At 49.8% G+C, this 142230-nt stretch overlaps 1 protein-coding gene across 3 annotated transcripts; it reads left to right on the top strand.

The window, feature by feature from the left end:
* The first annotated feature begins 20295 nt into the window (after window positions 1–20295).
* KIRREL1 (kirre like nephrin family adhesion molecule 1) lies at window positions 20296–119712 on the top strand. Of its 3 annotated transcripts, none has more exons than XM_060090788.1 (15): window positions 20296–20316; window positions 99055–99204; window positions 101019–101168; window positions 106420–106577; window positions 108750–108900; window positions 109943–110048; window positions 110197–110345; window positions 110535–110662; window positions 111353–111527; window positions 111618–111718; window positions 113359–113557; window positions 114851–114958; window positions 115124–115263; window positions 115859–115936; window positions 116163–119712. In XM_060090788.1, the coding sequence occupies exons 2-15, from the start codon at window positions 99186–99188 to the stop codon at window positions 116637–116639; spliced, it is 2139 nt and encodes a 712-aa protein (XP_059946771.1). In that variant the 5' UTR covers window positions 20296–20316; window positions 99055–99185; the 3' UTR covers window positions 116640–119712. The 3 variants fall into 3 exon arrangements, with proteins under 3 accessions (XP_059946771.1, XP_059946769.1, XP_059946770.1); XM_060090786.1 differs by lacking the exon at window positions 20296–20316 and adding an exon at window positions 20357–20530; XM_060090787.1 differs by lacking the exon at window positions 20296–20316 and adding an exon at window positions 20357–20530 and having other exon boundaries at window positions 111401–111527.
* Window positions 119713–142230: the final 22518 nt, after the last annotated feature.

The following is a 142230-nucleotide window of genomic DNA, read 5'->3' on the forward strand; positions in this document are numbered from 1 at the left end:
CCATAGGTGCGTGGGTTTATCTCTGGGCTTTCTATCCTGTTCCATTGATCTATATTTCTGTTTTTGTGCCAGTATCATATTGTTTTGATTACTATAGCTTTGTAGTATAGTCTGAAGTCAGGGAGTCTGATTCCTCCAGCTCCATTTTTTTCCCTCAAGACTGCTTTGGTTATTTGGGGTCTTTTTTTGTCTCCATACAAATTTTAAGATTTTTTGTTCTAGTTCTGTGAAAAATGTCATTAGTAATTTGATAGGGATTTCATTGAATCTGTAGATTGCTTTGGGTAGTATAGTCATTTTCACAATATTTATTCTTCCAATCCAAGAACATGGTATATCTTTCCATCTGTTGGTATCATCTTTAATTTCTTTTATCAGTGTCTTATAGTTTTCTGCATACAGGTCTTTTGTCTCCCTAGGTAGGTTTATTCCTAGATATTTTATTCTTTTTGTTGCAATGGTAAATGGGAGTGCTTCCTTAATTTCTCTTTCAGATTTTTCATCATTAGTGTATAAGAATGCAAGAAATTTCTGTGCATTGATTTTGTACCCTGCAACTTTACCAAATTCATTGATTAGCTCTAGTAGTTTTCTGGTGGCATCTGTAGGATTCTCTATGCATAGTACATGTCATCTACAAACAGTGACAGTTTTACTTCTTCTTTTCCAATTTGTATTCCTTTTATTTCTTTTTCTTCTCTGATTGCCGTGGCTAGGACTTCCAAAGCTATGTTAAATAATCGTGGTGAGAGTGGACAACTTGTCTTGTTCCTGATCTTAGAGGAAATGCTTTCAGTTTTTCACCACTGAGAATGATCATTGTTGTGAGTTTGTCATATATGGCCTTTATTATGTTGAGGTAGGTTTCCTCTCTGCCCACTTTCTGGAGAGTTTTTATCATAAGTGGGTGTTGAATTTTGTCAAAAGTTTATTCTGCATCTATTGAGATGATCATATGGTTTTTATTCTTCAATTTGTTAATATGGTGCATCACATCGATTGATTTGCGTATATTGAAGAATCCTTGCATCCCTGGAATAAATCCCATTTGATCATGGTGTATGAGCCTTTTAATGTGTTGTTCAATTCTGTTTGCTAGTATTTTGTTGAGGATATTTGCATCTATATTTGTCAGTGATATTGGTCTGTAATTTTCTTTTTTTTTTTTTGTAGTATCTTTGTCTTGTTTTGGTATCAGGGTGATGGTGACCTCATAGAATGAGTTTGGGAGTGTCCCTTCCTCTGCAGTTTTTTGGAAGTTTGAGAAAGATGGGTGTTAGCTCTTCCCTAAATCTTTGATAGAATTCACCTGTGAAGCCATCTGGTCCTGGACTTTTGTGTGTTGGAAGATTTTTAATCACAGTTTCAATTTCATTACTTGTGATTTGTCTGTTCATATTTTCTATTTTTTCCTGGTTCAGTATTGGAAGGTTATCCCTTTCTAAGAATTTGTCCATTTCTCCCAAGTTGTCCATTTTATTGGCATAGAGTTGCTTGTAGTAGTCTCTTAAGATGCTTTGTATTTCTGCGGTGTCTGTTGTAACTTCTCCTTTTTCATTTCTAATTTTACTGATTTGAGTCCTCTCCCTCTTTTTCTTGATGAGTCTGGCTAATGGTTTATCAATTTTGTTTATCTTCTCAAGGAACAAGCTTTTAGATTTATTCATCTTTGTTATTGTTTTCTTTGTTTCTATTTCATTTATTTCTGCTCTGATCTTTATGATTTCTTTCCTTCTGCTAACTTTGGGTTTTGTTTGTTCTTCTTTCTGTAGTTCCATTAGGAGTAAGGTTAGATTGTTTATTTGAGATGTTTCTTATTTCTTGAGGTAGGCTTGTATAGCTATAAACTTCCCTCTTAGAACTGCTTTTGTTGCATCCCATAGGTTTTGGATCGTTGTGTATTCATTGTCATTTGTCTCTAGATATTTTTTTGATTTCTGCTTTGATTTTTTCAATGATCTCTTGGTTCTTTAAAACGTATTGTTTAGCCTCATTTGTTTGTGTTTTTTATGGTTTTTTCCCCTGTAATTTATTTCTAATTTCATAGCATTGTGGTCAGAAAAGATGCTTGATAGGATTTCAGTTTTCTTAAATTTACTGAGGCTTGATTTGTGACTCAAGATGTGATCTATCCTGGAGAATGTTCCATGTGCATTTGAGAAGAAAGTGTAATCTGCTGTTTTTGGATGGAATGTCCTATAAATATCAATTAAATCTATCTGGTGTATTGTGTCAATTAAAGCTTGTGTTTCCTTATTAATTTTTTGTTTGGATGATATGTCCATTGGTGTAAGTGAGGTGTTAAAGTTCCCCACTATTATTGTGTTACTGTCGATTTACTCTTTTATAGTTGTTAGCGGTTGCCTTATGTATTGAGGTGCTCCTATGATGGGTGCATATATATTTATAATTGTTATATCGTCTTCTTGGATTGATCCTTTGACCATTATGTAGTGTCCTTCCTTGTCTCTTGTAACATTGTTTATTTTAAAGTCTATTTTATCTGATATGAGTATTTCTACTCCAGCTTTCTTTTGATTTCCATTTGCATGGAATATCTTTTTCCATCCCCTCACTTTCAGTCTGTATGTGTCCCTAGGTCTGAAGTGGGTCTCTTGTAGACAGCATATATATGGGTCTTGTTTTTTTATCTATTCAACGAGCCTGTGTCTTTTGGTTGGAGCATTTAATCCATTCACGGTTAAGGTAATTAACGATATGTATGTTCCTATTACCATTTTCTTAATTGTTATGGGCTTGTTTTTGTAGGTCCTTTTCTTCTCTTGTGTTTCCCTCTTAGAGAAGTTCCTTTGGCATTTGCTGTAGAGTTGGTTTGGTGGTGCTGGATTCTCTTAGTTTTGCTTGTCTGTAAAGCTTTTGATTTCTCCTTCGAATCTGAATGAGATCCTTGCCAGGTAGAGTAATTTTGGTTGTAGGTTCTTCCCTTTCACCACTTTAAGTATATCATGCCACTCCCTTCTGGCTTGTAGAGTTTCTGCTGAGAAATCAGCTGTTAACCTTATGGGAATTCCCTTGTATGTTATTTGTCATTTTTCCCTTGTTGCTTTCAATAATTTTTCTCTGTCATTAATTTTTGTCAGTTTGATTACTCTGTGTCTTGGCATGTTTCTCCTTGGGTTTGTCCTGCCTGAGACTCTCAGCACTTCCTGGACTTGGGTGGCTATTTCCTTTCCCATGTTAGGGAAATTTTCAACTATAATCTTTTCAAATATTTTCTCAGGTCCTTTCTCTCTCTCTCTTCTCCTTCAGGGACCCCTATAATGTGAATGTTGTTGCATTTAATGTTGTCCCAGATGTGTCTTAGGCTGTCTTCATTTCTTTTCATTCTTTTTCCTTCATTCTGTTCCACAGCAATGAATTCTACCATTCTGTCTTCCAGGTCACTTATCTGTTCTTCTGCCTCAGTTATTCTGCTATTGATTCCTTCTAGTGTATTTTTCATTTCAGTTATTGTATTGTTCATCTCTGTTTGTTGGTTCTTTAATTCTTCTAGGTGTTTGTTCTTTTATTCTTCTAGATCTTTGTTAAACATTTCTTGTATCTCCTCAATCTTTGCCTCCATTCTTTTTCTGAGGTCCTGGATCATCTTCACTATCATTGTTCTGAATTCTTTTTCTGGAATGTTGCATATCTCCACTTCACTTAGTTGTTTTTCTGGGGTTTCTCTTGTTCCTTCATCTGGTACAAAGTCCTCTGCCTTTACATTTTGTCTATGTTTCTGTGAATGTGCTTTTCCTTCCACAGGCTTCAGAATTGTAGTTCTTCTTGCTTCATCTGTCTGCTCTCTGGTGGATGAGGTTATCTAAGAGGCTTATGCAAGTTTCCTCATGGGAGGGGCTGGTGGTCGGTAGAGCTGGCTGTTGCTCTGGTGGGCAGAGCTCAGTAAAACTTTAATCCGCTTCTCTGCTGATGGGTGGGGCTGGGTTCCCTCCCTGTTGGTTGTTTGGCCTGAGGTGAACCAATACTGGAGCCTACCCGGCTCTTTGGTTTGGGCTAATGGCAGACTCTGTGAGGGCTCACACCAAGGAGTACTTCCCCAAACTTCTGCTGCCAGAGTCCTTGTCCCAAAGGTGAGCCATAGCCACCCCCTGCCTCTGAAGGAGACCCTCCAACAGTAGCAGGTCGGTCTGGTTCAGTCTCCTATGGGGTCACTGCTCCTTCACCTGGGTCCTGATGCTCACACTACTTTGTGTGTGCCCTCCAAGAGTAGAGTCTGTTTCCCCCAGTCCTGTCAAAGTCCTGCAATCAAATCCTGCTAGCCTTCAAAGTCTGATTCTCTAGGAATTCCTCCTCCCATTGCCAGACCCCCAGGTTGGGAAGCCTGACGTGGGGCTCAGAACCTTCACTGTAGTGGGTGGACTCCTGTGGTAAAAGTGTTCTCCAGTTTGTGAGTCACCCACCCAGCATTTATGGGATTTGATTTTATTGTGATTGAGCCCCTCCTACCATCTCATTGTTACTTCTCCTTTGTCTTTGGATGTGGAGTATCTTTTATGACAAGTTCCGGTGTATTCCTGTTGATGATTGTTCAGCAGTTAGTTGCGATTCCGGTGTTCACGCAAGAGGGAATGGAGCGCACGTCCTTCTACTCTACCATCTTGAATCAATATAATACATTCCTTCTTACATCATTTTTTAAACTTTGAACCTACTCAAATTATTTAAAGGTACTGAGCAAGGAAAAAAATTTTTTTCTACTTCTTTAATGTTTCATCTATATGAGATGATGGATGTTCACTAAACTTTTTGTGGTAATCATTTCATCATGTACATAAGTCAAATCATTATGCTGTATACCTTAAACTTATACAGTGCTGTATGTCAGTTAAATCTCAATAAAACTGTAAAATAAATAAATAAAGGTACTGAAACATTTTGAGGGGAAGAGATTTCTAAAAGACCAAAGGAACTGAAGAGCTATGATCCTGCATTAGGCAAGCCTCCAAATCTCAGAGAAAGAAGACAGAGGCCAGAGTTGATTTTGCAACAAAGAAGGTGATACCCCTGTGTGCTGGTCTGGACAAGGAAGGTGTTAAGCACTGGATTGTGTTCCCTCAAATTCATTTGTTGAGGTCATAACGCCAGGACCTCAGAATATGACTGTATATGGAAATTCTGTCTTTAAAGAGGTAATTAAGTTAAAATAAGGTCATTAGGGTTGGTCTTAATCCAACATGACTGGTGTCCTTATATGAAGAGGAGATTAGGACACACACGTGCACTAAGGGAAACCATAAGAAAGCACTGGGAGAAGACGGCCATTTGCGAGCCAAGGAGAGAGGCCTCAGAAGAAACCACTCTTGCTGACACATTGATCTGGGACTTCTAGCCTTCAGAACTATGAGAAAATATTTACACCACCCAGTCTGTGGTACTTTGTCATGGCGGCCACAGCAAACTAATACAGAAGGGGACTGGAGGGCAAGGAGAACAGCTTTGCTAAGAAAGGGGTGAGCCCAGGAGAGAAGCAGGGGTGAGATGGGGGGACAGTGATACTGAGGGAGTCACAGCTTGTGACAGATCCTGGGAGAGTCACAGATCCTGGGAGAAAAGGAAGAGAGGGAGAGCATCGAAGAGATGAAGGAGAAACGTGTGTGTGTCTGGGGGGTGGAGGGCAGTGAGCAGAAGGCAGCAAGTCTCTCATTTCTCTCTCTTAAAATCCCATTTTCCCCAGAGCCAGCCCTTCCCCAGGGCTACACTCTCAATGTCCCTCTGTTCTGCTCCGGCAGCAGAAGGTTTGGCTCTTAGGAGGGGCCTATGTAGAGCCGTGCCCGCCCCTCCCCACCATCTGACGGCCCATTGTGCCCTCGGAGCTTGGAGGGGTGATTCTGAGGGGCACATTCCCTCGGCTCCGGGAAAGTCTCTGGCTCCCAGGGTTCCCCGGTGCAATCGGGAGCAGAGGGGGCCGGCTCCCATGCTGGGGAGGGGGCTGCAGGTGGGGGATGGGCAGCCAGGGAATGACTGCGGCCTCAGCTGGCGGGGTCTCCTCCTGCCACCTCCGCCCCTCGGCCCTGCGGCAGCTGGGCCCGCGCCCTCTCCTTCCCCCAGGCTTTTGTGGCTGCAGTTTATTTTCCAGTTAATGAAGTGGGGGGAGGCTGCGTCCTGGCTGCTGCCCCTGGAGACGCTGAAGTTCTGAAGGCATCTCCTCCCGGAGGCTGCAGCCTGCGCCCTGGGCCCCTTCCCTCTCCCGCCCCTGCCCCAGGCGGCCTTCGGGTCCCACCTGCCAGAGCTTCTGCCGCCTGGGGCCTCACCCCGCCCTCCCGGGGCTAAGGCCAAAGCAGGCGTCCTAGGGTGGTGTGAAGGAGGAAAGGAAAACCCTGCAGGAAAGGAAAACCCTGCAGCCGAGGCCGAACTCTCCTTCTGCCGTTTGCCGGCTGTGTGTCTTCCAGCAAGTCACTCAGCCTCTCTGAGTGTAAGACGAGCGGTGGAGTCTGGGAACTTAGTTCTTCTCTTTGGAGTCAAGGGAGGTGAGGGAAACAGGGCCTAGATCTCCAGAAACAGAGAGGAAACAAGCTTCTGTGTTTATCCAGGCTTTGCAGCCTCCCAGCTGAGCAACCTGGAGCAGGTGACCTAACATCTCTGGGACTTTAGTTCCTTCATCTGTAAAATGGAGGAAACAAATAGTTGCCAATGGGGCAAACAAGTAGTTATTGAGGGGGGTAACTGAGATAATTCACAGTTAAGCATTTATAATAACGTGGGCTCATAATAAAAACTGCGGCCATTATAATTATTATTATTCAGCATTATCTTAATAAAATACCAATGCTGTGGACAGAGATCAACCCTATTTTATGGTCCCTGAAGCTTATACCATTTTGGTGTTTTGTGGGGGAGGTGGTGGGGAGGGTCCTTAATAAAGGAAAGGAATATGCAAAATTATAAACGCAAAAGTAGGTAAGAAGTGATCATTTATTTTAAAAATGAAAAAAGGATTCAAACAAGCTACAGCTTTTAAAAAGTTGACAAATCAAAAATCATTAAAAATCCAGAAAAGTGAAATAATCATTTTTATTAATTAACTGCCTGATGCACCCATATAATATTTTTCTCTGCTTTTTTGTCTGTGTACCCTTTGACTGATTCCTCATAATGATTCTATAACGTTTTTAATAGAGAGAGCAGAAGCATAATTCAGCTTTCCTCTGGAATGGTTGGTCAAAATTTATCTTTTTATTACTGATAGTCTTTAAAAGTGTCTTTCAACTTTAAAATTGCTACTGGTAATACCATCTATAATTTTAGGATTTTTGTCATTTTTGGAAAAAGAAAAACCTCTACACTTTTAAATTTTATTTATTTATTTATTTATTTATTTTTGTCTGTGTTGGGTCTTCATTGCTGCACGCGGGCTTTTCTCTAGCTGCGGTGAGCGGGGGCTACTCTTCCTTGCGGTGCGCGGGCTTCTCATTGCCGTGGCTTCTCTTATTGAGGAGCACGGGCTCTAGGTGTGAGGGCTTCAGTAGTTGCGACACGCGGGCTCAGTAGTTGTGGCTCGTGAGCTCTAGAGTGCAGGCTCAGTAGTTGTGGCGCATAGGATTAGTTGCTCTGCAGCCTGTGGGGTCTTCCCGGACCAGGGCTCGAACCCGTGTCCCCTGCATTGGTAAGTGGATTCTTAACCACTGCGCCAACAAGGAAGCCCAAACCTACACAGTTTTTTAAAAAATAATTGAGCTGTAAGATATCAGGACAGTTCTAGTTTCTTATGTTGTAACTAATCTTAAATACTTGTTATAAAGGACACCAGTCATTATTAACCAGTTTGTCCTCATTGTAGTGGTCTATTATGAGTTTTATGTTATCTTTATCAAATCACTAAGAAATTTAAAACTTTTCCCACTGTAATTGTATGTGTTACCCTCTTCATTAATTGGATTATTAAAGAATCCCAGAGACTGTTAGAAAACTATCTCTTTCCTTTTTTTTTTTTTTTTTTTGGCCATGCTGCATGGCATCCGAGATCATAGTTTCCAACCAGGGATGGAACCCATGCCCTCTGAAGTGGAAGCATGGAGTCCTAACCACTGGACCTCCAGGGAATTCCCGCTATCTCTTCCTCAGTGTCTCATTGGGGATAATCTGAGTTTTGTGTTACAATTCCTGTCCTAATGTCAGAATAATTTCTACCTAATCATTTCATATAAAAATACACGGGAAACATTTTTGTATGGTATATTTATAATTTATACGCTACATCATTAGGCATATTCCTCACAGGAAAGAACTTCCATTTTGACAAAGCCTCAGTGAGAACCAAACCCAACACTTGCCATATTACACATCAGGTGATTAGAAGAATCTTCCATGGACTAGCTTCCGCTTTCCATGCCTCGAGGTCCGGGTGCTAGATGACACGTTCTTGCCACCATGACCCTCTGGCTCTGCATCTACATGTCCCGATGCTGCATGAGTCAGCTTGGTGACTGTAGGAGCATTCCTGGAAGCCATCCCAACACCAGAGAGTTAGCATAACCATACATGCAAGTGATTGTGATTAATCCAACCTAAATGTACTCCCAACAAAATTTCCCCTTAGCCAGACTCCCAGAATGCCCGTGGCTGACAAGAGGCGAGGTGGAGGTGGAGGGGAAGTTATAATGAAAAGAAACTACAGACACAATCAGTTGTGATTACAATATCTTACTCTTGCAATTTTTTTGTGTGTGTGTGTGGTACGCGGGCCTCTCACTGCTGTGAGAGGCCCCCTTTGCAGAGCACGGGCTCCGGACGCGCAGGCTCAGCGGCCATGGCTCACAGGCCCAGCCGCTCCACGGCATGTGGGATCCTCCTGGACCGGGGCACGAACCCGTGTCCCCTGCATCGGCAGGTGGACTCTCAACCACTGCACCACCAGGGAAGCCCACTCTTGCAATTTTTATGCAGAACCACATGAACGCCCTGGCAGGGTACCACCCAGGGCCTTAGAAGGAGCAAGTGAGCTTCATTAACTTCATGGTAAGTTTGCCTCTGCTTGTAGACTCTTGGGCCAGGTATAATTTTATGGGCTCTAGAAGGTTTCTCTATAGTACCCCCAAAATGCCTCCTTATCAAGTATAAAGATGTCTATAACTACACTGTCAGACATATATTTCTTTGGTTAAAACATTGCCCCAGTGCTACTCTCTTTTAAAATGTATCTGGGAATTCCCTGGTGGTCCAGTGGTTAGGACTTTCACTGCCAGAGGCCCAGGTTCAGTCCCTGGTCAGGGAACTAAGATCCCACAAGCCATGCGGCACAGCCAAATATTTATATATATGGGGGGCGGGAGGATACAGAGTGTTTCACATTTTAGTATAAACTCATTCGACAGTGAAAGTTTAGAGCAGTAAGAGAGCTCTCAAGATTGTGGAATAACACTTTAAGAAAGAGACTGTATCACCAAAGGCAAACTTCTTTCAATTCACACTTGGCATGGGGAATGAACGTGCTGGGTTCTGCAGCCAAATTTGGGGGTGCAAGTGGCCTATGTGAGAAGGTGGAGTTGTGGGGAACACCTATAGGAACTCAGCATCATTTTTAGTCACTTTTCAATTCTGAGCAATAATAGAAGAGATAAGAATCACTTATTAATAGCAATTTTTTAACGAAATCACTTGGCTTGTTAAATATTTTGGATTTTATTCAGTGCCTTAAGCCACATGCTGGTGGCCTAGCTGAGGGTGAGTTGGGAAGACACATAATTTTTCTGATTTGCTCTGGCTTGCTTCCTGCATGGTCACTCTGCCCCCACTTCCCAATCTCTGCTTCCCAAACTCTGCTTGCCCAAGACCATGACTCAGGTCCCAGCCTAAATGAATTACACCACCAACACCCTACTCCCCACCCACCTTGGGTAATTTCTAGTTCCCACTTTCCCAGAGGTAAGCATCTGATGGTTTGTTGGTGAGAAAGAGAATCTCAGTTCACCGTTGCTTCTCTTTCCATTTAAGACTCTAAATAGAGGTGGCGGTAAAATCACCCAAGAAGATCCAGAAGCAGAGGAGGAGAGATGGAGAGGAAAGCCAGTGTCCTGAGCAGTGGGTGACTTCCAGGTGACTGTTTATCTCAGTCTCTCTCGCTGGCTCTGAGCTTTCTTTCCCCCGTGTAAATGAGGTAGGAGAGGGGTAGGTCCTGAGAACACAGAAAGGGTCTGGGGCTTCTTCTTTCAAAGCAGTGATTCTCTCACAAGCCTTCTCAGAAAACTCCACTTTGATAACCCCAGCATCTGAGCAAGCCACCCTGGAACCAGCTGTGAAGAGGCAGGCTGTCAGCTGGCTATGTGCAGTGTCTTTGAGAAGAGAATGCAAATCATGGGATATTAGATAGAAACCAGGCTATAGAGCACCTAGCGCAAGGTCTCCAGGAATAGAAGAAACATAGTAGATTTTGACATACTTGTTGAGAGTCCAATGGTCACATTTATTGATACTTGCTCTGTACCTTTGGGCAAGCTACTTAACCTCTCTCTGCCTCAACCCCCCTACACAGAAGTGGAGATGTTGACACCCTTCTAGTCATTGTGAGGATTGAAAATCATGCCAGTATAGCTTCTAACACCATGCTGGACATGTTGTAGATACTCAAGGGGGACTAGGGTCACAGAAGAAACAGATATTTGATTGAACAAACATTCTCTGAGCTTCTGCCATGTGGCAGGTCCTGAGAAGACCCTGAGGGAAGAACTAAGATGTATGGGGAAGGGACTCACAGTTTGAGGTGAAACAAGACATGTCTATGTGCAAGTTTATCATAGTAAACAAGTGGCCTCAAGTTTCAGAGAGTGCAGAGTCAGTGGCGTTGTGAGGAGAGAACCAAAAGGTACATCATCCCACCAGGCAGCTCAGTGAAAATGTTGCATCTGAGTTGGGCCTTGAAGGAGCAGTTTTTTTTGGTTTTGGGGTTTTTTTTTTTTTTTTTTTGCAGTACATGGGCCTCTTACTGTTGTGGCCTCTCCCGTTGTAGAGCACAGGCTCCGGATGTGCAGGCTCAGTGGCCATGGCTAATGGGCCCAGCCACTCCACGGCATGTGGGATCTTCCCGGACCGGGGCACGAACCTGTGTCCCCTGCATTGGCAGGCAGACTCTCAACCACTGCGCCACCAGGAAAGCCCAAAGGAGCAGTTTTGACTGGAGATTTATGGTAGAAAAATACACCACATGGAGAGGAAAGCATGAGCAAAGGATGAAGGGTTGAACCCCTAGGGACTATTTGGGGAAACTCACCAGAGACTAGGAACCACGTAGCGTATGTGAATAAAGCTGGAAGCTGATAAAACTGTCCATGGAGCCCAAAGGTAAGTGAAGGCCACGGGGGCTTTGCATGTCTTAAATGTCCACAACTCACTAGGAAATGGGGAATGGGGGCAGGTTTTTGAATGCACAGTTTTGGAGAGACAGCCCCACTCCTCAGAGCATCCTGGTACTCCCAAAGAAGGGGCCCGGCCCAGCCATCCTGTTTCATGAGAAGAACAGGACTATGGCCACCATCAAACAGGAGACGGAGGGAGGACAAGCAGGCAGGGAGAAGTACTAGTGAGTTACACCGTTATAAATACACTTTAGGGCCGTGTGACTTGGCCATAAATCGCTGCACTGTGCTCAGGTGATGTCACCCGATGCTTGGCTGTATTTATAGCTTTGTTCACTGTTACCTGGGACTTTTTTTTTTTTTTTTTTTGCACTTACATGCCATTTCTGCTCTTATTCTGGTGCCTTGAAGGATGATTTCCTGGAGCTTCCCCACTACTTAGTGGAGAAGTTCCTCCTGAGTCTAACTGCTAGCCCTCTGGATCTGTACTTTGTTATGAGGAACCTAGCCCCCTCTCTACTCCAAGAAATTCTTTGTAGAATTCAGAATAGGGAACATCTCTCTCTTTTTCTCAGTCCTAAAATCCTACTGTGTGCCAGGCAGTATGGTGACAGCAGTGAACAGTACTGGCAGTCTCTACCTATACGGGGCTTACAATCCAGCAGGGAAAACAGACACTGAATACCTAATTACAAGTGTGATTAATGCTGCCAGTGGAAATAGAGGGTGCTTGAGGGCAAAAACGAGGTGATCTAAGCTGTTTGGAGGAATTAGAGAGGCTTCTATGGAGAAGTGACATTCAGTGTGAGTTCTAAGGAATGAGTAGGGGATGAGGGGGGCGGTTAGGGGCCAGGGTGGAAAAGAACATTGCAGGCAAGGGAACAGGGCATGTGGAGGCCCCAGTGAAGACAGATATGTGGCCAGTTCCAAAAACTCAGAGAAGCCTGTCAGAGCTGGAGTATAAGGGGCAAGAGGGAGTGTGGGAAGCAGAGGCTGGAAGACAAGACAGAGCCATCCCAGGCAGGCTCTTGTAGCTAATGGGAAGATTCTGAGTGTGATCCATAGGGCAACGGAGTCACCAGTGAGTTTTAAGCAGGGGAATTAGGTGGTTACATTTGAGCTTGAGAAAGACCACTGGGGCTGCAGACACACAGAACTGCAGAGAACAGAACGGAACAGACACCGAGCGGCTGTTGCTGGTGGTCCAGGCAGGAGAGGCCATAGCATACGGACCAAGGCGGTGGCAGTGGAGACGGAAGGAAATGGACATAACTAATAACCACCAACAGGAACTGGAGACTGATGAGCGATGAATGGAGAGGAAGAAAGAACAGTCAAGTACAGCAGGTCTTTGGTTTAAACAACAGGATGGAGGCTGGTGCCAGTCTTTTTTTTTTTTTTTAATTGCATTACTGAGGGATGATTGATGTACAAAATGCTGCACCTATTTAATGTATAGAACCTGGTGAGTTTGGAGGTAAGTATTCATCCATGAAACCATTGCCAATATCTGTGCTATAAACATATCCATCACCTCCAAAAGTTTCCTTCTGCCTCTTTTTATATATTATTATGATTATTTTATTTTGACATAAGATTTACTCTCATAGCAAATATTTGAGTACAGTACAGCATTGTTGACTACAGGCAGTAAGCTGCACAGTAGCTCTCTTGGATTGACTCCTCTTGTTTAACTGAAACTTTGTACCATTTGACTAATAATACCTCCCCTTTCCTACTCCCCATCCCCTGGCAAACACCATCCTGCTCTCAGGTAGAGCCTCTTGAAGGAGCACCGGAGGAGGAGCCAGGTTTCTGCTGTTTTGTTCTTTTTCATCGGGGGCAAATTTTTCCTTGGGATTTACTTTCCCCTAGACCTAGTCCCAGAGCCTAGACTCGGGCTTTACATGGGGAGGACTTGGGGATGGGGCTGGAGGAAGCTGGAGGCTCAGGGATGAAGGCTGGTGAAGGAGGGGAACTGCCATGCCTGCCAGAAGAGAACTAGGTGCCAGTGCCTTATTGCTGGCTGTGTCTCAGAGGCTGGAATAGAGGCACTGGAGGGACATTATATCAACATTCTCCATCTTTCCAGTTAGGAAATGTCACTGAAACCAACAGCCAGACCCTGCCTGGCAGCCACTGCTAGGCCTGTTCCCTGGCCCAGAAGCTGGGAAGCCAGTGGGAGCAGGGAGAAATACTGTGGCCTGGAGCATGGCTGCCACATGTAGGAAGACCCATGTCATGTGCAGGGAGTAAGGAAATTGGTCCCTGACCCTGGCTCTCAGGAGGAATAGAAGTAGTTCTTAAACAGGGAGCATTTATAGAACACCCCTATATATGTCCTGATGGAACCCCTCAGCAGGCATCTCCAGGGAACAGCCTCTGCCTCCTTAGCAGAAACAAACATATGATGACAATATCATGGGGCTATTAGAGCTAGAGGAAACTGAGGCCCAGAGAGGGGAGCTGTCTTATTTAAGGCCATATTTCAGACTTTGAAGATCCTAATTCTCAATACTCAATTCTAGGAAACTTTCCTTGATGTCTCCAAGCTAAGTTCAGTGACTGGTGTTCTGCACTCTTAAAGAAATGGGTATGTTTCTATCTCTGTACTTCCCAACTCAGTTGTAGCTATCTGTCAATCTTTCCCACTAGATTGTGGCTCCAGAAGAATAAGGAGTGTGTTTTATTCATCTTTGTGTCCTAAGTGCTTAGCCTAGTGCCTGGGCATAGAGTAAGCTTTCAATACATGTTTGTGAGATGATGAAATGGATGAATGGGTGAACAAACTAATTAATTAATCTTAACCCAAACCCTTAGCAAGTCTCTGTTGGGATTATTAGGACTGGAGTGACTTTTTTTTTTTTGAGTGTTTTAAAAATTTTATTAGTTTTTAAGTTTAAATCATTTAAGACTATTAATTTTCCCTTTAAGCACAGCTTTGGCTATATCCTGTAAGTTTGTTTTTGTTTTTAATTGAAATATAGTTGATTTACAACGTTGTGTTAGTTTCTTAGTTTCTGGTGTACAGCAAAGCGATAAAGTTGTACATATATATATATATATACTCTTTTTCATATTCTTTTCCATTGTGGTTTATTACAGGATATTGAATATAGTTTCCTGTGCTGTACAGTAGGACCTTGTTGCTTATCCATTCTATATATAATAGTTTGTTTCTGCTAACCCCAAACTCCCAATCCTTCCCTTCTGGAGTGACATTGCCAAGGGTTGTGCTTTAAGGTAATGGCCCCCCTTATAATAAGGGTTAAGTAAGCCTAACTCTATATTTCCATTCATGTGAACCTTATTCAACTTCACCCTTAAACCTACTATGATGTTCAATAACCTTAATGCAACTTCAGCCCATAATCTTAGCTGCCAGCTTGAATGTAAACATATACCACAATTCTCACAGCCAGACCTGATACTAAATAGATCTAATGATGGGTGGTTTTAGGTCTTCGAAGAAGCACTAGGGAATGCTAAAGATCACGAGACTGTGGACTTGGGAGTAGGATCCAAGGGAACTAAAACCAAGGGCCAAAGGAAGATGAGAGACTCTCTCCTTCGCATCCCCACCTTCTGCTCACTATAGTCTCTGATTTTCAGATACCTACAGGAGACCAGAGCTACATAATGATCAGAGCTGTGTGGACATAAGGGGTGCCTTTGCTGATAAAAGCACTTGGAATGGGCCTGGGGTACAGGGGTGGGAAAGTAGGAGTTAGCAAGAATCCTGGCCTAAGAGGCAAGAGGCCTGCCTGGGTTCTGATGCCAGTCTTACTCTGACTATGACTTACTTTGTGACAGATCATTTCACCATCTCAAGGGGGAATGGACCTCATGTTGTCTGAGGCTTCATCTAGTTCTGGAGCTTGATGTTTGAGTCATTCGTTGACATTACTTTCCATTTTTTCCTAATTAAATCTATTCCCCACTCTCCCCTCCTCCATACCCACTCCCCGCCTCCCTGCCCCTGTCCAGGGCCCCTGAGTGCTGACTCTCTCCTCTCTTTCTCTGAGCTGATCTCCTCAACTGGGCTGCTCATTTGAAGCAGGAATCTTCCAATCCCTGTGAGCTGAGGCAATGAAATCCTCATTAAACCTAATAAGAGGTAACTGGTCCATTTAGCACAAATTGTCTCCCCATGTTGGGATGTGAAGTACTGAGAAAGAGGGGGATGAAATGGGTGGGAAGGAATGGACCACAGTTGCTCACAGGCAAGGCTGGTGCGTGGTAAACACACCCTGGGAGCCTGCCTTTGCCAAGGTCATTCTTTCTACTCCCCTGCCTCAGAGCAGCTTCAGCCTATCCAAACCTCTCCCCAGATATTTTGGACACTCATCCTCAGTAGACAGTCCCTTCTGGGGTCTGGCCTTTAGTCCTTTGCTTCAATAGCAGCACTGCTCCCTCAGATATCCTCTGACACCCAAGCCCCATCCAAGGAGCCTGATTCCTTGGTCCACCATCTCCCAAGGGACCTGCTGCTCTTCTTTCTGCCCCTACTACCACCCCTCACAGTACAGATTTGAATCTCTCCCCATCGCCATTAAGAGAATCTGTCTCTACTCTGATCCTCATACATCTCAAAAGCTGGGCATCTTAAGGAAGAGGAGAACAAGAAAAAACAGACTTGTGTAGCAGCAGGAAAGCCAAAGGCCTGATACGTGGAAGAAATTATGCAGCCACCTGGGCTATAAGACACAAAAGTGGAGGAGGAATGAAGACAAGCCCCTTTGCTGCGAGGACTTTAGAAGAAAGGGTGCCTCTCTCACTGCTCTGGGCTGCAGTCTCTGCAGCAGGGGGAGGGACAGGGTGACCTCTGGCAGCCCCTCGCTCTCGGGGACTCAGGGTTTCCTTTATGGTCAGGATTATTTTCCAGGCTGAAAATCAGGATCTTGGCCTTTCCCTTTTGTGTCTCTGGTAAGCAGCAGGAATACAATCCTCCGCCCCCTCTAGGGGGAAAAGGGACAATTTATCGAATTGTTCTGCTGTTCTTAGCCCTCATTGAGACAAAGAATCCATTTCCATCTCTCAGGGTGGCTTCTCCTGCTGGTGGTCATAAATTGCCTTGCTGCTCATTCCCTGACCTCTTGATCTCTTTGCTTTTGTACTCAAAACGTTATTAATATTTCTCTTAACTCCATATACAACCTTTGGCTGCTTCTCTCCTTCCTTCAGGGTGAAGTGGCATCCTTAGGGATTACTCTCTCTACCTCCACGCCCCGCACACTTCTCTCTGGGCAGGGCCCTGTGCATGGGGATGAAGACTAATCCAGCAGCCAGACCCGGCTAGCTTATTGGGTGCTCAGCACTGTTCTAAAAGCTGTATAGATATTGACCCATTTAATCCTCACAACCACCCCATAAAGTAAGTACTATTATTATCTCCATTTTCAGATCAAGAAATCAAGGATTAGAGAGGGGAGGTAAATAGGCTGCCCAAGGTCACACAGAAAGTAAGGGGCAGAACCTGGATTAGGATCCCCTTGGGCTCATCTCCACGCTCATGTACCTTGCTTTCCACTAGTCTGCTGCTTCTCTGATGGGGAGAGGGTACCGAGCTTCTTCCTTGCCCTCGGGGAGCTCCAGACTGAGAGCACATGCATAGCTCTTGCCCCAAAGGAGCCCCAAGTTAGATGGGGAGGGAGATATCCTGTCCTGGGGAGATATGTCTAGTCTGATGGAAAAGACACAGACTTTGTTTCTGGGAGCATACATCGGATACTGGGGACTCAGCCCCAGGATGCCCCCAGTTTGATGAGAGCTATGTGATTAAACTCGAGTAGACTCAGATAATCCAATTAGAATTGTGAACAGTCATTTGAGAGAGATGAGATGGAGGAAAGTTAAGAGAGCTTAATTGGGGTTCTCCCCAGAAGGAGGGGAGGGCAAAGCAGGATTGGCAATAAGCGGAACTGCTGGTAGAGGGAAGAGGGCACGGCAGGCACCTCATGGTGTGTGCCCTTGCTGAGGGTAATGCCTGGAAAGCAGGGGTTTGCTTAGCTCAGTGATTCTCAACCCTGGCTGCCCATCAGAATTACCTGGGGAGGTGTTTTAAAATCCTGATGCTTGGGGCTTCACCCAAGAACAATTAATCTTTGGGAGTGAGGCCAAGGCACTGGTGATTTTTAAAAGCCTCTCAGGAGATCCTAATACACAGCTGGTGTTGGGGACCCCTAGCTGGAGTTAGGGTCTTAAGCTCTGGCATGTGGGATATTGACTGGCTTTTATGGAGGGGATTCTGGAGAACTGTGTTTGCTATGAACAGAGCTGGTAGGAACTGGAGATTAAAGGCAGGGAGGGGGGCTTCCCTGGTGGCACAGTGGTTGAGTCCGCCTGCCGAAGCAGGGGACACGGGTTCGTGCCCCGGTCCGGGAAGATCCCACATGCCGCGGAGCGGCTGGGCCTGTGAGCCATGGCCGCTGAGCCTGTGCGTCCAGAGCCTGTGCTCTGCAATGGAGAGGCCACAACAGTGAGAGGCCCTCGTATGGCAAAAAAAAAAAAAAAAAAAAAAAAAAAAAAGGCAGGGAAGGGGAAAGGGAAGTTAAGGGACCACGAGAGGGAAGTGAGATTACTGCTTTGGCTGTTAAGGATCTGGAGAAATTTGGCTTCTCTGTTGCTAGGGTTTCTAGGTGAGATAAGAGGCCAAGGGGAAGGAAAAGCTTTGATAAGCCAGTCCCTCCTCACACTGAGAATCACCATCAAACCTGAATAGCAGATAGCAGAAGCCGGAAGGTGGGCAAGAAGCACTCACTAAGCTAAGAATATTCTCTTCCCTCTCTCTGGACTTTTTCTTCTAAACATTTTCCTACATCATATCACCATGGGCCTCCTGTCCATGCAGAATGAAAAGGGGAAAAGGCTGTCTCACTGATACTGCAAGAACATCCCTACCTCAGGACACTTGTATTTGCTGTTTCCACCTACCTGATATATTCTCCTCTCAGATGCCCAAGCATCAGAGTCTCTCAGTTCCTACAGGTTTCTGCTTAAATGTTACTTTAGCAGAGCAGCTTTCCCAGTAAGAGTAGCAATTTCTCCTTCCCTTCCACTCTCTATTCATTGTGTCCTGCTTTATTTGTCTCTCAGAGCATTTACTACACCCTGGTGTATTCTATGATCTTTCTACTGCCTCTTCCTGCTCTGCAGAATGGAACACTCTGAAGGAGGGACTTTGTTAAAAAAAAATTTTTTTTTTCATTGATATATCTCCAAGGCCTAGAATTTTGACTGGAACATAAGCAGACCCTTAAGAAATATCTGTGGAATGCAAGATTAATGGATGAGTAAATGAAAAGCCCTTGTGTGTCTGCACGTTGGTGTGTGGCTGTTTGTATGTGTTTGTGATTATATTCCTATTTCTCTGGGTTAGGTATGCTCTTTATTTTTAAACTGTGTGTTTGCCTGTGCACATGTTTTTGAACATATGGAAGACTCTCTGGGTCTATGCATAGTGTGCTTCTGTATGTGAGTTTGTGTGTGTTTCTGCCTGTGTTTCTGTGTCTTCTGTAGGTGGATGTGTCTGGACCCTTCAGCCTGGTGTCAAGATTTGTGGAAGAAAGAGGCGTTGTAACTACCTCGCACCAGCAGAGGGCACCAAAGAGCCACGTGCCTTTGCTCAAGGCCCGAAATCCAGAAATCTTGGCGGGTAGTTAGGGACTCAGGAGACTTAGGATCCGGGAGGAAAGAAGTGGAGACCTCTCTGGACCAATACAGTGCTGTAAAGTTGTGCAATTCCTGTGCAGTTTCTGATATTTCTCCTCAACTCATTCCCTAGAACCCAGAGGTCGAGGCACCCCCAATCCTGTGAGCAGAAGCATCCGGTTAGGGGCTGGGAGAGAGGCTGGTTGTCAAGCTGGGCTCTTTAAGAAAGAGGAGAACCCCGTCAATCTCCAGGAATTCCTTCCCCTCCCAGTACCCAGACCCCTCAACCTCAAAGGATCTGAAACACTGTGCTTGGAGATCCTCCTGTGGCTGCCCTCTCCTGGGCCTTTGGAAGCCCTCTAGTTGACTATTTCCTGGATGGGTAGATAGATGCCCAAGATGAACAAAGGAAGGAGTCAACTGCGCCTCTCCCCCACCAGCTGAGGACTCCAACACAGCCTGGTGTCACTGTGTGCTGGGTGAGGCCCCCCTGGCAGGGGCCTCAGTCCAGTCCAGGAAGCAGCTGGAATTCTTCAGCTTTGGGTTTTGTAGGTGGGAAGAGAAGTGTATCCGTCCTCACCTCCAGCATTCATCAATTGAGAATTCCCACTTTGGGTGATGGAGGGGTTAGATTCTGGGTGTGGAATTAACAAGAAACAAAAAAAGGATTTTATCCTTTTTGATTCCATGAACAGCCACCTGCCCACCCCCTCCTCTTCCACACACGCTTACACATACCCAAATACACCCAAACACTCACACACCCTTCCCCACCAGTCATCCCCTGGGCTAAAGGCTTGTCCTCAGCCCATGCCCCGCCTCCCCCCCAATCTACTGCCTAGCTCCGTAGCCCGGGACCAGGGCTGTATATATAAATGAGAGGGAGGCGCGGGGGGCAGGGGTGCAGCCGTCCCAGCTCCAGCGCCCCCTTCTGTCACGTTAGTCACCCCCTTTGCCCTCCACCGCTTTCTCTCTTGGCGCTCCGTCCATCTCAGTTCCAGCGAGGGGTGTGAGTGTGTGTGTGTGTGTGTGCGCGCGCGCGTGTGCGCGCGCAGTGGGGGGGGGCAGGGGGAGGGCTGTGGAGGGAGGCGCCGTCGGAGGGAGAGTAGACGTCAGGAGGAGGGACTGAGGAGGGAGACAGAGGGAAGGAAGAGAAGGGGGGAGAAAGGGAGAGCAGAGATCGAAAGAGACCCAGAGAGATAAAGCTTGAGGCGAGAAATAGTAAAAGGCGGGGGGCGGGGGGGGGAGGAAGGAGGGGTGGAGAAGAGGGAAAGGGAGAGAGTGAGAGAGAGCGAGCGAGCGAGCGAGCGACGGGACCGGGAGGAAAGAGAAATAAAGAGGAGCGGAGGGAAGGGAAGTGAGTTTGCGCGCGTGAGTGAGTGTGCGTGTGAGTGTGCAGGGGCGGGCGCGGGCGGGCGGGGGGCGGGCTCCCGGGCTCCCCTCCTCCCCAGCCCGCTCGTCTCGCTCGCTCGCCAACTCCGGGCCCCAGCCGCGGGCGGGCGGACGGCGGGCGGACAGCATGCTGAGCCTCCTCGTTTGGATCCTCACTCTCTCCGATACTTTCTCCCAAGGTAAGGGCCCCCCCGCCCACCCCGACCCCCGGCAGCCCGGGGAACACTGGGGGGCTCGGCGACCCGCGGCCGGTCCCCCGGGGTCCGGACGCCACGAGGCGGGGGCTGGGTCCCGGCGCGGAGCCCTGGGGGAGGGGGCGCGGAGTAACGGGGGCTGGCGAGGAGGAGTTTGCCGTTGATTTGCCCAAGTTGTTTCCTCCGGCTGAGCGGGAGACCGGTGAATCGGGGCCGCGAGGGCCGGGGGTCGGAGTGAAAAAGGGATCCGAACGCTCAAAGTCTTTTCCGGAGCCTCTGGCAGCCCTACCTACCTCCACCCTCCGAGGCCGGGAGTCAGGACGCCCGGGTCCTGGCCGGGGGAAGGCTGGGAAGAGAGTGGGATTTCAGATTCGGGGGTGGGAGGTGCGCGGAAGGCTGGGGGCCCAGGCTCCGGAAGATGCAGCTAAGGGAATCCCCGTCCTCCTTCCAGCCCAGCCCCTGGGAGGGCTGAGTCTGAGCGGCGGCTCCAGACTGCCTGGGGCTGCCCCCTTCAAAGGAAGGGAGCGGTGCCTCGGGGCCTCTGGTGGGGATTCGAACCCCTGCCCGCGGAGGCTCCGGGTCGGGAGTGGAGTTCCAAAGGCAGCTTCGGGCCCGCTAGATATGGAAGGGGCCACTTGCGGGCGGGGCTCACACCCACGGGGGGAGTCAGGAAAGTGTTGATGTCCGGGCTTATTTGGGACTGGCAGGGGAGAGGCTGGGAGATGAGGGAGAGGCTGAGAGAGAGATGAGGATGTTAGTGTATCCTGAGGCTGGGCTGGGGGGCGGCGGGGGAACTGAAGAAACCAAGGGCCCAGACTTCAAGCCCCGACTGGGGTCTGTGGGAGTGGATTCTTGTCTCCTGGGTCGGACTCTAAGGAAGATTTAATCCTGCTGAGCAAGCTCCCCCCCCCCACCACCCCGGCAAATGGAGCTGACACACAGTTGTTGACATACAAACACCAAAACCCAGCCTTAGACACTGAGACAGACTATTCACCTACTGAGACAGACATACCCGCGAGCATCCCCCACACGGAGACAGACACATATACACAAAGACACTGACACATCTGAGGAAGACAGATTCCTCCCCCGTATCGGCACATGCGTGCACGTTCATGCACCCAAACATAACAAAACTCACAGACACAGTACATGTATGAGGCGGGCATTTACAAGGACACAACACGCGCACACACACACACACACACACACTGAAACCCTTCCAGGGATACCAACCCTCCAGCAAACAAAGGAACTTGAACAGATATTCATATAGGCAGACACTTACGGAGATGTACAGACAACAAAATGGAGGAGGTGGTCTCCTTTTTTGGGGGGGGGGGTTAGGGAATCTGGGAAGGGGGAAGTTAGCTTGGACAGAGCACCCTCAGGCATTGCCCTGCTCTCAGTTCCCTTCCGGGCCCGGTGCGTGTGTGTTTAGGGGTGGGGTGTTATGCTGGACCCCTCCCCTCCAATCCTGGCCAGGCGCCTCCCTGGCTCCGAAGCCAAAGCCTGGCTGAGTTGCTGGGGGCGGATCTGTCGATCCATCATTCCCCATAGGGCATCCATGCCCCCCTGCCCCCCCCCTCACTTAGGATTTGGGAAGGGCGCACATCCGTGGTGTGAGAAGTAGTGCTGGGGGAAAGGAGGCCTGGCCCTGGGGTTGGCAGGCCAAGCCAGCCACTTGGCAGAAAGTTGGGAAGATGACTTAAGTTCTGACTTTGTTCAGCCGGGCTGCTAGAGAAGGGGGAGATGAGGGAGGGCCCACGGTGGTGGGGGAGGGGTCAGCTGGGTCTGTACTGATATGTGTTGGGCGCAAGCTTCTGTCTGCCCCTTTCCCCGCAGCCCTCATGTGTCAGCAACGTGGATACAAACGAGCTTCAAGGAACAAAAGCTGCAGTTAGCAAACAGGAGAGGCATGTGGATTGAATTGGGACAGAAACGGTCCGAGAGAAGTGTGTTGTGTGCCTTTCTCCCTTTGGAAAGGGGGGGAGGGGTTGGGGTTAGCTGAGCTCCCATCGCCCATCCTCCAGCGTGGGTGAAAGCAAGACCTGATGAAAGTGTGCAAAAGTATTTGGGATGGGGGGAGGGGTTACCAAAGGGAAATAAAAGGGAGAGGATAGAAAGGAGGGGAGAGGAAGTCACTTCTGAGTGTTCCTGGGAAGCTGAGCAAGGACTGGGGAGGAGGCAGGGCGGGAAGGAGTGGGGATCTGGGGCTCTTCAGGGTGGGGGGAGGTGGCAGGACCTCTCTCTTCAGCCTCCATCCTTAGAAAGAAAGAGTTGTAGGCAGGGACTGGGCCAGTGGTAGGGGAAACCAAGGGGGGGATTGCCAGGGGTTTGAGGAGGGGTGGGGAGAAGGTGGGAGGAGAAGGCAGTTGAATTGAAGGGAGTGGAGAGGAGAGGGGAAGGGGACGTTCAGCCTAGGCAGAGAAATAAAAATCACGTTTTAAAGAATTTCAATGGGCTTCATCAATCTTCATTTTTCACTAAATAATTTTCTGTATCTTATCTAAATGAAAACCATTATCCTTCCCCCTGTTTCCATCATGCGCTGGCTCCTCAGACTGATTGCACCGACAATTGAAATATTTATTCATTTTCTGGGAGATTTTCTCGCTCCCAAGTCTCAGGGAGGAGAAATTGAAAAAGAAAGATTATAGCTCATCAGAGCAATGTGGAATGACAGGCTGGCCCAGGGTGGGAGCTGCCCAGGGGAGGGTGGAGGTGAAGGTAGGGGGAAAATATGTCCCCCCAGCCCCCAGAGTCCCCTGGGCATCCCTGCCACTGCTTGGCAGGGCGGTGAGGAGTGAAGGGAAGAGGTCCTCCTAAATTCCCAGTATTCAGCTGCCGAGTACAGCTACATCCTGCCAGAGAACAAGAGTCTGGAAAAAAGAGTAGCTGGGAATGGACTCTCTCCTCCCTGTGCACCCCCACCCCATGTCCCGCCCTTCTAGCCCAAAGCAGGATCTTGAGGTTGGGGAAGAGGCAGGGGGCGACATGGCAGAAATCAGGATACCAGGTCTCTCTCCTTGACCTTTTTTGTTTTATATATAAATTTATTTATTTTATTTATTTATTTTTTGGCTGCGTTGGGTCTTCGTTGCTGCGCGCGGGCTTTCTCTAGTTGCGGCGAGCGGGGGCTGCTCTTTGTTGCAGTGCGTGGGCTTCTCATTGCAGTGGCTTCTCTTGTTGCGGAGCACGGGCTCTAGGTGCGAGGGCTTCAGCAGTTGTGGCTCGCGGGCTCCAGAGCGCAGGCTCAGTAGTTGTTGCGCATGGGCTTACTTGCTCCGTGGCATCTTCCCGTACCAGGGCTCGAACCCATGTCCCCTGCTTTGGCAGGCGGATTCTTAACCATTGCGCCACCAGGGAAGCCCTTCTTGACCTTCTTGATTGGACTTCGGCTCAGGCCCAAAGGGAGGGTGTGCACCCAGTATTTAGTGCCTGGAATTACCTCTGGCTAAGCTCTGGACCCCAGAAGACCCTGGATCAGGAGGCGGAGGCATCTAGGCCCTCCCACCTTCTGCTGGCTCCATGGTTGGTTGTCTTGCTCTGCCTTTGGTTCTCTGATGGGGTGAGGATGAGGAAGCCCAGCCTTGTCCCTTGCTCTCACCCCCTTGACTTGAGAACCGAGTGCTCTGATGGAAGCTCTTGTAGACCCTCTTTACATCCTCGGGGATCAAATCTTAATTTCTCTTTTATCCTTTCAGTTTCTGACACAGTGCTACACACTCGCTTGGTAAGTGCCCTTAAATATCTGATCAATTGATTGATTTGATGAGAGTGCTACGATGTTGGAAGAAGGCAGTATTAAAGGGTGCTTAAATCACAGACTCCCGTCCAGCTCCCTGGCTAAACCCCCTCCCTCTTGGCCACTGGGTAGTTGTGTTGGCTTAAACAAGGTATGTGCCTTCTCTGTGCCTCAGTTTGCTCATTTGTAAAGTAAGGTTAGGAATAACATTTCATAGGGTGTCGATGGCAGTTAAATATGTTAATCCGTGTAAGGTGCATGGAACAGTGTCTGGCACACAGAGGTGTGCTCAGTAAGTGCTTCTGTTATGACTTTGTGGCTGGACATATGAAGCCGAGTTATTTGCTCTCTTTCCAGCTCTCCTTATGATTCTCTTTTTGTTTTCTTGCTCCAGTTGCCCAGATTTTTTGTCCTGGGCTTCAGTACCTCTGCTTTGTATCTCTCATGGAGAGAACTGGGTTGTAGAGGATCCAGAAGGGGAAGCTGACCAGCCTTCCCCTGGTTGGAGACCTCAGGAAAGCTCTGGAGAAGGAGAGGACCAAGTGGAAGAGGTCGGCATTCTAGTGAGAAGGAGCTAGAGCTCTTGTGAGAGATGAGGAGCACTAGCCCCGAGGCGGCAGCATTTCAGAGTCTGGAAATAATACGGATCATTTATTGAGCCCTTGTGCTAACTACTTTATATGCATTATCTAATTTAATCTGTACAACAGCCCCCTGAGATTGGCTCTGTAATTATCCCCATTTCATGGATGAGAAATCGAGGTTTAGACAGGTGAGGTATCTCTCGATGGTAGCTGGGGGAACCAACCCACCTCAAATCCTGCACCCCTCCCCTTTGCCTGGGATCCCACATGACAGCAGGGACAGATGCTGGGCTAGGACAGGGTCTTTCCTGATCCAGAGCCAAAGGAGAACTAAGGGGAAAAGGGAATGAGTGCTCATAAATGGAAACTCACTCAAATTTTTAAAATCATCCTTTATTCTGAGATTCTGTCCTTCTACATTTTTGGGTGTTGAATGGTTTTTCTTTGATGATATGACAGTGCCCATAAATGACTTTTTACAAAAGCCCTTTACTTGGCAAATCTAAAGGTTTGCAACCTGTGTTTGTTTCTAAGATTAGACACAGCGTTACAGGTCCATGAGCTACAAACTTGGGCACTACCCCTGTACCATGCAAGGCTGACTCCTGGAGAATCGTGGCAAGGCAAGAGGTGGAGTGCTGAGTGGGGGCCTGGGGAGAAAACCAGGACAGTCAGCTTCCAATTCAGCGCAGTCCCTGGCAGACACAGAGGCTGGGATCTGGTGTTCCCATCTGCTTTGGGAAGCCCTGCCTGCCCTAGAGTGGGGAAGAGTGACTGTAGGAGGTGGACTCCCTACCAAAGCATCAAAATTACTTCTTCTTGAATCCCTACTGTGTACTCTTCACATTCATCGTTCTTTATTCCTCTTAACAAAGACCTTGTGAAGATGGCATTACGCCTATTTTATAGATGAGGAGACAAAAGCTGAGTTTAATTAACTTGCTTAAGGCCATCCCTGGGGTATTAGATCCCAGATTTAAACTCTTTGTCTTACGACAAAGCCAGGCTGCCTCCATGTCAAAGCCACCTGTAGCAGTGGCTCCTTTCCGTTGAGGCGGCTGTGGAGGGGAGAAGAGGCCTTCTTCCTTCTCTTCCCCACGGTGATGGACAGGCTCCTCCTGGCGCCTTGCTCAGCCTTCTCCCCCAGGGCTCAGCCCATCATACCTAGCGCATATCCATCTTGCTGCCTTGCTCTGATGGTCATCTGTTTTATCCAGTGGGGATGGGAACTCCTCATCTGTCAGGAGAAGGAGGTTAGTAAAGCCCCCTTTCTTCCCACCTGTAGAGTCTTTTTAACTTTGTACTTCTGTAGTACTTTCCAATTTTAGCAACTTTTCCACATGTACAATCTCATTTAATAGAGATATTGTGATCGTCCTGTGATACAGACAGTGGAGTTATTACTTCTCCATTTAACAGGTGAGAAAACAGTCCTAGAGAGTTGAAATGACTTGCTAAGGGGGAGGTTGGGCTGGAGGGAAGGGATGGGGGCAAATTCCTCCGTCACCCCAATTTTGGGGGACTGTTTCCAGCTAAGGGTAGGGAAATTTCCTCTCCATGCGTCCAGGGCTGAGAAAGCTGTGCTCCTTCCCGACCTACCACCTCCTGCCTGGTTTCTTTTCAAGGCCTCCAGACCACTTTACTTGGCCACGTCCTGGAGGATGCTTTGACCTGGAAAGGGCTGGTGTAGGGGGTGGAGGAGGCAGTGGTCAGCAGTGGAGGAGAAAGAGGCTGCCACGTCCTTGGTCCTCGATGCTGAAATGCAGCATCAAGGAGAGGCTGTCTCAGGAGTCGGGAAACAGAATGAGTTCATTCCATGTGAGAGAGAAGGCCGTTCACTTTTGTGGAGGACGTGCTTTGTGTTTTATGTGCATTAGTAACTCATTTAATACCAACAATAATCTATTAAATGCAGGAGTCATTATCCCCATTTTGTGGGTGGACAAAGAGAGACTCAAAGATGTTAAGCAGCTCGGCCAACATGATACACCTAAGAAGTGACAGAGCCAGGACTAGATCCCAAGCAGGGAAGTTGGAGTGGGGGGCCCGGAATGATTCCCAGAAGGAAGCCCCTGAAGATGGGCATATCCACCTCTTCCACATTGCTGCTGCATGCAAGTCTCACTGCACAGTGTGTGTGCCCACATGCACGCGCATAGGTTCCCACGTGGCCTCCTGTGCACTCGCACACGCAGCCATTTCTCATCCCCATATACCTATGGACAGATATCTCTGGCTTTCCCCTGGTCCTTCCATTCACCAGAGCAACACTGCCATGTTTCTGTGTACCATTCCCCTTCCAGCTATGCCAGCCATCCTTTGAAGAGTCTTTAAAGGCACTACTTTTTGTCTTGTCTCACGTGCTCTGAAGATATACACACTACAAGGTTAAGAAAGTTAGAACGCTTGGGTTCCTCATTCTGTGACTCTGGTCTCTCTCCATCCTGCAACCCCAGCTCTTACACTTTCCCACTACTGATTCACAGACGATGCAACCTGATAGAGTTCTTTGAGCTCCCAGGATGAAAGCTGTTCTAGCTCCCAGACATTGCCAAAGATCACATGTTTCTTTTGCCATCCCACTCTCCCACACCCCCCATCAGCTCTCTCCAAACTCCCAGTTTCTCCCCCTCCACATTTAATTTCTCCAGCAACTTTTATTAACCTCTGTAGCCTCTGGGAGCTGAAGCCTCATTCCTCTCTGCCCTCCTTGAGTCCATTTAACAAAATTGGGATCATATTGAAATAAATGGGCCTTGTAACCAGCCAGCCTCCTCAGGATTAAGGGTCTTAAACCCAGGGTGGAACTCTCTAGTACTCCCTAGCAAATTCCATTAGTTTCCCAGGAGATGCTGCTGCTGCTTCATTCCTCTGGAGGTCTGGCTCTGGGAAGGTGATGGGAGAATCTTCCAGAAGGCCACGGGGACTGGGTTTTGAGGTAGGGAAGGGACAGCAGGGACCTGAGTGCTCTGTGCCTGGAGGGTAGTCCCTGGAGGCTGCCCCACTCCAGGCAAGATTAGGAATCATACATTCCTCTTCCAGACTGGCCCTTTGATGCTTTTCTTCTCTGCCCCTTATTTCCTTCTGAAGCAAAATGAGGGGTCCATCCTCACTGGAAGATGTGTGGGAAGAGAGTAAGGACTCAGTCCCTTCATCCCACAGAAATGTGTTGTGTACTTAAACTATGTGCCAGGCACCAGTGCTGCAAAAAGAATAAAATACTGTCCTTGCCTTTAAGGGTCTCACTTTGTGATTTAGGTGCAAAAATTACTTCGCTTCGGTAGGTCTCAGTTTACTCTTCCATAAAATGGGGATATTCATTTTTTTTCAAATCAGCAAATGTATATTTCTATATATAAAACATACTGGTAGGCATTATGAGGAATAAAAAAAAACCCCACAAAATTGTATGGTCCCTTCCCTCCAAGAAGCTAAGATGCGCATATATATGCACAGATTCCAGGTAATGCTAGGCTGGGTGTAGTTGGTGTCAGGATAGCAGTGTGCACAGTCAGAGCTGGGGAGTTTGCTGTGTGCTGAAGAGGCCAGGAAAGGCTCCATGGAGGAAGTGGGTCTAAGGATGGACAGGATGTGGCTGTGGCAGGAAGAGGGAGAGCATTACCAGACCGACTGAACTTCCCGAGTCAAGGTGTGGCTACCGGAATGTGCAGGGTCCATTGAGGCTGGTGGCAGCTGAGGATTTGGGTCAGAGCAAAATAATGGAGGTGATCCAGAACAGTAGACTGGGGCCTGACCCAAGAAGGCCTTGAAAAGCCAGGCCAGAGACTGTCCTGTAAGAAGTGGGGAGCCAGGGATTTCTGTTTTTGAAGCACAGGAAGTGTTAAAAACCCGTGTGATCCCTACCTCATTCCTCACCAAACCCTCCTCTCCTCTTAAACTCCCCTTCCGCTGCTATAGAGATCTGCAGCCCATTCAATTGGAAGAAAAAAAAAAAAGGTGAAATGGGCAGATGATCAGAGTTTGACCAGGCAGAAGTGAGCAGAAAACCTTAGAGAAAATCAGTTCTGCCTTGGGAAGTCTCAGATCTGTGACCTGAGTTGGGGAGGCTTTGGAATGATAAGATCTTTTTTTCTCTGTGAATCCTCAGGTATATGATAAAGATGCCCAGAGACAGAGTTCAGTGGAGAGCCCTGCAGCTTGGTGGATACCTAGGCTCTTTGTCACATGTTCCCTGGGAACTTAGGCTGGGTCTGCACTGCCCAGAGTCTAGGGGAACCACCTGGTTCCATCAGAGGGCCAATCCGGATTTAGTCCCTGCAGGGTCAGTCCTGGGCCGTTTCCTCTGGTCAGTGGCCAGAGATGTGTGTGCTCTTGGGGGTTGAGCCTAGAGAGTCTTAAAACCTCTGCAAGGAAGCCAGCTCTGGTTTTTCAAATGGAAACCTTTGAAGAAGATTCCTGCTAGGGTGGTGAGTGCCTGTGTCCAACTAAGCCAGTGTGCTTTTAATGGCTAGGCTGGGCCGGGCACTCAACTAGGCACCGGAGGTACAAAGGTAAGTGAGATTTGGTCCCTGTCCTTGAGGCACTCTGGGGCGGGTGTGGGAGAAGGATGTATAAACACATATTGACAATACTATAAGATAAACGTTGGGAGAGAGGTATGTGAAAAATGCTGAAGTCTAGCTGTCGGAGAGGGGGGAGTGGAGGAGGCAGCCTGGCAGGGGGAGGGCACAGCCACAGATGTGAGGCTCTGGGGCTGCGCTGGAGCCTCTGGAATGCAGCGCCACTCAAGATATCCCGGCTCTGGACAATCCCTGATTGTGCCCCCTGCTCCGGATGGAAGGAGCTGAGGAATCCGAAGGAGTGAGCAAGGTCCCTCCCAAGGATTATGATTTCCAGGAACAAAGGCAGTTTATGTAAAGCGCCCTTTCCCCAAATCTCCAACCTCTTGTGTCCAGTTCCCTCTTCCCCACCCCAGCTCCCACCCAATTGAGCTGATTTCTAAATTAACTTTGTCCTTGTAATCAGCTTAGCTGAGTTTTTTTTCCTTCTCTTTTCTTTTCGGTTTTTTTTTTTTTTTTTTCCCCTCCTTCCTGAATTCTCCCAGGAACAGCCTGGGGCCCTGCTCGCTCCATTACCCAGCATTGTCAAGCCATGAGGTGCTTTTAACTGCTCTTACCATTCGACTCTCTTAACTGGGAGGTTATGAAAAGGAAGGAAGCTGAGATGGGCAGATGGAGGCAGAGAGAGAGAGAGAGAGACAAGGGAGAAGGGGAGGAGGCAGGCTGGCAGGGTGAAGCCCCAGAGAGAAGTTGGGGTTTACTTCATCTTGATTCCCTAGTCATCCAGTGGACTCCTGGGTTTTTATCCCAAACCCTGAGCAACTGACATGCTGCTCTATGCCTCAGTCCCTACCTCCCTGGAAATCTACTAGCTTGACCTCACTGTGAGATGGGATGGGGGGACTCCCAGAGGCCCCTGCAGCCCGCTGCCTCTTTGCCCACCTCTCCCACACACGTAACTCCTGCTACCAATGCTATCAACTCTCCAGCCTCCACCCCCAAGTCAGCTACTGCCTGGATGATGTTTGATCCTAGACTAATGTGCCTATCACCCTGCACACATCTGGGAATTCTTTCCTTACCAGGCCGTGGGTGAAGTGAGAATACAAATTCATTTTAATGTCCGTTTGAGCCAAATATAATTAGAAAGGAAAATCTGACTTGGCAAAAAAAAAAAAAAAAAATCTAATGCATTGCAAAGCTAAGTTAAAATGACTTCTGGATTATCTGCACTGCTGCTGCTCTCCATTTGTGCAGAAAATTGAGAGGGGAGCCTGTAAAGCCTGTATGTAAGGGGTTTGGTTTGTGCACGTTGCCTTTGGTTTCATACCAGGGTCATGTCATAAGACTAGTCTCTTTCAACACACCTTTGGAGTTGGATAACCCCTCAAGTGCCCTGGGACCTCCTTACCAGAGGGCCTATGGGAAAGCCAGACTTGCCCAGAGGGGCTGCCGCCCGTGTGACCAAGACCAAGTCATTTCACTAGAGCCTCAGTTTTCTCATCTATAAAATGGAGACAGTAATACCTACCTCAGAGGGTTGCTATGAGGACTGAATGAAGGAATCTATGTTAAGAAATGGGATTTGGAACACAGCTGGTATTCAGTAAATCATATTGCACAGTGCCGGCTTTTTATAGCTCATAGTCCAAGGCAGATCTGAGGAAAGCGACAGTAAGATGAGTGAAGAACAAATAATGGTGAAAAGACAGGTAGGTCTCTGTGAACTGTGCCAGTGTTGTTGGTAATCCCTGAATTTATGGTTTCTGGAATGCAGTGCAGTGGGACTTTTGAGATGGCAGCAAAGCCTAATGGAAAGCAGCCTGCTTTAGAGTTAGGTCTGAGTCCTGGCTCTGAAGATTCAGTGGTCTCTTCATCTTCGTGAGCCTTAGTCTCCTCAGTGTTAAATGGAGTGATAGCAACCACAGCCACTTACCTCTTACTTGAAGCCCTGGGAAAGCATCTGGCAATGCACAGTAAGCATGACCAGAAGGTTTGTCGTGCCACAAGATTTCAACTCGCTGTGTTAGAACAATGATTCTCAAACTTTAACAAGCTTATGAAGCACCTGGGATCTAGTTAAAAAGTGCAGATTCTGATGCAGAAGATCTGGGGTCAGGTGGAGTTTTTTTTTAATTTTTTTGAAATTTTATTTATTTTTTTAAACTTATTTATTTATTTATCTTATTTTTGGCTGCGTTGGGTCTCTGTTGCTGCTCACTGGCTTTCTCTATATTCGGGGAGTGGGGGCTGCTCTTTGTTGCAGTGCGTGGGCTTCTCATTGCGGTGGCTTCTCTTGTTACAGAGCACGGGCGCTAGGCACGCGCGGGCTTCAGTAGTTGTGGCATGCGGGCTCAGTAGTTGTGGCTCACGGGCTCTAGAGCGCAGGCTCAGTAGTTGTGGCACACGGGCTTAGTTTCTCCGCGGCATGTGGGATCTTCCCAGACCAGGGCTTGAACCCATGTCCCCCGCACTGGCAGGTGGATTCTTAACCACTGCACCACCAGGGAAGTCCTCAGGTGGAGTTTATGCATTGGCACCAAGCTCCCAGGGGACGCCGATGCTGCTGCTTCTTGGACCACACTCTGAAGTGTTAGCGGATGTGTTCTTCTAGGGAAATAGATCTTCAACATTCTAATGGGAAGCAAGAGAAAATTGAATTCGTTTACCTGAATTCGCTTTTCAGCCAGCTTAGTCGTGTAACAGAGCCCGGATGGATCGTTGATTCAGGAGTGTCGATATGTTTGTTTTAGGGAAGCAGGTTGTGGGACAGAAGAGGGGGCAGTGGGTGCCAGTGTGTCCATCTTCGGCTCCAAGCCTGACCTGACCAGCCTCCTTCTTGCCACCTCCCAAGCTCCCAGCCGCCCTTACTCCACCCACCAAGTCTTCACTCAGGCCAACAGCTGCCAGCTGCAAAATTGAAAAGCAACTAGCCAGTATGTTGGTGGAAACTCCTCCATGCCTGACCCAGTCAGTCATTTCCACTCAATTTTTTTTTTTTTTTTTTTTTTTTAATGAAAAGAGTCCCCACAATCCAGCTCTCTTTTGGTGGAGTTTTGGGGGAAAACATTTTTGGCAGAGCTGCTAGCCAGGGCCTAGACCTTGTTGGCTTTGGCTTGAAAATTTGGTCAGGAGCAAATTGAGATTTGGGAAGGAAGGTGGGTCATAGGCCTAACCGAGGGCATGATCTGGGCGGGAGCAGTGGAGGACCATCCCTGGGCAGGTCATTTTTCTCACACTCACATAGACCTACTGGTGGTTCAGGCAACATGATGAGCTAACTCATTCTCTCCCTACCTTCTCTGTCTGTGTGCAGAGCCTCAGGCTGTAGAGGAAGATCCACAGGCCTGGGAAGAGAGCTTCTGCCTTCAGAGTTCTGATTCAGTGGGGGAAGCTTGGTTCTTAAATCTAGGGAATCCTGTCCACTAGGGGAAACAGGAACTCCCATTACGTCCCCTTATCCCCCCCTCCCCCAGAAAACTGACTGCACATTCAGCCATCTCCAAGTGCAAATCGGGACATATGCAAACTGCACTCATCCATCCTGAGGGGTTTCAGAGTAAATAAAGAAGGAGGTGGGATCAATCAGATTGGGCTTCCTAGAACATAGAGCCTGGGGTCAGGAATGAAGATGGAGAGATGACTCTGGAAGAATCCTAACATCTTTGGACTCTCAGGATCTCTCTCTTTAGTCAGGTAAGACTAACTTGAATCAACCTGGACACGTCAGTGTTTGCCCTTTTTCTGAAGAGAAAGGAATTTCATTCGCTCTCTCTGCCTACTCACTTCCATATCTAATAAGCCCTGGCAAGCAGGAAGTTCTTCTTTGTGTCTAACCTGAACCCTTCTTGCTCCTGCATGGAAAAAAAAAAAAAAAACTGTCTTGAGACTGTAACTGAATAAGTGTCCGGTATTCTTTTTGTCTGGAAAAATAACATTTTCCCCAATAGGTTCATTTTTCTCTCACTGCAAGGCAAAGCTCCCTGTGATAGAGAAGCAAGCCCAGAGAGGTCATAAGTGAGACTGTCTCTGAGGCCCCAGTTGTGGCAGAGCAGGTTGTCTCTTTAGGGGTCAGATCTGCTTTCCAACAAACTGCCAAGGCTATCTTCCCAGTGTCCCCAGTCAGGGCTAGAAGGATAGTGTTCCTAGGAACCTGGCTGAGTCACCATGCCCTTACTTGTTCAGTTTCCCCTTCTCAGCGGCTCGGAGCAGCTGGAGGCTGGAGAGCTCTGGTGTTCTTCACTGGGCCGTTGTCTCTGGCTGATGGCCTGAGGGCCTCTCCTCCTCCCTCCATGGGGGCCAGGCTGAGAGAGGCCCTGGCATCTGCTGCTACACCTGGTACCTGTAAGAAAGTGGGGCCTGCAGGGGAGATGGCAGAGGTAGGCCTATGCCACAGTCAGGCCCTGTTCTAGCTTCAGAGCAGGATATTTTCCTTTTGGAATCACACAGGGATGTCCTCAACCATGCCTGGGTGGACAGGGTGGATCCCAAGTGCCATCAGTGTGGGCAGAGAAAGGAGAGGATAGAGTGTGTCTGCCTTTGGAGATCTACTAATCTGTTGGAGTATGGACAAGGATCCTGGACTGTATTAGATCAGTGCAAACTTTTAGCTCTAAGCTTGAACTTGAGGGTGGAGACTTGATTTCTGCTATCGGATAGCTAATTACAATAGAGGAGATAGGTTCCCCATCTTCCTCAGGATCTACACACACAGAAAGATCATCTAAATAAGGGGAGGATTTTGTACCCTGTTGTACATCAGCACAGGAGAAGATGGAAAAAGAGGTATTGCAGCTGCGGGATCAGTTATGGAAGGTTTCCAGGAAGAGGCAAGAGGGGAAAATGGAACCCAGTGGGAAGGACTGGTAGGGCAGGACCCAGTGTAAAAGAAGCTACAAGAGGGCTTCCCTGGTGGCGCAGTGGTTGAGAGTCCGCCTGCCGATGCAGGGGACACGGGTTTGTGCCCCGGTCCGGGAAGATCCCACATGCCGCGGAGCGGCTGGGCCTGTGAGCCATGGCCGCTGAGCCTGTGCGTCCAGAGCCTGTGCTCCGCAACGGGAGAGGCCACAACAGTGAGAGGCCCACGTACCGGAAAAAAAAAAAAAAAGAAGGTAGAAGAGACGGCTCTTACTGGAGGGCTGGATGGGAGAATAGTGGGAGTGGTGGGGAGGTCTACCCAGCTAGAGCAGTGTGGGCTGCAGGCTCCGGGAGCTGAGAGCTGTGGTGTCTCCTTGTCAAGTCGTGGCCCCTGCAACGTTCACACTGGCCGTGTGACACACTCCCACACTGCACAGGCCAGGAGAGGAATGGTGTTAAAGCAGCTCCTGCTGCCTGGAGGACAGGGCAGAATGTAAGTCCTCGAAGAGGAGGAGCTGACATGTCTCCTCAGGGGGAGACAGGAGCTTGGCCCTCTGGTCCCCCTAGAGGAGACAGTGAGGGTGTTCCAAGTTGGCTCCAGCGTGGAGCCTGCCTGTGGGGCAGCGTGTCTTTGTCAGGGGGAGGTTGCTACCCTTTTTCAAGGGTAGCCATGGCCCGGGGTCCTGGAAGTGCTGCCCGGTGGCCTGGCACGGGACAATCTGTCCACCAGCACAGACACACGCTCTGCTGTGCCGGGCTTCTCTCTGCACCCCAGCTGGATGATCCCCAGGCCTCTTCCTCCTGCTGTCCTTCCCTGTCTGTCGGTCTGTCACTCGGCAGGAGTGAAATGTGCCCTGCTCTTGGAGCATTTGGTGCTTGATAATTTGTGGATTATAGCTAACTCTCGATAAAGATTCCCCTAATTGCTTGGCTCACCTCAGGTTCTACCATCAAAGCAAAGCCGTGAGGCCCCCCTCTCGCCCTCCTTTTCTTTTTATTATCTCTTAATTAATCACTCTGGCTTTCACACTTAGCAGATAATTACAGTCTCCTGGGCACGAAGCTCATTTTCATAACCTCCTGCTCCAAGCCAGCAGCAGAGGGGGGGAGGGGAGGAGGAAGCGGGAGAGAAGGGGAGAGTGGGAAGAGAGATGCTGGAGGGAGCATCTACCTGCGGGCAGCAGGTAGCGGGTACATGAGAACAAGGGAGGAGAAGAAAAGGACGTCAGGCAGCGGCAGCAGGGGGCGGGAACAAGGAGCGCTGAGTGGGAGCACAGGGACCAGAACCCCTGGTCAACCCAGCAGGCCCAAGGAGGCTCTGCCAGTGGGCAGGGAGTATGGCCCTGCTCCCTGGGGAAGGCCCCACCTGGTCCACCAAGTGCTGGCGCAGCCTGAGCTGCACTCGACGGCTCCCTTGGCCTCCCCGGGGGTGGGGTGGGGTACATCAGGAGATGTGCGTAGGTTGGTGGCCAGAAAGCTTAATGAGGAGCAAGGGATGGTCCCAAGTGAAGTTCATTCGACCATGTGCTGGGAAGTGAGGCAAGCTGGGGTGAGAATGGTGACAGGGAAAGGAAGGACAGGACCACCATCCAGTCAGGACACAGGTCTTGGTCTGGGAACTTTTCTTTTTTGAGGAGAGCAGAGCACACACACCCTGGGGCTGAATGCCACGGCCATGGCTAGGGAACGGCCACTCAGTAATGTGATTGGATGAAGGGGGGAAAGCCTAGCACTTCCTCACACCTGCACCTTGTAGGTGCTGTGCCAGGGGTCTGATGCTATGCTCATCATCCCCATTTCAGAGATGAGGAAAACTGTGGCTCAGGAAGAAGAGGTGAGGCAGAGAGAAAGCACTGTTCCCACTGGGCCGTCAGCCCTGGCATCACCACAGACCTCGGGGCTTTCCTGGGGCTTTCCTTGCGCTTCCAGCTCCAAAATAAACAGAGAGGAAGATGTCCAGATGATGGATTTGAGAGGCTCGAGAGACAGGAGAGTTTACCCAGAGGGTTAGACACAGAGCTGGACTGGAACCCAAAGCTCTAGAATGTACTCACGTCCCCAACACTGTTCTTCATCGTGCCTCTGTGGCCTGGGCTGCTGGTCCACAGGAAGTGGTGGAGAATGAGGGAACATCCATTTTTTTTCCCTCTCTATATTGAATTTTCTTTCATGACCCTAGAACAATGTGCTTGATCTTGAGAAAGAAATAAATTGGATCCTACTAACTTTTGCTGTTAACTAGCTGTGAGACCTTGGACTCGTCATATAAACTGAGTCTGTTTCTTCATTGGTAAATGGGAATCTTGAAAAGACCGCAGATGGTCTACGTAAACCTGGCGTATGACAGGTGCTCCACAAATGGTAGCTGTTACTACTACCATTACTCCTATTGTCATTACCACTACGCATGAAAGCACCTAGCCCATGCCTTTAGAAACCACATAAAACAAGTTAATTTTTAAAAAAGCTGGTGATGGAAAGAGGGTCCTTTTTTTCGACTTCCTCAGTAAGGGAGGGCACAAAATTTCTACCCTGTGTTCCTTCTGGGATGTGCTATTGAACCTTGACAACCCAGGTCACTCTGTCCCAGTGCAATTTTTCTTTCCACAAATAAGTTGTCTGTTCTGGCTGGGGCTGCTTCCAGCTCAGAGCTTATTGGCTTCCAGCTCCAGGCAGGGTTGATCGTCCCTTTGCTGACCTCCAGGCCTCAGACTGCACACTGCTCCTGCCGCCGGCAGCAGAGCCCCTGTGCCAAAGGGTTAAATGTGTCCAGTCTCACGTGGCTTGAAACTTGCAGCTTCTGGTTTCCCAGGCACTACAATAGGAAAGTCTATATTCAGGAGGCAATATGAAAGGAGCACTGGATTTCGAGTCTAGCTGTGGATTTTAGCCCCGTTTGTGCCTGTCAGGGAGTGGCCTTATGCACTGACCTGGGCCTGTTTTCTTATCATAAAATGAGAAGGTTAATCTCCAAGATTCTTTCTGGCTGTGCCATTTTCCAACTCTTTGCCATCCGGTGGGAGTTCAAAAAAAGGACTTGTTCTTCCTGAATGAGGCCCTGGATCTTTCATTTGGTTTTTCAGCCAAGGCCGGAGGTACTGATTTCAGAGGGCCAGAGCTGGGGTGCTCCAGGAGAAGCATTATTTGCTCAGGAACCAGGGTGGAAGCAAAAGTTTTATACATTTTTCAGATTTTTCAGTGTCCTCTTCTACACACACACACACACACACACACACACACACACACACACGCACGCACGCTGTCCTGGGGATGGGGATGATCCAACACGCCCTGGGAAGGTGGGAGACCCTGGATCAAGGATGTGGGTTCTTGTGTCTCCTCCATGTTGATAAGAGATTGTTCCTTAGGAAACGTGCTCTGGCTTCACCCTGAACTTTAGCTTTGGTCTGTGAAAAGGTTTCGCAGAGTCTTGTGGGAACATAAACATTTGGTAGATTTCTTTCCCTGAAAGCTATTTCTTCTCCTTTCTTTTTCTGGGAACTTTAGCCAGCAAGACCAAGGCCCCTCCACCCTCCCATCCTCCCTCCCCTTTGCCTGAGACACCCAACCCCCTCTCTCCTCCTCCCTGCGATGAAAACAAAGTGAATTGGTGGGTACTGGGAATCATCGAGAGCAAACCGGGCCAGAAGAAAAGAGTGAGGCAAACAGATAGCTCTCCCAAGAGGAGAAATTATAAGAAGGGAGGGGAGAGAGAGAGGGAAAATAAGCAAATGGCATCAGTGGTGAAAAGTGAATTCCAGGCATTTAAAATTCTTTTTGGTTTTAATCATCTCAGAGGCCGACCAGAGCTGAGCCGTGGGGGAAGGGAAAAAATGAAAACCAGGGCCCTCTCCTAGGAGCCAGAGCCCAGGAATTTCGGTCTGCGCCCTCCACCTCCTGCCTCTGATGTTCAGAAGGGTTACCTCCTCCAAGGGCCTTTCCTGACTAACCCTCCCTTTATCTCATTTCACAGGCTCAGTTTATACTCAGTTTTAAAGCACTGACCTTTCAGTTTTCTACCAGATTGCAAGTTCCCCAAGGCCCTGGATTATGTTTTGTTAAAAACAAAACAAAAATAACAAACAACAAACCTCAGCCTCTTTCATAAGTCATGCCTGGGCCTCCTCGGTGAGGGTCAGGGCCCCCAGAGAAACTTCTGGGCCTGTTTTCCCCATTTGTAAAATGGATTTGAAGAGATGAGCTGAGCCTGGAAGAAACTCCAGAAGGAACTGGGAAGCTGGGAGGGAGCCTGGCAGGTCCCGGGTACCTTCTCTGTGCAGTGTTCTGTGTTGGCTGCTTTAGGATTCTCTCAAGGGCTGTCCTGTCTTCTTGCCCCCTCCCTCAGGGTCGGGGCTCGTTGTCCGGAAAAGCAGCAGGCGAAGCCCCTGGACACTGGTGGATGGGGGGATTCCAGGCTCTTTCCCTGGCCAGGGGGGCAAGAGTGGGTTTTAGGTGAGGGAGTGAATCAGGAAATCTCGTCAGCCTGGCCAGGTGATGGGTGGTGAGGCACAGAGGGAAGCAGAGCCTGAGGTTAGCCTGGAAAGAAGCAGGAGGAGGGCAGGGAAGACCCTGTCACCTGCCATGCTCAGAAGCCTCCTCCTTTCCTAGTCTGGCCCCTCTCTGTGTGCTCAGCATCTTTCTTCTTTCTTTCTTTTTTTTTTTTTTTTTTAATGATTTATTTATTTATTTATTTATGGCTGTGTTGGGTCTTCGTTTCATGCGAGGGCTTTCTGTAGTTGCGGCAAGGGGGGCCACTCTTCATCGCGGTGCGTGGGCCTCTCACTGTCGCGGCCTCTCTTGTTGCGGGGCACAGACTCCAGACGCGCAGGCTCAGTAGTTGTGGCTCACGGGCCTAGTTGCTCCGCGGCATGTGGGATCTTCCCAGACCAGGGCTCGAACCCGTGTCCCCTGCATTGACAGGCAGACTCTCAACCACTGCACCACCAGGGAAGCCCCTCTTTCTTCTTTCTGAGCTTCCTCCCTCAGCCTCCCCCTCCCCGACTCTCTTTCTCCTTCACCACCTGGAGGCAGCTCTTTCCATTCTACTGACCACTAGCTGTTTCTCCCAGTTTCCCAAACCCTCTTTCCCTCAAACTTTGATGCTGGGATGTTCAGACTTTGTTTCTTATGATGCGCTTCCCACTTCCTTCCCCCAGTAAGATTACAAACATTGAGATCTCGAGGCTATATTAGATCTGATATTAGACTGGGAGTCCGGTGACCTGGATTTTCGCCTTGACTCTTCTTGGGCTGTTTCTTCTTGGGCAAGTCACGTGCTCTTCCGGGGCCTTGATTTATTCAGCCGTAAAACAAGGAGCTCACTAGGTGATGCCTGAGGTCCCGGAAATATTCTTTGCCTTCTGGGTAAAAGAGCAGGATCTGGAGTTCAGACTGCTCGGGTTCATGACCCTGTTGTGCAAGTCCCTTCACCTTGGTATAGAAGAACAGTGGCATCTGCTTCGTAGCGTGGTGATAAAGATTGCATTAAGTAATCTGTGTAGAATACTTGGCAAATGTATCTGAGATGCTTTAAGTATGTGGTATGTGTTGGCTCTTATTGCTAAACTGACCCCAAACATTTTCTGGTATGGAGAAATGAGAAGAGCCCTGGATTTGTGGTCAGAAGACCTGGGTTCAGGTTCCAGCTTCCTTCCTGACTTTCTGTGTGACCTTGTACAATTTCGTTTCAAGTTGTGAATATGTTAATGAAAAGTCTTTGGGGACAAGGGGATCTTCTCTCTTGGTCTTGCAATCTACCCCACCGTTCATGCCTAGAACGGTGCCTGGCCTAGGTGCTCAGGAGGTGTGTGTTACATGAATGATTGGGTATAAGGTACTAATCTATGAACAAGGAAATTGAGGCTCTGAGTGGGAAAATGAATTGCTCAAGATGGATACAGCTAACCTTTGTTGCGTGTGGGGGTGGGGCGTGGGGGGGGCTGCTGTGGACTGTAGGATGTTTAGCAGCATCCCTGGCCTCTACTCACTGGAAACCAGTAGCACACCTCACCCACTGGTGTGACAATAAAAAATGTCTCCGGACATTTCCAAGTGTCCCCTGGGATAAAATCACACTGATTGAGAACCACAGAACCAACGAGAGGAAAAGCTAGACCTAGAAATCGAGTCTTCTGACTCCCAATCCATAGCTTTCTCTAAAATGTCAGATTGTTGTTTATTTCTCCCTTTACCCAAGTATTTAACTTTGACCCGTATCATAAAATTAAGAGAGAGAGGTTTATGTCATGGAGGAGTGAGTAGAGTATTTCAATCTCTAGCCCATTTTAGAAAGGACTAGGCTTCCACCTAAACCATAACTTACTGACAGGGGGACCAGGGAAGGAGCAGACAGGTGTCAAAGACAGCCACCTGGACAATCTACTAGTGGGGAGTGAATGGAGGCCCTGACTTCCTTTAGAAACGAAGTTTGGGATGAGGATTGCTGGAGATCTACCCACTCTCTGCCTTGAGCAGATAAAAGCAGTCCCCTGTGGTGCCAGACAGCGGGACTAACTGTTTTGGGTCTCAGGCACCTGCTACACCTCCCTCCCCTCCCCTCACCTCCCGTCCCCCCAGCTATAGCTGCTGAGATGGTTCTGACGGCCTAGGGCACCTCAGAGTACAGAAAAATCACAGATTGAATCCAACCCCTGAAAAGGTACCAATGAAAACCAAGACTCAGGAGTGTAAGTGACTCACTGCCCCAGAGCAGACACTAGAAGTTCCACCTTCACCCTGCCCTGCCCCCCATCCAATACACACACACACACACACACACACACACACACACGCACACACACGCACACACACACCACTCCCAGAAGTTTGGAAAACCACTGCTTCACCTCCACAGACCTCCCTGCCTCTCCTCCCCATTCCTGACTGCACAGATCAAAAAGTCCTTTCTTGGTTAGGGGTGGAGGGGAAATGGTGAGATAAGGAATCTATTTTCCATTAATTGCTAGAGGAATTGAGGCCCAGAGGGGAAGGCGGTGGTCCCCAGAGAATCTTGAGTAACACTGCTCCTGGGACTGCAGGCAGATCCCCCCACCTTCCCCAGACATGCCCTTATCATTCAACCTCTGCCCCCATCCCTCCTAAAGGGCCTACTCTTGCTGTCATGGCAACCAGGGGATTAGGGCCAGCTAGGAAGCCCAACAGTAGGGGAGAGGGCTTAGAGCGGAGGCAGGTGGAAGGAGGAAATGAGAGAATGAGGTGATGATAAGGAAACAGAGCTGGGTTGGGGGGAGAGCAGGGCAGAGAGGAAGGTGAAAGGAAGGGAGAGGATGAGAGAAACCTCATCCGTCCTAGGAGAGAAAAAGAGGGAGGAGCTGGGAGGGAAGAGAGAGAGAGAAACCTCAACTTTTATTTAAAATCAGAGAGCAGTTGTATGCCTGGAGTCGTTGCCATGGCAACGGCAAAGAAAAGGAGATAGAGAGCTTGTGAAGCCGTGAAAACCCAATAGGGGTAAATGTTTAAAGCCAGGAACAAAAACCATTCAGAGATAATTAAGTAACAGGCTGCAGGTTCCAGACTCCTGCCCATTGTCAGGGGACTTGGCCTGAGTTGCCAGCCTGCTCTACCTCTCCTTCTCCCCCGCCTTTATCCTTGTCCTCACTCACCAAGAGCATTTCAAAGAAGCAGCCAGGGAGCCCCAACCCTCCCTCCAATCTTCTTCCCTTTAACTGGGGACTGCCCCTCTCACTCCAGTGCCAGCGCCGCAGACCAAGGCTGGACAAGCTTTCTCTCCTGCACTATTAGGAAAAATACAGTCTTGGTAGGGAAAAACAACAAAAAAGGCTTTGGTCAGATACACAGAAGAACTTGTGGATGCTAAATTACTAGATGGATAATTAAGTTGTGGACTTTCTTCCTTTGGACGATCTCGAGGGTAAGAGCTGCAGATGTCACAGGCAGGCTGACCTCTGTGTTGACTGTCGCCCTCTGGGTCTCTGAAGTGCTGGGGCACCTGGGCTCTTCCTTCACTGGGGAGGTACAGTCTAGTCTGGGAGCTTTGCTGGGGCTGCTTCACCGTGTTTAATTCTACCTCTAATTCCTCTTTGAATTCTCCTTAGGATTTTTTTCCAGCAGGCTTAATCTTCCCAAGCTTCAAGATGGCCAGAAGCTAAGCTGATATTTTGGGGGTTAGGTATACTCTGCAGAAATAAAAAAGAAATAAAATGCCAAAGTACTTTTTCATATTTTAAATGAGTCACCTCACTCCCACCCCAGACATCACAACAGCTGGCTGGCCCCTTGCCCGGTGTCCTCAGGGAAATAATCTTTTGAGTTCTGCCTTCCCCTGCCTTCAGATGCCTCCCAAGAAATCCTGGATATCAAAGAAGGCTGTGATGTTCTTTCTTCCTCTCATCTCAGGATGCAGTTCTGAACTGAAGGCCAGAATAGCTAAGTCGCAAGAGTCCTGTTTTACATCTGCAGCTTCCCAACCCTCTCTCTCCACTGTTATCACCTTCCTCCCGTCCATTCCTCCAGATACTCTAAATTTTATCCTTAGACTAAGCCAGACCGTTAGAGAGTGGCAAACTGAGACTGAACGGTTTTGGCCCCTCGAAGAATTGCTTTTACTGAGCTGAGCCTTTGGCACTGTGCCATCAGCCTGCACTGAGGAATGTTCTAAGGGGCAGCACTGTGAATCTCCTTATTGTGTTTATGGTAGGGGTGTTGCCCACGACATGGTTCAACACATCACAGTGACTTTGTATGAGGATCCACAGAAGAAAGTTCTGTGGTGGTACTTTTCCTAAGGCACCGGTTAGTTTTTATTTTATGGGTACTGTAAATTGCATCACTAATTATGAATTTTTCCTCTTTACACGTGCTGCTTGGAAGCTCAAGGCTAACCTTGCAATTCATCTCTGATGAGGCACCCAGGATCGTGTGGCATATATTTAGTATTATGACTTTACCCCACTCAGTTTATTTCTCCTGTGCTTATTCTCTTTCCCTGCTTGCCTAATCACCACCATCCCCACACAATGTCTCAGGTCATCTCTTAATTTATTGTTTATATCATTGACTCTGTGTATGCAAGTCTTTTTTTTTTTTTGTAATGAATAAATTAAATGAGTTAAAATATATAAAACATATAGCATAGTGCCTGGCACATAGTAAGCCAGCAGCTACTAAAATGTCCGCTGTTATTTTAAGTAAAAAATAATATAAATTGTCTGTAATATTCCTTTTAGAGGTACTGTAAATATGGACCAGAGGCTGTGGAGAGCTGAGTCCCCCAGATTAAAGGCCGTCTGTAAATACAGTTAACTCCCAACTGACCCAGTAGAGGTGGAGCCTTGACAGGGATAACACCCAGCCACTGATTTTGTTTTTAATCTTTTTTTTTTAACTTTGGAATGCATCATGGTGGCAATAATGATGATAATAATCAGATTTGCCTTGCTTATTAGAGTTGACTTGGACTGCTATTTAAATGAGTTTCTAATTCCCTGCTCACACCAAGACTGACAACCAAGACATTTTGGGTGGCAAAGGGAATCAACCTGCCTGGGATTAAGATTTTTCCATGGATAATCTCCAAAGTGAGAAACCTACGTGCGAGTGATTGAACGCTGATAGCATTTTGTTGGATGAGTGATGCCCAGCCAGATGAGGGTGAGAACTAAGCCCAGGGAAGATGGTAGGGTGAGACAAGAAGAGGTTGACAAAGTGTGACCTCTGTTTGTGAGCCTGGCACAACCTGATCTCCATCAGGTGAGGTTGGCCTGAGTTCTTTGTTTCTGCCTTGTCTATTTTCCAACCAACCTTTAGCTGGGTCCTGGAGGAAGAAGAAAAAACAGAAACAAAAAATGCAGTCACCCATAACTGCCTTGTTTTGTTCCATCCTGCATTTATTGAGCATTTACTGTATACTAGGCACTGTTAAGTGCTGTAGGTGTGCAAGGAGAAGAGAACTCTCTTTACCACCTCAGGGAGGACTTCTAGTTCTTTCTGTTACCTCTAAGTTGGAGAAACTGTCCAATGGATACACAGCCTGGGGAATGGGCATCTCCATCATATCCCTTCTTTCCCCTTCTGCTCATGCATTTCTCAAGGTCCATCTTCCTCAAGCTCTTCTCTCTTGTTTCCTCAAGGTCTTTCTCTCCAGCCCTCCCTCATTTTCTCTGTTACCTCTCCAAGGTCCTCTCCTCTTCAGAGTCCTTCTTTTCTTTTCATATTTTCAAGACCTTTCTCTTTTTTTCTATTAAAATAATTTTTTAAGAAAGAAAATAGGTTTATATTGGGTTTTCTTCTATCTTCTCTCCTTCAGGTTTTTTTTTAAAAGTCTTTCCCAATTACTTACAAGGGAAAGAAAAAAAAAAAAAACCCCAGCAGCCCTCCCAATCTCTCAGTTCTTTTGCTCAGAAGACAAAAGATCCTTCAGAATTAGAGAGGAAGGGGGAAAAGGAAAAAAAAAAAAAGGATTCCAGTTAAAAAATCTTCATCAGGGTCAAAAACCTGACAGAAAAGCTTTGTTTGAAGGGCATGTGAAGGGGGAGGAGGGGGGAATTGGCAACTAGCAACTCTCAACCTCAAAAGGCAAATATCTTGAGGTTTGAAGGGAATCTAGAGATAGTGAGCATTCCCATTGAAGTATTGGAATAGCTTTGATTTCCTTTTTAACCAGAGAGTCTTCTCCTTTTGAGGCTCGTAGGATATGCTGAGAAGAATTGGGGCGTGGGAAGGAAAGGGAAGCAGGAAACTACTGTTTTAATTTCACCCTGGGTCAGAATTGTCAAGAGTCAGAGTCAGGATGATTGAAAAGAAAGCCTAGGCCTTGAAACCTCAAGCCCCAGTGGGCTGCCCAGCCTTAATACTTTTTGAGAGTGGGAACAAGAAGAGAGTAAGCAGAGTGGAGGCATGGTGAGAGGCCCAGGGGGACTGATACACTGCGAAAACTTAGGAGAGACCTGTGGGAGGTGGGCAGCCACATGGCAGTGTTGTCATGGAAGCAGGATGGAGAGAGATAGCTGCCCACCTAGGAATGGAATCTGAGAGGGTGTGTGTTATGTGGACAGAGAAGGAAGGCGGGGAAACAAAAGTTCCAACTGGTCATAACTTCTCTAGGACTTTGGGCAGAAAAGATTCAGAAATGTCCTTTGAATCAAGGAGCAGTGCAAGCAGCGTAACATGGGGCATTACTGAAGGAGTGTCAAGAATGAGAAGGCTAGAATGAGGAAGGAAACACAAAGCTGGAACCTGGACCAGAGGGAAGTGCAAAGAGAAGACAGGAACCAGTCATTCATTGAGCGCATCTAAATGCCGACCTTCCCAGGAGGCCATGCTAGGGGCGGTGTATGGGCCAGCTTGAGAACTGTTTGTGGCAAGTGTTTAAATCCCAGGCTGCTTTTGCCCTAGCACCTGGTATCCAGCCATCGATTGATGTGTGACGGGGGAATATGAACCAATTTTTAATATTAGCCTGAACAAAACATAATTAGGAAGAGAAATTTGCTTCTGCAGTTCTGGCTGCTGCAGCAAAGAAGTTACATAAGGTTCATTCAAATGACTTGGGACCATCTTCCCCATTCCCGTCCCCAGGTCTCTGACTTGAACAAAGTAGTAGAGGCCCAGAGCCTCCACCCCTGCCTTCTGGAAGTCCCAGAGACAGACACACTGCCTGGGAGCAGATCTAAGACCTTCAGCCTGTAGAAGGACACTGAACAAGGGCACAAATCAAGTAAATCAGTGCATAATGAAATACAAACAAAGGGGAAAAGAGGCAGAAGAGAGCAAAAGAGGGAGGGGCAGACTGGAGGGGGAGGGAATAAAGAGCTGAGGCAAAGTGTGGCTCCTGTGATGGGGGAAAGCAAAAAAAAAAAAAAAAAGTATGGCATTATCCTGGGACAGTTGCAGAGGAACGAGATGGATTCAGGAAGGAATTAACTCTGTGAATGTCCTGTATTATCACGGCTACAATCTAAGGTGGGCAAAGGATAGGATGTGGAGCATTTTGGCAGAGGCTTTTTGGGTGGTGGGGGAAGAGTGAGGGAGTGGTTGGCAGCGGGGGTGACATTCGTGTAGAATGTTAAGGCCACAGACGTCCCAGGCTGAGTTCCACGTGGCCCCCTTAGAGCAAGCTGTTCATTCGGGGCACTTCATCTGGGTGGAGGGAGGCAGGAGTGGAAACTCCAGGCCTAATTGCTAGGTCTCTCTCAGCTCTTCCAGGGAGCACAGGGCAGGAAATTCCTCAAATTCCAGGCTTGTAGGATCACTGCTGAGCGTAACCGCAGAGCAAGGGAAAGAGGCCGAGAGGCAGAGAGGGTTGCCTCCTCTCCATCTTTTTTCCTTTGCAGTTTTAAAGCAGCAGCAAATTAGAAGGGTTTAGCGGGGCTGATGGCTAAGAGAGAGGCCCCAAACATAACAGTCTCATGTAAGAAAAGTTCCAGGTCTGGGAATCCCAGAGAAACTAACCCTGGATTAAGTAAGTTTGAGGTTGAAAATAGACTGCTGTGGACTGGGACAGGAATTTTTCCCAGGGTGATTTTTTTTTTTTTTTTTTAAAGCTCTGAGGAATAACTGGTGGAAGGGAACTTGCTTCAGTAGGACCTAAGCAAGAACTATCTTGTTGAAATAAATGATGGTGGAGCAGGGAGCACATTAAAAGGCATCTTGGGGGTTTACAGAATTTCTTTTTGCTCAAAGGGGGAGGCCAGTCAGGTCTCCTCCTGCAGCATTGGGTGTGGAAGGGAGAGCCGATGCTGTTCCTCACACTGTTCCCTGAACGGCCCAAACATCTTCTCAACCTCCATGCTCATTCAGACTGGTGACCCCTTTTCCCATCCTATGCCCTCTGAAATCAGGATTTGCCTCCAAGTTGCACTTTTAGTGCCTCTCAAGGTAGTCTTCTCTACTCCCTCCAAAAAACTATTCTTTCCTTTGAGCTTCCAAAGCAAATTGCTTCAGGTTCGATATGGCACTTATATTCTGTCTTAATCATAGTGAGTTGTTTACCTTTGCCTCTCTCACCAGACTGTAACACTCCTGGAGGATAAGAGTGTGTCTTGTTCCTATTTGTAATTTCCCTCTCTTTCCTCTTCTCCCCAGCACATAGCAGAGTGCCTGCCACACAATAAGTCCACACACACACACACACACACACACACGCTTGTTGACTGAATATTCTGGTCATTGGCAGGTCCCCATAATGAAATTTTAATTCAAAGTCTGGTTCCTCTTCCAGCTAACCACTTTTGTTCCTCCCTATCACTTAATATGTGCTCAGAGAATACAAACACTTTTTAAATATTATCTTCAGTAGAACATAACTAGGTGCCACTAAAAATCCATTATCATGCTTTCCAAGGCCAAGAAGAGATGACTTTTGCATTATCTACACCACCAGTCTTCCTCAGTGGTACCAAGAACTGAGATGTGAGTGTTTGCATCATCGTTGATGATGGGACCACTGTAGAGGGCAGTTGGTTTCACTGGGTTGGAGGAGGAAGGGGCAGTGGCCCTCGGCCTCTGTAATTCTTGCTTCTCAGTGGCTGTGCATCCTGGGATTTGTCCAGAGCACTTAGCGCTGGTGGTCCCGCCCTCAGCAGCAACCTAAAAATGGCCACTGTGGGCTGGCATCAAGGAAGTAGCTCCACCAAAACCTCAAAAATTCACAGTCAAAAATGCCATATCCTGGATTTCATTCTAGGGCTGTTAAATTCTTTCTTGGGATAGGATTATCAAACCTTTTTGGTTCTCCTTCAGACCTTTGTGTCCCCTTTTGTTGTCAGATATTGTTACTGGGTGGCAAGTGCAGATTTTTCACTGCACTTGAATGTGGATTCCCCACCAAAAAACAATTCAGCTGGCTGTATGATGTCAAAATGACTCCTTGGTTTGGCTAATTCAGTCAGCTGGTGAAAGGATCATGGTGCATGAGGCATTATGCCATCTTGGTTTCCTTCCTGACTACTAAATGAGCTGTGTGACTTTGAACAAGTTGCTTAACCTCTCTGGGTCTCAGTCTCCCCTAACATGAGGAAGTTGGGATAGGTAAAAGCAGAGGCTCGGGCTTCCCTGGTGGTGGAGTGGTTGAGAGTCCGCCTGCCGATGCAGGGGACACGGGTTCGTTCCCCGGTCTGGGAAGATCCCACATGCCACGGAGCGGCTGGGCCTGTGAGCCATGGCCGCTGGGCCTGCGCATCCGGAGTCTGTGCTCCGCAACGGGAGAGGCCACAGCAGTGAGAGGCCCACGTACCGCAAAAAAAAAAAAAAAAAAGAGGCTCTTTTTAGCTGTGGCTTTTGTGTTTATTATATATGAAGTTATTATGTTTTTAACCTTCTTCCCTTACCTGGAGGAAGACTGAGAGAGAGGGCCGTGGATGTTGAGCATGCAGGCTGTGGTGGGTTTTATGAAAGGGGTTTTCCTTAGTCCCTTCTGTTCACTTGTCAGGTTTCAGGGGTAAATTATGCCTTTACTTACCAGGATATATATAAAAGAAACTACGGATAAATATAACGCAACACGAGGCGTTAAATACTGAAGGGACAGGAAATAATACCGGGTGTGGTTATAGATGGTGCTAGTTTTGCCAGACTTCCTTTGAGAGGTAAGTCTGGAACAGGGCTCAGAAGGAGGCGACATGGCATGGATTGCAAGGGAAGAAAGAAATCCAGTCCAGGTGTGTGGGCTGGTGCGGTTGGGGGTGGGACTTTGGTGGGCAGCTATTAAGGCCTTGTGCACCTGGACTCTCAGTAGGCAGCTACTATGGCTTCTTGAGAAGTGGGTCAACATAATGCAGTTTGAGAGGCTGCATTCAGATTTCTGGGCAATTGGAAGTGGGGAAAGCAAGAAGCAGGGAGGATGCTGAAGGGGCCATTATCATCCAAATGAGATCAGTGGGATGTGAGTGGTATGCAAAACATTGTAAATATCTGGAGGAAGGGAGTCTCAGAATTGTATCTATTCAGTCATTTAACTTATGCTAAACACCTCCTGTGTTCTGGGCTGTCAGTTCTGGAGGTAATCTATTCCATGAATTAGGAAACTAAAGATCAGATAAGGGATGGGACCAGTGCAGTTCCACACAGCTGATTCTGGTGGAACCAGGGCTGTAAACTTCGACTCCTGATTCTCATTCCAGTGGTCTTTCTACGACAGCTAAGTGCCACCCATATTCCTTTACCTCAGTTTCCCTATTAAATTTGCATGTAGTGCCTGAGGAGCTCCACTGGATATAGAGTGACCTTAACACACCCCAGGAGCTCTGCAAGCCATGGGCTGTCCCCAACAGTCAAAAGTCAGGACTTGCCCCAGATCCTTTGCCAGCTGCCAGAATCCCAGGCCCTGAGATGTAAACTCCCCACACAGCTTCCAGCACAGATTGCCCAATAACTTAATCGGAAGGGAGAGAGGGAGGGGATCCAAGTGTTCAGGCAAGTACTGCTCTGCTGGGCTCCTCTCTCGACCGTCCACATCTGTATTCCTTTGAACAGCGTCAGAACATCTGCAGGCCTTCTGCTAAAGCTCCACGGGCCCTATTTCCAGGCTGCTTCTTCCTCCCGTGGACCCTTACCTGCGTATACCCAGTGCGGGTGCTAGTGAGGAGAGACCTAGGCTTTGGTCCAGGAGGAGTGAGGAGGAGCCAGGAGTGACCACCCTAGAAGATGTTAGGGTCCACAGGTGTTTTCTGGAGTTCTTTTTGGAGCCCTGTGTAGCCCCTACAATCTCCTCTCTACACATTTGGCCTGCAGCCATGAAGTGGGCCAATCAATTGCAAAGTTCCTGGCCTGGAAGCCTATGCCTTTCCGTTTTGGCTTTGGAAAGGCCAAAAGGTACAAGTTGTGCCCCTAAGTGATGGTTTTACATCCCCATTGTCCTTTGTAAGTGGTAGGGAGTGAGAGGAGAGAGCTGGCCCCAAATGGACAGGGCTGTGCTTTATCATCCTTGTCAACAAAAACCTCCATCATCTTATTGAGGGTGAGGGCTCTGCAGTTTCAGAGGGTCCATAGTATGTTTTCATTTCAGTTAGTTTCAATTTGTCAAGCAATTATTGAGTGCCAGGCACTGTTCAGTGCTGAGGAAACAGAGATGAATACAATATGGTTGTTTGCCTTCCAGGAGCGCACAGTTGAATAAACTTAAGACCAACAACACCTATCTCAGACATAGCAAAGAGACTGACTACAGGGAAAGGTATTTTGGGACAGAGAACAAGGAACAGTTATGGAAATCCCCAACCGGCAGACCAGGCCAACTATTCTCCCTTCTCTGAGGAGATGGCAGCTTCAGGACAATGGAAAGAGCACAAGAGGAGGAGTTAGGAAACTTGGGTGTCTTCTCCCAGCATTGCCATTAATACTTAAATACTTAAATCACTTAATTGCTCAGGCACTCAGTATCCTACTTCTAAATTGAGGGGCAATTAAATAATTTCTTAGATCTCTTCCATCTTTAAGATGGAATCAATCCAGGAAGGCTTCCTGGAAGAAGTACAATTTCAGTGTTTGAAAAATGGGGCGGGTGTGGGGAGGGAATTAAGTTACTGTGCTGGGAAAGGCATCCCTGCTGTGTAGTATCATCTGGAAAAAAATAGAGGTGGGAAAGGGTGGAGAGAGGCAGAGAGTGGAGACAAAGGGTTTTGAAGATATTGTGAACAAGTAGTATAGGAATTGGCAGATCTGGAGGATGAGTGTGGAAAGGCCTTTGGATCCAGTGCTTAGAAGATCATAATGGTTTATAGAGAGGAACTTGAAACAGACCTGGCAGAGGGAATCCGATGTTTTCCCTATGGCGAGCATCCCCTCATGGCTCTTCAGGATCCGCCCTGACCCCAGAATTAAAGGCAGCTCACCACCAGCTGCATTTTTAGAAGGAGAGAGGCGGTGTGGCAAAACCAAGGCAGTAATTCCTCAAAGGTTGGAACTGCTTACCCTCAGCTGAGGAAATCAGACCAAAAAGAGGTCCTCCCAGCAGCTGTAGGCAGCCCAGGTGTGGCTGGCAGGTACCCCGTCACCAAGGTGGCCCATGGTAACTCCTCCAGAAAGTGTGTCCCTTTTGTACTGCCTCCTCTGTGTAGAGAAGCCATTGTTTAATATCTTCTCCTTGGCCCTGCTGCTCCACAAGCTATTCTCTGTCACTGGGTTTCATGTTGGGAATTAACTAGTGGATTGTGAACGTAGCGAGGCACTTAGGATGACAAGTCACAAGTGTCCTCCCCCAAGTTTCCCCCCATTCTCTCCTCCTACCAGGAAAGGGACAGAACGTATACAAATTCCTCAAAGTACACATTTCTTTTAGTGTGGTGGAGGTACCAAGTGGGAGAGGGGGAGAGAGTAAGAGCCAGAAAGAAGGGAACACAGTAAGAAAAGGGGAAAGAGAGAAACAGGAGAAATGGACCAAGAAGGGGAGCGAGAAAAGAAAGAAAGCAGAAGAGAGAAATGGAGCAAAAGAACAAGAGAGGCAAGGAAATAAGGATTCTGAGGCTGAGGATGCAGCAGGGAGGGCAGGTGGCCCAGATAAAGTGGCTAAGACCTGAAACTGGAGGGCCGGAAAATCTGGGTGGGGTGGGGGGCAGGAATCAAGAAAAGATGATCTTGAGAAATGGGAGGAAGGAAAGGCCAGGGGGCAAAATAGCCAGAGAAAGAAGGGGAGAAACAGTGAGATGAGGAGGGAGAGATACAGCCAAGAGTGGTACAGAAGAGAAAAAGGAGTGAACAAGGTGATAAGGAGGGGAGGCCAGAAGGATGAGGGGATGGGAGCAAAGGAGATAGGAGAGGGCAGGCGAAAACAGGCAGAAAGGGAGGGAGCCGCAGAAGAGGCATGCATGGCTGGTTTAATGAGCCACTCTGCCTCTCCCACTCCCCAGAAGCGTGCTAATTATGCCTCCATCCTCCCGGGCAGGAGGAGGTCAGGAGGACTGAAGAAATGCCCTCGCCCAGCTGAATGGCAGGGGGAGTGAGGGGTGGGAGCAGGCAGGGCTGGGGCTAGGGGCAGGAAGGAGTGCTGAGCCGGCAGGATGGAAGATGGGGCCCCTGCCCCTGATGAATCAGGCCTCCCGTGGACTGGTGGCGGGCACACTGCCAGCCCAGGATGGGTGGTGGGAGGAGGCACACCTATCTCCATTGGCCCTGTGGCACCATTGTCCTCTTGGGGACATCCTAAGAAAGCCAAAGACCTCATGAGAAGGGGGAAGGAAAGGAAGGAGCTGCAGCTAGGGCTTTCTTCTCCCCAGCACCTCCATGGGGCGTTTTCCCCTGCCCATTATTACTGCCTGGTACTGATGCTTCGCCTCTAATCTCAAAGGCACTGAAAGTAAACCAGGGGCAGGTGAAATTCTAGCCTCAGGCCACTCCAGCTTCCCCCCTACTCCTGTCCTGCTGGGTATCATAGGAGCTGAGTTTCATATACTAACACCTGGACTCATCTGCACTCACAGGGATCATACACCCTCTAGGTGCCTTGGAGGACAGAAGGGCGAGTGGGAGACCACCAGTGTCCTATGAGTGGTTTACAATGTAACGGGGACTTGTGAGAGATGGGGGACAGTATACTTAGGGAAATCCAAGGGAGGGAGACTGTAGGGAAAAGTGGAAAGAGCATGGATTTTGAAGTCAAACACACTTGGTTATAATCCCAGCTGTATAGCTTATAAGGTCTTGGACAAACTTCCAAGCATCAGTTTCCTTGTGTATTAACCATGTGCCAGGCACCTTTCTGAGTGATATTAGTGGATTTATGCATTATGCATTAATGGTCTTCTGTGGTCCTATGAGATAGGTATTTTGTCATCCCCATTGGACGGAAGAGGAATCTGAGGCACAGAGAATTTAAGTGACTTGTCCAAAGTCTCACAGCTAAGACATGACAGAGTAGCTGAGATTTCAGTCAGTCTGGCCTGGAGATCCTGCTGCTAACTACCATGCTCTAAGGCCTTTCTCTGAAATGGGGATAATGTAACTGAGTGCAGGGCTGTAGGGAGGAGTAGATCAGTTGAAAGTATTAAGCACCCACTAGGTCCTCAATACTTTTGTGTCCTCTCGGACCAAGGCAGTAGATGCTAAATTGCCCAGTGAGTAGCATAGCCAGGAAGCTCAGAGCAAGGACACATGTCTTTTTTTTTTTTTTTTAAATTTTTTATTGGAGTATAGTTGATTTACAATGTTGCGTTAGTTTCAGGTGTACAGCAAAGTCAATCAGTAATACATACACGTATATCCACTCTTTTTTTAGATTCTTTTCCCATATAGGCCATTACAGAGTATTGTGTAGAGTTCCCTGTGCTATAGAGTAGGTCCTAATTGGTTATCTATTTTGTATATAGTGGTGTGTCTACGTCAATCCCATTCTCCCAATATATCCCTCCCACCTTACCCACTGGTATCCATAAGTTTGTTTTCTACATCTGTGACTCTACTTCTGTTTTGTAAATAATTTCACTTGTACCCTTTTTTTAGATTCCACATATAAGTAATATCATATGATAGACAACTCACTTCTTCATTAGGGTGTCCTGGGAAGGCTTGACCGTCAAGGAGAATTAATAGGAGTTCAGTCTTAGGGATAGGGCAAGGGCGCCCCCAGGGAGGGAATGATAATCCAGAGACCACTTAAGAAAGGACCAACACTCCTGCCTCTCCACTCCACCCACACGCCGGTTTTTCTCTTTCTCCCCTACACAGCCCCTCCCGCACCAGCCCACCCCCCAACTACTGCCAAGTCCCTAACAGAAGGCCAGCTCACTCTTGCCTCCAGGCTTGGAACAAGCCACTGTTGTTACTACCTGGAACGCCCTCTCTCACTCCACTGCCTACCCTTGACCTTCACCTCCTGCAAAACCAGCCTCAGCATGCCAGTGGGGACTGTGACTTGATATGCCTTGTCTGCTGCTCAGGGTCTCCTCCCCGACCCCGGGCCATCAGAGTGAACTGCGTAGTCATCTGCACTAGTTGCTTTATTGCTTGAACAATCCCTCCCTAACTTTGAGGAATGTGTAGCTGTGTGTGTATCCCCATCCAGAATAGATAGAGATGGGAACTGAGGCTCAGCCAGCTCAGATAAATTGCCCAATGCCATGAATGTGACTAAATGAAATTTAGGGAGAATTGGCTACTGCTTCTCTCGTTAGCTGTTTCCAAAGGTGGATGAAAATCCAACTTTTCATTGTAGCAACCAGCAATTGCAAAGATCTCTGGAATATTTATTCCATGTGCCAGTGGTGTGCTAGGCCTTAAGCCAGGCACAGGGGAGCTATGAACAAGACAGTTTCCATCGCTGGGGGGTGGAAAGCACAGGAGGCATTTTCCCCTGATAAACCTTGGGATTTGCTCAGAGGTCCTTTTTTTTTTTAAATTTATTTAATTTATTTTTGGCTACGTTGGGTCTTCGTTGCAGTGCGCGGGCTTTCTCTAGTTGCAGCGAGTGGGGCTACTCTTCTTTGCGGTGTGCAGGCTTCTCATTGTGGTGGCTTCTCTTTGTTGCAGAGCACTGACTCTAGGCACACGGGCTTCAGTAGTTGTGGCGCAGGGGCTCAGTAGTTGTGGCTCACGGGCTCTAGAGCACAGGCTCAGTAGTTGTGGCACACGGGCTTAGTTGCTCCGCGGCATGGGGCATCTTCCTGGACCAGGGATCGAACCCGTTTCCCTGCATTGGCAGGCGGATTCTTAACCACTGCGCCACCAGGGAAGTCCCTCAGATGTCATTTTTTTTTTCGTTAATTTTTTCTCTCTTTCTTCCTAAGTAGCAGATATATAGCACTTTTCAGTTTACTAAGCATTTCACAATCCCTTCTTTTAATTTTCATTACAGACCCATGAAGTAGCTATTATCTCCATTTTATAGGTGGACAAACTATTACCGAGAGAGGATAATTCCCTTGCTCTGGAGCCGGTTAGAACCAGGTAGAGCCAGGAGGCAGATTGTGCTCTTTCTCCAGGTACTAGTGCATGTTCCACTGCACAGCACTGTCTCGTGAAAATTACCCTGCCTGGAGGCTTCATTTCTCTTTAAGTTGGAATAAACGACCTTTATCTCTGTGGTCATCTGCTCAAACCTTTATTAACCACATAATTGTGTCTGGCTCAGAGTAGATGCAGTATAAAGAGAGACATATGGCCCAGGCCCTGCCCTCTGGGGGCTATAGTCTAAGCCAAGGCACTGACATGGATAAGCCTGTACAGGGCATGTACGTAGCAGAATGAAAACAATAACCTAACATGAATCGGCAGCAAAGTATTTAAAGACTGTCTGTGCAAGGCAAGGATGAGTATGTTTTAGGGGTGGGACAGGATGAACAACTCATGCCAAGCTGCCTGGGCAGTTCTCCACAGTGCCAGACCACAGGGGTGCCTTTTCAATATCATCCTAATTCTTTCTCCTCTTGCTATAATAAAAGTGTGTGTGTGTGTGTGAGTGTGTGTGTGAGTGCATGCATGCACATATATAATTCTTCAGACTGCCAGTGAACAATTGGGTTGATTGTAAGGCAAGTAGTTATGGGAGTCCTATATTTAGATGATGATGGGGAAACTTTTAGCCCTCTTGTAGCAATATAGTAAAATTTTACTCTCCTCCCATATACATCAAGTTTATCTCTTAACACTGAGCTTTTATGAGATGGAATGAGCACCTGTAATATGGGGGGGGGGAGAGAGAGAGAGGGAGAGCAACTCTGAAATCAGAAAAATAGGAGTTTTAATCCTAGACCTGCTAATATTTAGTCACATTCATGGCATTGGGCAATTTATATGAGCTGGCTGAGCCTCAGTTGCCTCATGTGCAACTGGGAAAATTATCTCTTCCTTGCAGGGCTGTGGAGAGAATTAAGTGAGATTGTGCGTATAAAGCACTCTATAACCTGATGATCAAATGTATTTTTGTTAAATTTTTAAACATTTTCTGTAGGTAATGCACATGGTACAAAATTTTTTTAATGCAAAAGGGTAAACTGAAAATCTCTTTCCCATTGTTGTCTTCTAGCCACCATTTCTCTTCTCCTTGTGTATTTTGATCCTCAAAATCTCTGTGTAGCAGGCAGGACCGGGTTTATTATCCCTGTTTTTTAGGAATGAAAACTGAAGCCCAGAGAGGTTAAACAGTTTGAAAATGCTGGGATTAAAACCCAGGTCCTCCTATTAGTAACCCAGCTTGTTGTATTCCACATTTCACACTAGAAGGCATGGTCAGAGATGGGCCCCAAGTTGCTGAATCTTGTGATTTTGATGTCACAGACTCTTTCAAGAATCTTATGAAAGCTGTTGATCCCTCCCCCAATGCCATTCACATTCTGACATATAATTTTATATGGTTTGTGTAGAAGCCCTACCCATCCCAGCACCTTCTTTATATCCTCAACAGGGTTTGAGCTGTCAGGGAATTGGGACCTCACCCACTGTCTCTGGGGTCAGTAGGAGTCAAAAGGGTATTGAAGACAGATTTTTAAAATTATTTTCCTTAGGAATGGGATGCAGCGGGTAGAGTGTGGAAAAGGAAGTCCATTCAGAGCTTTCCCAGCATGTCTGGGGAGAGGTGAGCTCTGGATATCCCTTTCTTTAACTACAGATCCATCTGCCCTACTAAGGGCAAGGGCCCCTCACCCCACACCAAGCACCCTTTCACTAGTCGTCCCCAATCTCTTTACAGATCATCCCAGACAAGGGTGGGGGGTGGGGATCCCTGCTCCCTTCTGAGAGGACCCCATCACTATCCCTATCACTCCCCTTAATAGGAAACTTCATGGCTTTCCCTGAGTGGCCACCTTCCCTCTCACAGACCTCCTCCCGGTTCCAGGCCAGATGGTGAGCTTTTTGGTCTCATTACTCCATGGTACCTTCTCTTCCTTGCTTTGCAGCTCGTTTTATTGCTGGTCCCCACCATCACACCAATCAGGAAGTTGTTTGATCGTTGTCTCAAAGCCTACTGTCACAGAATGAGTCAGTTTTCTCTTGTTTGGCCCTGGACAAATGGTCACTAGGGCTGTAGAGCTAACACTCCAGAGACAGAATATGAAGTTTTTCTGCATCCTTCTCTCTGCTTCTAGGAGCCTCAGATTCCCATAGATTGTCCTCTCCCAGTTTCCATGCCACTTCATAGCCAAGTGCTTAGCATTCTTCATGTCCATGAACCCCAAGCTCTAATAGGATCCTGAGCAATGCCTAAAATAGAAGGGAGTCATTGTCAAATCTTTGTTTTCTAGTTACCTGGATGTTTTACTTTGTGGAGTACGTGCACATGCGTGTAAGCCACAGGTACATGATGTTGTGTTTCTCCCTAGTGATGTAGTGACGTGAGTGCATGTATTAGGAGTCAGGAGATGTGGGTTCAAGTTCATAGTCTGTTTTTACTAGCTGTAAGAACTTGGGTCTGTAAGTGGGCTATAAGGTCACTTCTCGGAGCTTCAGCTTCCCTGCTTCAGCCCTGCTTCAGGCTGAGTTTCTGTGATTCAAAAGTAAAATGAAAATGATTTGTGAATTATAAAGCTGTTCATCAAAAGGAAGACATTTTTATTTCTTGCTAATTTTATGTTAGTCCTGTTGTCCCTTATCCAGTCCATAGGGGTCAAGGGACTGGAGGCTTTTATGGATAATCCACAAGTTGGATAGTTAGAGTAGACATATTTTAGATAATGTGGGGCTGCATAGTTATTACTGCAAATCACCCATTTGTTTTTCATCCCACCAGATATAGATGAGTATAGTTTTGCATTGAAGAAATTTATGAAATTTCTAGGGAAAGCCAACATTAGATTCTCTCTGTATTTTCTACCTAACAAACATGGAAGTTGAACCGTGTGTATGTTTGTATTTTTTTTTGCCCTTGTTTTGTTTTTCTTACATCCTTTTCTTTCACCTCTTTTGGTATGCATCGCATCTTGGAATCTGCAAATTGAAGCAGGAACTGGTAGGAGCCATACCCCCTGCCTCCTGGCTAGGTAGCTATTCAGGCACCCTCCCTACCTCTTGTAAGGGATCACTTACTTACCATCCGTCAGTTTCTTTTTTCTTTTGGAAGGAAACCTGTTTAGAACAGCCCCCTTGGGACTGGAGCCCCCGGCAGTGAGTGTCACAGAGAACGGAAGTCTGTGCTGCTGATGTACCATTGTGACTGCACGCACACATGCCGATACGACAACAAGGACTGCAGAGAGTTCTGCCCCCCTCTCTGGCATCCCCCATCCACCAGTGGAGGGGCAAGGGTATCAGGAGGGAGACAAGAAGACCCTGACCTTCACACTAGGAGGGTAGATACAGAGGAAGGAGGGAAATCAGGAGGAGAGAATTAATGCATAATGAGTACCTACTCTGCACTAGACACTCTGCTAAATATTCTACTTACTGTTGACCCATTACGTTTAATTCTCACGGAACCCTATTAAGTAACCTTATTTTCTGGGTGAGGTGTTAAGACCCAGTTAGGTGACAGTGGAGCTGGGATTTAAGCCAAGACCTGTCTGACCCCAGATTACTAGCTCTTTTGACCAGTCCACCATCTCTCAGGGCCTCAGAAAACCACTCTGATAAAGCAGACAGGCCCTGTCCCTGCTAGATGGAGACTAAGTGGCTGATAACCGTAACTAGACGTTTGGGTGCCAGAGCCATAATCTATATCCTGTAGCAGTAGTGCCAATAACTTGGGAAGAACATTCCTTTACCCCTTAAAAAGACATTTTACTACCCCAGAGTCCCAGAAATCTACAGAGTCCTACAGAACCATACAGAGCCAAGGGAATCTGGTGTTTCCGGGGGTAGTTTTATACTTTGACAGTGTGTACTGTCAGCCTGCAGTCCTCAAAAATTTCAGAGACCCAAGGTGTCGGGAGATACTTCCATGAAAACCAGGGGATGCTGGGATAATCCAAAAGTGTTGTGGATTGTTTGTTTTTATTAAAGTATAGTTGATTTACAATGTATTAGTTTCGGGTATGCATCAAAGTGATTCAGAGATATATATATATTCTTTTTCAGATTGTTTTCCAAGTTGTTTTTTGATAGAGAAGGAACCTTGGGGCACTTGACACTGCAAGACAAGGGGCATCAATAACACAGACTGCAATGCACAGGGCGCCCCCTGGAGCACAGAATCAGAGTGTGGAATTTCAAAATGTGTATTTATTCATTCAGTTATGAGTCATTGTTCCAGACTTATTTTCTGGTTTGACTCATTGAGATGGATACTGCATTGAACTTGTAGTGCTGAGTGTACATGTCAGCTGGAGGTGTTCGGGGGCCGTGGCAGATAGTTTAGGTGGTTTAGGGAGCTGTGTTAGGGTGAAAAATGCACAGCTCCCTCGCAGACCTGGGCACGATGAAACATGCTTCATGCTCAGGTAACAAGGCCATCTGTTGGGTTACCTGTACTTACAAATGGTGAAGGGGTACAATAGTGTGCTAGGGTTGCTGTAACAAAATACCACAGATCGGGTGGCTTAAACATCAGAAATTCATTTTCTCACAGTTGTGGAGACTGGGAGTCCAAGATCAAGGTGTCAGCAGAGTGGGTTTTCTCTGCCTCGCTTGCTGAAGGCTGTCTCCTCGCTGTGTCCTCACATGGTCCTTCCTCTGTGCGCATCCCTGACATATCTTTTGCGTGTCCAAATTTCCTCTTCTCATAGGGACACCGGTCAGATTGGATTAGGACCCACCTTCATGACCTCATTTTAACTTAATTACCTCTTTAAAGGCCCTATCTTCAACAACAGTCATATTTTGAGGTCCTGGGGGTTAGGGCTTCAACAGAAGAAATTGGAGGGGGCACAATTCAGCCCATAACAGGGACACAGAGAATGGGAACCTATAAGAAGGAGAGTAAGAGGGTGCCTGGAGCAGAAGACGGTAAGTTGTCCTACATGAAGCACAGCCCGTGTGAAGGAGGCAGCCTGATGGAGGGGACAGACATCCCATTGACCGTGGAGGCTGGCGCGACCTTCGTCAGCCTGCTGGGGCGGATGTTCTCCACTGTAAAGTGAGGGCTTTGGGCTGTATGTTGCCGAGGCCTCCTAATGGCTTTCATATGCCTTGGTCTAAGGCTGAAAGGGGAGGAGAGAAGGCGATTTGAAGTGGAAAGCAGGCTGGCTGGACAGGAAAGACCAGGAGAGCAGACCCGCAAGGGCAGTCAAACATGAGCAAGGATGCTGGGGATGAGGGTGGTGAAGGCTATCGGGCTAGACAGTGTGGCTTTGATCTGCCACAGGTCTGAGGAGCCTTGGCAGGTCTGCAGTGAACCTCTGTGAGCTTTGTACTTTGATGGGGTCTAGGTTAGGTACAGTCTCAGTTTTGCCCTTGAGCGTTGGCTTTCCTATGATAGAGAAATCCCAGAGGATGCCATGGGACCCACTTATGCTATGATGTGCACTGATGACATGAGGCCCTCTGATGACATGCAGCAATAAGTCACGTTTGAAGTCCTTGACACATGGGTTCAAATTCCAGTTGGCCCTTAGCCAAGTTACCTCGTTTTTCTAAGCTCTGATTCTCCATTTGTGAAAGGAGTAAATATCTTCTTCTCTGGCGGTTGTGAGCATCAAATGAATCGGTGTCTATAAAGTGGTTAGCAGAATGCCTGGCATACTTAAGTGTTAAAATGAACACTGTTTTATTTTGGGGGGCCTGCACCACACAGCATGTGGGACCTTAGTTCCCCGACCAGGGATCGAACTCACACTCCCTGCAGTGGAAGCGCAGTCTTAACCGCTGGACCACCAGGGAATTCCCAGAAATGAACATTATTTTAAATTGCTAGCTGTCAAGCCCCTTCTCTCCTTCCAAACCTTATTTCCAATGCCCCTCCTCCAGGAAGCACTCTCTGACTAAGCTTATAGGACTCCGCTCTTGCATGCTGAATCTGGGCTCCTGTTGCCTCACTTTGGGTTCCCGGGTAGCTGTTGGCTTGTTGTCCTGAGTGTCCTAGAACTATGGTCTCCAGAGCAACGGCCCAGCTCCTCTTCTCCCCACGTCTCTCCTCGGGGCCCAGAGCAGATCCCTGCCTGTGGCACATGGGGCTGAGCCCGGGGGTTCCTGACTGATTGACCCCCTGTGACTCACTCCCATTTCCTTATCAGGAAACAGTCTCCCAGGCTCTGTGTCAGCCAGACACCAGGCCGGACCAGCAAGTCAGCTGCTCAGCAGCTCTGCTTGAGTTGGGAGCTGGCTCTGTGCCTGCAGACCTTCCTGGGGCGGCCACCCCTCTGCCTGGCTGGCGGGGTGGGAGGCCAGCTGTTTCTTCCTCAGGAAGGTGCCGCTGCCTGAGGGATCGAGGTCTGTGCATGAGTCTCTGCTGTGCGCCCGGCACTGTCCTAGGCCCTGGTGATCAGCCGTGATGAGGCAAACGAGACTCTGCCCTGGTGTAGCGGGAACGAGCTGGTTCATGGCGGTCCAATAAGTAAATCAACAAGAATATATCAGCGAAGAATAAATGTTATGGGGCTTCCCTGGTGGCGCAGTGGTTGAGAGTCCGCCTGCCGATGCAGGGGACACGGGTTCGTGCCCCGGTCCAGGAAGATCCCACATGCCACGGAGCGGCTGGGCCCGTGAGCCATGGCCGCTGAGCCTGTGCGTCCGGAGCCTGTGCTCCGCAACGTGAGAGGCCACAGCAGTGAGAGGCCCACGTACAGCAAAAAAAAAAAAAAAAAAAAGAATAAATGTTATTATGGTGAAAATAAACAGGGTGACATGAAAAAGGCTGACATCTTCCAATCCTTTTCCAGCTTTCCTCTTTCAAGTAGTGCTTCTTGGTGTATAATAGGAGAAAATGTTCTCTTTTTTGTTTGTTTTTTTTTTGGCTGCGCCGCAGCGCAGCTTGCAGGATCTTTGTTCCCTGACCAGGGATGGAACCTGCGCCCCCTGCAGTGGAAGCGCGGAGTCCTAACCACTGGACCACCGGAGAATTCCAAGGAGAAACTGCACTTAGCCCTCAGAGACCTCACAAACTGAAAACTGAACACGAATAGGACTCCAAAGAGTCTGGGGAGAAGGGAAAAATCCTGTGTCATGTGGAGGAAACAGTGGACTGGCCCAGTAGATGTAAACACTCCAAGGGACTTTGTTTCGTTCATCGCCTTAACTTCGGAATCTAGAATAGTGGGGCATAGTAGGTCCTCAGTAAATATTGGCTGGCTCCAGAGGGCTGAGCTGAGATGAATGGAAATGGACATTACACAGAGAAAGAGCTTCATACACTATTCAAAAAAAAAAAAAAAAAAAATGCTGCTTAATAGCCAGAGCTGTCCAGCAAACAAAAGGGCTGCTTCAGGAGGCAGTGAACCCCACAGCCCAGGAGGGTTCAAAAGGAGCCAGGATGGGGCTTCCCTGGTGGCGCAGTGGTTGAGAGTCTGCCTGCCGATGCAGGGGACACGGGTTCGTGGCCCGGTCCGGGAGGATCCCACATGCCGCGGAGCGGCTGGGCCTGTGAGCCATGGCCACTGAGCCTGTGCGTCCGGAGCCTGTGCTCCGCAACGGGAGAGGCCACAGCAGTGAGAGGCTCGCGTACCGCAAAAAAAAAAAAAAAAAAAAAAAAAAGGAGCCAGGATGATCACATGCTGGGAACACCAGACTGCGGACTTCTGATTGGGAGGCGAGGTTGGGCAAGGTGACCTCCATTGTCCCTTCCTACAGTGAGGCTCTGCCATTCTGTCACCACCTCTTCCCAGGCCCGGCCTGCCCGGTGTCGCATCATAAATGTTCGGACTTTGCTGACAATGCCTGTGTCTTGCTTGCAACAGAATTTCCCATGAAGAGGAGCCCTGACTGCTCCGCATTACAAGGGCAAATCACTTGGAAATAGACTTCCCTTCCCTGACCCTGCAACTCTGTCCCTGTTTTATTTTTCTGCATCAAATTGCCAAGAGTAAAATTGCTGGATACACGGCATGTGCTGTTTGCTTCCTTTATGGCCCCTCATTCCCGCCAGTTGGCCAGTAGAAAACAATTAGCGGCATTGGCCTGAGACGTGGGCTGGAGGACAGGAGAGCAGGCAGTGCTGAGCGGACTGCAGAAGCCGGGCAGGCTGGGGTGGTGAGGGCCAGGACAAGCGGGAGCTCACATCGCCATATGCCTACAACCTCCCATCCCATGCCCACACCAAGTCATCAAGCTGCTTCTCCTCCAACCACTCCGATTGTTCCTGAGTCCCTTACCTTGCAGGGTTGTACCTGAGCGCAGTGTTCCCCTGGCCTCCCCACTCCTTCACGTCTCTGAATGGGCCGGTGATGTAAATACAGTCTGGCCACGTATTGATTTTCTACTTCTAGGCCTTCTTTCCAAATGGCCTAGATGTTGCTACCTGTGTTGGTGTGTCGGTCTCAGAGGGAGGTACCAAAAGGCCAGGGATGTGTCTGTCTTGTTCTTTATAGGGAGTTGCGCTTGTCACCTTTGGGTGTTGTTGTTATGTTTTCTGGTTTGTTTTGATGTGGTTGGTGTTTTGTTTTTCGAGAACCATGCTATCTCCTTGAGGGGTGATGATTTGCTCGTAGAGCAGAGCTCTGAAGAGAGGAGACAGTTGATGCTCAAGGGGTTCTTCTGCTCAGAGCATGAGCCTAGGTGTCCCTTGTGTTTATTTTCCTCTGGACCATTCCTCCATTGCTGCTTACGCCTGGGGGAGTGATGCAATCCTCAGTTCATTCATTCATGTATTTATTTGTTCAATTAACCACATTTATTAAGGGTCTTCTATGAAACTACTCCTGGGCTTGGCTTCTGGGAATGTAAATATAAGAACCAACCTCTAGCCATACGTCTAAAAGGGGAAATGGAAATATAGACCGATATATGCCGTAAAGCATAGGAAGGAGGCCCCATAATAGAAGTAAGAGGTGGTGAGGTGGAGAAGACCAGAGACTGGGACTCAAATCTTGACTCCAGCTTTTACCGGTTTTGTGACCTTCTTGCAGTGCAGTGATAATGTCTATCTTCTAAGGTTGTTGTAACGGAGAATTAAGCTGGATAGTACATTGTCAGAGCCCTGTAAATATGGATCCCTCTTTTCCATGCCTGGGAGAATATAAAAGGAGTAACTCACTTTGCCTGGGGAAGTTAGGAGTGCTTCCCAGTGGAGGTGGTTGTTGAGCTTGATCTTATAGCACAGAGAGCAGTTGTCCACGTGGAGATGGAGGGGAAGAACATCCAGAAAGTGGGAACAGCCATTTCCTTAACTCAACCCTAGTAAGGAAAAGACCTGGCCTCTTCAGAGAAGGAGGGCTAGAGTGTGTGCTGTGGGGTCATGGCAGGAGATAAGATGGGGAGGAGGACAGGGATCTGGTGATGGAGGGCCCTGGGTGTCCAGCTATTTTGAAGATTTTGAATTTTATTGCAAACAGCAGGGGTGTAATGGAGGTATTTAAGCAGTAAGTAGTATGAATCGATTTTGTGTTCTAAGGTAATAATTTCGGGGGGCAGCGTGGAAGTAGGAGCGGAGTAGGGGAGAGATAGCAGGGTGAGTGTGGGCCTGGGAGAGAATATAGACAGTCATTCAACAAACGTTTATTGAGCAGCTATTGTGTGCCAGGCTCTCTGCTGAGCATTGGGATACAAAGATAAAGAGGTTCCTGAGGGTGACAGATAAATGAGGAACACACTAAGTTGTAGTAAAGGTTTTGCTAGAGAGCCGCGCAGGTCCTGTGGAGGCCTGAGGGGAGAGACAGCTAATCAAAAAGGCTGCGGACAAGGCCCCTCATTCATCCGCATGGATGTGCACACGTGACACAGTGCCCAGGGGCGTCATGCACACAGGCAACTACACCCGGTTGTCCTGGTATTGAACTTATCCACGAGAACGAGAATACGAGTTAGAACCAAGGGAGCAACAACTCAGGAGAGGAGGCATTTAACTCCAAAAAGTAATCTGGAGTTGGAGTCGACAACTGCTTTGAGGTAAGGATTGAGGAAGAGGAGGAGGTTGAGCCCCTCTACGGAACAGTCCCCTCAGGAAGGTACTGAGGCTCTGATATAAGGGACAGGAATGGTGGTAGAGCCCCTGGTGGGAGTGGCTAGAAGTCTCAGCATCTCTGCTGGGGGACACTCGCCTTGAGCAGGGACTGTGGTTTGGGCTCTTCCGTCTGCTGGCTGACATGTCTCTTCTCATCGTTTTGAACCTAACCCCAAGGAGGGGATGATTTCTCCCCACCTTCCTCTTCTGTCTCTTCAGATTCCTTGAGTTAATCCTCTCCCAGAAGAACCAGATTCCAGCTTCAGCCCCATTACCTAATGTGTGCAGGACAGTGAACAAATCCACCACCCATTTGTGCCATGGGATAATGGGAGAAAGTGCTTTTGTACGTTGTGAAACCCTCGGCTGGTATTGGATTTTAGCCGTCATCATTGTGGGCGGCAGGTTGGTTGGATGGGCAGAGGAAACGAGTTTGGAGAGCTGGAGATGGGACTGTTAAGACACTTGGTCAGTTTCAGAGCTTCTTTCTGGGGAAGGAGGTGAGAACAAAGTTCAAGGGTCTTCACAGAAGCTCAGAGGATTTGCTGCACTGCCCAGCATTCCCAGAACTGTCAGCCGGGAGGCATGGGGTGAGGACCAGAAAGAGGAAGAAAGCTCTTCAAAAGCCTGAGACCAGAGGCAGGCCCAGCGGATGTGTGATGGTATGGCCCTTCCCCAAGGGAAAAGTAAGTGTGTGTGTGTGTGTGTGTGTGTGTGTGTGTGTGTGTGTGTGTGTGTGTGTGAACTTGAGAGAATTGGTAACTGAGCAAAGTTTCCAGTGAGCATTCAGGTAAGAGAGGGCCCAGCCTGGATGTTCAGGGAAGGGGGTGGGTGACCCTTGTGTTCATTGAGAGGCAGCTAGGCTATTCCAAAGGATTCTTTAACATGGGCCCAGAAGCATTTGCATCCTTGGTTATGCCGTTGCCTGTTACCTGAGCCTCAGTTTCCACATGTGTAATATGGGATGCTCATCCCTCCCTCACAGGGCTGTTGAGATGAGGTGAGACTCTGGAAATGAAAGCACTTGATAATCTGCAAGGCTCTAGATTGCTTTAACCATAGCTAGTGTTTGTGGAGTGCTTACTTAAGCGCCAGGCGCTGTTCTGTGCCCGCTGCCTCATGAACCTGAGGTGGGAGCAGGTATCCTCCCCAGCTGTGTAGGTGAGAACACAGATGCAGACAGGTTGTGCAGCAGACCGGGCAGTCTGGCTCTGGCCTGTGCTCTTAACCACCAGCTGCCCTGTCTCTGTGTGGAATATTATTGTATGTCATGTAAAGAATTGTTACTTATGGTGGGGCCCTCCAGCACCTACTGTAAGGAGGTTGATGTTGGGGAGAAGGGGAGAAGCTGTATGCAGAGTGAGCCTTGAGGTCCACATTGGGAAAAGAGAGTGGATGGAAAAATCCTCAAAAATAAAAATGGCAACACAAGTGCAAGGTATCCCGGTGACCAGCTGGCATCTCATCTCCCCTCTTATGGTGGGAGGAATAAGCATCCTGTCTCCAGGACTTCTCTGGTGGCTCAGTGGTTAGGAATCCGCCTGCCAATGCAGGGGACACGGGTTTGAGCTCTGGTCTGGGAAGATCCCACATACCGCGGAGCAACTAAGCCCGTGCGCCACAACTACTGAGCCTGCGCTCTAGAGCCCACGAGCCACAACTACTGAGCCCGTGAGCCACAACTACTGAAGCCCACGTGCCTAGAGCCTGTGCTCTGCAGCAAGAGAAGCCACCGCAATGAGAAGCCCACGCACCTCACGAAGGGTAGCCCCCGCTCTCCACAACTAGAGAAGGCCTGTGCGCAGCAACGAAGACCCAACGCGGCCAAAAATAAATTAATTAATTAATTTAAAAAAAAAGAATGAAAGAATCCTGTCTCCAGGCCACCAGTCCCCGCTCCCTGCTCCTGTTTTCCTCCACCTTTTGCTTGGCCCCTCTGCACTCCTCCCTTCCCCCGACCTGTGGCCTCCACCCCAGCCGGGATCAGATATGGCCTTTGTCTTTCTGCCCGGCTGCTCCCTTTCAGGGCCTCTGTGTCTGGGAACACTGATAGTTCAGGGGAGCCCAAGGGGCAGCTTTGGGAAGTCAGACGGGGTTCCCCAAATAAACGCTGTCTCTCTCCACCCACGGCCACTTCTCCTCATCCCCTTCCCCTGGCCTGCGTACCCCATGACAGTTAGGTTCCAGGGGCTGTGGAAGAGGCTTCTGCTTCCCTGGGTCCCTGCTTAGGGGGAGAGGAGGAAACAGAGCAGAAAATGTGCCTTCTGTAGAGCACTGAGGAGGCGGGGGCTGGGAGCTGGGAGGTATGGAGATGAGGCCTCTTCCTCCACACCCCTCCCCTTGCCCCTCCCAGACCAGCACTGCAGGTGCCTAGAGGCTGGGGCTTCTGGCAGCCCATGCTTGTTGGCCACGGGCTTCCTGTGAGGACACCCTCCTGTGAGTACAAGTACTCCCTCCCAGGGAAGGGAAGGCGCCCAGGACTAGCCTAAGGTGAATGGAGAGCCATGGTGTGGATGACAATAGGGCTAAGGCAACTTCTTGTCACTTTACAGTCTTAATTGTTACTAATAGCTACCATTTACATAGCATTTGTATGGCTAAGCACTTTACATACTTTAGTTCCTCTAATCTTTGCAGTCGTATTTTGCAGATGAAAGAAACTGAGGCTCAGAGGGGTGACTTCACTTGTCCACCCTTACGTTACCAATTAGGCAGTGCAGCACCGAGGTTAGGCTCTTACTCTTTGATGCCAAAAAGAGCCAGTGTTTAATCCTATTTTTTCACCCTAGAACTGCAAATTCCTAGCTTTGTGACATGAGGCAAATTACTTAATTTCTCTTAGACTCCACATTTCTGTCTGTAAAATGGGGCTGTTGAGGATTCAGTGAGATAATCCATGCAAAATGACAAGCTTGATGTTTTGAATATTCATTCATTCATTGAGCAGATGTGAACTGGGGGCCAGTTTGATGCCAAGGACTGTGCTGCTACATGCTCGATTTACAAAAGTGAGCAAAGTGGCCGTGGACCCTGCCTTTTTGGAAATGAGCAATGTCTGCAAGGCCTGATAAGTGCCATGTATAGGAAGCATGATGTAAAAGGCAGCTATAAAAAATAGTGGCAGAGCAGGAGGTGAACCCACTTCTGCCTGCCTCCAAAGGCAGGGAGGTAACACCCAAACCTACTGCTTCAGAGCTTACTGTGACTTCCTCCCTGGAGGAGGGGACGGTCCTCTGAACGGCACTGGGAGGTCCATGCCAGGAGAGCTTCCATCCTTTCCGGACTCCAACTTTCTTTAATGGGAAGTGGACAACGTGGGCTTCCCTAAGGGACAGTGGTAAAGCTTCTAGAAGTCACACAGATTCATTTATCCATTCAGTACTTTTAAAGTACCAGGCACTTTTTCTAAATGGTGAGGATACAGCCATGAGCAAAGCAGTGGGAAAAATTCCTACCCTCGTAGACTTTATAAGGCTCATGTCAGGGAGAGAGACAATAAATAAGTTAGTATGTAAAATATATGGTAAGTTAGATATTGATATGTGCTATGGGGATAATAAAGTAACAGAAAGGGAATCCAGAATGTGCTGAGACAGTGGTGCATTTTAAGTAGTGTGTTTAGGGAAAAACGTACTCAGAAGGTGATAACTGAGAAAGGATCTCAAGTAGGCAAGGGAGCAGACATATTAAGGGGAGAAGGCATTCCAGGCCACCCATACTTTTGACCAACTGGCTACAAATTCCAGTGTTCCCACAGCCCCTTCAGTTTCAATAATTTGATAGAACTCACAGAATTCAGGAAAGTGCCATACTTAGTTGCAGTTTTACTTTTAAAGGATACAAATCAGGACCAACCAAATGAACACACACATAGGGCAGGGTCTGAGAGGGTCCCAGGTGCAGAACTTCTGTGTCCTCTACCTGTGGAACAAAGCCATCACCCAGGTATTCCCCAACCAGGAAGCTCCCCAGTGCCCAGAGTTTTTTGTTTTGTTTTTTTTTTTTACTATTGAGTCACTGGGCGTGTGATTGAACTCAGTCTCCAGCCCTACCCTCTCCCTGGAAGTGAGCAGGTCCTGTCTGGCTGATATCAGTGCCCCAAAGCCCCAACCCTCTAATTGGTTGGTCTTTCCAGCAAGACCAGCCCCATCCAGAGTCACTTTTTGAGCATAAAGCCAGGTGGGGTCCAAATGCCCACCATGAATAACAAAGACTCCCTTATCATTTGGGAAATTCCAAGAAACTAAGACAAAGACCTGAGAGATTATTACAGGACAAGGACCTTGAAGGAATCCCAAGGATTTGAGTTTTTTCTTTGAATGAGATGGAAAGTCAGTGGCAGGCTTTGGGCAGAAGTGACATGATATAATTATGTCTTTTTTTTTTTTTTTTTTTTTTGCGGTACGCGGGCCTCTCACTGTTGTGGTCTCTCCCGTTGTGGAGCACAGGCTCCAGCCGCTCCATGGCATGTGGGATCTTCCCGGACCGGGGCACAAACCTGTGTCCCCTGCGTCGGCAGGCGGACTCTTAACCACTGCACTACCAGGGAAGCCCATAATGTCTTTTTTTAACAGAGTCACTCCGGCTGCTATGGTAAGAATAGACTGTGAGGAAAAGGTGGAGGCAGGGAGACTATTTAGGAGGCTCCTTCAGTAATCCAGACACAAGATGATGGCTTGGGCAACAATGATACCAATGGAGGCCATGTGGAGTGGTCCGTCTCTGGAATTAGCAGGATTCACTGCTGGACTGGATGCAGGGTAAGAGAGAAAGAGCGGAGTGGAGGGTGACTTTGAAGTTTGTCTTGAGGACCTGGAGGAATGAAGTTGTCATTTACCGAGAGAACCGGGTTTGGGAGTGGAAGAGCTCAGGAGCTCAGTCTTGGATATGTTAAGTCTGAGATGCCAATGAGACATCCAGTTGGAGATGTTAAATAAGCATTTTGACAGGTGTGGCTGGAGTGTGAGGGAGAGATCAGAGCTGGGCAGAACCGCTGGAACATTAGTGTAGAGGTAAAATATTTGACGCAAGCAAACATTTTAAACTATATAACTGGGTGAATTCACTGAGGGAGCGAATGGAGAGAGAGAAGAGAGCCAAGGACAAGCCCCTGGGACCTTCGATCACTCCCATTGGAAGACGAGGAGGAACTAGCCAAGGAGACTGTGGATGGGGCAGGGGAGCTGGAAGGGAACCAGGAGAGCATAGGGTCCTACAAGCCCGGGGAGGCATTGGTCAACTGTAACAATTGCTACTGATCCATCAAGCAACATAAGGACTAAGGAATATTAATGTTGGATTTAGCAACTTGGAAGTTGCTGGTGACCTTGACCAGAAAAGTTTGTATGCAGATGCCGGTGGAAAGGAAATAGCAGTTTAAGAAACTATGTTTGGTCATAAGAAGAGGAGACTCTGGGGGCATGTCATAACTCCTCACGTGCTTAAAGGACTGTCATATGGAAGAGAATTAGATTCATTTAATGTGACTCCAGAGAGAAGAGCTGGGAGGTTTAGAAGCTGCAAAGAGGAGGATTGTAGCATAGCCTAAATAAGGATTCTGTGCCCCATTTATTTACTCATTCAAGAAATCAATGTTGAATGCCTGCTTTGTGACAGGCACTGGCCTGGGCACCAGGGAGAGAGTCTTGGGGAGATTCAGTGTCTTCTGGCTAGTGGATGAGAATGACATGGGCAGACAGTTGTAATACACATGGAAAGTGCTGACAAGGGCCCCTGTGTCTGACTGGGGATGGGCACAGGGTGGGGAATGGGGGTTCAGGGAAAGGTCAGGCTGGGCAGGAGAGTCATAAATGTTCGCAGAGGATCTTCCACCTTCTGATAACTGAGAACCTATTGGCCTAAATAAATGAGGCTTAAAAAGGTACTTGAGCCTCAGTCATCAGGTACATTTTCTGGATGACTAAGCCATATAGATACAGCCTTAATAAAAAGGATGGCTGATAGGTAGGTGGTGCTTTATCATTTACAGAGCACATTTAACCCTCACAACAGCTCTGCCAACATCGTTCTGTCATCCATACCTGTTTTATCGTTGGGCGAACTGAGAGGCTCAGAGCAGTGAGCCTTGCCTCAGGTCACAAAATTATTACAAAGATGAAGCTGGGGCCAGAACCAAGTTCATGAGTCCAATGTGCACACCCTTCCCAGGGCTGCCAAATGCTCAGCCACGCTGATTACAACCTGCTTTGACCCATGCACAGAAGTACTTTTGGGCCAGGGTTTGGGTCTCTTGTGAAATGTTTCATAACACGAGCCCCCTCCCCTGATTTCTTGGAGCTTTCCCCAGTCTGCTTCCCACAAAAATAATGTGCTCTGATTATACCAGACAGTTTCCTGTCCTCTGCCCAGGACTTTCTCTCCTGCTCCTCCCCTCTGGCCCTGACCCTTCCCCTTTTCTTGATCTTGCTCTATCATTCTCTTACTTCCAGGAGATCTCTGGAAACCAAGAGTGGCTTAAAATGGGATTCTTTTGACTTCCTAGACCAGCAGTCCTTGGGTTCCTTTGATGTTGATGAGACCTATTGAGTCCAAACAAAGAGGCTGAGATATCAAAAAACTGTAAATAAGAAGGATGGAAGGAAAGATAGGGCAATAAGAATAACCACAACTTACCTCGGGCTTTACTACCTGTGAGGAAATACCAATATCATCACCGTTTTACAAATGGGAAACCTGAGGCACAGAGAAGTAAAGCCCACTGCCCCAGGTTGAGTAGCAGAGCTGGTTACTCAGTCGACATGTGAAGCTGCTGTGCTCTACAGCCTCGCTTAAGAGGAAAGAGGAGGAGAGAAACAAAGACTCGGGAAGGCTTTCATTCAGCATGATTTTTTTGAGGCTTCATGGTGCTGAAGCTACGGGGGAAGAAATAGATCTAGTTCCTGCCTTCAGTGAACTCACAGCTCCAGAACCACAAAACATCAAAGCGGGAAGGATCTCAGAGATGTCCAAATTGAGACATGGGTTGGGGGGGTGTGGGTGAAGCAAAACACCTACGATGGAAAAGGGATCACACACCTTGGCCCACACACAAAAATAACATTAAGCATACAAGTGGGCAGTTCAGCGCAGGCCCTTAACAATCGCAGCCAAACACCTGTGGTAGGAAATCTGTGTGCTGGGTGCTACCACAGGTGGCAGGCAAAGTCCTTGCCACCCTCAGCTGGAGGGGAATTGCAAGGATAGGAAATAGTATGACATTGACCGAGAGAGTGTAAAGCGCTTATGAAAGCTTTGAGAAAGAACGAGCAGTCCAGTTTGGTAAGAGTAGAGCTTACTTTTCAAAGAGAAGTGAAAGGTAAGGTAGAGATGCTGAGTGATGCAGCCCAAACTGAGCTCGGTGATATCAAGAGAAGCAGACAGGTAGGACTCCTCAGGAAAGGCTTCCTGGAAGAGGGGACCTTTGTGTTGCACTTGAGAAGAAGAAACACTTGGATTAGCAAGTGAGGAGGTAGAATGAATAAAATATATTTATTTTTTATTTTTTATAATTAATTTATCTTTGGCTGCGTTGGGTCTTTGTTGCTGTGCGCGGGCTTTCTCCAGTTGCCGCGAGCGGGGGCTACTTTTCCTTGCGGTGCGCGGGCTTCTCATTGCGGTGGCTTCTCTTATTGCAGAGCACAGGCTCTAGGTGCACAGGCTCAATAGTTGTGGTGCACGGACTTGGTTGCTCTGCGGCATGTGGGGTCATCCTGGACCAGGGCTCGAACCTGTGTCCCCTGCATTAGCAGGCGGATTCTTAAGCACTGTGCCACCAGGGAAGTCCCAATAAAATATTTGTGTAGGACAAGGTGGTGTGGGAGGTGGAAAGGGAGGAGAAAGTTACCTTTTGAGTTCAGTTCAATTCAACAGCTGTTAGTTGAGCAAGCCAGGCATCCTTGATAAGAATAAGGATGAATTAAAAACATAGCATCTATCCTCAAGGAGCTCATATAGTTCAGTGCTTCAGAGTCGTAGGGTGCACAAGCACCATGGGAGCTCGGGGTGGGGTCTTGGCCCAGGCTGTGGGTTTAGGGGAGGCTCCTGGGGCACCAAGCCTGAACTGTGTCTTGAAGGTTGGAGAAGAGTGAGGCAAATGGCAGGGGAGGGGAGCGTGCAAAGGTGGAGCGCTGAGGTGGGATGTAGCTCGGAGTGTGCAGAAACCTCTGACATCTGGGATTTCTAGAAAGTAAAGAGCACATTGGAGAGAGCAGAAGATGAGGCTAAAGAGGTAAATAGCAGCTAGGTCGGACAGGACCTAACCTAATTTTAGATCTTCGTCTGAAGTCACTGGGGAGCCACTGAAGGGTTTTACACAGGGCGATGATATCAGATTTGCCTTTTGGAAAGCTCATTCTAGCAACTGTGTGTAGAATGGATTTAAGGGGAGCAAGCTGGGGGAGGAGAACCAATTCGGAGGTTATTGCAATAGTCCAGGGGAGCAAAGGCGAAGACTTCAACCAAGGGAGTTGGCGTGGGAGAGGGAGCGAGAGGATTGAGACCTGTGCAGGAGGGGTGTTGAGTGGTACCTGGTACGAGGTAAGAGAGAAGAAAACATCTGGGATGCGTGCCTGGTTTAGATGAGGGTGGGAAGATCACAGGGTCGGGAGCAGAAGGCCTAAGGAACTGAGGCTGAAGATGTCGAGATCACAGCAGCCACTGCCCGCTTGTCAACCAGAGTCGGAGTCCACAGCTTTTGTGGACTGAGCTGGTCTCAAGTGCTGGTGAACAATTCCTAGAAATCCTTGGATGAAGACCAAGGGCTTGGCAGTGTTTCAGGTTTAAAGCCAAAAATCAGCGTCTGGAGGTGGGTGTTGGTGGACGGGGAGAAGATTGTGTGTGTGTGCTTGGTTGGAGAGAGTATCTAGAACATTTGGCCAGGAATTCCTGAGTTTCAAGGACCCCTGAACCTCTGATGTTTTTTTACACCTCAGGCAGCAGCACTGCCCCGCACGCACACATGCATGGCACCTGCAGCCTCCTGGTGAGAAAAGAGGGTCAATCCCAGTTCCCTCCATCCCAGGGTTCTGCGAGAGGTCAGGGATATCAGATAGAGCACTTGCAGGCTCACAGTAATATAGGAGAATATTGCTTATTAAAGCAAGGAGTCACTTAAACTTGAGAGGCTACTCAGCACTGCAGTACAGAGTGTTCAGTTCTCAAGAAATCTTTATGGTGACAGGGAACTGGGGTTGGGAGGGGGATGGAGATGGCACCTGATTAGGAGTCCAGAGAGACCAGAGTTATGCTCCTGGCTTTGCTGTTGACTTGGGAGAATTCACTTCACCTCTTTGGGTCTCAGGTTTTTCATCTGTGAACTAAGAGGATTGGATTAGATCATCTCATACGGGTTTCTTCCAGCTCTAAAATTCCGTGATTCTAAAGAATGCAGTCAGATAACTGCCTCCCATTTGATCCTTTCCTGGTCTCACTATCTACACTTTTTCAAAATCTTATGTTTTCTTGATTCTTGAAAACTTGAGAGCAGGAAGTCCTTCTTCATGTCTACCCTCTGTTTCTCCTGCTTCAGCATAACACTTGTTGAGGAGAATGAACATCTGCTCACCGTTGCTCAGAACAAAGGTCCCCTCCTCTCAGCCTTCATTGTTGGCTAAAGAGTGTTCTCATCTATTCTGAGGGTGGACATGGGGAGGGCCCTGGCGAGCAGAGAGCAAGGAGCACACGGCAGCTGTAAAGTTCGCTCACACTCACACTCAGTACCTTCACGGTCCTTCCGCCTCTGTGCCTGTGTTCATGCTATTCCCGCTCCTTCCCATGGCCTTTCCTGAAGCAAGGGGAGACATGAGAACCCTGACTCCCGGCTCCGGTCATCTACAGTCACAGGTGACAAGCTTCTATCATTACTGGTTCATGGCCAGACAACAAATACCTATAGATGACAGAGTTGATGTTAATGAAATAATAACAATGGCTAATTTTTTTTTTTTTTTTTTTCTTGCGGTACGCGGGCCTCCCACTGTCCTGGTCTCTCCCGTTGCAGAGCACAGGCTCCCGGACGCGCAGGTTCAGCGGCCATGGCTCACGGGCCCAGCCGCTCCGCGGGATGTGGGATCCTCCCGGACCGGAGCACGAACCCGTGTCCCCTGCATCAGCAGGTGGTCTCTCAACCACTGCGCCACCAGGGAAGCCCAGTATTTTTAAAGTATTTACTCTATGTATACCTCATTTAATCCTCACAACTGTTGACACTACCAATAACCAAATCATAGCTACAGTAATGCCAACACTAGGGTAATTGTCACTACACTTGACTTCCGGTTATCTCTTCTTCGGAGGGACACGCTCAGCGGAGGCCCACTGTCTTCTCCCTCCCTTCTCCTAACTCATTCTCCTCTCTTGCTTACTCTTTCCCTGGGATGGGTGCAAGAGTCATTTTTTTCTAAACGCCACCCTTCAGTGGCTCCCCATCATCAACAGGATAAAGTCCATTCTTCTTAGAATGACCTTGGATGGCTGCCCGGCCATGCACACCTCCCCACCCTCCTTCTCCAGGATTCCCATAATTGCCTTCACCCACTCTCTGGTTCCCCAAACCAACCATGGTTTCCCTTCTCCTCAGCTTCCGCATTCTCCCAACCATTAAATCCTGTTGTTTCTACCTCTTTCATGTATTTCATATCTATTCCGTTTCAGTTTATCCACTGTCTTAGTTTTACATTCTTATAATTTCTCTCCGGGAGCAGTGATGCAGCTCCCTGCTGGGTCCACCCTCCCCAACAACTGGCAGATAATTTTTTGTAATTCTTCATTCACTCCTCTCAGCCACTGTGTTAAAATCCAAACTCTTGATCCCGCATGTAAAACTCTATATGATCTGGCCCCAGCCTACCTCCCTTGCCCCATTTCTGTTTCTGCCTCTCTCTCTCCCTCCCTCATCAGAACCAGTTGCAGAGGGAATTCCCTGGCGGTCCAGTGGTTAGGACTCCGCACTTCCATTGCAGGGGGGGCACGAGTTCGATCCCCGGTCATGGCCAAAAAAACGAACCACTTGCAGATACCACAGTCCACCAAAAATCCTTGCCTCTGAGCCCTCGCTCACATTTTTCAAATCTTAGTCTAAGTGATATCACCTCTATAAAGGCTTCCTGATCGCCACTCTCCACCCACCTTGCCCAGGCCAAATTGACTCTTTCTCTGTGCATCCGTTATATCCCTTCCATTCTTTCATCATTGCACCTATAACCCCATGCTGCATTCATATGTTGAAGTCTGACTCCCCTGCAAATTCCTTGAGAGCTGGAGGCACATGAGGTTCTACTTGCTGTCTCCAGCCCCCTGCACCATGCCTGATACCTAATAGGATAAATGAGCATTAAATGGTGAGTGGATCAGTGAACAAATGATATTCAAGACCTGCCACAATCTGATCCCAGTCTACCTATTCTTTCTTATGTTCCATAAACAGTAAAAATATGGCCCCTTATAACTGCCATGCACATGTAGCTTGTGAGTGCATTTAAGGGGATTATCACTTTTAATCCTCACAACCCTGCCCTTCCACAAATACCCAGAGCTCCAGCCACGCCAGACTATTCCCCAGACACACCCTACTCTTCCCTGCCTTTGTCCTCAGTGTGCTTTGTGCCCAGAATCTCTTTCCTTCCATACCTGCTGGTTCAGGACTTCGTTTTACCCTTTGCACAGTCCCTATTCACTCCCTCCTCTTTTCCTGCCATTGGAATTAATCACTTCTCTCCTAAACACCAAAGCTGCTGATTGGCCTGAGCCTTAGATTTAACTAAAAGCGGTTTATTATAAATGCCTCAAGAGCAAGGTGATACCTTGTTAGTCCTCATCTCTATGGTAAAACTCTGGCACATAGTAGGTCCCCAATACTTGTTGCTGATTAGAATAGAATAGAATTGAACTGGATCAACTGCTTAGGTTTCAGGATTCTTCCAGTTTTTGCTGGAACCACAGGCAGAAGGGGATCAAAGTGGCAGGAATGGGTTGGAGCTGAGGGTGAGTGAGGGTGGGACCAGGGGCAGACTGCTTCAACTTGACAGAAACCCTTCCCCAGAAGTTATCAATAGGATTTCTCGCCAACGAGTCGCCTGTGGATGCTTATGGAAGCATGATTATTGCTATTATGTAATTTTTGATGATCCCAATCAACATGCTGACTGCTGAGCGACGTGCCAATGGCCCTCCTAATTAAGCCCGTGCCAGGAACTCCTCATGACATTTTCTCACGGTGGTTCTTGGAGCCCATTCCCCATCCTCCTCCCATCTCGGGGGTTGGAAGGCTTCTTACAGATCTTCTGTCCACCTCGTGCTCTTTATATGAGGGATCAGGGGCCTGGAGAGGAGTGCTGGCTCCACCACCATCTCCCTGGTTGTAAATGGCAGAGCTGGAGTTCAAGCCCATTCTTCTGATTTCCAGCTGATGCACTTTTTGCTACTCCCTCTACTAAAACCTGCCCCCATCAAATTGCTGTGAGAGTTCCTCGTCGTCTATCTTCCTCCATTCTGTTCAATTCAATAAATGTTTATTTTATTGAGTATCCACTCCTGCAGGGCAGCCTGTGCTGGGGAATATTGAAACAAGAGAAAGAGATGGGGAAGATGAAGTTCCTCATCCTGACACGTTTACTGCCTAAACTGTGGGTGGGGGTGGGGTGCGATGGGGGGCACACAAGGGGACCTTCCTTCCTAGAGGACTTCATGTTCCATCGTCAGACTCATTTCTTTGGGCTATCTTGCTGCCCCCTTGCCCGGCCCACCCACTATCCCTGTTTGACCACTGATGAAACGGGCTCCAAGAAGCAGATCTGGCACTCGATGGAACTGAAGCCCCAAGAACTTGCCATGGCGCCATCCGCCTTCCCCTCTAGATGAAAAAGAAGGGGGGAGCTTGGGGCTGCCTAGCCTATTGCTGGCCCACCTGAAAAAGGTGGGAGCTAGGGAAGGGACCACACTCAGGGAGGGGAGGGAGCCTTTCCTGAGGTCCAAGAGTCTGACATTTGCTGTCGTCCCCAGCAGCTGTTCACAGCTCTGCAGCTCCGTGTGCCTTGCTCCCCTTAGGCCCTCATCCACTTCCTTCTGGAAGAAACACAACTCAAATCCTTTACGTCTGCGACCCTAACAGAGTTGGGGGTTCCAAGAGAGAGAAACTGGCTGGTCTGGGGGACCTGAAGAGTAGACAGCTTTGAGGAAGAACCGAGGAGGAATCTGCATCAGCAGCCTGGGCTCCTCCAACCTCGTAGGCCAGAGCGGCAGCCCCTCCCGGTGCCCTGGCCATCCAAGCACCACCTAGGGAATGCCAACACGCCATTAATTTGTGTGCCTCGCAAATACGTTATTGGCATCTCGTGGTGTTGAAAGTCATGTAATTATGAGCAGAATTTATATGTCGCCAGGGCTGCCTGGGCGCCTTCCTTTCGTCTCCTTCCGGGCACTGCAAATATTGAAGGCTGGCTTAGAAAAGAATCAAACCCACCCGCCTTTATATCTTTGCACCCTGTAGATAAGGTTTTAATTGAAAATCGGTTCGTCTGTTCCCCGTGCCCAATTACAAACCACCTGCACTGCTAACGGAGCACACGGACACAAGCCCAGCACCCTCCAGGAAGACCGGGCTGGGTCCTGGGATGGGGATGGCAGTGACTTTGGCAGCTTCTCCTCTTCCACATCTGCCACGTGAGGCCCTCTGATTTCTTACTGATGAGTAGACACTGGTCTTTGCAGGCAGGACTCTCCCTCACCTTCCTCTTCCCTCCCTGTTTCATGGCTGGTGATTCCCAGTGAGGACAGGATGCAGCTCACCGCCTGCTTCCTCCCTTCTGCCGAGGACATACTCCTCCCACTGCCCCCATCCTGCCCACTCCTTTCCTTCCAGCCCAGTTGGGCAAAACACCTCCCTGTTTGTCAACTTGGTTCTCTTTTCCGTATCTGGACCTGCCTGGAGGCCTCTCACCCGACCCAGAACACTCGTCCCAGGTCCTCATGGCTCTCCTTCCCCAACGTGCTCCGTGCCATCCTCTTCCGTGTAGCCCCTGCAGTAGTGACTTAGGGCCCATCGTCCTTCTAGATCTGCCCGTGTGTCCATCCTGAGAACTTGCCTCTCCCATCAGACTGCAGCCTCCTCCACCCTCTGTAACTCCTCCTGCACCTGAGGTGGTGCTCAGCAGTGTCCCAGGCTGAGGGGCTGGGTCACAGGCTTTGTCTGCCTTCTGCCAGGGACTCGTGAAGGTCGATCAGGTGGGAAAGGCAGGGATCCGCTTGGCTGCCTTGCCTGGGCAGAGCCAGAGTGTTTGATTCAAGGCCCCAGGCAGAGGAGGAGCACCCGGGACCTGCCAGGCGTGGGTGCCCATGGCCTCCACCCTCAATGCCCTCCTTTGACCCCCGGTCACATGTCACTGCTGTCACATTTGGTTCCAATGATCATTCCCCTGCTGGAGAGCAGGAGGAAGAATTCATTTCCCAGCTCCAGCCAGGCGACTGTGAAGTATGATTTCTGAAGTGTTAATAATGCATCACGTTTAGATAGCACTTTACATCTTGCAGAATGGCAGCCTGGGCTTGGGGCCGGCTGCCGAGTTTCATTTCAGTACTTCTCCTCTGGACCACATGCCTACTCCTTGGTGCCTTAGTTTCTCTTTCTGAGACAGTCTTGGCCTTCCGCCAGGTATGGAGGTGCCTCCCCTTGCCACACCCCAACCCCTGCTTCCAGACCTGCATTTCTCCTTCATTTATCGCCTCCTAGAAAGCCCCCAACATTTCTTTTTTTCATTCCTCAAACGCTGGTTAAGGGACTGTTTTGTGCCAGGGCTGGGGATGCAGAGATGTTACCATCTATGGGGGCTCTTGGGATTGAATGGGATAGAAGTGTAAGTCCCCACCCCGCCCCAGCACTGCAGCCTAAAGTGAAGGCAACTGAGGGATTGACACCCACCCTCCCCTCTGCTCTATTTTGGGGATATGGGTGTGTGGGGGATGCTCTCTGCAGGCTGCCAGGCCTCCAGTAGCTAACTCACTGCTATGGACTTGGAGGGGAGACCCTGCTTTGTCTTTGGTGGTCTGCTCAGAGCCACTAAGCTTTTAGGGTCCTTGACCTCCCAAGAACTGGAACGTTTCTGAGCCCACACACATCAGCCCCTGTGCCTTTCAGATATGTGCTTGATAAATAGCCTTATCTTTTCATTCCTTTCCAAGGCATTTCATAGACCTAGAATATTCCCCTCTATCCATGTCCCTGAACCCTTTTGCATTTGTCACTCCAAGGGCTTGGGAAATCTCTTCATTTCCCAGGCCACATCCATAGCCACTGCTTCCAGGAAGCTTTCCTAGAGTGATCTAAGAGAAAGAGAAGGCATATAATGGTTATGATGGTTACCCCAAGTTCCCTCATGGCTCTCACCTAAAAGATAGCTGCCCTTGACACACTGGAGTCCTAGGGTACTGCCCTCTCTGTAGCAGTTGGCCCTTGAAAAGTATATGGAACTTGTTTTTATAAAATCATATTTATTTTTTGGAGACCTGGATTTCTCATTTCTAGGAGTCCTGCCCTGCCATCAACTGTCTTTGTAACATCTTTGGACCTCAGTGTCCTCATCAGGAAAACGAGGCCATTGGAAAGGGCTTTCTCTAACAGTGTCTTTGATGACACTCTTACTTCAGACAGTTCCTTGGTGAATTATTAGGTCAAGAGAAGGAGCCCTTCGGTAAGTGTGTAATTGCCTTGCAGCTAATTGACTTCAGAGAGCAAGTTGGGGGCTGTGTTTTCCTGGAGGGTGGCTTGCCTGTGCTCTGTCTGCAGTGACTTCATAGATTGCTCCTGTTCTCAGTCCTGTCTGTGACCCATGGGTCTGATCCGGAGTGGAAGCTCCCAGAGGGCCAGGCCTGGGACTTTGTGACCTTGTTTGCACTTCATCTTGCACCACTGGCTGGATGCTAACTCAAAGCTTTGAGCGGCCGGGGATGAGGAGCACACTTCCCCTTGCCCTCAGCCCTTCTGACTCCTCTCACTTCCCAGAAAGACAATTCCTCACAAAGTTTTCCCAACGGGTTGTGCTGCCGCTGCTGTTGAGCTGACACCGTAGCTGATGAGTTATTAAAAATCCTTCATTATTATTCTGTACTGTCACTCTCCCTCCTCCCTCCCTGCCCTGCCCCAGGCTTCCAAGGCCCACGGCTGTCACTGAGAAATGCCTGGAAGCCCCAGCCAAGCAGAGGCAGGCTTTTCCACTCCCTCCCTCAAAGTGGGCCCCACAGATGCGGCAGCTGGCCCAGAGGCACTAGGTCTCACCCAGAGCTGGGGATTCTCACGCCGGGGTTCCGATCCTGCTTTCGGCAGAACCTGGGGAGCTTGTGCAGGTGCTTCAGTGCTCAGAAGTCTTTATATCAAGAAATGGTTGGAGAGGAATCTCCCGAGGATCTTGGTTAGAGAGACATCTCAGAGTTGTGCACATTCCAGATGACATCGGGGATCCGATGCTTTATCCCCTGGGGAAAGAGGGACAGGCTAACTCCATCATCCCACTCCCTGAGCTGTGGGTCCAAACCTAGCTCACCCATCACACGTTCCGATAATCAGATTTGGCTGCAGCAAGAACAGAACAGAATACTCAGCTCCTCTCCCAGGCACCGCAGAGACAGGTCCTGAGAGATGGGGAGAGCCTTGCTCCTTGGAGGAAGGAGAGCCCGGAGAGAGATGTCCCTGTTCCAGAGTCAGGTGGAACATAGGCAGAGCCTCCGAAGCAGCTCTGCACCTTCACAGCACCCTCCCTGCTGCAGGGCTTCCCACAGGCACCCTATGAAGGGTTCCTGCACCCTGTGTCTGGATAAGTGATTCCCAAGGTCGGAGCTGTGAGCGGGAAGATAGATGTCGGGTCTCTGGCTCCTGAGCTGGAGTCCGTTCACTTATTCTCTGTCGCATTTCTCTCTGCTCACTCTTGCCTCTTCAGATCTCAGTCACTCTTCTTGGGGTCTCAAGCATTAGATTCCTTTTGCCCCCAACCTTATAGGCATGCTCCCTCCCACTTTCTCGGACCCTGGGGCAGAAAGCTCTGGGCAGCTGGGCCAGAGACGAAAGCATCCAGAATTAGCCTGAAGATTCAGGGGTTATGTTCCCACCTTGTTTTGGCCTCCAGGTTGAGTTGATGTCTTTTGTTTGTCTCTACCTTTGTTTGCCCAGATGAATGTGAACCATCTATCCAGAGGTGTGGAGGCAGAAAAAACGGAGATTAGAGTTAATGAAGTGAAATTGTAGTTAAGAATGGTGGCCTTTAGGATTGGGATAGGGATACAATGAGAGCTGGGACTTGGGATTGACCAGTGCTCAGTAGGGGTCAGGCTGGAAACAGCAGTGACTGTTAAGGGCAAGGGTTAAGGTTTGGTTTCTGTGTTCACGTATTCAATAAACATCTGTTGATCACTTCTGCTGACCAGGCCCTGAGGGAATTGGAGATGTGTTGCCTTCAAAAAGCTCATGCTCTAGTTCAGATTTGGGGTTAGAATGACTGTTAGGACAGGTCTGGACTGGAATTAGTGTTGGGTTGTGGCTGGGTTCGGGGTTCCTCCTTGGCGTTAGTGTTGAAGGAGAGCTAAGGGTTACGTGCTGTGTGATCATACAGATGGGTGTGTGGCTCCTGTGTAAGTTCCTTCCTCCAAGGCTCTGCTCCTAAATTCCCCCCTCCCACTGCTTACCCAAGCCTGTCCCTGCTGTCTAAGGCATCCTGGACTTACTGGAATCCGTTTAATGACAGCAACCATCTGCTACCCCTCCTGGTAATCAGCCCCTTCCCCTTTCCTCTTTTTTTTTTTTTTTTTTTTTTTTTTTTTTGTGGTACGCGGGCCTCTCACTGTTGTGGCCTCTCCCGTTGCGGAGCACAGACTCCGGACATGCAGGCTCAGCGGCCATGGTTCACGGGCCCAGCCGCTCCGCGGCATGTGGGATCCTCCCGGACCGGGACATGAAACCGTGTCCCCTGCATCGGCAGGCAGACTCTCAACCACTGTGCCACCAGGGAAGCCCCCCCTTTCCTCTTCTGTTCCTCCTTCTGCCTTTCTTGGTGGGGGTCCTGCATCCTGCCTTCCTGGGGGGTGGGGGGGGCCTGATATTCCTGTCCTCTCTCATGGCTCATGTCCTGGGAGTCTCTGTCCCTCGCCCCTCCACCATCTCCCTGACATAGGCACCCACCCCACCCTCCTTCCCCTGTACACTGCCCACCTGGCCCAGGCTCTCTCACTTCTGTGCTCACACATGTGGGACCCTCTGTCTCCAGTGGAGTTCTCATGATTCTCTGGCCTCCTCTCGTTTCCTCTCTTGCCCTTAAGCAACATTTCCTCGTGACTCCCTCCCTCCTTCTCCTTTGATCCGTTTTCCAGGGTCCTGTCAGCAGTCCCCTGTGGCTCCGATTTCACTCTGCCCTTCCTTCTCCGTTGATTCCCTTCAGAGAACCTCCCGCCCCATCCCTCCAACTCACTGCCTCTTGGGCTGGAGAAATTTCTTTTCATCTCCCCTCATCAGTCATGTGGGGCAGTTCCCTCCCAGGACACCTGCCCCTTCTGGCAGCCCAGCTAGGAGCAAGTGATTTTTGTTAGGAAAAGTCATTTCCGTAGGATGCAAGGGGCTGAGGAATGCTGGAGTGGGGGCATGGGGTAGGCAAGTGGCTCTTCCTCCCTTGTTTCATTCCAGGGTGAAATAGCTGGACTCCAGGGCCATCACTCTCCTCCCTCCGTTAGCCCCACGCCAAGATTTAGGGGGTGGCTGGATGAAATGCCAGGATCTCAGGAGTGGCTTGAGAAGGAAGTTCCAGAATTATCTGAGCAAAGGTCACACCGCTCCCATCACCAGCTTCCATTTCAGAGAATCTGCACATAAACCTGATGAGGGCCGGGTTTCCAGAGGCTTCTGTCTGTTCCCCACTGTCCTCCCTGTCTTTTTCTTGCTCTTGGAGCCCTCCTGTGCTCCCATGAGAACCTTCTCCCACCCCACACTTCCATCCTTCCTTCTCAGGGCTGTGAGCTTGATTAACTCTGATACCCGGGGAAGGCATAAGCCGCTTGTTGGAATGCACGGTGCCCTGTCCCCCTCACAGGGAGATAATCGAGGAGGAATATTGGCTCGTCCAGGAAACGAGGTGATAAATTTGTTGTGAGATTGGTGTCACAAGCAATCGGAGGGAGCTTCTCCCCATCCACGGCTGGGCAGCTAAATGAGAAATCGTTAGGTTATTGCAGAGACCAGGGACAACAGAAGTGGAGGAGGGAGAGGACTCCCCTATTCACCTCCCCGTTACCCTGTGGGGCAACACAGGGAGATCAGAAAGGGAAGGGAAGAATCAGAGATACAGAGAGAGGCAGGCTGCTTTCTCCAAGGTTTCTCCTATACCTGAAGGTCTGTACCTCCATCAGTGATGTGCTCCTGGCATCTCCTCTGGTGTCTGGGCCGTCCTGAGGCTGACACAGAACACAGAACAAAGAGACAAGTGAGCAGGGTTGGGGGTCCCCACGTCAGTGAAATTTTTGTAGAAATTTTGTAGTAGAAAAGTTGAAAAGGACATGTGAGAGAAGCTGATGTGGGCATAGGCCAGAGTGGCTGGTTTGGAAGGGATGGGAGAAGAAAATCAATACCTTCTTTACAACCCCTCTGGGAAGACTGCCTGGAGGAGAGGGATTTGAAGGCTGCGTAGCAGACACTGGATGGGTGTAGGTGTGTAGCAGACACTGGATGGTTGTAGGTGTAGACCTGCTAGGAGATGATTGGGTGGTTGGCATGTATACATGTAGGGTGCTCTCCCCTTCCTGCTAAATTCCTGCCTCATTCATGGAAATAAGACCATAGAGCTGCCCTGCCTTTCACATGCTTTGGGGTCCTAGGAACAGACATCAGTTTGCATGACCTTGAAGAGAAGGTCTCTCCATGGACCCTTGCCCTGGACTCCCAATTGGTCATCAGCACCATGTCCGCCATCCAACAGTGGATGGATGCAAACTTCCAACAGTGGTTAGATGAATAGTTTTGGTCTCCCTGTGCTTCCCCTGTTCTTGGGGCGTTTGTGTCTCATCTGACAAGCAAACTGAGTCAGGTGGAACAGGAAAGATCGGGAGCAAACAGTGAAACCAGCATTCATCAACCCTGAAGACCTACCTCTGGGTGCTCCCTCCCCTATGCTGGCCGCTGCCGATTGAATGCTGCCATAGTGAGACCTTGCTCCTCCAACTGTTAATTACAGAGCCTCCACTGCCAGGCTCCCTCAGTCCTGTGCAGCAAATTAACATTCCGTGCCCCTTGCACGTGTAGAATGAACCGAGTTAGATGGATCGATTGAGCTACCGGTTGGAGCTGCTTTTACTTTATGCAGGATTGATCCAGATGACCCCAACTTGGGGCCTCTAGAAGCGCCTTTGCGGGAAATCTTTTTAATGGAGATTCATTGGAAAAGCCTTGAGTGTCCTAGTTACAGGCAGAAAGTGCCCCATTCTCGCTTTTGGTGGCTACACACCAACACTTGTATGTAGATGTGCAGTAACACGCACAAGTTCACTAGGCACAGGAATGCACACAAGGACACACACACCCTCACACCACCAAACAGCCGCCTTAGTCCTTCTGATTCTTCTAAGCCCATCCTTGAACCTTACCAGGTGGACACATGGTGGCTCTGGGGAGCTTGGATCAGCCCCAACTTCCACTTTTGTCTTTCTGAATCTGGACCTCTTTCTATGTCTATGTCCAGTCTTTCTCAGCAGCCTAGAAGTTTCTGGAGGGCAGAGACTGAGGAATGCCCAGAAGGAGAAAGTGTTTAATTTTTAAAGAGGTATGACCTTGGTTCTAACTTCTTTATGTGCCTGAATTCCAGCCATTTCCAACTGCTTGCTGTTCTTTTATGTCTCCATGTCTTAGCCCATGCTGTTCCCTTTGTCTCCAGTGCCCTGCCCCCAGCTCTCTGGCTGTTGAAATCCTTCTTGTCTTCAAGGCTCAAGGCAGTTCTGATCAGTAAATGTGTATTTATCGGATACCTACTGTGTGCCAAGCAAGGTGTCCAATGTTTAACTTGTATGATGTAGAAAGGACCGAGAGCTAACAAAGGCCAACAAGATAGGGGTCTCGGCCCAAGGGAAGACCAGGGTGGAAGTCAGACATGTGAAAAAAAATGCAGTCTATCCATTGATGTAATGCCCTTTCCTCCACATCACTCCATCAGGACTCTCATCTTGCCATACTGCCCAGATATGCAAGTGTGTCCACTAGACTGTAAGCTGGGTGGTGGCAGGACCAGGTCTGTCTTGTTCACTTTACATCCCAGAGCCCAGGACAGTGCCTGGTTTGTAGTAGACACTCAAAAAATGTTTGTTACATGAATGAATGAATGTTGAATTGAGTTGCCTTTCTCTGGGTGCAGATGCCTTATCCATTAATTCAGAGAATCAAATGACAAACATTTATTGAGCACCTGTTGTGTGCAAAGCACTTCTGTACTAGTCACTTTGGGAGATGCACAACTAAGGTCACATCTGTTGCCTCAAGGAGTTTACAAGCCAGAATAAAATACAGTATAGCTACAGATGAAACTACAGGTCTCAAACTACACGAAACGTTGAGGTTTCCTGATTAATTTCCATGGGACCAAAGTCTTATTTATATCCTTGACTGCCAGCCTAGACAGTTTTTTGAACTGTTCTTTTCCCTGTAGGTGGCTCTGTTCAGAATTCCTTCCTTTAAACGTTAGTTCTGCAAACCATTTCAGTCCACCTTGATCAAACTGTTACAGATTGATTATTTGTTAGGTGTGTGTCCAGAGTAAGAAGAAATTATATGAGGTGTGTGAATAGAATCATAAAGCACCAGAATTGAAAGGGATCTTAAGTATTACCCAGGGCTCTCTGGAACATTGCTGTCTGGTGGTCATCCACCCTTATCTTGAACACTTTTAGTGACAGGAGCTCACTGCCAGGTGCTATTAGATAGTTCTTATATGAATTAAAAAATCTGCTCCCCTAGGGGTCACAGTCATTAATGTCTGTTCTGGGGGTTTGTAAGGAAGGCTTGGTGATGGGGACTGGGGTCGTGGAGCATGTCTGCCAAGGCAGACTTTCTCAGAGGCACTAGTGCAGAGCCAGGGCCAACGGTGAGAGCACTCATCAGGCCTGCCTTCCCAAATTAGTTGCTCACCTGGCTCATAGAGCCAGATAGTCCATCTGGAAGTCCTAGTGAAATCTGCAAAGTCATCTGTGATGAAGGGTTCCTGACTCTGGAAGGAGATTAAGATCTAACACCTGGATCTGACCTGCTGCTATTTCTTTTACTTTCTTTCTTTTCTTTTTTTTTTTTTTTTTTTGCGGTACGCGGGCCTCTCACTGTTGCGGCCTCTAGCGTTGCAGAGCACAGGCTCCAGACGCGCAGGCTCAGCGGCCATGGCTCACGGGCCTAGCCGCTCCGCTGCATGTGGGATCCTCCCGGGCCGGGGCACGAACCCGTGTCCCCTGCATCGGCAGGCGGACTCTCAACCACTGTGCCACCAGGGAAGCCCCTTTCTTTCTTTCTTTCTTTCTTTCTTTCTTTCTTCCTTTCTTTCTCTCCTCCCTCCCTCCCTCCCTCCCTTCCTTCCTTCCTTCCTTCCCCCTTTAATTTTGAGGTGAACAGGGGTCTGAGGTGATGCAGACATATAATAAAGCTCATTAAACTTTGAAATGGAGAAGTGTTCCTAAGAGCTCCTGTCAGGCCTCAGAAGACCCGGATTTCCTGCCGGCTCTTTTGGTTTCAGCATAAAGGAGAGAATGCCCTGCTTTCTGCTGCCCCAGCCCACACCTTTCTGGCTTTCTCAGAGTTAAGGCTCTTTATTCTGGAGACTGTTCCTAAAAGTGCCAGGAGACCTCTATGGACAGGGTCTGGAGACCAGCCTGCATTTCTTCCTGGGCTTTGAGCCTGCTGGGGGCTCTCAGGGGTACAGTTCTCGCCTACTCTCAGATTGTACTCTGAAGCCATATTCATAGCATGGTAACTAAGAATGTTAAAGCCAGCTGAGGGAGCTTTCAGAGCAGAACTTGTAGGGTGCCTGTGCCCATCTGCCTGAGGAGGAGCCAGAGGGGAGGGGTTCACTCTAGGAGTGGGGAATGGGGTCAGACCCCAGGATGAACTTTTTGTTTGCCTGGGGAAAGGCAGGGTGGCGGGGGCTGAGGAGTGGCGCATTGGTCACCTTCCTGGTGGGCACACTGCTGCCTGGGGCGAGGAGGCACTAGCCCCCCGGGGGCGCCTGTGGGAAGGAGATGAGGGGCAGCAGTTACCTGGTCCCCACTTCATGTGTGGGGAAACACCAGGGCCTTGCCCTCAGCTGCCTTAGGAATTACCTCAGATACGGCCCACCTCATCCTCTCCTCCTCCCCAGCCTTGGCTAATCCTTTCAAAAATCCCTTCCGTTTCTCAAGGATTTCACTCCTTTCCTTTGACCTAAATGCTCAGGACCTTTCGATGAGGCCCTAGGGTGGTGATCCACCCCAGATGTCCCCGCCCATCCGCCTGCACAGCCCCCAAAGCTGTGCTGCCCCTGCCCTTCTCCGATTTCTTTCCTCCTCCTGTGTCCTTATCTTCATCCTCGATTTCCGCTCCCAGATGGTCCCAGTACTTCTTTTCCTGACTCTCACTCCCCATTTGTATCCATCTTCCCCGCCTTCTCCATAGCTTCTCTCTTGCTGTTCCTTCCTTCCCACCCCCATCCCCCCTTTTAGGGAAGGAGGGTTTCCAGGTAAAGATTCCCCAACCCCCATCTTGCCCCCATCATCAGTGCAGGTTGAGGAGGTTTTGGAGGTGTGCCCTGGGGGAAAGGGGAGCCCTCTGTAATTGCGAGGCTGGCTCAGAAGCCACCAGAAGTTTGGAGACATGCCCACCCCAAATACCTCTTTCCTTTACTGACCCCCGGTTTCTTCTAAATACAGGTGTTAAATTGGTGATCAAGGCCCTTTCCAGCTCCAACCTTCAGATTCTCTTTCTAATTTAATGTTCTTCTCTTTCCCTGTCCTGTCTCTTTGTCTTGTCCTCTGTCCCTTTTATACCAGTGTTACTTCAGCCTTCCTTCCTCCCTCCCTCCCTCCCTCCCTTCCTTCCTTCCTCCCTCCCTCCCTCCCTCCCTTCCCCCCTCCCTCCCTCCCTCCCTTCCTCCCTTCCTTCCTTCCTTCCTTCCTTCCCTTAAAACACTCTTTTACAGGGCTTCCCTGGTGGTGCAGTGATTGAGAGTCCGCCTGCCGATGCAGGGGACGCGGGTTCGTGCCCCGGTCTGGGAAGATCCTACATGCCGCGGAGCGGCTGGGCCCGTGAGCCATGGCCGCTGAGCCTGCGCGTCCGGAGCCTGTGCTCCGCAACGGGAGAGGCCACAACAGTGAGAGGCCCGGGTACCGCAAAAAAACAAAAAACAAAAAAAACACTCTTTTACAGCCTCTATGTCACTCTTCCTGCCACCAGCTTTCTCCTTGTCTGCTTTGTTCCCTTTTTTCTGTCTGACTTCCTCTCCCCACCCTTTTCTCTATTCTCATTTTGTCTTTGCACGTTGGGCCATCTCTTTCAGCATCCTGCATTTTAGAACTTGGGGACTGCTGGAGAGCCAGGCATTTGGGCCCCTCCTCCATTTGGTCTCCTTCCTTTCCTGCCTCCTGACCCTAGCCCTCGGGGGCCTTGCTTTGTCTCTTTCAGCCTTCTCTGGCTTTGTGACTGACCTGCTCTCTCTTCTCCTTCCCTCTCTCTCCTCATCTTTTGCTGTCTTTCCTCTTATCCTCTGTCTCTTATCTGAGCTAAGTCCTTGCCGGCCACCTGCCTCCTCTCCCCGCACTGCCCTTCCCTTGTCCACTGAAGCCAGATGGAAATTCAGTTTTTCAGCAGAACTATCCACCATCCCTGCCACCCCCCTTTCTCCTCTTGCCTGTCATACCTGCTCCAGCCAACCCCACTTGGGCTCACAATGCCATTGTCCTTCCCATAAAACACTCTCAGGGTCCCCTGCCAGGGCACATTTGCATAAAGTTGTCAGATCAGGTCTGGCCCCGTTGCCTCCTCCGGCTGGCAGGGCAGAGGGGGCTGGAGGCCCAAATGGGGCAGGGTGGAGGGAGCGTTTCCAGCTGCACCTGCCTGTCTTTTTTAGTTCAGGAGCTCAGCATCCTTGTGAGTGGGTCTGGGCTGGCAGGTCACTTTGGAGACTCAGGATTGCCTGCCCTCTATCCTTTTTTTCCACCATGAACCTAGTGGAAGGGGATGCAAGGAACTCTGATGCGGAGTTCCTTACAGAGGAAATCAAAGAATGGCCTTTCTTTCCGATGCTGGATGCATCCTGTGGGTTCTCTCAGCTGCTGTCTTAGCGTCATAAACCTGCAGCCCTCCCTCTACACTCCTGCTGGAAGGAAATGCCAGGATGGCCCCAGGTACACCAGCTCTCGCACTGTCTGGGGTACGGGGCTGAGTTCTTGGGAGTGTCAGCAAGGTCTGGCTGAGGCCCCAGGAAAGCAGGAGATGCAGTAGAATCTTAGAACATCAGAGCCAGAAAGGTCCTTCTGTGCCTAGTACTTCAGCCCCCTCTCTTTACAGTTTAAGGGAGCTGAGACCCAGAGAAGTGAAGTGATGCCCCCCCCCCCCCCCCCCCCGCCAAAGTCACACAGCTGGATGGGGCAGAGCCGGGACCAGATCAGCCCACGCCTCCTCCCTTCTGGCCCAGGGTGCTCTTGTCCCTGCCGGCAGGTGGTGCTGGGCCAGTTGCCCTGGCCTCTTTCAGAGTTCTGTTCTTGCCTCTTTCGGTGAGTAACATACTGGCCCAGACCAATAAACTCCTGTGCCCTGTCATTATGAATACCAGAGCCCCACGGCCGGCCTCTGCGGCCAGCCTCTCTGGTGTGTTCAATGCAAGGAAACCAGGCCAGATTGTGGCCACTTGTAAAAGCCCATCTGGTCCCTGGAAAGATTCCCCTTCAGCTGTCCCTACCATACCCCAGCCTTGGAGATAGACATCGGGGTGGCTTGGCCAAGCAGTTTGTGGGGAGGGAGGAGAGACTGCTTCTTCTGCCTACGGCTTTGGCCTCCTGGGATGAGAAAGGACCAAAAGGGGGAAGGGGGTGAAGGTAGGTGGGCCAGTGGAGCTGAGGTGTCCGCTTCTGAGGCCTCTGCTGCCCACTGTGTCTTTTTCACTTCACACTGTGAGATACTTTGGTATGGTAAATGCTGGTGGGCAGCAGATTGGGGGCCATAATAGCCCTTGAGTGTTGAGTAACTTGTCTTCGGGGTGTTCATCTGATGTCCATATCACCAGACCTCTACTCACAGCCAAGCCTGAGGTTATCTGCTGGGAGCAAGTCAGTGCAGCTTTCTGACCCCTGACCTCTCAAAGGAGGGGCTTATATTCTCTAGGTCACATCACATTTGGACACTTTTGGATTCTGGGCTGGGCTCTGTATAAGGCAGAACCAGCAGACCCACACCCCTCATGACCAGTCGGCTGGGTAGGCATGGTACTTCCCTTCTGGCAGCTTCTGGTCTAAGGGTTCTGACCCTGCTTCTCTCTCTGCCTCTATGTCTCTGCTGTGGGCAGCCGGGGTCTCTGTCTTTCTCTCCTGTCCTCGTCCTTATTCTGCCCGCCCCAGCCAGTTTGTTCCTCCCCCCAACCCCAATCTCCCTTCCTCCCTTCTCCCCTGCCTCCTCTATCAAAAGTGCAAATCTCCCTTTCTCCTCTCCTTTCCCCTTTGCTGGCCCAGCCCAGAGAATTGCAAGCCTCTTTTCTGCGTGACAGAATCCAGTGGACAGGAGGGGCCCTCTCTGGCTGTTGTATTTTTCATAGAGCAGGAAGGGGATGGCTGGGGTAGGTGGGGAGAAGCTCTTGGGGAAGGAGGGGAGAGCGAAGATGTGAGGGCAGAGAGAGGGAGGGAGGGTGGCAGAAGGAACAGTAGAGTGTGGAGAGATTTAGTTCCATCTGAAAGCTGTCGGTGCGAATCAAAGTCTTCCCTTTGAACCAGCAGCGATCTGGAGTGGAGAGCATGGGGACTGCTCCAGCCCAGGGGGTTCATTACTTCTCATTTGATAAATCTGGGGAGACAGGGCTCGGCCTCCACCACCCCTCTCTCCTGCAGCCCGGCTTCCTTGGTGTCTCCTGTGTTTGACTCCACTCCCTCTCTTGTTCCCGGCTGGCATAGCAGGCAAGGCTCTGGGAACATGACCACCAAGGTACATGTGCCAAGACACGGGTGCAGAAACTTGTACTTGAATGCAAAGATGCAAAAGACTGTGTGTGTGTGTGCGTGCGCGCGCACACGCATGCACCAGTGAACGTGTGCTTATGTGCTGTGGTACATATGTGTCCACAAGAACTCCACAGCTGTGTCTGAGAATCTGTAAACATTCCCAGCCTCTCTATGATAGATGGAGAGGTCACTTCCTAGTTCTCAGACAAAAATGGGATTCAACCTCTCTGTCTTCACCAGACCTTTGTGGGAACCTAGTCCCCAACCCTGGGGATAGGCCCAGCAGGAACAGGAGATGTGTTCACACACAGAGATGGGGATGGGTGGCCTCTCCTGTGCTGTTCTGAGGATGGAGCAGGGAGTTGGAGAGCGAGCAGAGCTGGAAGGCAGTGTCACCCCAGGAAGATCAGCATTGGGAAGGAGAGGGAGGTGATGCTGAGAGACGAGGAGAGGGTGTCCTAGTGAGGGGACAGTATCAAGGGGAGACAGAGAGGCCCCAGTTTGCACAGTGGCCAGAGTCTGAGTGAAGAGGCCCAGGGGATGGTGAGAGGTGGAAGGCAGCAGTATCCAGGCTGGCGAGATGGCATTCCAGGGGAGCCAGATGTCCTGGCCCCTTGCCTTGCTTGCAGGCCCCGACACTTACCAGCTGTGTGCCTGGGGAGGAAGTTGCTTATCTCTCTGAACCTTAGGTCCTTATTAGGGATACTAGTGGTACCTATCTCATCATGTTGTTGTGTACATTAAATGAACTAGTCTTCATGAGGTACTTAGCACAGTGACTGGCGCTTCATAAGCAGGGGCTATATTATTGCTACCACTTCTACTGGTGGGCATTGGCGGCTTAAAGGGTGACATTTGCGATTGACTGAAAATGTCTTTAGGTGCCACTGATGGTCCTGCCAGCCTTTGGAACCACTCTCCCTTCATGTAGGAATTTTTTTTTTTTTTTTTTTTTTTTTTTTTGGTATGCGGGCCTCTCACTGTTGTGGCCTCTCCCGTTGCAGAGCACAGGCTCTGGCGTGCAGGCTCAGCGGCCATGGCTCACGGGCCCAGCCGCTCCGCGGGATGTGGGATCTTCCTGGACCGGGGCACGAACCCGTGTCCCCTGCATTGGCAGGTGGACTCTCAACCACTGTGCCACTAGGGAAGCCCATGTAGGAATATTTACATCAAGCCTTCTCCGATGGTTGGTTGCAGCGTGTGGGGCAAGTCCTGTGTGGCTGTAGGGTACAGGCCAGCCCCAGATCTCAGGAGGGAGCAGGGCCCTCCCAGGAGGTAAACACAGTTAAGATGGAAGTCTGAGTATAGAGTGGAGATCAGAAGTAGCAGGTGGGCACAGAGCTTGGGGGCACCAGAAGTTCTCCGGGGTGGAGGCCATGAGTCCAGTGTATTCAGGAAATACTTCTTGGATATTCCTACAGCACAGCACAGTGCCAAGAGCACTATCTCTGCCACTTCCTGTCTGAGTCTTATTCCCCTTTTCTGTGACATGGAGACCATAGCCACCACTGTGCCCTGTATTATAATGATGGGAACCGTGTCTCTAAGACACCTGCACTGGTGCCCAGTACATAGTCAGCATCTTCTAATTGGGAGCTAGCATTTATTAAGGAACATTGCTGGGACTGAAGGGACAAAAAAGGTAAATCCAAGCAACTCTGTTCTCCAGGGGCTCCCAGGAGACCGGGAAAGACAGAAACGCACACATATGAGTCACTTTTAATCCAAGGCAGGCTGTGATAAGTGCTATAACCAGAAGCCCAAACAATGTGGAAGAAGAAGAGGGGAGGGAACCATTCCAAGGTGGAGGCCAGAGGAGCTTTGTGTTATGGGGTGGGATGGTGAGGGCCAGGGTTAACCTAGAAGGAAGGAGGGCTGGGCGGGGGGAAGATGGTGGGAAATGGGGGGAGGGGAGCCCAGAGACCCCAACCCATGGCACCCATCTGGAGTCTGAGACCCCCCAGCCCTCTGGCAACACGTCTGAAGGACGGAACCGAGCTGGAGATAAGGTCCTGGGCCCCTGTGACCACATTCACCATCACCTTCCTGCCTTGCTTTTCTGCCTTGGCCTGGGTCTCTGTGGCGCCTGGGCGTCTTTGTATCACCAGGCCTTTCCCAGTGCTTTTCTCTCTGTTTCTCTGCCCTGGGCCTGTGTCTTTTTCTTTCCTGGCCTCTTTCTAACTAAGATCTCCTCTTCCCTTCCTGCTTCTCCTCCAGTCTCCTTTCTCCCTTTCACTCTCCCTCTGCCTGGTCCGTCTTTGTCTCCGCTTCCCGATGTCATTGGCACCTCTGCCAGCCTCCCCATCAGTCTGTAAATGTGTGAGTTTCCATGCGGCTGTGTATAGCACACTTCTTCTCTGTCTGCCTTCACAATGGCTGCTCGAGAGCTCACCAACATCTGTGATGGTGTCTGAAGACAGGGAGGCAGCAGAATGAAAGCAGGCGGGAATTCACTTAAAAACACACACGCAGATTTGTACTCGCCCCAGACTGGAGTTGCCAGGCAGGCAAGGCTGCTGATTCAGGGCTGCCGCTGCTGCTTCGGAGGCTGGTCTTTTGTCACCATTCTGTTTGTGTTCAGGCTCTTGCTGAGTCCCATCCCACATCCAGCCAGTCCCCTGCATTTTGGTTTGCCCTGGTTTTATTTCCTGGAAGTGGGGTGTGGGCACAGGGATGGGGCTGACATTTCACCACCACTCCTACCCCCAGTTCCAATGCAGACTCTGCTCCGTGTCACAGATGTCACAGACGTCATGGCCGGTGGAAGGCCCAGGCCACCGGGACCTCTGAGGCCTGTGTGTGTTCTCTGATTTGTGTGTATTCTTGTGAGACCACTGATGCTGGTTCTTGGTGCCTTCTTGACACGTACCCAGTACCTCCTTTGCGTTTGTAATGCCACCTCTGCCCTTCCTGTTGTGCCTGTCTGATGCCTGAACTCATGGCTCACTTTCCAGGCTTTTTTTCTCAGCAATCCCCATATCCCCTCTTCACCCATCCCCATCACTGCACCAGAAACTTCCAGAGTTCTGCTTCCCCTACCTGTCCCAGCTCTGCTCCACACTCCCTCCTTCAGGGATCCTCCCAGGACCGCCCCCAGCACCATTCCTCCCCGCCCCCCCCCCCCCCCCCCCCCCCGCCGCCAGCAGGGAGAACCCTGTCCCGCCCCTCCACCCTCCTGCCCTGTCTGCCTTTACCGCAGTCTGTGAGCCTGACCTGGGGAACAGGGTGTTTTGCCTCCTTCCCTCGATGGGGTTGCACAGGCAGGAATGTTCACTCAAGCATTTGCTCACTCTCACTCCATCAATCAACAGACATATTTGCAACACCTGCTGTGTGCCTGGCAGCCAGGCCCTGTGCTGGGTGATGAGACTGGTGCTCTGAGTGACACAGTCCAGACGCAAGGAGTTTCCCCTGGGCTGGGCAGGGGTGGGCAATGCAGCATGGACCTACTATAGCAGAGGTGGGAAGTGCATACTGAGAGCTCTGAGGGCATGCAGGCAAGCAAGGAGGACTTCACAGGGGAGGTGACTATTTGAATCCCAAGGGAAAGAGAGGGAGCAGTGTTCTGTCCAGGAAAGGCCTGTGTAAGACCTTGTCTTCTGGAGACAAGGAGAAAAGGCTGGAGTGTGCAAAATAGGGAGAGTGGGACTTGGCCATGGCATGGCAGGCTTGGGGCTTTCTCTTAATCTTGATCCAGGTCAGAACAACCCGTGGGCATCTGGCCTCTCTCTCAGATACTGTCTTGGCTGCAGGGGCTGTTTTGGGGCCAACCAACATTGCTTGCCACTTGTGCAGGCTCAGGATCTACACGGCCTTTCCATCAAGTTAAATTCCCGAGTCCCCTCGTTTCCCCTCCTCTCTGGACTCTCTTCTGGGTTATTGCTTCCATTCCCCCGTCTCCAAATTGCTTCAACCAGGCCTATGCCAAGAGGCAATGATTTCAAAATCCGCAGGACGACAGGTACCTTCTTTGTCATGTCACTGCTCATGTTTCCACCGGTCCCTCTGATTATCTAACTGCCCAGGATAAATAGGGTCATAGCTACCATTCAGTGGGCACAGGCAAGGGAATGTACCAGGCATGTCATCCAGCTCATCCCATTTAACTCTTCAGCAGTCCGGGTAAGCGTCATCATCCCCCAGTTTACCAGTAAGGAGAATGAGGCTTAGAGAGTAACTCGGCCACGGTCACACTGGTAGGAAGTGGCAGAGGCACTATGCAAACCTAAGTCTGTTTCCTAAACCTCTGCTCTTAAAAGGGACTTTGCAATACTTAGTCTAGACTTGTCACAGGTACAGGTGAACACACGGAGGAGGCTGGGATGGGGCAGTGACAGCCCAAGGTCACACCACGCCTCCCTCCGGCAAGATGCTGACTCTGACTCCATCCTGCTGGGGGGTGAGCTGCCTCCTCGCTCCCAATGGATGGAACCAGCTTCTCACGGTCCTCGGGAGACTTCAACAGGACACTAGGGTGTCCAGGCCCCACGCAGGAAAGCTGTGAATATAAATTCCATCTCTGAGCCAGGGCTCACAGGCCACTCTACTCGCAAGCCCTTGACTTGGGCTCCGGGGGCTGTGGGAAGGAGAAACGTGAGTGTGGAGAGTTTGCAGCCTGTAGCTGCACTAGAGAAATGCGCAATGATATGAATAAATTTGAATAATAATGAGGGCAATGCCTGAATTAATAATGCTGGCTTACTCACCTGACCCACCCCTCCCCCAGGATCTCAGCTCCTGCCACCCTAATCCCAGGAAATATGAGTGAGCCTTTTCCTTTCCTTTAGAAGACATGGATGGGCTCTCAGGTCAGCAGAGTTGGGGAGCTGCTGTTTCTAACTTCTTGACCCCCTGCAAACCCAAAGAGCTGGGTTTGCACACTTAACCAAAAGAGGCTGGCTCTTTGTATTAAATCGTATGCTGGCCATCAATCCACTCCTATCTCCGCCCCCTCTCTCGGTCCTCTTTATGTGCAACTACCAATCCAGATGTCGAATGTCCAGGGAGGTTCAGAGGGAAAAGACAGCATGGCCCTTGGCCTTGAGGAGAGGTTCCCATTCTAGTGAAACAGGTAGGGCAAACACCGTCACCCACCAGCTGCCCTCTACCCCATGGCAAACAAAAGCATGGGCATAGACTGATAGGTGAGACAGGAAATGCCATGGATAGAGCTGTGACAGCAGGGCTGAAAGATGGGACAAGCTGGAGGTAAAGATCAACCTAGGAGGACTTCCTGGGAGAAGGGGGTGTGAGGCAGGTTTGGAAAGAAGGGGAGAGATGGAGCTGGAGGAGGAAAAAGAAGAAGGGAGGCGGTGAGAAGACGAGGGTCCTGTTTTTGGTGTCTTAGAGGGAGGTCTTGGAATGGGCGGGAGACAGTTCTGTTTGCTTACACACAGGAGTGATGGAGGATCAGAGAGATTTTGGAAAGCTGGGTTTGGGAAGAGTTGGATCTGGGGATTGTGGTTTCTGCAAAGACTTGGGAGCTGGGGAGGGAAAGAAGGGGGAGGAGTCCCCAGAGTTCCGGGGAAAACTGATTTGGGTTACAGTGTGTGACAGATTGGGGACGTGCGTGGGAAGCCCCAGACCTCTCCCTGTGCTGTCCCGCAGCCCCTCCATTCCCTGGGGCCCAGCGCGGGAAGCTGATGGTCACAGCACGGTGCGAGGACTGCCCCACCACCGGACCGACCAGTGCTGGCTGGAGTGGGTGGGTGGGAGCAGTGGGGGGAGAAGAAACCCGCAGTCCAATTCCCTGCTCCATTTAGGCTCCACAATTAAAGGCAATTACTCTGCAGTTCTCTAATCAAATGCTCCCGGCCGAGCTGCCAGCGGGGCAGCCATGTGTAGCTCCCGCAGCCAGAGGGAGAGCGGAACAAAGTCACATGGCCTGTCAGCTCCCACAGGGGCGGGAGGCTGGGCGTGCGCAGGTGTGTCCGTGTGTATGCACTCATGCCCTCGGAGCTTGGGAGCAAGGGATGAACACACGGAATGGGGAAAGTGTGCAAGAAGTGGGTCCAGAGCTCCTTTGTTTGGGGTTCACCACCATCCAGGAAGCTTATATGCGTACATGCGGACGTGCCTGTCCCGTAGAACCTGCCTTTATGTACCTGATGCGTTCAAGGGGGAATTGTACCTGGCATAATTGTACACATGCGCGACTTCACGTTGGCCACGTACACAAGTCCAAGTAGGGGTACGGTGGTATATTCATGTCTCAGGGATTGAGGGGGACGGTGGCATCACCACAGCATGTGTTATGAATGTGCCACCCATTGACGGGGGGCTGGGGCCAGGGGAGCACTGGTAGAGGTGGTGAGGAAGAGCCTGGGACCTGAAGTGCTGAGGCGCAGGATTTATCCTTGCTCTGTCCTTAACTCACTGGGTGTCCTTGGGAAAGTGACTGTCCTCTCTGGGCCTCAATGTCCTCGTCTGTAAAATGAGAGGGTTGGACTAGCCTGGTCTCTAAGGCCTTTACATAACACTGCACCACTTTCTCTGCTTGCTGAGCACTTCAGTTCCTGAAACCCATTCCCATGGGCCACGGAGGGAGGAAGGAAGGAATCAAGGGCGAGCACGTGGCATCTTGGAGGGAAGGGGCTGAGGCTGAAGTGGGACAGGGGCTGGAGGGTCCACCTTCCCAGCCTTCAGCTCTCTCTCTCGGGCCCGGTGCAGGGTGGGAGTGGAAGCCTGGGAGGCTCAGCCTCTTAGTGGAGCCCTCTCCTCACTCATCTCCTTACCCAGTACTGCTTTGGCTTTGTCAGGGACCCAGACCCGCTTCAGCCAGGAGCCAGCCGACCAGACTGTGGTGGCTGGACAGCGGGCCGTGCTCCCCTGCGTGCTGCTCAACTACTCGGGGATCGTGCAATGGACCAAGGATGGGCTGGCGCTGGGCATGGGCCAGGGCCTCAAAGGTGAGTGGGCCATGCAGCCAGCCAAGCATCCAGACTACCCCATCTTTTCAGCCCTCCCCCACCAACAGAGACTCCTGGATCCAGCATCCCTTCGTTCCTCACCATGTTTCTTCTCTGTGCTCTAGCCTCCCCTCTCCCGTTTCTGTGTGAGTCAGTCTCCCTCCCTCTCCTCCCGAGCTCTGTCTCCACTGCTTTCCAAAACCCACAGCTCTGCCTTTCCTCCTGGCTGTGGACTGGCTCATGAAAGGCCAACGGCAAGCCTGAGAGATCAAGAGAAACCAAGAGACCTTTACGTAAGAGAGCTTCAGACAGACAGACACCGCAAGGGGAGCTGCAGGCAGCCTGGTGAAGCAGGAGGTGCTGGGAGACTCCAGAGCCCCCCCTGCTCTTGCAGGGGGAGGACACAGTAACTTCTATGTCCTGCAAGTGTTCCATGCCAGGCTGGCTTTGCTCCAGCCTCTCTCCTGCCCCATGCCCAGGCAATGTCCTCTCAGTGTTCACAAATTCATTTTAATATCAGCCTGAGCACTGTATTTATTAATTCCTCAAGCCTTTATTAAGCATTATGGAGCCACTGTGGAAACAAACATAATGTGCTGGGGTGGGGAAACCCTCCTATATTCCAAAACAAGTAGAGATACTTTTGGAAAGGCCGTCTGGCAGAGTGGATGGGGAGTCAAGACCTGCCTCTGCCACCTCCCAGCTGGGTGACCTTAGGAAAGCCACTTCACCTCTCTGGGCCTTAGTTTACTACTGTGTAAAACAGGCATAGTAGTCGTGGGTCTGCCTGCCTTATAAATGCATTTGCGAGTTTTGATCCAAATGAGAGAATATGCTTTGTGAAAACACATTGCTCACTGTAAAGCAGTGTAATGATGAAAGTAGGGAGGGATGGTGTATTTTTATTCTTATTGTTGTCCAGGGCTTGAGACTATTTGCTGTGGGTTCCGTGTATTAGAACAGGTAGGGGAAATTTGTCTGTATAGAGCAATCTGTATGAAAGAAGGAGATGGGGCTGGCGGATCTATTGATGATAGAAAGAGAAAGAAACAGGGAGAGAGAGAGATCAATAGATATGGAGTGAAAAGAATCGATAGCCTCTGGACAGAGGGAGATAGTGGGAAGGAGCTGATGGTGGGGACCACGAGAGAGGAAGACAGAGTGTGAGGGGTTGGGCAAGAGCCTGGAGGACGGAGGGCGAGGGAGACTGGATTGCAGAGGCCAGAGGCTCACCTGCCACAGCCGTGGCTTCTGCAGGGGACGGGACTCTTGTTTTAGGGGCTCCTTCAGGGAGCTGGCAGGACCCTGCCTCGTGCATCCCTCCCTAGGCGAGATGGTGAGACCTTAGCCTGCCTTGGGCTTCCCTCTGGCCCTGGTGAGCTCATGTCTAAGCTGCGATGGCCTATATTTCTTAACGCCCACACACCCTCCCCTCTTTCTCTCCTTTTCTCCCTGCTGTCTGCCTTTTTTTTTTTTTTTCCTCTTTCTTTCCTATTATTATGAGAGACATTTATCTGCAAACAGCTTCAGAGATTTCATCTGCTTCTGCTCTCCCCCATCACTCCTCCTGCTTTGTGGCTCCCGTCCTCCCTGTAGGAGGTTGTGACATCACATTGTCTGCGTGGGGACCTCATCCTCGTCAAGGGCCCCTGGAGGGGGGGTCCCAGGAGAGGGTGGAGGGAGGAGTGCTGGCCCTGGAATGGGATGCGGACCCTGACGTGGGGAGAGGATGCACCCTTGGGGGGCAGGGTGGTCCAGGTCGATTCCCAGGTTGGGGCTGGGCTCACCTGGGCTCGCCCTTTCTGTTCCTGCAGCCTGGCCACGGTACCGGGTCGTGGGCTCTGCAGATGCTGGGCAGTACAACCTGGAGATCACAGATGCCGAACTCTCTGACGACGCCTCTTACGAGTGCCAGGCCACGGAGGCCGCCCTGCGCTCTCGGCGAGCGAAACTCACCGTGCTCAGTAAGAACCCCCGACATCCTGCAGGGCCCCCAGCCTCCTGTCTCTTTCTCTTGGCATCCTGGCTGTCCCCCCTTCTCCAATTTCCTCTTGTATTTCCCAGCTTCTCCCTCTGTATTCCTGGCCTCATGTCTGCCCCCACTGTCTCCCTAGCTTTCCCTCCCCAGATCCTTTAAACTTCTTCCAAAGCCAAGTTCAGATAGAAGAGGAAAAAATGGGCATGTGGGCACCCACTGCTGGACATGTGGACTGTGTGAGCTCTGGCATCCTCTCTGCCCCTGCCTGTGCCTAGGCCACGCAGGGACGGGGCTCTGCCTTCTGGATACAAAGCTCTCCCCACCAGAATGGGGGCATGTTGGGGTGATGGGGACCGGGCCTCTGCTGGCAGATGGGCTTGTTGGAAGCTTCTCCCTTCCTCTCCCTCTCAGCTGCCTCGAAGCCCCAGAAACTACCCCCTTGGCTCCTTTTCCTTGAACTCAGCCCCTCTTCCCTTTGCTCCCTCCTTTCCCTCCTCAGCACACACCCCTTCTTCTCTGCTTCACCTAGAACCCTCCTCAGGGAACAGGGGAGCAGGACTGGGCTTTGAGGGCTGAGAACTGGGGGTAGGGGGTGGCAGGGGTCCTGGCTGAGTCTGCAGGAGCTGCTGGAGGAGGGCTTGTCTCGGAAGCCGAGCCCCCCGGCTGCTGCCCACGGGAGACAGAACAGATGTCCCTCTATGGCAACACCCAGGGCCATTTGCATAATGAGGGGATTCTCTCCTGCACGCAGTACGGAATGAGGCCAGCTCTGACACGCCTTCGCCTCCCCTGTTGCGTGCCTTCCCCTCCCTGGCGGTACCTCCAGCTCCATCAGTCTTTCTGTCTCCCTTAAGGTCTGGTGCTCGGGCTGGGCCTCTGCCTCTGCTCTGCTTGTCTCCAGCCTGGCTCTCTCTGCCTGTGACCCTCTTTCTTCCTCTTTGTCATCCACGCTGTCCCTTTCTTTTTTCCTGCCTCCACTTGATCTGTCCTGCTCCCTCTATTTTCTCTCCCCAATCCTGAAATCATTGAAGTGGGGGACACCACCAGGAGGGATGGGAGAAAGGAGGGGGGAGCTGAGATGAGTGAGCATGGACACAAGGAATGGTCTTACTTGGGGGAGAAAGGTGAGAACATGAAAAGTCATCTGAGTGTGGTGGGAAGAGGCCTGGACCGGGAGTCAGGAGACCTGGTCCATTTTGGCACCATGACCTGGAAGAGGTCATAACCTCTGGACAACAGGTTTCTCATCGGTAACATGGGCTGCCAGCCTTTTCTTATCAACTGCCGCTTTGCTGCTCCCTGAGCAGGGAGTTGTAAACTCCGAAGGTCTGGGCAGATGTGAGGTGTCAGAAGAAGTGAGGACTGGAGGGACCCGACAGCCAGTTTCTCTGGATGTAAAGACCCTGAAGGACTAGGACTCAGGACTGGTGGATGACTCGCTTTTCCTCTCCGGTGAGGACAAATGGGAAGAATTAACAAGAAGCAGGATGGAGGTTAGGAAGCAAGAGTTAGCTAACCACCAGGGCGAGGCATGGGATGCCAAGACATCCGCTTTCATGCCTCGTTGGAGAGTGTATGAGCCCCGACGCCAGACCAGGCATTCCAAGGGAATGTGAGATTCTTAGGAGACCTTCTGTCTTTTTCCCTCCCTAACTGCTTTGGCTTGGATCATGAAAGGTGCTACTTCTAGACAGGAGAACTTCCATTCTAATGATGGGCCCCTGGTACTCTCCTTTCCCTCTCCTACCCCAGCACAGAGATGGAGAAATAGAGAGAGATGAGTAGAGGCCAACCAAGCCCATAGATATCCCAGGAACTTCATAATGGCATCCAGTGTCTTGGTTCAATCAAGGAAGTCTTCCTGGCAGAGGAGAATATCGATGGGAGCCCTAGATGGAGGAGTACCTTGTTTGTTTGTTTTTTTTTACATCTTTATTGGAGTATAATTGCTTTACAATGGTGTGTTAGTTTCTGCTTTATAACAAAGTGAATCAGTTATACATATACATATATCCCCATATCTCTTCCCTCTTGCGTCTCCCTCCCTCCCACTCTCCCTATCCCACCCCTGTAGGTGGTCACAAAGCACCGAGCTGATCTCCCTGTGCTACGCAGCTGCTTCCCACTAGCTATCTACCTTATGTTTGGTAGTGTATATGTCCATGCCTCTCTCTCGCTTTGTCACGGCTTACCCTTCCCGCTCCCCATATCCTCAAGTCCATTCTCTAGTAGGTCTGTGTCTTTAGTACCTTGTTTACAAAAGCTTGTGAGTCAGCGAGGGAGGAGCTGACTGGCTTGTCTGCAGGGCACGGTCAGTTGAGGGTGTGGGCCTTTATAGCCTGTCTGAGTGATTTAGGTGGATGAGGGGAACAGGAGGAAGCCCCAAGAGTAAAAGAGATGAAAGATGAACCCGGCTACTCCTTCCCCCCCTCCCCCTCCTTGTCTGTCTGGAATTCTCACACTCCCTGCCTCCTGCAGCCACGTGGAGACACTGAGAAGGCAAGACGTTTGTGCATCCTCCCTGCTCACCTGCTTGCACACAGCCTTCGTTCATGGCAGCCTGGGGCTCAGAGAAGGGGCAGGGCCGAGAGTGGGCTGTGTTCACTGCTCGGAATCAGCCTCCCTGTACACGGCCAGCCTCGTCACCTCACCTCCCCTGTAAACATGCCCCTCAGTGGCCCACCCCAGACCAGCCCAGGTCACAGAATGGCCTTTCATTCTTCCTGCCTCAGGACTCCGAGAAGCTGCCTCCCACTCCCTCGCAGATGCGGACGCAGGCATAATATATATCTGCAGACCCACGGCTCCCTCATTACTCACGGCAATAACCGCTCGAATGCAGTGGTAACGGGCATGGCTTCGGCGGGCCTGGTCCACATCCCAGCCCTGACGTTCAGCTCACTCTCCTGTCCCTGAGCCTCAGTACCTTGTCTGTAAATGGGGGTTAATGGTATTTACCGTGAAAGGATTAATGAAATACACTTTGTGGTGAGGATGAAATGAAATCGTATACGTGAGGCGCTTGAGCTGACACGGGGTGGGCGTTCAGTGAATGGTGGAGGTGCCGTCGATCACGTTACAGTTTACAGTCGGCTTCGTATCCTTGGTCTCCTTTCACCTTCACAGTAACGACTCTGGGGAACAGATGTCAATGTGCTTTTTGAATTTTACAAACAAGGAGGCTGAGGCCTCAGACACATGTACATACTGATACAGATTTAAGTCAGAAATCCTAAAAATGTGTTCATAAACATACACAGGGACACACGCCTAAATGAGCACGGTAGTGACGGATAAGCAGACACCTCAACAGCCTTCTTTTCCTTTTTGCCCCAGATACGAAGAGAAAGGTGGGCTAGTGGCAGAGGTGACAAGTGGGCGGCCTTCCCTGAGCAAAGGGCAAGGGTCAACGTTACAAGGGAAGGGAGAGCCGATGGAAGGAGAAGCCTTCCCCTCCTCTGCCCATCCAGGACTGTCCTCCTGGCATGTGGCAGCAAGGTGTGACCTTGGAGGGGCCCACGTAGACCCGGAGACCCCGAGTGGTGGCTCTTTATCCATTTCTCTCCTTCCCACCCTGTTTGCAAATCTGCGCCCATCTGGCATTGGAGCCAGGTACACCAGTGAGCAAAGAGGAAGAGCCCGGGATTCAGCGATCATTCACCAGTCAGGAGTTGGAGGCACTTCTGCCTCTTGTCCGAGCAGTAAAGTGAACACACTCCACACGTCACATGTGCCCTGCACACGATAGTCCATGTACAGCCCTCATCTGGCCTTCATGAGGGCCCCGGGAACGAGCACCGTATGTCTCTGTTGAAGAAACTGTGACTTGAGGGCCTCACCCAAGACCACATGACAGATGAATAAAGGTGCCAGGATTTGAAACTGGGGCAGCCTGATTCTACAACCCATGCTTTTCACACCCTCCCACTCTGCATGCATGAGTTGAGCAGAGTACTGGGATGGGCTACAAGTGGTTCCTCTCTCTTAGAAACCCCAGCATGGAGACTGTCCTTTCATAAACTACAGGACAGCCCTGCCCACAACTGGACTCATGGGCCTCCCAGGGTTTCCTCTCAAGGGTTCCCTCGGAAAGGCCCCTCTGAGTCTTTCTGGTCTTTCCCAGCAAAAAGCAAACAAAACCCTTTCACATTGCTGGCCAATGAACATGAGGTGGACCAGAAATCAAAATTATAATCCAAACCCTTCTGCCTTTATTTCATCAATCACTTAGCCACTGATTCAGCTAATATCCCCCAGGATGTGCTATCAACCAACCTCTGCACTAGATCTTGGGGCTTTAAGAGAAAATAAGAAGCAGCCCCTGCTCCCAGGGAACTTGCAGTCTGGTTCACCTGAGCGTTTAGAAGCCTATGGGAGTAGGACAGGGAGAGGCCCCCCTATTTTCTAGTATCAGACATTTGATTGATTCAATTCCTTAAGCATTTAGCCAAAGCCTGCTTTGGTCATGCTCTAGGCACTGGAGACTGTATAAATATTATTAGTGAGATGGAGTTCCTGCTTTTTCAGGGAGGACAGTTTCGGTTGGGGAGGGGGCATGGATAATCATCTTAAGTAATGCAAACACAAGGTAGATAGTGCTCGGAGCTCCAAGTGACTGGCTGGGAACCACCAAGGTGGTGATTGAGGGGGATGTGGCATGGAGGGCCCTGTGCAGCAGCTGGGATGTGAACAGGATGGACAGCAGTTCAAGAGAAGCTCTGAGGGAAAGAACAGCAAAAATGAGACGAGAAGATGCGAAAGCGCAGGACTCAGCCTGAGGAACCCTGGACGGCAGGCAGAGATGCTCGCAACTCATGCCCATGGCAGCTGGTAGACATGGAAGGTGTTTGAGCAGGGAAGTGGCACAGTCTTACCTGCTCTCTAGAGAAAATAACCTGCCAGCGTGATGGATGGATTAAGGCCAGCAGGGACTGGAGGCAGGGAGTCCATTTCGGAGGTTGCTGTGATAGACCCCCTCATCTGGTTGCCCCAGGGCAGAGGTGCACACAGGAGGGAATGGACGTAAGAAACTCCGTGGAGGTAGCCACCTTTCTGTGCCAGACCCCCCAGGCCACAGGAGCAGCAGATACAGTCATTATAAATTAGGGGGTAAGGATGGTCCTGCCCTGCCAAGGGGTGGACATGCAGAGGGAGAGATGACTCCAGGGGCAGGGGTTTGGTCATACGGGCAGTGTTGGCTGCAACCTGGACTGACTCTGCTCTGCTCTTGTCCGCAGTCCCCCCGGAGGATACCAGGATTGATGGCGGTCCTGTGATTCTGCTGCAGGCAGGCGCCCCCCACAACCTCACGTGCCGAGCCTTCAATGCCAAGCCTGCTGCCACCATCATCTGGTTCCGGGATGGGACGCAGCAGGAGGGCGCCGTAGCCAGCACGGTGAGACCCTGCCTGTTCCCCCAGATCCTCCTGGGCCACATCCCAGTTCACCTTTCCTTTCCCACATGGATCTGACCACAGACTCGGGGAGACAGATGTGAGCAGGGGCCTCAGAGACCATCTGGTCCAATCCTCCCATTAAATAGTTGGGAAAGTTGAGGTCCGGAGAAGAGAAGTGAATTCCCAGGTTCACAGGGCCAGTCAACAGTTAGCAGAAACTAAGAATAATGCTGAAAATAGCTACATTGATTAAGCCCCTACTGTGTACCAGGCACTGTGCATGCTAAGATCTTTATGGACAGTCTCTCTTAAACCTCACGGGAGTTTCATAAATTAGGTGATATTTCCAACTCACAAAGAGTGAACTGATGGTCAGAGAGGTTGAGTGACTGGCCAGGGTCACAAAGCTGACATGCTGCAGAGCTGGGGTTTGTGCCTGAATCAGAACGTGGCCTCTTGCTACTGAGGCCCTCGACTTTCTTCCCCCAGCCTCTAGTTGGTACGTGTTCCCAGTCGGCGTGACTAAGAGCTTGGGGAGTCAGGGGTTACGTGTACATGTTATAGATGAGGAACCTATGGCAGAGAAAGACATCAAGTGACTTGCCCGGGATCACATGGCAAACTTGATGGTGGAGCTGGAATTAGAATTCAGATCTCCTGTTTGGAGCTCCTCCTGTCAGCTGGGGACAAGCTCATATGTACCCAGCCCTTTGCTAGATGCTTCAGGAGACAATTCTCATTGAGGGGAGAGTGAATGCTCACCTGTGTGCCTCGTAGTGTGTGGCCCCAGGGAGTGATTACCGGGATTAGCTTTGCCCTTGACGCTCTGTATGACCTTGGACAATTCACTTGTCTCTGGCCTTAGTTTCACCCTTTGACAAGTGGCAATTTGGCTTCAGTGGTGCTTAACTTTTTCACTACCAAGAGCTCCGTTATTTTTTTCCTCTAGGGCTTCATGTTTTGAATATTTTGGCAACCAAACAAACTGATTGGTTAATGGCCATTTGTCATCCACCCCTTTTTTTTTTTTTTTTTTTTTTTTTTTGCGGTACACAGGCCTCTCACTGTTGCGGCCTCTCCCGTTGCGGAGCACAGGCTCCGGACACGCAGGCTCAGCGGCCACGGCTCATGCACCCAGCCGCTCCGCGGCATGTGGGATCTTCCCAGACCGGGGCACGAACCCGTGTGCCCTGCATCGGCTCAACCACTGCGCCACCAGGGAAGCCCCACCCCGCTATTTTATACTCATTAAAGACACGATGGAGCTTTGAAGCAGCAGGAGGGAGCTGGTGTTACTGCACTGGGCTGGTGCTGTTCTGGTACCACATCGGGCCCAGCAAGGATGCCTATATATTGCTATCAAACTGTGGGCCCCTACTTTGCTTAACAGTATGGTTTCCCTTAGGCAGTGTACCATATGGAAAACAGCCCAAGTGTTCCTGTGATCATGTACAGGGACCTCAGGTTGGATATCACTGAGCTGGTATGAGATTTTGAGCCTGTGAGTCCCTTCCCTGCCCTCAAGGAGTTTATGGTCTAGCAGGAGAGACCCAGCACTGAAACATACATGCACGGTGCCTAAGAGGCAAGGCCAGATGTGACCAGAGCGGTGTGGACGACAGACTGCCTGCAAGGGGCACAAGTTCAGGCTGGGGAGAGAGTCCTGAGGGCTGGGATAGCAAAGGAAGACTTTCCAGAGGAGGAGGGACTTGGGCTGGACTCAGGGGATTCCAGGAATGGGACTCAAAACTGTGGGGAAAACTGTACAACACACAGAGTGAACTCTAATGTAAACTATGGGCTTTCGTTAGTATTGGTACCAATGTTGGTTCATCAGTTGTAACACATGTATCACACTAGTGCATCATGTTAATTAATAATAGGGGAAACTGGGGGGCCAGAGAGGAGGGTATACAGGAACTCTCTGTATTTTCTATTCAACTTTAATGTAAACTTAAAACTTCTCTTAAAAAAATAATAAAGTCTATTAATTAAAAACGAAACCAACTCAAACCTGGGGAGGAGGTAGGGGCTCCTCCTACCTCCTGGGGGAGGGTTGAACTTCAGGTTAAATACCCCTCCAGCGAGCCAGCTCTGAGCGGGTCACCCTGAGAGCAGAGGAGGGGGCTTTTAGCTTAACCGTGTCTCCCACCCTTGTCTCCCCCACCCCAGGAACTGCTGAAGGATGGGAAGAGGGAGACCACCATCAGCCAGCTGCTCATCAACCCCACAGACCTGGATATTGGGCGTGTCTTCACCTGCCGCAGCGTGAACGAGGCCATCCCGAGTGGCAAGGAGACGTCCATCGAGCTCGACGTGCACCGTGAGCACGTCCTCCTGGGGAGGAGGCAGGGATCGTGGGGTGGAGGGAATGTGCACCTTGAGTGGCGCCCTGGGAAGGAGCCCGGGAAGGGCGGGGGGCAGCACCCTTTGAGAAGCACAGAAGAATCCCCCAGGCGCCCTGGGACAGATGCACCATTTCTTTGTCGTCTTGGATTCCCTGGTTTGAACTCTGAGGGCTGGTAGAAGAGGCATCAGCTGTGAGCCAGGCAGTTCCCGGGTTTAAGCCGTGTGACTTTGGGCAATGACATAATCTCTCTGAGCCTCAGTTTCTAATTCGGTATACGTGCAGAAAATAAAATGCAGGCCTACAATCCCTTATCGGAAATTCTAAACCAAAAGTGCTTGGGTGGCAAAACCTGAACCGAGGCTCTTCGTAGTCTTTTATTTAACCCACTTAATTGGAATAGCTATACATTTCACTGCAGATGTATTAATGCGTATGTCTGTGGGATATTGCCCAGACTGTGCTGGGGTCTTACACAGTAAATGGTCTGTGCCCGCCGTTACCTTTCTAACCCTTGAAATATCCCAAATTCTGAAACACATCTAGTTCCTGGGGTTTCAGATAAGGGATTGTGGACCTGTACCTGCTTCTCAGGGTTGTGAGCATTAAGTGAGATATAGTGTAAGAGCATCTAGCATGGAGTATGCTACTTGGTAAGTGCTCAATAAACTCTCCCACTCCCCAGAGAAGGGTGGGAGAGTGGCAGCTATTGGAGAGATGCCCCACCCCCATCCCGGTCAGTGAGCCTAACGAGCCCACACTGACGCCTAGTGGTCACGGTCCGTCAATACACCTTCTGACTAATTTGTCCCTCTGGTATTATCCTTGGTCGTCACCCTAGCCGGCCCCTAGAGGCTCCTGGAATAAAAGTGAAGAAGGCTTATTTATTGGAGCTGGTACACTGCTCAGTCAAATTCCCGGGTCACCACGCGGGTGAGGTCTGAGTGTGTGTGCTAGAGAGAGAAAAAGAAATTTGAGGGACAGAAAAGACCCTGACTTCCAGTCCTCTGCTTTGCAGACCCTCCTACGGTGACCCTGTCCATTGAGCCACAGACGGTGCAGGAGGGCGAGCGCGTCGTCTTTACGTGCCAGGCCACAGCCAACCCTGAGATCCTGGGCTACAGGTGGGAGGGGCAGGGGCCGGGCACACTCTGGGGAACGATACTGGGTGGCCCTTGAGGCCAGGAGTGGGGGGCTGAGGAGGACAGGCCACTGGACGTGAGTGAGAGGGCTCCAAGGCCCGACCCCTCTCTGTGTTGCCTGTTCCCCCAGGTGGGCCAAGGGGGGCTTTCTGATCGAAGACGCCCACGAGAGTCGCTATGAGACGAATGTTGATTATTCCTTCTTCACGGAGCCTGTGTCCTGTGAGGTTTACAACAAAGTGGGAAGCACCAATGTCAGCACTTTAGTCAATGTCCACTGTGAGTAGCTGCAGGGCAGGGGTGGGGACAGAGGGCCGGGGCTTTAAAGGGCCTGGGGTGGGGCTGGCGGGGCTCCATGAAGCTGAGGGAGCGTGGGGAGGAGGCAGGACAGGAGAAGGAAGAGGACAGCGATTGGAGCCGACCCCCAGGGAGACTCGGACCCTAACGGGCTATTCCTTTCTACCTCAGTTGCCCCCCGGATTGTAGTGGACCCCAAACCCACAACCACGGACATTGGCTCTGATGTGACCCTCACCTGTGTCTGGGTTGGGAATCCCCCGCTCACCCTCACCTGGACCAAAAAGGACTCAAACATGGTAAGAAGCTTGCTGCCTCTCCGGGACACTGGAAGGAAGGAGCCTGGCCACAGGCTGGGGAGAGAGGGGGCATAGGAGGTGCAGCATTATTTTTCAAGTTGAACCTGGGCTATTTCCAAGTTCTCAGGATTTGGAAGAGAAGGACGGTGCTTGCAATCAACCCCACCCTCCTCGGCAGGCCGCCGCAGTGGCAGTGGGAGGGACGTGATGACCTGTGGGGTGGGAGGGGGACAGGGGGCCTGAGTGGAATTGCCGCGGTGGCAAGAGACCTGGTAAAAGAATGCTGCTAGGAGGGTGGAGCAGCTGGGATGACTCACTAGAGAAAAGAAGGCTGAATTGTGCCTCTCTACAGCGACCTGCCTTGGACAGTTTGGGCCACAGTTGCAAAAAAGAGGGATTTCAGAGTGAAACTTCCTACCTCATTTGGTTAGAGAAGCACTAGAACAGATGACCAGAAGCGGCTGTATCCTCTGTATAGAACGGTGGCAGCCTCACCTGCCCTCTTGAGCCTCCACCCACTTCTGCCCGCTCTTATATAAAGAGATGATGTGTCTAAATAAATGCCAGCCTATTTAGAGTCAGGGGAGGGACCAGATAGACTCGGGACCCTGTTTCCCTTCTGGGAATTCACTTGTGGCCCTTCCTGCTTTCTTTCCAATGCCTCCAATGCGGGGGCCCGCACGGATCTAGGGGCCCAGGCCTCCTGGCTCCCCACCCGAGGCTGCTCTCTCTGCCCAGGTCCTGAGTAACAGCAACCAGCTGCTGCTGAAGTCTGTGACCCAGGCCGATGCCGGCACCTATACCTGCCGGGCCATCGTGCCTCGGATCGGAGTGGCCGAGCGGGAGGTGCCACTTTATGTGAATGGTGAGCGGCCTGAGGTGGGAGGGGGGCCTGGGAGGGGGAGGCAGGCACTGGAGGTTCCAGCTGGCCCTGACCACGTCTTCTTGCTTGCAGGGCCCCCCATTATCTCCAGCGAGGCCGTGCAGTATGCCGTCCGGGGTGATGGTGGCAAGGTGGAGTGTTTCATCGGGAGCACACCACCCCCGGACCGCATTGTGAGTGCTGGGGCTGGCCTCGGGCCGGCAGCCGCTTGCTTCTCTGCTTGGGTCAGCCTCCTCCCACTTTCCCCAGGCCTTTCCTGTGCCCTGTGCTTCTCATCCTCTGACTCTGTCCCTCTGTCCGTCTTCCTGTTCAAATGCCATCTCCTCTCTTACTTGTTGTGTGACCCTGAGCCAGTTACTTGTTATTTGGAACCTCAGTTTCCTCATCCATAAAATAGGGGCAGTGATCCGTGCCAAACAGGGTTGCTGTGAGACGTGAGGTGACAACACGTGTGAAAGGCCTGGTGGAGCCTCCCCGGATATGCTGTTGGTTCCCCTGGGCTTTCACTCCTGCTCTGTCCTCTCCCTCGTCTCCTCCCCTTTCCTCAGCCTCCCAATCTCTTCCTTGCTCTCTCCTCTGCCTTCTGCCCCTCCACCCTGCCCCCTCAGTTCTGTCCCACCCTGTCATCCCCTCCTCTCCCTTCTTCTGCCTTCCTCCTCCTACCAGCCCCCATGCCACTCTCTGCCCCCCTCCCTCTCCCCCACACCACGAACCATTAATTCCTTCCGTGACCATTAACCGTCAAACCCCTCATCACATTTAATGACCATTTGGCTAACTCCACGGCTGCCCAGAGACACTTCATTACCATGGCCACCTGGGCAGCGGGCGGCTTGGCTCCTGGGGGTGCTTTCCTTGCAGAGCTAGGAGGACTGACCCCTGGAAAGGAGGCAGTTCTCAGTGGCTCTCCCTCCCTCGGGTTCCACTCTGAGGGAGGGGACACAAAGGGGGGATGCCCCGGCTAGGGGGTCAGGGATGGAAGAGCCTAGGAGAGACAGCTCTCCGGTGCCAATGCCCACTCATTATAAGGGTCTGTGGATGAGTCTGCAGAGCCAGTGGGCTATGTAAGGCCAGCTGTGGAGTGATTAAAGGTGAGGTTGAAGGTTAAGTTATGTTTAGTTAGAATCTCAGACTATCAGAGCTGGAGGAAAGCTGGAGCATTGTCTGCCTCTAGCCCGGTCCTCTCCTTTTATAGGAAACTGAGACCCAGAGAGGGAAGGGGAGGCTACACAGGGCTCGAGGGGAGAGTCAGGCCTAGAGCCCAGGGTTCTTGGCTCTCCACCCAGGATTTGTTTTACCACATCAGGGGTCCCACATGTTGCTTCATTGGATCTGCTGGGGTTGTTACAAAAATAGAGATTCCTAATCAAAGGAGCCTGAATTCTAACATGGAGAAGGTGGGTCTTTGGGACAGTAGTCGACCATCTTCTTGGCCTGCTGGCTTTCCGAATAAAATTGCTCTCCCTTGCCCCAAGAAAGGCAGCAACAACAAAATAGAGATTCCTGGGCCTCTCCCCTGGAGAGTCAAATGTAGGAGATAAGCCCCGGGAATCTGCATGTTAAAGAGTGTCTCTGAGCGTATTTGCATGGTCCTAGCACATATTGCAGGCATGTTTCGGAACCGCTGCTTCTCCTAGACTGGAGGTTTGATGCCAGGGTTTGAGGCAGCAGGTGCGACTTGGGCTTGTTTCAGGGCAAGTGTGGGGCTGGGCTTAAGAGCACATGGGGTGAGGATGTGAGGATGCCTGGAGGGTGGGTCAGGTGTTTCCGCCACCTGCCTCTTCCTTATCCCGTCCTGCCCTCCCCACCCCAGGCATGGGCATGGAAGGAGAACTTCCTGGAGGTGGGGACCCTGGAACGCTACACGGTGGAGAGGACCAATTCAGGCAGCGGGGTCCTGTCCACGCTCACCATCAACAACGTCATGGAGGCCGACTTTCAGACCCACTACAACTGCACAGCCTGGAACAGCTTCGGCCCAGGCACAGCCATCATCCAGCTGGAAGAGCGAGGTGACAGCAGTCCTGGCTGTGCAGCCAGGGCGCAGGGCGGCCCGGGGACTCTGCTCCCTCTTCTCTCTGGGGGCAGGGCTCAGAGAGACAGCTCCCTCCTGGGCCTGCCCACCAGAGCCTGGCCTTGGTGCTCAGGTGGAAAACCCACTCGCATTTTTAAACACTTATTGAGCATCTGCTCTGTGCCAGCCACCCCCTCTAGGAACTGCAGGGACACATGTGAGCGAACACACTCCTTGCCCTCCGGGAACTTTCAGTTCAGTGGAGAACTTACAGAGTGGTAGCAAATGACTTCAGGTGGAGAAAAATGAAACGATCTGTGAAAGGGAGTAAAACTCCCCACCTCACTGGGTTGGTGTGAGGATTAAATGAGAAGATATTCCTGAAATAGCTGGCATAGAATAGGTGCCCAGGAAGCTTCGGTTCCCCTACCTCTTCACGAATCCTTAGTCTGGTAGGAGACACATATTCCCTCCCTTAAGGCACTTCTAGTGTGATGAAAGATGCATCATGCCTTTGACTTTTTTGGAAGCTCCCAACTCTGATGAGGAAAAGAGTCCCCCCCTCCTCTTTTTTTTTAAAAATGAGAACTAGCCATTTGACATGGGAGATGGGGGAAAATAACTGGGGGTCCCCTCGAGTCTTTCTTAGCTGAAGACACCAGCAAGAGCAAGGGGTTAGTGGAGAAGAACAGAGTAATAGAGTGAGGCGGGGCTCTGCAGGGAAGGCTTTCTGGAGGAGAAGAGACTTACATGGATCTGATCCATCCAGGACAGCCAGGAAGGGAGAAAAAGCTGGAGGCAGGATTCCTGGGTCCTTCTCATCTCTGGGGAGCAGGAGGAACCAACCAGAACTGTTTGAGCCCTGGGAGGGTAGGTACAGATGGAACAGTCACAATGGTGTGTGTGGAGAAGGCAGTGAAAGAGGTCAGAACACATGGCAGATGGGAGAATGTGGGGACAGCTGATCTCAGACAAGAGCCCAACCCAGGAAGGAGAGACAAGCCTCACAGACAGGTGGGCTGCAAGAGAGGGACAGATGGACCACCAAGGCCAGGGTCAAGCTGATCCCAATTCTGATGAAGCTGAAGCACAGGTCTAAACCCAAACAGTGCAGACTTCCTCTCAAATCCCACCTTGACTTTAACTGAACACAGCTCAGCTGAAACATAAAACCTGTGCACAATCCAGGGGGGCACGGAGCTCGGCTGTCCTCACCTTCAGCCAGCACTGAGCTCAGATCCTCCGTGTGCCCCCATCCTGACCCTCCCCCCTTTCCTTCCCTCATCTGAAGAGGTGTTACCTGTGGGCATCATCGCCGGGGCCACCATCGGCGCAGGCATCCTGCTCATCTTCTTCTTCATCGCCCTGGTGTTCTTCCTCTACCGGCGCCGCAAAGGCAGTGAGTATGGGCCCTGCTCAGGCCTCAGCCCTCCTGGGGGTCCCCAACAGGCAGGGCCTGGGAGAGGTGAGGGGGTTGACAGCGGCGCTCCCCAGGCCAGGTGGGTCCAGAAGCAGCCTCTGCAGAGGCTGGCAGAAAGTGTCCAGGCTGCTCCTCCTGTCCCAGGTCGCAAAGACGTGACCCTGAGAAAGCTGGACATCAAGGTGGAAACAGTGAACCGGGAGCCACTCACGATGCATTCTGACCGGGAGGACGATGCTGCCAGCGTCTCCACGGCAACCCGTGTCATGAAGGCCATCTACTCGGTAAGGGTCCCTCCTCCCCGGCCCAGCTCTCCCCACCATCTTGGGACCGGCTGCAGCCCAGCTCACCAATACTGTCGCTCTCTCCTCCCTCAGTCATCCTACCTTGGCCCTGCTCCGTCCCCCATAGGCTCACACGCTCACACACATACATATATGTGCACATGCACATTCATAAACACATCCACGTGCCCACGCTCCCCAGGCTAATTTCCCTCCATTAGCGGACAGGCAGGTGTGGCCTAGCACAGGCTTCCTTCACCCCAGCCTCCACCTACGGAGTATCAGAATTGGAAACCCCTAGAAGTTTTCTGGCCCAAGTGCCTCATAGCTCAGATGAGGAAAGAGCCCCAGAAAGGCGCAGGGACGTACCCAAGCATTGCATGTTAGCGACAGAACTGGTGCTAGAACCCAGGTCTCTGGCCTCTTCCCACCACATCCCAGAGCCTCTGCTGGGAGAGGACACAGAGTTCAAGGCTGCCCATGACCCCAGACGCTTCCCCTTCATAGGTGACCTCTGGGTGTGGGGACACGGTAGGCAAGGAAGGACAAGAGCAGGGTGTCCATCTCCTGACGCCCCACTCTTGCTGCTCTGCAGTCCTTCAAGGATGACGTGGACCTGAAGCAGGACCTGCGCTGTGACAGCATCGACACCCGGGAGGAGTATGAGATGAAGGTGGGAAAGCGGGGAGGGGCCAGCGCACGGGGGCCGGTGGGAACTGCAGGGTGGACGTGAGCGCAGGTTTGGGGAGGAGCGGTCAGGAGGAAACAGGAGGTGGGGAGTTACTGGCTGAGAGCCCAGGGCAGAGCCAGAGAAGGAGGCCCAGAGGGCCATGACGAGACGACACCCTCCCCCCAAGAGAGACTCCCCTCGTCCATCCTCTTCTCTCGTTGCCCCCCAGGATCCCACCAATGGCTACTACAATGTGCGTGCCCACGAAGACCGCCCGTCTTCCAGGGCAGTGCTCTATGCTGACTACCGTGCCCCCGGCCCTGCCCGCTTCGACGGCCGCCCCTCTTCCCGCCTCTCCCACTCCAGCGGCTATGCCCAGCTCAACACCTACAGCCGGGCCCCGGCCTCTGACTACGGCCCTGAGCCCACACCCCCAGGTCCTGCTGCCCCAACTGGCACCGACACCACCAGCCAGCTGTCCTACGAGAACTATGAGAAGTTCAATTCCCATCCCTTCCCCGGGGCAGCAGGGTACCCCACCTACCGACTGGGCTACCCCCAGGCCCCTCCGTCCGGCCTGGAGCGGACCCCGTATGAGGCATATGACCCCATTGGCAAGTACGCCACTGCCACGCGGTTCTCCTACACCTCCCAGCACTCGGACTACGGCCAGAGGTTCCAGCAGCGCATGCAGACGCACGTGTAGGGCTAGAGCCTGGCCGGGGCATCTCTGCGGGGCAGAGGAGAAGGCTCTCACAGCTGTTCCCTGATATTCAGGGGCATTGCTCGTTGTTGCTCCCGTCCTGGACCAGCCTTCCTCCTCCCACCGTGGCAGGCAGGGAGCAGGTCTCCCGGAAACACCCCGTCCCGAGGATGGTGCTCTGTGCATGCCCCAGCCTCCTGGGCCTGCCCTTCCCTCTTCTTCGGGAGGATGTGTCTCTTCTGATCTGCACTCTCGCCTGGCCCCAGCCTGGGGACGGGGAAAGTGAAGGTTGCGGAGAGCAGAGGGGGCACTTTTTAGCATTCCCTTTCTATCCCACCCCTCTGATCTCCCGTGAGTAGACAGGGGGTCATGTGGAGATGAACAGGCTTTGGCCCAGGGGGCATGAAGTGTAGGGGTGGGTGGCTCTGGTACAGATAGGTGGAAGTGGGACCGCCTGGCCAGTCCATCTGTTGTCTGCGTTCATACCTTGGATGCATCTCTCCCTCCTTGGGACTGCAGAAAGGACCTTGGATTTATTTAGTCCTGGCACCGAGTTCAGATCCAGCCCTCCTTCAGCTGGGAGTAAAGTGCCAGTCATCCTGGTTGCCCATGGGGACACCCGTCTGCCTGCCTGCAGAGGGATCCAGGTATGTCCCGTAGTGCTGCCCCCTTTGCTTCTCCTCTGTGCTGGGCCGGCCAGATAAGCCAGGGGGTCGTGATGGAGAAGGAAATGTCAGGAACCATGTCCTGAGTCACTAGCCAGACAGCAGTGTGCTATATAGCAGTTTCCAGAACCCACGCTAGAGTGAGCCCCCCGCAAGCCCCCTCCCCTCCCCAGTCTGCCCCACTTCCTGGCTTTAACTCTCTAGCATGCCTGGGGAGTGGTGGGGTGAGGGTGGGAGTGCGATAGGCTAATTTTCAAAGACAACAAAAAACAATAAACACCTCATTTGGAGAAAAAAAGCAAAAAAGCTGTAGGGAGTCCCCCACCCAAGTACAAGTCCCAGTGGAAAGGAAAGGGGGCATCTGTTCTTCATCAGATTCCCAACATCTTCCATTACTCTTTCAATCTCGAAGCACTTTGAATCCATTTTTAAACATTCAGGCGGTGAGACCTGTCATCCGATGGGCCCTGATAGGACAGGGAGGGGCCTGGCTGTCAGGCTCTGCTGTCCCACCCTAGGGCCAACCAGCTGGTTAGAGAGGCCACCTTCCCGGGGGCATGGGAGATGTTCTCTTTAGACGGGTTTTCGTTTGTTAAGTGTCTGTTTTTTTCTTGGACCAATCAGATTCCTTCTTCCAGTTTCAGTGCCTTGAGTGTCCAGCTTTGGTTGACCGGCCCTGGGTGGGTGGCTGCACAGGGAGCAGGTTTTGTGAGCGCAAACTCACTGCCAAGTGTTGCAGAGTTTAGGGGACAGACGGGTGAGGGGCCCTGGTAAGAGGAAGGGCGGACCTAGTAAGGTCACGCGGAAGGGCACTGCAGGCAGCCACGGCCCAGGCGGCCCCCCACGCCCACCCTCACCTCCATCTACACACGTGCACACACGCCTGCACATGCATTCCACATTCTCAGCCGCCACCTTCTGACCAAAGAGAACCGGCGCTCCAAAGAGAACTCACTCCCCTGCCCCGGCCTCCCCTTTCCACGAAGCAGGGTCTGCTCTTCCCCTTGCTGGGCCCTGAGCCGGCAGGTCCTCTGTTGCAATCCCCAGAATGCGCTTTGCCCTTTCTCGTGGTCGCCGTTCATTAGTCATGTTCGCTTTAATGAGTTACATGCCCATCAGTCACGGGCCATCGCCACCTTTGCGGATGGCTCTGTGGGGTGACATTCCTCGCCATCCCTTGGCTGGTAAGGACCTGCTCGTACCCAGGAAGAAAGTAGTTCTAGTTCCAGCCTCTCAAACTGCCTCTGCATCCTCCTCCACTTCACCGGGGGCAAGTCCCAAGGACCGGTCCTTACAGAGGCATCATACAGGCTCCCAGCGCTATGCTATTCCACCCTCACCCCTGGAAGCTGACTCCTTCCTGTGGATTCCTTTTCTGTGAGCTCAGTGACAAGGTCTGTTAAGGATGCAGGTTCCTGTGCAAATTCATGCATATTTTGATGATTTTCACAGAAGCCATGGGTAATCTAAACAGTTAAAATCTAAAGAGGGTGGCTTTTAAAACAGGAATATTCCAAAAGACATTTACTTTTGTTAGGGGTTTGGCCACATTCGCTTGTTTACTCCTTTTTGGTTTTAGTGCTGGGTCCATTCTGTTGATGGAGAGGAGGAGGCCCTGAGGTCACTCGGTAACTCAGCTGACACTGCAGGAACCATGGGTTTTGGAAGCCAGATACAGAGCTACTTCCCTGTTCGCTGTTCCTTAACACGTTACAGTACCTGGGTATCAAGCAAGCACCGTGCAAGGCACAGGGAGATGTCAGCAACCAAGGCCATCTCTGCCCTCTGCAACTTGCACTCTGGTCTGACCAGAATCTGAATTGGGACCGACCTGTTAAGCCAGTGGAATTGCTTTTCTGGGGAGTGGCAGGCGCCCTTGAGCATGGAGGGTTGCTGTCTGAGGCTGGAGTCCCCCAGCATGGTGCCTCAGTACTTGATGTGGTCACTTTGGTGATCCTGACTGCCTTGGCCATTTTAGTTTTGGTGGGAAGAGCAAGGGGTCAGGAGACGTGGGACCCAGTTCTGAAGCTGCCATTTACTGAGTGACCTTGGCCTAACCTCTTTAGGTTCATTGTCCCCTATTTTCTGGTCTTTAAGATGAGGAGGGGGGAGAGTTGCACAAACCTCGAGTTATCCTGCTCTTGCTGCATTCATTTGGTGAGGTGGAAGGGCCTGCCATCCCTAGCAAGGATTTGGGAACAGTGACTGAGCAGTGGAGGGATGGGAGAATTGAAAGGTTCTCCTATCTTGAAAGAAGCTTTCACTGTGGGCTTCATCAACTTGTCAGAAGTGTTGTGAATGAATTTCCACTAGAAACCCCTTAATCCCAAACAGCAACAAAAAGCATATCCTAAACCTCAGTGAAATTGATGTGGGTTATCCTTTGGCCATTGTGCTGCCCCCCACTCAGACTCCTAACAGTTTTGCAAAGGTGTCTCTGGCTAGGTCAGGGCATGGTGAGTTTCCTTCACTGTGCACCCAGGTTTCAGGCAGCCTTCTCCATAGGGAGAAATGGAAGCAGCCACCCTCCACCCCAGTCCTCAGGAACACTCCCGTGGCCTGGGGACAGCCAGCCTCACTTACTGAGCAAGGGGAAGCCTGCAGGCTAAGGTGTCTCGAGCCAGAGGGCAAGGCGTGAGAACAGGTGGCCTCTCTGCAGGAGCAGTTCAGAAGGGCAGCTGGTAGAGTGAAGAGGGAGTCCAGCAGTTTTTGACTTAAGTTCTGGATCTTGAAGAGGTTCTTGTGATTCTGGATGACCCACAGTCTCCTTGTGGAGGGCCTGGCTTGCATCCTAAATCCCAAATCCATCCAAGTCTAGCCACAAAGTATGCATGAAGCAAAACCCACCATAAGTCAGAAAGGAAAGCAGCCAGGGATGGGAGCAGCGCTATACTCTCACAGATGACCTGCACGGGATGAAAGATGTTTGTTTGATTCCCACCCCATCCTCACCCCGTCTCCAGGCACTGCACCTTCTCCTTGTCTCAGCAGGTGCTGCTTTCCTTATAATTTTGAGGGCAGCCTTTTCTGCTTTACAGGATGGAGCCCTGGAGTCTCTCACCCTGGTGCCCTCTCGTCAAACGGGTGGTGCTCTGTCAGGAGCCACAAGTCCTGGGCTCTTTCAAATGGAATCAGATGGTCTTTCAGTGTACTTGACCCATGTACATAGCAGTGTGGGGCCATTCGGGTTTGGAGAAAACCACGTTAAAGCTAAGAGCCCAGTTGCACTGAACTGGCTCAGTCACTGCCTCACTCTGCCGTGAGGGCAGTTCTCTCCCCACTGCTGCGCGCCCAAGCACCCCAGCCTCGGAAACCCTGGCTTCTCTGCCAACTTAGTGCTGTGTGTCCTGAGCCAGGTCACCACTCTGTGCCCCTACGGGCCCTTCTGCATGTCGAGAGAATCACCTGGAAGGCATTAGTGAAGCTTCTGACCCTGGTGGGACCAGTAAGGAGGTGATAATAGAACATTGAGGTGCACAGACCAAGGGATGTAATTGGAAAGGCATTTATTTTTGTGAAGAGGCTATCAAATTAGCATTTAAATAACCCATCCCCTTCTCCCTGCCTCCCCCTTATCCCCCCATGATACCTCTCCTTTCCTGGAGGCCAGCCTCTTTCTGTAAGGCACTGGCCTCACTTATCAGCTGGGTCCTGACCTTCCATTTCTGTGCTGCTGGAAGAGGATGGAAAGATGTGTGGCTCGGGAGATTCCTCAGTTTGGGAGGTGGGGGGGTGGGGCAGAATCCCATTTTCTTGCATCACTGTGAGGGAGCTCCAGGCCCTGTCCCTGGAGGAATAATTGCTGCGCAGAAGTCACAGGCCATACTGGGCGGTTCTGGTACAAGCCTGCCCTTAAAAATAATAACAATAATGATAATAATAACTCTGTTTGCATAGAGCTATCACTCATTCCTACCACTCTCCTGTCCCCTGATCCTGGCATTTTGCTGTCCCCAGCCACTGGCCTTTGCAAGTGTTGGTGGGCCATGGGTTCTTCTGTTCACTTCTGGGGATCTTCAGATGCTTCCCCCTGGGAGTACCCCTAATTCTGGGGAGAGAGCAGCCAAGTTGCCAATACAATCAAATTCTCGACGCAATCCTTCTAGCAACAGTGACCCGGAAGATTCGGCTGCTGCCTCCAATTACACCAGAATGAGGCCCAGGGCTCCCTGTGGTCCCCTTTTCTACCCCACTATTCTTGGGATTACAACCACCGCTTCTGGCTCCAGTTAAATTTTCTCCACCCAAACCCTGATAATAAATGGATCCATGATGATAATTAAGAGAAGAGGAAAAAAAAATATTATTTTTGTTAGGACAAACCATCGTAGATTTTTAGCAATGTGTATCTGTGTGTCCCTCACACTTTTTCCTATTCTGCCTTTTTTCATTTTCCTTTTTTTTAAATATTATGTACTATATTTTTAGTCTCAAGCACACTATATATTATATATATTTAATTTTTTTATATATATAAATATAAATGTTTTAAAAAGTACCATGTTTTGTGTTGTTTAATGCACGAGCAACTCTACTTACTTAAAAGCTTGCCTGATTTGGGGTGAAATGATCTAAGTTGGAGGAAAAGATAGATTTTTGGATTGAGATGGCAGAGACTATATATTTGTGTCACCTCCAGGCTGTGGGGCAAACACATTTTATTCACCAGTTTGTGTCTGTTGCAGAAGCCTGAGGCCAATTATGGCAGTTCAGGGATAAACAGCCAGAGGCTCTGTGCTTTTGGAACACAGCATCCAAATGTTCTGTGCCAAATCTGATTATGGGGATAGGAAATGGGGGGGAGGGGAGAATGAATCTGGGATCCAAATCCCGAAGGGTTTGGGAGTGTGAGGATGAACAAGACTGATTTCACTTATTTGAAATGTAGTTGTTTGGGTAAAAGGCAAAGTTACCAGGTCGCTAACCCTTTGAACTTGAAGTGAAACAATGAAAAAACAGATGGTGTAGCAGTACACACACACAGAGGCCATCCTGCTGAGAAATTCTAAATTCTCTGAGTTTAGTAGAATTTGCAAAGATTTTACTTTACTCTTTTCACAGGAGTGTTTGAGGATAACTGGGGAAAAAAATTGTTTTCAGATAATGTTTTTGAAAGCTATAAATCACTAAAGAAATACAAGGGTTTATTGTTTCCCTCATCCAGTTAACAATCCAGCAAACTAAAGATGGTCCACAGTAGCCTTTTTGTACACAAGGGACACAGAGCACAGTCAGAGTTAGGGATGTAAGAGAGCTGAAAAAAAATACTTTAGAGATAATGCAACCCATTTCCAAGAATGTTGTAGGGCACAACCCAGAGCTACTACAGAGGGTGGGGCAGGATGCAGTGGGGGCTGCAGTTTGGAGTGTGTCCTGGACCAGAGCCTGTAGGTAGCTCAAGGGACGTCCAACCTGGATGGGAATAAGAGGCCTCCGTGCAAGGTGAATCTCGAGGCTACAGCCAGGTAAGTTGAACTGGCATAGGTAAAATATGGCATGATAGTTGGAATCCAGAAGCAAACAGAGTTAAGAGAGAGAGAGAGAGAGAGAGAGAGAAATGAGAAGAAACAAGTTTGTGCAAACATGGAGGCCAAGTGAATTCTGTTAGGCCAAGTAGTGTTAGGTGGGGTGTTTCCTGTGCTTTGTATCTGCTTGGGATGCATTTTATTCCTCTCTGCATCCCCAGAGCCCAGCCCAAGGCCAGCAGGTACTTTAGGACAAGTCTGTGAGCTGTATAGGGCACCACACGATACTTGTTGTCAAACCCAAGTTCATGTGCCCTACATACAGTGAGCCCAAACAAACTGAAACATTGGAGTTTGGGGCAGAGAAAGGTTTATTGATTAAGAGGACACTGACCAAGAAGATGGGAGACGTTTCTCGGATTCATCTTACTGACTGGCCAAGGTATAAGGTTTTTAAAGGCAGCATTTTCGGATGAGGGTTGCAGGGAGCATGACTTTTTTCTTTCTGGTTGGTGGTGAGATAACAGAGTCGTGTTTCGGGAATCTTAATCATCAGTCTTCTGGTTCCAACCAGTCTGGGGTCTATGGACTTGGGGTCAGCATGTAGTCACCATTCTCCACCTGGGTGGGCATCTTCGTTCCCACAGAACAACTCAAAGATGTGTGTCAAATTGTTAGGTGTGTCCCTTGAGGAGGAACTAGGACTCTGCCCATCACTGAACTATTGTTTCTTGACTGCTTTTCCTTTGTTTCTGCATCCCCTCACTTCCCTAATTAGTAACTGCTTGAGTCTGCTCTTTCGAACTCAGGGAAGACCTAGGAGACTAAAGCTTTTTTCCACAATAAGAAGTGAGGGACACAGAAATGCTTCTGTACCCAGGAGCGTCCTGCAGGGTCTTGCTCAGTTTCAATTCCCACTTTTCCTTGATACTCCTCAATACTGAGGGGAACAGGGGTGGGACAAGAAACGGAATAAAGTTTTAGATGGAGAGATTAGTCATAAGCTCGATGGGGACTTGGTTTTAGGGGGAACCCACTCTCATATCTAGGCACTAGATAGGCCTCAGGAACCCGTCTCATGTATTAGGCCTCTTCCTGTGACAGGGGCCCAAGCCCTTCCCTTAAGTCACCCCCAGCCTGAAGACAAGTAGTAATGTTGCAGGAAGGGGGATCCCTTCCAGGGCCCTAGAGTGGGCTCTTGTCTAACACTCGGAAATGAATTATCTGAAGAGACACATGTGCTGACAAAGCAGGAGACTTGATTGGGAAGGGGCGCCCGGGCGGAGGGCAGGAGGACCAGGAGAACTGCTGTGCCACGTGGCTCATAGTCTCGGGTTTTATGGTGATGGGCTTCGTTTCTGGGTTGTCTCTGGCCCATCGTTGTGACTCAGGGTCCTTCCTGGTGGCGCACACATCACTCAGCCAAGATGGATTCCAGCGAGGAGGATTCTGGGAGGTTAGTAGGACTGGTATCTCCTCTCTCCTTTTGACCTTTCCTGAATTCTTCTGGTTGGTGGTAGTTTGTTAGCTCCGAATTCCTTACCAGGACCTCCTGTTTAAGATATTCATGCAAGTGGTTACTATGGTGCCTGGCCAGGGTAGGCGGTTTCAGTCAGTCATTCTCCTAACAGTAATGACACCAACAGGCCCTTTATCACCTTTATCACCACTCTTTGCAGAGTTTAAAGAGCTACTCCTTCCTTGGGAGGTCTCCTGCCTCAGCAGGAGCTCTTGCCCTTGGCACAAATGTGCTCTTGTCTGTACCTTCACACCAAAGGGGTGAACTTCAAAGTCCTCCAAGACCTACCCCAAGATCACCTTTCCAAAAGATCAGACCATTTAGCCTTCCCTTTCACTTACCCAACATTTCAAGACAGTCTGACAGAATCATGCCTTATTTGGCATACTCCTGCACTTTGCTGCCTCTGTGCTTTTGTCTAGGCTCTTTTCTCTGGCTGGAATGCCCATGTCCCTTTACCTTCCTATTTCCAAATTTTGCATATGTTTAGGGCCCAGCTCAAAGGCCATCTCTTCCAGGAAGCCTTGCCTGATTCATTATGTACTCACCTTCTCTCCCTCCTAGCAAGTCTCAGGACAGGTGAGCTGCCTCTCACTGATCTCACTGGTAACTGTTTGCTTTGATCACAGGGTTTTGTGTATAACACATTAGTACTTTCCTCTTAAAATAAAGGCACTGGAAGGCTTATCATCTAACAGAGTCCCTGGCATATAGTTGCTCAATATGTGCTAAAGGAATGCAGGGATGAAGGGAAGGGAACCAAACCCACAAACATAACGCATAAAGGGAATTTACCCTGGAGGAGTCCATCCTTGATGAAGTGGAATGGCACGGTGATTAAAACATGGGCTCTCAAGTCAGTCTGCCAAGCTGATAGACATTAGCAGTACTCACTAATATTGAGTCCTCTATTTGAGTCCCCTGGCTATTGGACAAGGCCAGCCTGCTTAGTTTTGGCCAGTGTTCTATAAACAAAAATGACATGTCACTTCCAGACCAAAGCATTTAATTGCTAGTGTGAGACCCTCCAGCTCTTTCTTCACCTGCCATAGCGACAGGAGCTCATTTATTCCAGATGGTGCAGCTTCATAAAAGTGGAGTCCCTCTCGGCCTGGGCCCCTGAGTAATGATGTGAAGCAGAGCTTCTCTGACAACCCATGATAAACATGTAGTTTGAGGGAGAAGTGAATCTTTGTTTTGTTAAGATATTGAAATTTTGGAGCTGTTTGTTACTGCAACATAGTGTGTGCTATCCTGATTAATACACAGCTTCACCTCTTCCTCCTGCTTGACCTTGGATAATGTTGGGGATGAAGACATTTTCTTCTACCCTTCTAGGTTCTACTGGCTGGTCTAAGAATTAAATTGACATGAAGCAGATTAACAGGAGAAAATCAAACAAAAATTTAGTAACATGTACACAGGAGAGAGACCCAGGAAAACTGAGTAACTCACCAAACTGACCAAAGCCCTTCCCTTAAATACCATCCTCAGCTAAAGACAAAAACCGAGGTTGAGGGTGGGGAGAGTCAGTTATGGGAGGTTATAATCACCCAGCAAACAAGGGTGATTATGATGCAGATTTAAGTCTTTGCCTTCTTCTTTGGTGAGAACTTCTAGAGATTTGGTCATCCTCCTCTTCTTGGTACAGGGAGGGAGACATCTAGACAAATGGAGATTTCCCTTACAGATGTAAATGTTTCTTACAATAGGGCAACGCCTACTCGGTTTTCAGAGCCCTTCCCAAGTCTACTGTTTCACAGAAAATAACGAGATTAAAACAACAAGCTAAAAACGTATTTGAGGGTGGCATATTCTGTTCCCCTACAGTAAGTTCCTTTATCTCTCTGTGTCGCACCTGTCTGCCTGTGAAATGGACTAAGACTTCCTATCCCATATAACGGTGCTTAGCAAAGTTCTCAGCACGTGAGTACTCAGTAGATGTTACCATGTGTTAGCCTGGAGAAAGGAGAACAGTGGGCATCTGCCTCCCTCCCCTTTGCCCCTCTCCTTAGAGACATCACCAAAGATGTCAACCATGCCCAGGGGTTATGAAAAGAGCATGGAATCTGGAATGAGTATATTTAGGTTAAAATCCCAGCAGTGCTTGGGGCTCCCCTGGTGGCGCAGTGGTTAGGAATCCACCTGCCAATGCAGGGGACACGGGTTTGAGCCCTGGTCCGGGAGGATCCCACATGCTGCGGAGCACCTGGGCCCCTGCGCCACAGCTACTGGGCCTGCGCTCTGGAGCCAGTGAGCCACAACTACTGAGCCCATGCTCCTAGAGCCCGAGCTCCTCAACAAGAGAAGCCACCGCAATGAGAGGCCTGCGGACTGCAAAGAGGAGTGGCCCCTGCTCGCTGCAACTAGAGAGGGCCTGCGCACAGCCACGAAGACCTAAGGCAACCATAAATAAATAAACTGTAAAAAAAAATCCCAGCAGTGCCTCCTGGAACTCCAATTCAGGGCAGGTCAGCACATCTTTCTGAGCTGCCTTTTCTTTATCTGTAAAATGTTGTGAACACACAATGAGATGAGGTACACAAAAGCCCTTTGTAAATTGCTAAATGCTATTTAAATGTGAGTTGATTACTTGGGTCTATTAACACGCTAGCATCCCACCCCCACCCCACACCATCGCTACTCTACTGCATCCCATGCCACACACATTGCTCCTACAACCGTACCCCCCACCCCTACACGTGCACACAAGATACTGGCAGCTCTAACAGTGACCTGCTATTGGGAGAATGTGCCCATCCAGCTGGGTACAATAGAGAACATCTTTATGGTCCCCAGGGTTCTGAAACCAAAAGACCAACTCTTTGCAAAGCAGGAACCTGGGGGAGGAGAAAGATCACTTCATCAGCACTCACTCTCCCACTTCTTTTACTCATTGTAATTAGCTACACAGAGACAGCCTCCCGGGGAGAGCAGAGCCATCAGTTTCCAGAACTGAACCGTGGAGCTTTGTCTTTCTGTTCCTCTCCACATAATACTGCTCTCTTGGCGGTCGCTATGCAAACACATCCTGCATTCATTTGCAAACTGGGGAATATTTCATATTTTGAGGCTCAGATAAATGTTCCAACTCCCCAAAAGAGACACAGGTTAGGATTTCTTTGCAAACAGTATCGTGTCAACCCTCCTAGTCTGCATCCTCAGTGATGCTACAGCCTGAGAGGTGACCAAAATCTTACTCTTCTCAGAGCCCTCACTAAAATAGATGCTTACCTGTGGTGAAGGGAATCTCAGACATTGAAGGCATCTCTGGGGCCATCTGGTCCAACTATGGACCCAAAGGAGGAGACACTATTCGGCCTCAGAGACAAGTGGGTTCTGCGTCAAGGCCATCAGGGGACTGAAAAGCAGGGTGGCTTTTTATGGAGTCTGGGCTTTGGAATCTGAATGTTTGGGCTTCCCTCCAGCTTTTCCAGGCACCAGCTCTATGCCTTTGGGAAAATCATTTGACCTCTTTGGGCCTCAGTTTCCTCATTGATAAAAATCGTTCCTTCATTCATGCAAAAAATATTTATTGAACATTCACCATATGTCTGGCACTGTTCCAAACCCTGGGGGTACAGCAGGGAACAATGCAAGGTCCCTGCTCTCGTAGCATTTATATTATAATCATGGGAGATGGACAGTAAACAAATAGGTGTATGTCAGATAACGGATAAGTACTCTGAAGGGACGCAGAGAGGAATACAGGGGACAGTGGGGGACGGACTTTATGTTGGGTGGTCAGAGAAAGCCTCTAAGAGAAAAGGAAAGGTAAATTTGGAAAAAGGATATTCTAGGCAAAGGGAACAGCAGCTGCAAAGCCCTGAGGCAAGAAATGAGTTTAGAGGGTTCAAGGCCAAGCAAGGGGTCTGTCCAAGGGGAAGTAGAGAGAGTTGGTATGAAATCCTATTAGAAAGAAAGGTGGGGTCGAACAGATCCTGTGAGGACTTGTAGGCCATTAAAAGGACTTTGGAAATTATTCTGAGATGGGAAAATGTAGTAAGTCAAGCCATATGAAATTGCTGTTTTTGTAGATCAGAAATGGTCGAACATTAGCAATGTTATATGGTTCAACCTAATAGATGTAAACATGAAGTATTGTTAATTTATTATTACTACTTAAAAAAAACAACAGGCTCTTCTATTATTATGGCAGGATTAATTGGAAGACATTTCTTCCTTCTACTGAGCATGAATCTGCCTCCTTGCAATTTTCTCCCAATGGCTATAATTCTGCCTCAGGGCAATGTTGTCTGTAGTCGCCACCCCCTTCTCCCAAATGACCCTTTTGATATTGAAATGTAGTTATCATGATGTCATGTCTCTTATGAGATACCTCTTTTCTGAGTTAAATACTTCTGATTCTTCAGACCATTTCTCTTATGATATGGTTTCCTGTCTCTTCCACACCTTGCCTTCTGAGTGAGTTCTGAACAACTGGTAAGAAACAACCTTCCCCATTGCACCCCACTAGTCTGAGGGAGCGTTCTCCACCTCAACCCAGTAGGGTTCTCTGCGTTCCTTCACCTCCTAACCATCAATAAGTACAGACACTGTCTTCTGGCTCTTCCTCAAGAGGGAGTGGGGGCCCCTTGATCTTCCAATGGCCCTGAGAACCATCCCCTCCACTGCCATGGGACATAGTGTCAGATTCTCAGACAAAAATCCCTAGGAGATGGAATAAGAGGGGTTCCCAGGTCCAGCAGCTCAGCCACCGCCATATCTGGCACCTCAACCTAGGTTCTTTGGTGTCCCAAGACTTGGAGTGCTCTGTGTGATGGACCTACTTGGAAGTTTTTAATGACTGGCATCACAATGTCCCAGACCTGTCTTCCAGGATCTAGATCTGTCAACTGTACAGTTTGAGAATCAGGAGATATGGGTTCTAGTCCACGCTCCATTTATTAACCATGTGACCTTGGACAAGTTACTGAAACTTTCTGAGTCTCAGTTTTCTTATCGATAAAATGGAGATAATAATGCTACTTCATCAGCCGAGGGAAGAGCTGTCACAGTTGGATATTAAATGAGCATGTTTCCCCAAACCCACCACAACACATGGCCTCCACTGCTATCATCTAGTCCAATGGTCCTTCGGCACTGCCCAGACTCTTGCAGTGGCTAAGTGGTCTCTCTGCTTTCATTCTCTGTGCCCCTAGAGTCTGTTCTCCACAGCAGGGCATTGATAGTGATTCCCTAAGGAATTGTTACCCTACTTGGGGATAAAAAAGCAGCTCTTCTTAGTTTCACCATCAATACTGTAAAATTAGACTTTAACTAAAATAACACAACCAGAGTAATCCTTTTAAAATGTAAATCACATCACTTCACTCCTTTGCTCCGGGCCTTATGGCTTCCTATTCCACTTAGAATAAAATCCACACTCCTTTCATTTCCAACAGGCCCTACCTTAGCTGGCCCCTGCCCACCTCCATCCTCACTTTGTCACTTACCACTCTAGTTCCACTGACCTTGCTCTCTTGCTCCCTGGACCCCTTTCTTCAATGAAACTACCTGAAGTTTGGGGGGTGCTTAGGATAGGGAAGAAGCTAGCATTTATTAAGTAAATGTGCCAAGCACTTTCATAAATGTGATTATGTACAACGTTCAGAAGAATGGCCCTCTGAACCTAGGCCTTAAAGGGAATTCCCCTATCCTCCATCCCAATACCTAGTGGGACAGCTCAGAAGAGCTCAGCAAATAAACCCAAGAAACTTCTGGCCTCAGAGCCCCCAGGCTTCCAGCTCTCTCCTTCTAATAACCCAAAGGGTTATTAACAGTCTCTTCACGTATTAAAATAATTTTTTTGGATGCCTGTCCCTTTGGTCTGTCTGCATGTCAGAGAAGGGAGCTGGAATCTCAGATCCTCCTTTGAAAGGGCAGCCCCTCACTAGGGTAGGAAAAGAGAGACAAACCTCATTGTTCAAGAATTGTCCCTTCCTTATGGGAGGACACAGCACCTCCAGCACTGGACACAGGTTTCTCTTGGATTTAAAAACTCCATTGGGGGAAGAAAAAACCTCAGGGCAAATGTAGAAACATTGGGAATTCTGGTTGATTGAGGACAAAAACCCTAATATTTGAGTTCAGGCCTGTGGGCTAGTTGTGCAGCTCTGATTCAGGGAGCTGGGGTCTGTCAATGACGATGAACTCCCTGAGGGCAGGGAAACACCTTCACACTTTATATCTGTCACACTTTTTATCTGTCAAAAATCAGTGAACTTACACGACCAGAATGGCATTTTTACAAGGCAGGGAATTGGACCACTGATCTCCAAGTTTCCTTCTAAGCACTAACAACCAGGATTCCATGATTTTGATGTCTTCTATGGATGGATACCAACCAGGTGGCAATGAAGCAACTCAGATTTTCAGGGCAGTACATTTAAAAATGCTCCTCACCATTTTCCATTCAGAACCCTTGGCTTCTGTATAATATTTATGGCAAACCAGTGGCAAGAGGAAGGATTGAAGTTTTTGACCCTAAGGTTTTCCCACCACAGCTTGTTTCCTTCATACTTGGCATGGACTCAGTGCAACATCTCTGACTCCTTCCAGGACTCCATAAGCACAGCAAAGAAAAGAAAAAAAAAAAAAAAAAAAAAAAAGACTCAACTCACTCCTATTTAAAGACTCAAACCAGGAGTTATCTTTTCAGGGAAGACCTCCACCCCCATGTCAAATTAAGTGACCCTTTTTTGTCATCCCATAGCACCCCATTCTAGCCCCCCCCCATTTGTGCTTCTGTCATGTATTTATACCCAGCACAGCTTACCAAGGTATTGACACTTTAAAAAGGAATTGTGGTGCCAGCCGTAAAAGAAATACTTCTTTCTTTCCACAATATGGTGCCCTCCAGCTAATACCCAATCTCTCTCCTTCCATTCCCAGCCAAGTTTCTGGAAATCCATTGTCTGTGCTTCCTCGTTTTTATCACTTCCCCACCTGAACACACTACAGTCTATCTTCTGATCCTGTGAAACCTTCCAAACAGATCTTGCTCTAGTCGTCAAATCCAATGGTCGCTTTTCAGTTATTTTCTTCTGTTATAGGATCATTTTTAAACAAAGGTTAAATCATGATTTGCATACAAATATAAAATGAATGTGTTAAAAAGTGTATTTAATCCATTAATTAACGAGAGATCCAGTAAAATGTTTTAACTAATTCAAAGGAAAAGTCAAAGTACCACACTCAGATAGGTAAACCAGGAGTTCTGAAATTAATTTTTTTAAAATTTATTTATTTTTGGCTGTGTGGGGTCTTCATTGCTGCGCACGGGCTGCGCGGGCTTTCTCTAGTTGTGGCAAGTGGGGGCTACTCTTCATTGCAGTGAGCAGGTTTCTCGTTGTGGTGGCTTCTCTTCTTGCAGAGCACGGGCTCTAGGCATGTGAGCTTCAGTAGTTGTGGCACGTGGGCTCAGTAGTTGTGGCTCTCGGGCTCTAGAGCGCAGGCTCAGTAGTTGTGGCGCATGGGCTTAGTTGCTCCATGGCATGTGGGATCTTCTCAGACCAGGGATTGAACCTGTGTCCCCTGCATTGGCAGGCGGATTCTTAACCACTGCATCACCAGGGAAAACCCCTGAAGTGAATTTTTGTCCACAAGGCACTAATCAGTTGCACTCTACCATACACAACTGATTTGCATTTCTATGGACAAGAATCATTTGCATTATCAGTTTTCTACAAATTAGAGGGTTGTAAAATAGGTGATAGACAATGAAAAGCAGAGATAACCTTGATGGGGAAGTGAGACAGGACATCCAATAACCTTTTTTTGTCCCTTTTAAAGTCTTTCCTGATACTTCCTTGTCCTGTCTGTAGCATTTCACACTAATGGCCATGCCTAAGACTCTCCCTTTTGCTCTGTGGTGTCAACTTGAATTTCCCCCCACCTCTCTGACTACCCCTTCTCTGCTGAAGTGGGCTCCTCTTCCTCTATCTGTCCCTTAAATGCAGGTAGTAACCAGTGTTGTGTCCTGGATCTTCTCCCTTCTCCCTCTACCCACACTTTTGAAGGTAATGTCATCTATTCTTTTGTCTTTAAGCTACCAAGGTTACGCTGATGACTCTCAAACCTCTATCTCCAGCATAGCTTCCTTCAGAGTTGCAGACCTACATTTTCTTAATATCCCCCCAGCACCTCAAATAAACATGATCTACCTACGAAACCCATCTTTTCTTCCTTGGATGGGGTCTCCTTTTACCCAGCTTCTTAGTCTAAAACCTTGGGAGCCAGGCTTGTCTTTTGCCCCTTCCTCACGCCTCATATCCAATCAGTCACCAAGACCTGCTGATTCTGCTTCCTTGCTTATGCTCCAGCCTTGCTGCTCTTCCCCATTTCCATTATGGCTGCCTTAGTCCAGACTTTCTTCACTTCTTGTCCAGATTAATATAAGAGCCTCCTATCCAATCTTTCTGTCTCCAGCCTGACCCCATCTAATCCATACTTGACTCGGCTGCTGAAATAATCCTTCTAAAATGCAAATCTGATGTGATACTCTAGTCCTTGAAATCATTCCATGGCTCCCTGTCAAGGTCAGGACAAAATTAAGCCCATTAACAAGTCAGTCGAGGGCTTCCACGAGCTGACCCCCTCTGTCCAGCTTTGTGTCTTGTTGAGTCCCTTCCTAGGGTTTAAGGAGACCACTTGTGAGTCTACTTACAGTTCCCCATCATGTGGGCCATGCCATTTCCTGCCTCCTTGGAATGGGTTCTCTCCTTGAAATACTTGTCCATCCCCTTTCACCTTTTCCTAGCTAACTCCTGAGCTTTGCCTCCTGCCTGGAGATTTTCTTACCTCCTGCCCATGTCTGGATTATGGGCTCCTCCCAGGTGCTCCTTTCCTGTGTCCCCATCCCTGGACCCAGGGGCACAGACAAGTTTGTGATTGTTGGCCTATCTCAGGAAAAACTCTGGCTCCCCTGCTTTTCTCTTTCTATATACTTAGTACACGAGGTTGTCACTGTTTATTTGCATGGCTTCCTCATGAGTCAGGGACTGGACTCCACATGTATCCTTTTCCTTCCTCAATGTCTTCTTCCTACACAGTTCCTGAGGATGGTTTATCTCCCCTGGGGAGGTTTTGAAACCATGTAACTCAGATTGGGACTTGAACCCCCAGTCTTTTAACTGAGATCACACACCTGGTCTCAGGACTTAATGAAGCTCAGGTTCTTGATGTCTCATCGAAGAAAGAATTCAGTGAGACAAAGTGATAGGTAAGAAGTGGATTTATTTAGAGAGAAACACATTGCACAGACGTAGTGTGGGCCATCTCAGAAAGCAAGAGAAACACACTCCATAGACAGAGTATGGGTCATGAAGGCGAGAAGCCCAGAAATATGGCATGGTTAGTTTTAATGGGCTGGGTAATTTCCGAGGCTAATGAGTGGGAGGATTTTTCCAACTGTTTCGAGGAAGGGGTGGAGACTTCCAGGAATTGGGCCACTGCCCACTTTTTGATCTTTGATGGTCCTCCTCAGAACTGTCATGGCACTGGTGGGTGTGTCACTTAGCATGCTAATGTATTACAATGAGCATATAATGAGGCTCAAGGTCCACTGGAAGTCAAATTTTTCACCATCTTGGACCTAGTTGGTTCCAACCAGTTTTTGTCATGTCCTATGGCTATGCAATTCTCCCAAAGGTTGTACCCTGCCCCCTTCCTTCCTGTTTCAGCTTCACCTAATATATAGCATCTATATATAGCCCCTCTGCCCTATATAGAATCTCAGATAGGGCAGAACAGGAATTGCAGGAAGCCAATAGTAAGGGGAGGAGAAGAACATGTGATGAATTGATCTGGACCTCTAGTTTCATTTTTTACACTCATTCATTCTTTCATTCAATGACTCAGTACTGGACACTGTGCTAAGTCTCTGGGGTATGGAGATAAGTAAATAATGCTTTCTGTCCTTCAGAAATGTGCAGTCCTTGGGGCTTCCCTGGTGGCACAGTGGTTAAGAATCTACCTGCCAATGCAGGGGACACAGGTTCGATCCCTGGTCTGGGAAGATCCCACATGCCGCGAAGCAACTAAGCCCGTGCACCACAACTATTGAGCTTGTGCTCTAGAGTCCCCGAGCCACAACTACTGAAGCCAGCACACCTAGAGCTGGTGCTCCGCAACAAGAGAAGCCACTGCAATCAGAAGCCCACACACTGCAAGGAAGAGCAGCCCCAGCTCACAGCAACTAGAGAAAGCCCTTGTGCGGCAACGGAGCCAAAAATAATAAATAAATAAAATAAATACATTTATAAAAAAGAAAGAAATGTGCAGTCCAATAGCAGAGACCTACCTGTATGCAAATAAATGTAATATGTGATATAACTGCTAAATACTAGGAATCTGAACACAGTGCCACCTTAGCAGAAAGAGAAAGCCATTGCTGGTTAACTGTTGGGGGTCCCGAGTGAGAACTGCTGCCCTCTGAGCAGGGACTCGAAGGATGAGAAAGACAGCCTAGTTTTTCACAGGAAGAAAGGCATTCCAGGCAGAAGCAAGTGGCCCAACAAAGACACGGAGCTCTAAGTATGGTTTTCCTGGGATCAGCCAACAGTCACAAACTTGTCTGTGGACTGGATGCAGGATGGGCATACGGGGGGCAACCCGGTATTTAAAGAGTTCTGAGATTCTCCCGGACCTATCCCCCCGCGCCCTTGACCCCTCGGGCACCCGGTGCAGCCACCCACACCCGGGCAGGGTCTCCAGGCTCCGGGGGCGCCTGGCGCCGGCGGCGCTGCGGACCCGGTGGCCGCAGCGGCGCTGTCTCTGCCCACCGGCAGCCGCGGCCTCCTCCGCGCGCCTCTCCATGCCTGGTTTATTATGCACGAGGCAAGCAATTTGCCTTCCGCCCCGGGGACCCATCTCGGAGACAAGAAGGTAGTTTGTTCTCTGTAATGGCTTCTGCTGGAGTGTGGCGGGGCGAGGCGCGAGCCGGGAGCCGGAGCAGGGCGGGCAGGGAGCGGGGAGCGGGGAGCGGGGAGCGGGGAGTGGGGAGCGCGATGCGCGGAGCGTCCCCCAGCGGCCGTCTGGAGCCCGAAGCAGGCGCAGAGGAGGCTGACTCCTTTTCTCTACCCTTCTTTCTGCTGCCCTCTTTGCTTCTTAAGCGGTTTCCTTTGTTTCTCCCATTTCCCCCTGTCTTTCCGCTTCATATTCCTTGAGCCTTACTTAGTGTTTCCTTCCTTCTCCCTCGTTTCCTCCCCATCACGCTCTTCTTTGTGCGGAGACCGGGGGTGAGAGGTGCAGGAGGGATACAGGGATGACTAAAACAGTCATCTCTCCCAGCATGGAACGCAGCCTCGCCAGGAGGTTTGTCTCACTGCCTCCCCATTCTAGGCCATCTCTGCCTCTCTTTTTCCCTTTAGCATACTCCTTATCAGTTTCTTAGCCAACCCTAACCTCTGTCCCTATGCCCATGGGAAGACACCCCCAGCACCCTGCCCATCATATCCAGGTGGTGAAAATCAAGACTGATCCCAAGAATGAGCACCCATTTCTCCTGAGATGTTGCCCATTGCCTCCTCATTCACCAGAGGTGTTTCCTTCCTGAAGCCTAAAGTCTCCCGGGAGAGAGAGAGAGAGGAGATTGAAATCCAGTGACTGCCAGGCTGGCACCTCCTGGGATGATCTCTTCCCGGTGAGGGGTGACTAAATCAGCCAGTTGACCATATTCTCAGCTGTAAGTTTCTTCCACAAGGCTCAGGAAGAAGCTGGAAGCTGTCTGTCCCAGGGTTCCCCATGAGGAATTATTCCCCGATTTCATCACCCCCGACCCCTTACCTGCGCCATCAACACCACCAGGTCAGGCAGTGGAACTTGTGTCCATGCAGACATCTGCATAGCAGGATATGAACACTGAGCGAACAGTGAGTGCATGCTATTTACATTCAGGTGAATGAGCTGTGTGCTCCTAATGGCTTATCTCCCCTCTGAATCTCAGTTCTCTCATCTGTAAAATAAGGAGGTTGCACTGGATGGAGTCAGAGGTCTACAAACTGTGCTAATCCGTGACTCTATGTTAGGGGTAGAGACTATCCCAGAATACCCCAGGCAGGGGAATGTCCTCTGTGCTCATGGATTCAGAAAGTTTCCCTGTGCAAGGGGAGTCTGTGAGTCACCTGAACGAGTGGAAGGGGGTGGCGGGGTAGGCTGGGGCAGATGCGTAGCTGAAAGAAGCAGGGGAAGAGGAGCTGAGCTGGGGTACAATTGTAGCCACAGGGAGAGAGTGTGGGGACTGTGATGGTTAGAAAGTAAAGGGGTGGAGGGCTGAAGCCCAGAGCTTGAGGACACCTCAGGCGATTTTCTCAGTGTGGAGGAAGTCGAAAGGCTCCTGGGCAACAAGTAGGGAGTGGCAGGAGGAACCAGAAGGGCCCCAGCAGGCTGGGAAGAAGAGAACAAAGAGGTGCCCAGGCCAGGAACTGAGCAGGGACAGTGGTCCAGGAGCCTGAAGGACATGTGGCTTGGAGAGTGAGGGGGAGCTGTGTGGTAGAGGACCTGGACCTTGCTGCTGAATCTCCTCCAAGCCTGTTGTCATCTGAGGACCCTGTTCCCTGAGGTTTGCTGGACTTCCCAACAGTGCAGGGGCACCTCCTCCAAAGAACTTGAGAGTTTATGCTCAAGGCATCACCTCTTCCTTCTCAGGAAAGGATAAGTGGCTTCTAACTGAAAGGCAGGAAGACCCTGGGCATGTGTGTTTGTGTGGGGGCCAGTGTGTGCACAGGGGAGCCTGTGTAGGGGATGGGGTGTGCCTGGGCTGGGGGAGGGGACTGTGCAGGAATGGGGCTGCTGCTGGGGCTGCGTGGGACTTGGGAGTACCTGCCAGAGTCCAGTCACAGCTCTGGGGAAAGAGGGAGGAGTCAAGGGAGGGCTGAGAATCAGGGAGAGGAGCCGGCCCAGGCTGCGTGCAGTGGCGAGAGGAGAATGGATGGGCCTGACCAGGATGAGGAACCTTTCCTCAGTTACAGATCTTATGAAAGAGAACAAAGGAGCAGGGGTGAGGCACAGCACAGAGGGAGAGAGACGCCAAATGGAGGAGGAGGATGGAAGAGGGAGGGCAAGTAGGAGAATGACAGAGCCCAGTTCAGCTCAGTAATACTTGTGTACCTGCTCTGGGCACTGCGGGGAAGAAAGAGGCAGTTCTGGCCTTTAGGGCAGGGGAGCAGATGCAACCACAGGTAATTCCACTATGAGATGCGGGGGCGGCGGCGGGGGGGGGGGCTGCGATTCTTGCCTGGGGTTTCAGAGGAGGCCGCAGGGAAGAATGAGCAAGAGACTGAGATGTACTATATAGGTACAGTGAGAGGAGGAGTGTGGCAGGTAGCAATCTGTTTTGAGGGGCCAAGGAGGCTGAGCTCAGTGCTAAAGAACGTGGCCCAAGAGAGGATTATTGGTCATGGAAGCCTCACTAGGGCTCTCCCTGCCCCTCAGCGGAGGAAGTCAATCACTCTGCTTTGGTGTGCCGCCCAGGGGACGCTCACATATTCTGCTTTGCTCTTTGGTGATACAGACCAAACTATGTCACACCCAGTGCCAGACCTTCCATTGGTGCTCAACAGATGCTCCATGAATAAATAATTGAACCAAGCAGTGTGCCTTGCACCAAGCAAGACCCCTCCAGAGAAGACAATATTTTTTTCAATTTTATTGACGAGGGAGTCGAGGCTCTCTCTCAGCTTTGGGAAGAGAATTTAAAACTAAATTAGTAGTTTCCCTGGGCTTGAGCAGTCTGTTTTTCTTTCTTTAAAAAAAAAGAAAAAAAAAAGAAAAGCTTAATATGATCAGAGGTTTGATTTATTTTTATTAGCTTCCATCCTGGTCAACATAAAATAATTATAAATTCAAGATTACAGTGAAAATCACTACCACGTTAATTTTTTTTAAAAAGTGTAGGAAGTCCGTAGGCTATATACATTGTCTTCCACGTTTTCTCCTGTGAATGTTAAAATAAATAAATAAATAAATAAATAAATCCGGGACTTCCTTGGTGGCGCAGTGGTTAAGAATCCTCCTGCCAATGCAGGAGACACAGGTTCGATCCCTGGTTGGGGAAGATCCCACATGCTGCGGAGCAACTAAGCCTATGTGCCACAACTACTGAGCCTGCGCTCTAGAGCCCGCGAGCCACAACTACTGGGGCCTGCGAGCCACAACTACTGAAGCCTGTGTGCTTAGAGCCCATGCTCCACAACAAAGAGAAGCCACCGCAGTGAGAAGCCTGCACACTGCAAGGAAGAGTAACCCCCGCTCGCGGCAACTAGAGAAAGCCCGTGCGCAGCAACGAAGACCCAACGCAGCCAAAAATAACTAACTAAATTAATAAATCTAAATAAATAAATTTATTTTAAAAAATCCTGTCATGCAATAGAAACCGTTTTAATTGGAAGGGGAATGAAAAAGGGAAAGATAGTGGGAGTGGGGAGAATGCGGTCAGGAACCTGGGAGATGGGGAGACACCTCCGTGAGAAACTGGAATTCTCATCAGCTCCCAGAACAGAACCAGGGGGGCCAGTTGAGGCCCCTCCAGGCTGTGAGCGTATTCTCCTCCAGGGGGCGCAGCAGAGCACCCTGTGTCTGGTCCGCACGGCCCCTGGGGGTCTGGCCTGTGGCTTCCCATAGAGCAACTAGCTTTGGACCAGGCACCGGGAGGGCACTGACTCTCCCTGCGTCTGTCATCGTCTAAGAGAGCCACAACACAGTCCAGAAAAGCCTTTGCGCTTCAGCCAGAGCCCGCCGCAGTCCCTCCTGGCTTCACTGTCCTCCCAGCTGTGGATGAGTAATGGGTCAGCCGGGCTCAGCATCACCCCCTCCCACTCTTCCACGCATCCCTGCACCCTCCTCCCGTCCACCATATGCAGGGTCTGGAGACCCTTACCGGGAGAAGGGGAAGGCCGGGCACAATTTGTCTTTCTGTAATTATCTGTCAGGTACAGCTTGTGAAGCCTCACCCACCTCCCACCAACCATGCAGGAAAATAAATTACATACACACGGAGACACGGATGGCACGATCTTGCCCTCCGCCCCCAGCGGGCTCAGCTCCGGGAGAAAAGCTCTGCTCAGGCGAGCCCAGGACTGCTGATACCTGCACTGCGGCCCCAGCCGTCTGGACACGCATCCTCCCTCCTCCCGACCCTGACACGTTTGCTTTCATCTTTCAGCCTGAGTTCCTTGCTGGCTAGAAGGGGGAGATCCATTTGGCCTCTAAGAAGTCGTGGTTGCCGAGAAAGAAAGAAAAACACATTTTTGGGGCTTCCCTGGTGGCGCAGTGGTTGGGAGTCCGCCTGCCGATGCAGGGGACGCAGGTTCGTGCCCCGGTCCGGGAGGATCCCACATGCCACGGAGTGGCTGGGCCCGTGAGCCATGGTCGCTGAGCCTGCGCGTCCGGAGCCTGTGCTCCGCAACGGGAGAGGCCACAGCAGTGAGAGGCCCGCGTACCGCAAAAAAACAAAAACACCCCCCCACACACATTTTTGGCCATTTCTGATGAGAGGAATTGGAGGTGGGAGAGAGGCCTTAGAGTTGCCTGTAATTTCTAAAATGGACTGTAAGGCAAGCACAGTGCAATGACTGAGTCTCTTCTCTGTAACAGTGATGGCAGCCACTGTGCGTAGGGCCAGCGGATCCAGGCACCACGCTAAGCTCTTTACACACGTTGTTTCATGGAGCCCCACAAGGAAACCCCGTGGAACGGGTGTTTCTATCCGCACTGTGGAGATGAGGACTCGGAGACTCAGAGAAGTCGAGCGACCTGCCCTCAGTCACACAGCTGGTTGTGCCTGACTTGAGGCCCAGCTCTTCACTGTTATGGGGTGGGGCTCCGTGGAGCTCTAGCTCTTGAAGGCAGAGGAGCAGGGTGTGGGCTCTTGTTACTTCCTCTTTAAAATATGCATAATATGATCATCTTCTCTGAATCCCTGTGACAGTTAAAGATAGCAAGTCTTGGTATTTGTAGGGGCTGGAGAAACGAGGTACCTCACCATCTGCCCTCTCTTCAGTGTCCCTCCATAGGCAGGGAGCTCGGTGCTGTGAGCCTGGTTGGACACAGACATCCTTGAGGATTCAGAGGAACATTTTGGGTCAGGGGTCCTGATCCTTTCTGTGCGCAGGACCCCTCTGGCAGTTTGGTGAAGTCCTTGGGCTCCTCCACACAATGTTCCCAAATGCATACACTGAAATACGTAGGATTACAAAGGAAGCCAATTATACTGAAATACTGTTATTGAAAGAGTCACAAAAACCAAATTTGTGACATAGTAATCTACCACCTACTTTAACCATGCACTCAATAACCAGATCTAGCAGTAGATCTAATAACTACCATAATTTCCAGGTTGTGATGAGCGTAAATGATATTTCAAGAGATCTGCGGCAACTGATAGAATATGAAAGCATCTTGATTTTTATTAGTGCCAGAAGCACAGGTACTGCTAATCTTGCTGGGGCTTGTAGAGGAATACTAAATTCACTTAGCAGTTCATGCAAATGTATCTTTCCCCCAAATTCAAGTTCCCAGGACCCCCCATAAATGTAACCATGGATTCCAAGTTAAGAGTGGTAGCAATTGGCTGACATACATGTTAATATGAATTAAAAGTGCAATTTAGGCGTAGACAACTAGGGAGATCAAATAAAACCTTCCTTCAGACAGAGAGGTTTGACAGTACTTGGGCCTTTCTTTGGCTTGGGTCGCTCAGGACTTTCTGGAATATTCAAGGTGTGTCTATGAATGACGCAACCAAGGACCAGCGTGTTTCAGGGACCTGCCTGAGAGCCCTAAGGAGTGAGCCACGGAAGTTAGCTCAAACTCTTCAGTACCCCTGACTCTGCTGCTAGGTGGTCTCCACCTCACCGTGGCCCCTTTTCCCTCTGCCCTCTGCCGTTGAGGTAAACGCAGCCCCCCTCTGTTGGGCTCTGTTCCCCTCAGCCCTCGGCCCTGCACTGTACCCTCGGCTACCACATGGCTCGTATGGCTCCATGTGGCTCCACATGGCTCACTGCTGCACAGCTGTGAGGAAACTGGGAGGGTCTGGGCTGGGTGGCAGGAGGGAGCTGGGCTCAGAGCAGTGGTGCCAGTTCCTTCAAGCTGAAGCAAAAGGCCGGTTTGCCATTCAGGTGGGACAAGAAAAAGCAGCTGGCATTTACTGGAGGGTGAGGAAGTGGGGGCTGGGAGCCCTCAGGCTGGATAAATGGAGCCATGCAAGGCCTTTGGCAAGGAAGCTGCCCACATAACATCCTTGGGATTTGAAATGGAGGAGATTCCTTCACTGCCCCAGTTTCCTGGGGCTGCACCATGGAGAGAATGCAAACCTTGGATTCAGAGGGTCTGGCTGTACCCCTGACTTGCCATGAGACCTTGAGCAAATTACTTCACTTCTTTGTGCCTGTTCTGTCAACTGTGAAAGAAGACTAATGAGAGTGTCTTCCTCTCTGTTCTCAGTAGGAGGGGGGGTGGTGGGGGGAGAATGTAAGGCAAAACTTCTTTGTGATCTCTAAAGTGTTTTATCAGTGTTAATTATTATTAACGGGAAAGTACTCTTGTTCCCAGGTCATATTTGTATGGTTGTCTTCTGGAGCCATCTTATTTGGACTGAGCTTTAATTAAATCAGCAGACCCAGAAAACTCTAAGGGACTTGATCTTGCTCAGTCACTGGGCCTTTCTGACCCAAACCAGACATATATATTTTGGGGGCACACATTTAAAAAGATTTACATATCTCTATTTATATATATCACAGGATTTACCTATTTGGCTTTTCCTGTCTAAGATACATTATTAAAGGGCTTATAGCACCTCTGACTTCACAAAGATTCTTTGCATCTTTCTCCTTAGAACCTCGTAATCCTATGAGATGGGTATATTTTTTTCAACTTTACTGATGAGGAAACTGAGGTTCACTTATACAAGGATTTAGTGGCTGAGTGCGTCCAGGAATCCATCT

Source organism: Mesoplodon densirostris, chromosome 2, assembly GCF_025265405.1.
Source record: "Mesoplodon densirostris isolate mMesDen1 chromosome 2, mMesDen1 primary haplotype, whole genome shotgun sequence".
Lineage (NCBI taxonomy): Eukaryota > Metazoa > Chordata > Mammalia > Artiodactyla > Ziphiidae > Mesoplodon > Mesoplodon densirostris.

Coding starts and splice junctions, on each gene's coding strand:
- KIRREL1 (XM_060090786.1), top strand. CDS start 20,479: ATGCTGAGCCTCCTCGTTTGGATCCTCACTCTCTCCGATACTTTCTCC. Junction 101,169..106,419: donor AGCGAAACTCACCGTGCTCA/GTAAGAACCCCC, acceptor TCTTGTCCGCAG/TCCCCCCGGAGGATACCAGG. Junction 115,937..116,162: donor GGGAGGAGTATGAGATGAAG/GTGGGAAAGCGG, acceptor GTTGCCCCCCAG/GATCCCACCAATGGCTACTA.